At 27.8% G+C, this 144,179-nt stretch overlaps 5 protein-coding genes and 3 long non-coding RNA genes across 12 annotated transcripts in view; 5 read left to right on the forward strand and 3 right to left on the reverse strand.

Moving 5' to 3' along the window:
* LOC136078999 (uncharacterized) overlaps positions 1-262 on the forward strand; it is a 748-nt gene extending 486 nt beyond the window's left edge. The window contains exon 2 of the long non-coding RNA XR_010637849.1: positions 1-262. This exon is cut by the window's left edge and continues 9 nt beyond it. This is a non-coding gene — a long non-coding RNA (uncharacterized LOC136078999).
* Positions 263-11,058: 10,796 nt separating this feature from the next.
* On the forward strand, positions 11,059-11,756 carry LOC100197935 (uncharacterized). The gene is made up of 2 exons (XR_010637848.1): positions 11,059-11,223; positions 11,485-11,756. It is a non-coding gene; the product is annotated as an uncharacterized LOC100197935 (long non-coding RNA).
* A 4,018-nt stretch (positions 11,757-15,774) lies between these two features.
* Positions 15,775-51,282, reverse strand: LOC100201503 (probable serine incorporator). Of its 3 annotated transcripts, none has more exons than XM_065795538.1 (11): positions 51,073-51,282; positions 42,081-42,184; positions 33,486-33,817; positions 30,551-30,630; positions 30,041-30,134; positions 29,887-29,930; positions 26,656-26,729; positions 19,519-19,720; positions 19,273-19,445; positions 16,269-16,399; positions 15,775-16,078 (listed from the first exon to the last, which is right to left on the reverse strand). In XM_065795538.1, the coding sequence occupies exons 2-11, from the start codon at positions 42,159-42,161 to the stop codon at positions 15,937-15,939; spliced, it is 1,353 nt and encodes a 450-aa protein (XP_065651610.1). In that variant the 5' UTR covers positions 42,162-42,184; positions 51,073-51,282; the 3' UTR covers positions 15,775-15,936. The 3 variants fall into 3 exon arrangements, with proteins under 3 accessions (XP_065651610.1, XP_065651612.1, XP_065651611.1); XM_065795540.1 differs by lacking the exon at positions 51,073-51,282 and adding an exon at positions 49,456-49,703; XM_065795539.1 differs by lacking the exon at positions 51,073-51,282 and adding an exon at positions 47,513-47,593.
* Positions 51,283-51,533: 251 nt separating this feature from the next.
* LOC100205111 (polyadenylate-binding protein 4-like) lies at positions 51,534-63,295 on the forward strand. Its single transcript, XM_065795537.1, has 7 exons — positions 51,534-51,999; positions 60,353-60,665; positions 60,765-60,996; positions 61,102-61,240; positions 61,375-61,685; positions 61,783-62,217; positions 62,350-63,295. The coding sequence occupies exons 1-7, from the start codon at positions 51,807-51,809 to the stop codon at positions 62,632-62,634; spliced, it is 1,908 nt and encodes a 635-aa protein (XP_065651609.1). The 5' UTR covers positions 51,534-51,806; the 3' UTR covers positions 62,635-63,295.
* Positions 63,296-103,150: 39,855 nt separating this feature from the next.
* Positions 103,151-104,406, reverse strand: LOC100199133 (uncharacterized). Its single transcript, XM_065795541.1, has one exon. The coding sequence runs from the start codon at positions 104,296-104,298 to the stop codon at positions 103,474-103,476; it is 825 nt and encodes a 274-aa protein (XP_065651613.1). The 5' UTR covers positions 104,299-104,406; the 3' UTR covers positions 103,151-103,473.
* Positions 104,407-107,835: 3,429 nt separating this feature from the next.
* On the forward strand, positions 107,836-116,660 carry LOC136079586 (uncharacterized). 2 transcript variants are annotated; one of them, XR_010638051.1, is made up of 5 exons: positions 107,851-107,971; positions 108,873-108,961; positions 111,324-111,366; positions 112,199-112,370; positions 116,228-116,645. It is a non-coding gene; the product is annotated as an uncharacterized LOC136079586 (long non-coding RNA). The 2 variants fall into 2 exon arrangements; XR_010638050.1 differs by having other exon boundaries at positions 107,836-108,961; positions 116,228-116,660.
* A 15,233-nt stretch (positions 116,661-131,893) lies between these two features.
* On the forward strand, positions 131,894-134,043 carry LOC100206366 (probable ATP-dependent RNA helicase DDX41). The gene has a single exon (XM_065795542.1). It carries the CDS (start codon positions 132,384-132,386, stop codon positions 133,944-133,946), a length of 1,563 nt encoding a protein of 520 aa, XP_065651614.1. The 5' UTR covers positions 131,894-132,383; the 3' UTR covers positions 133,947-134,043.
* Positions 134,044-139,769: 5,726 nt separating this feature from the next.
* Positions 139,770-141,961, reverse strand: LOC136079000 (uncharacterized). Of its 2 annotated transcripts, XM_065794772.1 has the most exons (3): positions 141,590-141,961; positions 141,254-141,445; positions 139,770-141,153 (listed from the first exon to the last, which is right to left on the reverse strand). In XM_065794772.1, the coding sequence occupies exons 2-3, from the start codon at positions 141,393-141,395 to the stop codon at positions 140,081-140,083; spliced, it is 1,215 nt and encodes a 404-aa protein (XP_065650844.1). In that variant the 5' UTR covers positions 141,396-141,445; positions 141,590-141,961; the 3' UTR covers positions 139,770-140,080. The 2 variants fall into 2 exon arrangements, with proteins under 2 accessions (XP_065650844.1, XP_065650845.1); XM_065794773.1 differs by having other exon boundaries at positions 141,254-141,961.
* Between the last annotated feature and the right edge of the window lie 2,218 nt (positions 141,962-144,179).

A 144,179-nucleotide genomic window follows, 5' to 3' on the forward strand; every position in this document is an offset into this window, starting at 1 on the left:
TTACTTGAGGTATTAGCGCATATTGACAGCAGAAATTATAGAAACAGAGAGTCTTACTACAAAATTGAAAACACCAGAGAGCTTTTAGATCAATGTTCGGTATTATGCGAACTCGCAAAAGATTATGAAATATGCGTTAAACAATGCAAGAAACAATTTGGTTTTTATCCATAAAATAAAGCAAGGATTATGTAATATATGTTTGAGTATCAAGGATTATGTAATATATGTTTGAGTATCAAATGTAAAACTGACATAGTAATTTTTGTAAATTGAATTTGTCAAAAATCCAAAAAGTTGACTTTAATTAAAAATTTGTTAACTATGTCAAAATTGATAAAAACCATAAAGTACAGTCTTAAATTTACTCAAGAGGGTTACTCAAAAACATACGAATGCATACAAGTAAAGAGGGTTTACAGAAAACGAATGTTTTTACTATCTCTCTCCTAAAACTTTCTTTCTTTTTTTTTAATCAACAATAGCAATGAATTTCGCGAGTTTAAAAAATCAATATTATGTTACGTAACAGAGTAATGTAGAATTAACTAAAAGTTTTTGCGTTGGGAAAGGAGGGGTTTGATTTTGTAACGAATAATGCGTACGCTGAAAGGAGGGGAGTCGTCGTAAGCATACAGATGCGAACAATACGAAAGAGGGTTTATAAATCAGTGGTTTTATTTCATATGTACTTTATGGATGCAGATTGTCAAGAGAAAACCGAAACTAATACCAGTCAGTTTCTAAGAACATGGCTCATCATTTATATTTTGCAAGTATATAACGTTTTCATAATACTAACATTTTACTTAAGTTTATAATAAATTTTTAAAAGAAAGTTTTCTTTATTCATTTAAATTTAACTGTAAATAAAAAAATGTAATGCTGCAATTTTAAAATTAATTACCCTTCCATTAAATTTATCTGATATTATATTATTTAAAAATTGACGGTTAATGCAAAGATTATTAGGTTTGAAACGAACTCTGGATATATATTCGCGTCACAGTAAGGAAGGAGGCGTGAACTTCCTAGTTAAATGCACTTCCGCGGTACTCTGTGACGAGACCTTTCGGTCTTCTTGGGGCACCTAAATAACAAAATAAAAAACAAATAGAAAGAAAAAAAATTCATCCCGGCGATTTGATGTGTATTAAAAATGGTACTTGATAAAAAAAAATTCATTCAACTTTGGTTATTGCTGTTACAACGAATACTTGCTAAACTTTGGTTATGAAGTTTAACAAATATTCGCTGCGCTTATGTGTGTATGCGTTTGTGCAGGCGCAAGTGTGTATGAGTAGTGAACGGAAATCTTTCGGCTTCGGCCGAAACCGAAACCGAAATTTCTGCTTCAACAATTTGTTTACTTTTCCTGTTTCGGCCGAAATTTCGGTTCAAACCGCAACCGAAATGAACCAAAACTTTTATAAGATTCTTTTAAAGTTTTTATATAGAGTGTGATCATGACGGTTTCCTAATTGTAATCGTTTGATAGTAAATCAATTTTTAATTATAACAATTGTAAAAATTTTAATTGAAATTACGTTACATAATAGTTTTAAGTTACTAATCTCAAATCATTCTTAAAACGAATTAACATTTAAGTAAAGCAACCCAAACCAATAGTTTCATCAAAAGTTTCTCAGTACTAAATTTTACAATGGAAAATAATCGATAAAAAACTGGTTTATGGAATCATTTTACCGTGACAGCTAGTGATTTCAAGTACGGAACTTGCAATATCTGCAATTTGAAAATATCTCGTGGATCGCACAATCCAAAACTTCAATCACTTAGCGGACTTTCATCACATTTAAGAAGTCATTTACTCTAAAAAATCTCCTAACTGAAAAAGCAATATATACAACTACCGGCAGTCCTGAAAATATACCAACCTCAGATCAAGTTGAGCCTATTACAATTAAAAAAAAGAACAATACCCTTGTTTGACACCAGAACAAAACAGCAGAGGGCTGAAATGTTGCAATTTACAATGCCTGGTTAGGTTGACAATATCTCAAAAATTGATTCAAACTCCAAAGAAGGTTTGAAGTTTCATAGATTTATATTAGAAAACAACATTAAAAGCAAAGTTTGTTTTGGCAAAAGTAGCATAGAGATTTCTTAGACATCCACCAACATCTACCGAAGTAAAAAGGTTGTTTTTAACTGCTGGAGGCATTTTTTCAAATTAAAGAAACAGACTTTTGCCAGAAAACATGAAAAATATTAGATATATATAAACAATTTTTTTAGCTTTAATTCAGTGATCATAAAAGGTTCAGGGATTTTAAGCATTTTTTTTCAAATTTCGGCCGAAATTTCGGTTTCGGTTTCGGCTACGGCTTAACTGAACCGAAATTTCGGTACTTTCGGTTTCGGCTCAAATTTCGGTTTCGGTCGATCACTATGTATGAGTGTTTGTGGAGGCGCGCGCGAGTATATGTGTGTCAAAAGAAGAGATTAATCAAATAAAACTTTTGTTTCATAAAAATAATAATAAGTTACAATTGAACTTGAAATGTTTAAATATTAGTTTGAGCCTGCAACATTTAACGTTCAAAACTTATGCCTTAAATCTTGCGTTTCAAAGTAAAAAAAACTTTATTCTTTGTGATAACGGTTCTTGATCCACTACTTTTTATCTTATTGACTAATGATTTGTCAGACACCATTGTACGTCATATAAAACTTAATGCCGATGATGGTAAAATTATCGGAGTCATCAAATCAAGGTCAACAAGACTGCAAGATATCACCCTTTTTCAAGCTGACATCAATAAAATAGTTGACTGGTTGCACAAGTGTCTAATGCCTTTTAACACCAATAAATGCACATTTATGCATGTTGGACGCATTAACGAGTCAACACACGCATACACAATGACGCAGTCAAATGGAACTCGTTGTACATTGAAAGAAACAATAGTTGAACGAGACTTTAGGATTATTGTTTCCAGTGACTTAAACGTCAAAACTCAAGTCGAAACAGCAGTCTCAATTGCAAGCCAAATGTTTTACCGTATCTAAAAAATTTTCTTAGCCACAGACTAGTTTTATAGAAAACACTGTACCTTGCATACATTTGTCCACATCTAGATTTAACAGTACAGGTTTGGTCTCCTCACCTAAAAAAGGATTTTGCAATGATAGAGAAAGTCCAAAGACGTGTAACGAAAACGATATCTGAGATAAAACATCTACCATATGAAAAAAGATCACAAAGGCTGAAACTAACATCACTTGAGGATCACAGGAAAAGATGTGACCTATTCAAACAGTTCAAATTTTCTTACCAGATTGATTAAGTCAACTTTCACTTCCCTCAAACTCTTCTAAATAAACAACAAATTACAATCTCAAATTACAATCACTAATTTTGAAATAAATAAAATAAAAAATAATCAAGCAAAAAAAAGTTTATGCTTTGTGATAATCAAGTAAATATTAATTAAAATGTTAAGCAAAGATTTTACTCTTCTGTATTTTTTATTCTACCAAACTTTAATAGTAGTTGTATTTTGTGTGAAAAAAATTTTGCGTTACACAAAGACCACCGTATTATATTGCCGTCAAGCAACACACGTTCAGAAAAACTACAATCATTTACGCAAAATTGAAGCTCTCGGCATACTTTCATGTCTATCAAATTTTTGAATATCTTTCTTTGTTCTCTAACACAAGAAATTTCAAACTCTAACACAAATTTTTGTGTTCTCTAACACAAAAAAGTTTAAACAAAAGTTCAAAAGCATTCAAATAACTGTCTTGTCTCCTACGTCATCGTTACAACGTTTTACTTTCATTTTTTTTCTTCTATTGTACACACTGAAAAAAAGTTTCTCAAGTTGGTTGCAAACCTTCATTACTTTAGTAATAAACTGGATTTTTTTAGTGTTTCCAGATATTTATGTTAGAGTTAGCGAAATATCGTATTGTTCGGTTTCCTGCTAAACAAATTTAATTTGTTTTTAATGAAATATTACACATGTCTTCAATCGTAAAAAAGAATGTAAATGTTTTTTATTTAGACATTTAAATATTCTAAAGAGGAATCTTCACACTGTGTCGATTTTATTATGGAATATACAAACCTATGTCGTCAAAATTAGTATAGCCAAATATTTGAACAAATGCAAAATGGTTTGTTATCGAAAAAACGAATTGTATAAGAACTTTAGAGATAAATTGAAATTAAACAATTTGAATGTTTATATTTTATATATGCTATGCATGATTATTTATGAATCCATATGAATCCAAAAGCATTTCAGTTTAATTTTGAGGTGATGAAAAGTACTGTTAATTTAAATTATGTTGATTGTTAATGACTTTGATCGATCGTAAGTTGGGTTTTTAATACTATTATGTATACTGTTGCGTATACTTTTACTGTTGTTCCGACTAGGCGATCTGAAACAATTTGGTTTCGCATACCTTTAGTGTAGATATTATGATAAAATTGGTCGTCTTTGCACGCCTTGAAACGCCTCGGAAATGAATTTAAAAACTTTATTCTCATTTTTCGAGTAATTTTGATATAAAAATGTAAACAAAATATTGTGCACACAATAATATAATATTAATGACAATAAAGAACAACATTTAAACAGCGCTTATAGTTGTAGATTTTTGGAACACCTATTTTATTATTTGTAAATAGTTTATGAAAACTTTTGACAGCTTATATTTTCATGTTTTCTTTGGATATTCAAAAAGCACTATGATAAAGCTTTCCCGGTGATAACAAAAATTAATAAAACTAAAACATTTATAAATCCCTGGATTACACCATGAATAATAAAATCATCAAGACAATCAAAACGTCTTTTGAACGTTCAGAAGACGTCTTTTTAGGACCAAATGTTGACTGGGGGTTGTATGAAGTATTTCTGAAAAAAAGAACTTATGAAAATGAATTAAGGTATAAAAAATATAAAGGTCACTTTGAATCAATTATAAAACTTTCAAAGAAGTTATACTAAGTTATACTTCAAAGGCGATACTCAAAAAACGTCATTAAGGAAGAAATTGAAAAAAAAAAATTTAAGCTAAATGGTCTTCTAAAAAAGCTAAATTACCATCATCAAAATATTACGAAAGAATCTAAAAAAATTTAACGAGAAACATTTAATAAAATATTACAAAACTATTAAAACATTTAACGAGGTGTTTGTCAACGTAGGTTTAAATTTAGCAAAATTAAAACGCAGTGAGTTTAACAATGAGAAAAGACTCCTACCAAATCAATAATGGAAAATGCTGAGTTAACTGAAAAAGAGTAACCAGATGCTGTGCGTTCATTAAAATTAAATAAAGCACAAGAATTTGATAATGTTAGCAGTTATGTTAAAATTAAATGTATTTTCTACATTAAAAAAATTCTTTTGCATATATATTTAATCTTTCTTTTAAACAAGGAATTTATCCGAAAAAAACTTAAAATTGCAAGGGTAATGCCAGTTTTTAAATCTGGAGATGGTACTAATATTTCTAACTATAGACCTATTTCCATTCTTCCTTGCTTCTCGAAAATACTAGAACGCATTATGTATAACAAATTATACTCATTTTTAGAAAACAAGAATATTCTCTAATGGCTTCAAAACAGGGCACTCTACTAATCATGCAATTCTTCACCTCACTCAGATTATTTTTCAAGGCTTTGACAAAACAAGTTCACTGTAGGTGCTTTCATAGATCTTAGTAATGCGTTCGACACTGTTGATCATAGTATTTTAATTAAAAAACTAGAAAACTGGGGAATCAAAAATATAAACAAAAGCTTGCTTTAAAAGCTACTTATTTAATAGAAAACATATTTATTATATATATTTATATAAACAATATATTTCATTCGACTATCAATATGACAATTACTTGCGACGTTCCTCAAGGATCTATATTAGGACCACTTTTATTTTTAACTTATGTTAATGATTTAAGCAAAGCCTCTAATATTCTGATCTTATTTGCTGATGGCACAAATTTATTTAATTCTCACAGTGATATAACAACATTACTAAAAACTGTTAACATTGAACTTTTAATGCTAACCGAATGGTTAAATATAAATAAACTTTCAATTTAAACTATTTTTCATTGCCTCCATAAAAAAGATAAAATCTCTCTTGCACTTCCAAAACTTATTATTGGAGAATACATCGTAAAAAGAGAATGTTTAATGAAATTTTTAGGTGTAATTTTAGACGAAAACATAAATTGAAAAGACCACATTAACAAAATTGAAAATAAAAATTCTAAAAATATCGGACTTTATAAAGCAAAACTATACTTAGATCAATCATGTTTGAAATACATATATTTCTTATTTATTCATTCCTATCTAAATTATGCAAACATTGATGGTGCAGCACCAATAAAACAAAGACAAAAAAGCTATTTAGCAATTAAAAACATGCCATTAGAATATAATCAAATGCACGCCATCTCTAACATTCAAGACTATTGTTTAACAATCTAGAAATATTTAATTTGTATCAAATAAATGTATATCATCTTCTAATTTTCATGTATAAAACTAATGATAATACAATACGAAATATCTTCAAACCATTATTTAATAAAATTCAACTCAAACACGTGACTAAATATTCAAGAAAAAACTTTGTTCAACCCAAAACTATATATGAGTCCACCAAGTTCTCAATAACTATTAGAGAACCTAATGTATGGAATAAGATAATTAGTAATGATATTAAAACACTTTCAACTCTTGAACAGTTTAAACAAAAACTAAAACTATTACTTTTAAATAATGAACAAATAGAGAATAATTTTTAAAACTTTAATTTGAATTTTTAGTATTTTTAATATTAATTCTCTTACATTTCTTTTCGTTGAATAAATATTTTTGGTAATGAAATTACCAAAAAACAAGGGACTTGGTGATAAGACAAATCTGTCTTAACATCAACCAGTCTTCTCGTCCTTGCCATCTTTATATGTATTATAAAACACGGAACTTGTAAATATTTGCACGACTAAATAAATGAATTTAAAAAAAATGTTAACAAGCTTAATATTGTAAGTATAAAATGTAAAACAAGTTGTGAATATAGGTAACATAGGTAGCTATCAAGAACCCTCCCCGAATTTAGAGAAGAATCATTATGGTTTTGAAACCATGTTTTTAGCAGAAATTTACCTCGTGTTAAAATATAAGTAAAATTAATAGTGGAAACATCAAGAAGTTTTGATTATTTATTTTTTACTTTACCAATGTCACTTCATAAATTTTCATTTTCAGTAATATGACTCATAAATACACACCAAGTAGAAAAATAAATTTAATCGTTTAAAATATAAAAACAAAAGAAAAAAAAGTCGAAGCAAATGGGTACATCATTTAAAAAACTTTTAATTTTAATCAAAAAAATCTAACATTAATTGTTTCAATATTTTTAAAACATAACAGTTACAGAAAAATGAAATAATCAAATAAACAGATGTTTAGTTTTAGCTGGTTGTATAAAAAGTATTTTGATAATACTGTGATAAGGAAACGTTTTATATTTATTAATTAGTTTCAAGGAATAAATTTGTCAACCTTACAACCAAAACGCCTTGTTAAATAATATATTATTGAGTATATAAAACGGCTCAAAAGACTTTTTTTTTTATGATAAGGTTGGCATAAATAAAATATATAAATAATATACATAAGAAAACAGTTATGTTTATTTAAACACAAAACAAAATATGATGTGTTACAATTTAGGTTTTGACGTCTTTTCATAGAATTTCACTAGGGGCAATAAATAAGTGAGATTTGTACAGTTAGCTTTGGATCATTGCCCCCATGAAAATTTCAAAATCACGGCTGAATAATCTTCTGCCATGTGTTATTGTTGTTTAGTTAACAGGTTATTTTCTAACTTATCTTTTTAATTTTTTAAATTAAGACATCTATTGTATACATTTCCGTCTACTAAGATTCCATCAAAAAGCCTCGTTTTATGAGAAGAATCTCCAGAAATTAAGTAAACCCCGGCACGTTTTATCAACCTATTGGTAATTTGGGGTCATATTTTTTACCCACGGGGCAGCATACAAACATTTTTTATCTGGACTCATCTTTTTTACATTTGTTTACCATCATCAAATTTCAGTTCAATTTTAGTTCAGGATATATGAGAGCAAATAAAATCTTATCTCTGTTTATTTAGTTTACATTCTGATAATCTTTAATGTTGACCAGCTGCGGAAGCCATCTTTTTGCTATTTTGTTCAAAAATTTTACGGCAAATTTTAGTTAAGTTTGTTCCAGGGTTCGTTTTTGAGTAACAAATTCTTTTCCTATATATCACATGTGTTTTTTGTTCTTATTTTTGTTGGAGCATTACTAACCAAATTAAGAGATTAAAATTTTTGATCAATTTATCCAAAATCTAAAAAAGTTTTTAGGAGCTAAAGTTCTAGATTTATTGAGGAAATATTGACACACTAAAACAGAATAACCGTTCCACCTACAATTCCACCTACACCTACAACACCTACAAATCAAAATTATTAAAGATGTTGCTATGTTAAGATATTTTAAGAAGTAACATATTTTAGTGGAGTATTTAGTAACCTTACTCTAGTGAAGTTAACTTTTTACAAATATTTCTGGGACATTTGCTTTTAAATAAGCATAAAAAACTACTATCAATGTAGAACAAATTTTGCAGCGTAGAAAATGATTTTCCAAGGAAACGAAAAAGTATTTAAACTATTTTTATTACTTTATCCTAGTTTTTGGTATCCAGGAGCTCTAAAAATATAAATAAGTTTATGGACTACTAATAGGAAAAAAATTAAGACTTTTAGGTTAGAGGAACAATCAAAAAAGTAAGAACTTTGTTAAGCGGAGTGCAAAGTAACAGATAAGAAAAGTTCAAGTAAAACTGAAACTGAACTTTACTTGAAGTGAAAAAGAATATCAGATTTTTCAATCACATGACACAGGTAGTTAAATTATTCAATCACATGACACAGGTAGTTAAATTATTCAATCACATGACACAGGTAGTTAAATTATTCAATCACATGACACAGGTAGTTAAATTATTCAATCACATGACACAGGTAGTTAAATTATTCAATCACATGACACAGGTAGTTAAATTATTCAATCACATGACACAGGTAGTTAAATTATTCAATCACATGACACAGGTAGTTAAAATATGCCAACGTAGAATCGTTTCATTCAAATCCAAAAAGGTTTTTATTTTCTATTATGCCAAAGAAACATTAAAAAAAAAAAAAGTACAACCTTATTTTTTACAAATACCCCTGATTAAGAAACTGGTTTAAAATTAGCAAACAGCAAAGTTGTTATTAACGTTTATTTGAATTTTCGAAATTTGCGTTACTAATTAAAAAAAGTACATTTTGTGTTTACTTATTAAATAAATATTAATTAAAATTTAAAGCAGACATTTTCTACATTTCTTTTATCTATTCTTCTAAAAATTAAAAATTAACAGTGGTCGTTTTTGTGTGAAATACAAGGTTACACAAAGATCCAAAGAACCGCATTATAAGAATTGCAAGAATATTACAACAATTAAATAATGTTACAATATTATTACATATTATAATAATATTACTACAATTTTAATAAATATATATTTTTTTGTGTGTGTAAAAAATTTAGATTAAACGTGGTTATATTTACCATACGTGATCATATTTACAATAGAACGTGATTATATTTATCGTTAATGACGCACATAAATGACACTAATGAGAGGATCTTTCATTATCTTTAATAAAGGAAGGATTGTTTTAATCTTTCTTAAAAAAAGTCAATTTTTTTTTCACAAAATAAAACGTTTTTAGCAATATTTAAAATGCTCATTTTAAACCACAATGTTTATGTTTGCACAACCGTTTTGTAAAAATTCTCTAGAAATTACTGACTGATATTTTAATGATAAGCTAATTCTAATTATGTGCAGTATAAATCATTTGTCATTTTTTATTTTTCATTGTAGATTTTGCTAGCACAGAGAGTTGCTAAGGAGTATTCAACGGTGCAGTCAAATTTGTTTTTTTTTTTTGTTTTTTTTTTTTTGTTTTTTCAAGTTGCATATACTTTTTTGCAAACAAAGATTTTTTGGCCAGCAATTTTTTTTTGCTACAGCTCTGAGCACCTGGCTACATTAGAAAATACTGTTCGAAAGGAAACAATTTTTTTTTTAATTGAAGAAAGAGGCACCAGTGAAGTTTCAATCAAGAGTACAAACACAATGAGTCATACTAACCCAGCCGGCATTCTGTCCGAAAAAGCCGTCTTTTAAACGTTAAAATAACGTCTTTTCTAAACCAAATCCCGCTGGCTAGTTATAAAATTACATTTTTATTTAATAATTGTTTTTTATATAAGCAACTTTGCATTGCGCGTATTTCTAATTATTTATTGATGTCTACTTAACCAATATCATTTTTTTTTCTTTAGTAAAAAATATTATAAAAAAAAAAAAAATTCCTGAACCTTATAGCTAATACAAATATTTTTTCCAAAATCATAGAAATTTTTAATTTTAATCCACAAAAAAAAATCATACGAATGTATAAAATGGAAAATAAAGTTATCGAATAAATAAATGTTTTACTATAGCCGGTAATAGATAAAGCATACTTTGATAACACTAAAATAAAGAAACGTTTTATTTTCACCAATTAGTTAAACAAAAAAGAACTTAAGTGTCGACCTTAAAACAAACAAAAACGCATCGTTTAATGGTAAAGTATTAATTATAGAACGGCTGGTCAAAAGATTTTTTATTCAAAAGCCAGGTTAGCAAAAATACATGAATGTAAAAAAATAAATATGTCTATTCAAAAAATAAAGTAGCTTCATTAAGGCAGGTGAAATAGAGTAGTTTCATTAAAGCAGGTAAACTATAGTAACCTTGTATAGGCAGGTGAAATCAAAGTTTTATTTATTGCTAGAAATTCCAAAAGACCTTTTACATGTTGTATTTATTTAACTATTAGTTAAATACTCATATTTAATTGATCTATTTGATTTGAAAAAGTATAAAATCACAACTTACTGCTTAAACTACGTTTGTATAAAATAATACAACTCTTAAAATAAAAATGAACTTCATATTTCACGTTCTGTTTGCTTTTATCCTAATTTTGGTTCCAACTGTAGAGAGCTTTGCTGGAGGAAGAGGTGGTAAAAGAGACGAAGAAACTGAGGTATGGAAATTTAAAATTTTTGAAAACATTTTTCTTTTCTAGCTTCGTAGCCTTTAGACTACAAAGTTTTCAGTTTTAAATTTTTAAACATTTGTATGAAAAAAATATAAATATTATTGACATCATTTATTTTTTATATATTTTTGGTAAAATTTTTAATAACTTTTATGTAGTATATATATATATATATATATATATATATATATATATATATATATATATATATATATATATATATATATATATATAATTCTTTTTTAGACAGATAAACTACTTGAGGCAATTTCGTATATAGACTATGGCAATTATAGAAACCGAGACTCTGGCTACAAATTTCAAAACACTAGGCGATTTTTAGATCGATGCTCGGTATTTTGCGATTTCGCAAAAGATTATTATGAAGCATGCGTTAAACAATGCGAAAAGCAATATGGTCTTACACGATAAAATATAGCAAGGATGTTACAAAATGTTAAAGTATCAAATGTAAAACTGACGTTTATTTTATAAAGCATTAAACTTTTTAAAATTAATTTTATGAAAAATTCTTAAATGTTTTGGTTAAAGTAAAGTCTAAAATCTTCCTATCTTACTGATTGATGAATGAAATGAATACTTACAACTTTTTTATGACCAAATTGTAGAAAAAAAAATAAAAAGTCAAAATACTAAATCTCTTCAACAAACCGAACTAAAAAAAAATAACGATCATTTTAGAAAAATATAGACACCAATTTGTACTTTTCAAAAATTTTCCTCCATTACCATTTATCATATATATATATATATATATATATATATATATATATATATATATATATATATATATATATATATATATATATATATATATATATATATATATATATATATTTAATTTTTTTTTTTTTTTTGTATTACATAATCAAATCCTTTACAACATGTAAGATCCGTGAACTTTCATTGTCTAGATAAGAAAAAAATGAAAATACAAACAAAGGTATCTGATAGAAGATCCTAATAATCTTATCGCTAGAACCTTTTTTTCAAAAACAAAATGTATTTTAATACCAGAAAGAAATAATACTTATAATATAAAAATACACATTGTATCATAAAATGTCATTATATGTTGTATTTTTCTAATTACGGTCCGTATTTTTCTTGCATTTCCTAATGCTTTATTTGGCTATTAAAAATTATACACTTGTTAAAAAAATGATTTAAATTTATATTGTTTTGTCAAAGACTTTTAGCAGAATGTGTAACAATCATATGAGTCATCATAAAAATGCATGATTACAATACTTGATTTACATTTGCCATAAAACATAAATCTCAAATTAGCGAAAAGACTCCGTTTCTTCTCTCAATATTGTTATACACCTTCATAATGTTTTATTTCATTACAATTCCGTTTCATCACAATAAATAAGTTACAGAGAATAAGTTACAAAAAATAAGTCGTATAAAAATCTCGGCATATTCTTAGGCACTTAGAATACGCCGAGATTTTTTCCCGTTTAAGATATAATGTGTTCATTAGGTACGATTGAATAAGCGCGAATTTCATAAGTGCGAACTGTCATAAGTGCGAATGGTGTAAGCGCAAACTGACATAAGTGCGAACTGGCATAAGTGCAAACTAAATCATAAGTGCGAAGCAGTTGCAAAAACTGACTCATGTGCAAATTCGCATAAGTGCGAAGCAGTTAGAAAAACTGGCATTGGTGCAAACTAACATAAGTGCGAATTGGCATAAGTGCGCCTTAAAAATTTACAAACATTGGCATAAGTGCGAAATGCCAATTTCCACTTATGCTAATATTTGCAATTTTGTTCGGCGCACTTATGCCTGCTTAGCACTTATGCCGATTCGCACTTATGCCAGTTCGCACTTATGCCAGTTCACACTTATGAAATTCGCACTAATTCAGCCTTTCGGTTTATTATCATTACAAATAACAAATATCGAATAAATTTCCTAAATACAATTGTTACTTTTTCTTCTATTATTCAACAAGGAAAGCTTTTAATTGTTTTCACGGTTGTGTGATGAGGTTTTTTTTTGTAATATAAGTAGGGTCGGTTTTTTTTTCTACAGACAATTTGAGATTTCATGTTTCTTGTATGATATATCTGTTTGCGTTAATTAAAAATGCTGTCGTTAACTTATATTACCTTTTATGAATGGTTTTAAAAAATAGCAAATACCAATATATTGATGAAAAGACAATAAATTTTATATTTGTTATTTTATTTAATACCGTTATTTTTTAATAATTTGTTTCATTTTAAATATATATAACTTTAATAAACTTATGAATATGAATATATTATTGTATAGATTTATAAATAATAAGATATAATTTAAAATAATCACAGCAGCAAGCAGACTGTTTTAAATATTAAAAATCAAATATATAAAAAATTTATATATTTAATTTTTAATATTCCAAAATAGAAGAATTTTTTTGGCGTCAGTTTAGTCAAATAAATACAGCTTGACTGCTGCTTTAAAAGAATTTTGTGACTTCATGTTTTTTATTTCCTTTTTAATGATTAAATTCCATTGTTCCGGTCCTAGGGATTAGATAAAAAAGTCAGCTTTTTTAAGCGAAATCTTCGAAATTTATTATTGTAAAACGAGTACTTTGTTGGATATTTGTGATCAATGATGGAAAATTTCGAAGTATTTTGGTAGAAAGTATATTTTCTATTCAAACATAAATATTAAATTTTAAAAAAGGTTTAATTCATAAATATTACGAGATCTATTTTCCTTAAAGAAAGGTTTGATGTGAGCATATCTGCTAACATTGCATACTGTTTACCACGCTTGCTTTTTTTGCATGTATATTTTCTCTAGTGCTGTATAGCTTATGTTTGCCCAAGCAATATTGAAATAATTGATAATGACTGTGAATGATTGAAGAATATATTTATATAATATATAAATATAATCTTCGATCATTCACAGTCATTATCAACTATTTCAATATTGTTTGGCCAAATATTATTAAACATGATGCCGATTGATTCGGAGATTTTATGATTTTACCGATGATTAATAAAATTATTCTCACAATTTATTGATTTATTATTTATAGATTTATAATCCATAAATAATAAACCAAAGAGAGAATAGCCAACTTTAGCTTAAACTCAGCTCAAAAACAAATCGAATTCACTTTCTGGTGAAAAGTTTAAAAAATTTCAATTTTACAAGAGATTTCTTACTATTTAGTGGTGCTAAAAAAATTGCCATCGATAGCCGTGATTATTTTTTTCATTAAAAAACAAACTTGAACACCAATAAAACTTAAAAATAATTAACGTATTTATCATAACCTTATAATTCTAAAACTTAAATGTTTAAAACTTAAATTCTTAAAAAAAAATTTAGTTCTTATTCTTAAAAAAAATTCTAAAAAAAAAACACTCAAATTCTTAAAAAAAAAATCTTAAATTCTAAACTTATTATAGGTAGTTAAATTCTAAACTTATTATAGGTAGACACACCCTAAGTATTACATACTATGTCTCGATTGTTACAAATGCGCATACCCTTAATATTACCTAAATATCTACTAAAAAAGGATACACTCCTCCTAAGCAATAAGTAACAACCACTTAAAGTTATTATTAAACTAAAAAATATTTTCAATACTAATTTTAAACTTAAGTTCTTTTTTGTCGGACTACTTTGTTTTGCCACTGCTATACTATCCTTGAAGTTTGGGTCATAATAGCGCATGAATACATAACCTATTAAATCTGGCAACGTTACTCTACAGTGAACAGAAAAGGGATCTTATATGGGTTATATGACTAAAACACGCTGTATCTCAAAACAACTTTTCCCATTTTAAGCCCCTTCTTCCAGATTAGGTCACATATACTTTTTTAGACGCACCACGCTAGCTTTACAAGCTGAAACGTTTGAGAAAATACTTTTTTTAATTGTAAATGATCTCATCAATAAATAACAATAAATATTGTTTATTTATAATAGTTTTGTTATTGAATTGAAGAATGCATCAGTATATTTGAGTATTATGCAATATTCTTATCGTAATAATTATAATGGTATCGAGATAATTATATTACTTATCGTTATGATTATAATAGTATCGAGATAATTATATTAATTATTGTATAATTATAATAGTATTGAATATAATTGAGAAATTATTTTGAAAATTAAATAATATTGATAACTTTAAACATTTAGTCGCACTTTTCTTTAAATTAGAAAGCCGTTAAAGTTTACTATTTTAGAGTTCAAACATTTTAGACGCCTGAATCTCGTTGTCGCGACCTACATCTATCAAGTGACATCAAACGTCTGAGAGTTCTATCAGTCTGAAAAGCGTCTCGAATTACATCGACGCAATTTACAGCTAGCTGAGACATTTTACAAGCGCTTTTGCGCTTTCTCATTTATTATTTAAATATATAAATAATAGGTTCAAATTTAAAGATAAACAAGTTATTATATAAGTCATGTAAAGTGAAATCACAAACCTAGAAATATAACTGTTATATTTATAATAATAAAAAACTAAACGATACGAGAAGTATTGCAATTATATATAATATAACTTTATTAACAAGGTGTTTATCAGTTTAACAATGTTAAAAAAATTATAAGTATTCAGAACTTTACAAATTATAATATAAATAAGAAAAAAATTTACATAAATACAAAACAAGTAACACAAAAATTCTTGTTTATTCAAATATTCTATCAGGCCATAAAACTGGTGCTAAAAGCGTCCACATAAAAATAGCAAAACATGCCCAGCAAGATACAACTTTAATCCAAACAGTAGACCAGCTGCTGATTAACGTTTTGGAATCAGAATTTTCAGGGCTATAGAAAAAATAATTTAAATAAATGAAATGCAGAGAAGAGCATTAAAAAATAATAATAAAAAAAAAAAAAAATAATACAAATTTGCAAGAAAAGAAGATACGAACATGAAAAATGGAAGTAAAAACATATAAAAAAGTAGACAAAAATGATAAAACGAAACTGATAAAGGAAAGTGTTAAAGGCATACCTATACCAGTTTGTAAGCATCATCATAATATATAAAGATGCGAGCATAAACGTAAAATGAAAATACGAATAATTGTAGGCTACATGAAGTTTTTCATTGTCATAAACTTTCTGACCTATCTTTTCGCTCTCCTAAAAAAAAAACATAAAAAAGAACTTTAGACTTTTTTATTCTAAGGAGAATAAAAATGGTCTAAGAAATTTTATCGATGATTAAATTTAGCCTATCCCATGTAAGTGTTAATAAATGTAGGGTATAACATTTTAAAATTCTCCCAACCCCTACTTTATTATTTAGTTATTTTAAACAGCAACATTTAAAATGTTTTTAAATTTCATTATAAACAATCAATGAACAATTAATTATTAGAAGTATCATCATTCAACAATGTTTTTCATTGCGGACAGTGTACAACAGTTAAAGATTTAAAAAAATAAAAGAACCGAGCTTAAGAGTCTAAAGCTAAGCTTTAGCTCATACCAACAATAAGACTTTTACAAAGAAAATCTGGTTTTAACATAGAAAATCAGGTTTCAACAATTGATGCACAACAACAATACTAAGTCAAAAATGCCACAAACAGTGTAATTTTTGACTTAGTATTTTTGTTTACTTTATTAACATATTACTGTTTACTTTTTTAATTCATAAAAGCATTTATTATTATTATTATTTTTTTTTTGTAGCAATTTAGCAAAAAAAGAAATGAATTTTTTTTAAATCATATACATTGGTAATATAAATATATTGGAAAGATATATGTTAGAAGTATATATCAGTGGCATCTTAGAACAGAGTGTGGGATACACTGCCCATAAACCCTCTAGAACAGTAAAGTAGCACCCCTCTAAAACTTTAATGTCTGGTTTGATCAGTAAAGGGCGTTGCTAAGCAGAAAAAAAAAAAGGTTAAAAAAACAAAAATAGATATTGCCATTATACCCTAATACTAACCTAACACCTAGTCTTCAAATGCTTGAAAACAAAGATTTCAGTAAATGATTTTATCAAGTAAAATAGTAAACCCAAGGTTTGACATGCGTGTTCAGAATTTTTATATGTAAACGTAAAATAGTAAACCCAGGGTTTGACATGCGTGTTCAGAATTTTTATATGTAAACGTAAAATAGTAAACCCAGGGTTTGACATGCGTGTTCAGAATTTTTATATGTAAACGTAAAATAGTAAACCCAGGGTTTGACATGTGTGTTTAGAATTTTTATATGAAAACGTAAAATAGTAAACCCAGGGTTTGACATGTGTGTTTAGAATTTTTATATGTAAACGTAAAATAATAAACCCAGGGTTTGACATGTGTGTTCAGAATTTTTATATGTAAACGTAAAATAGTAAACCCAGGGTTTGACATGTGTGTTCAGAATTTTTATATGTAAACGTAAAATAGTAAACCCAGGGTTTGACATGTGTGTTCAGAATTTTTATATGTAAACGTAAAATAGTAAACCCAGGGTTTGACATGTGTGTTCAGAATTTTTATATGTAAACGTAAAATAGTAAACCCAGGGTTTGACATGTGTGTTCAGAATTTTTATATGTAAACGTAAAATAGTAAACCCAGGGTTTGACATGTGTGTTCAGAATTTTTATATGTAAACGTAAAAACGTAAAAATTTTCAGTAATAAAAACCAGAGGCATTTTTTTTTACCATCTGATGAAACAAAACCATCAACAATGTTGGATGTTTTGTTTTAAACTTAAACCTTGGCAAGAATGGTGTTTCCTGGGCAAGACACCATTCACATACAGCTTGATTATTGAGTAGTTTTGGCCTGACTAAATTAACATTTTAGTTAATTCTAAATGTAGCGCCGCATATTGTAGATATTGTAAAGCAGTACACACTTTATAGTTGCAATTGAACAAGATTTAAAATTGACAAAGCAAATAACTAAAAGAAAAGGTACTAGGTGTCAATTGTTGTTATTAAATGAAAATAATAACTACTAACAAATAATAAATTGCCTTAATTCATATGCTTACTTAAAGGCTTACTTAATGGGCACAAAACGTGTTTTAGATGCTTAAAAAACATAGTAATAACTATTTGAGTGCTGACTATTGGTTAGAGTAGTGAGTTTTTTTATAGGTTTAAAAAAATACTAAATTTTACCTTAATTAAATCTTTTTTGATTGAAAAGAAAAAGAACATTTGTCTTCTATTTTTATTGTTGTGTTGGAACAATACCTCAATCAAATAAAAACTAATTTCGATTAATTGATTATTTTTAATCCTTTTAATTCAGAAGATGATTATTTCTAATCCTTTCAATTCAGTATGATAATCAGACAAATTATTACTACAATAACTTGCCAAAAAACATATTTCTATATAAAATCTACAAACTATTTCTGGTCTTAAAAATATTGAAAAAATTGTTCACATCATATTTACATGTGATATGATTTCCCAAAACCTGAAAAAAAGTCAACTGATTTAAGTTTAAAAGATATGCTACTAAGTTAAAATTGTTAAATATATTTTTGTTACAATAAAAAAATTGTTAAATAGACTTTTATTTTTTTTTCAATTTCAAAATGCTAGTTAAGTGTTTTCTTTTTCAATATTAAAACATTAGCTACAAGTCTTCTTTTTCAATATCAAATTAACTAAATCAATATCAAAGCAAGTTATAAAATTTGTCTACTAGTCAAAGTTAAAATTGCGTTTAAAACAAAAAAATTTTTTATTACATTATGCATCTATACATAAGTTTCTATGCATTAATATTTCGTATAATTGTATTTATACATAAATATAATAAATTTATACATGCATATAAATGCATATGCAAGTTGCAATGCATAAATGTATAAGTTAAATAACTTATACATTTATAGATTAGTTAGAAAAATATAGTGCAGACATTCAAAAAATAAAGCAACTCTAACAAGAAAGTATTGATATACAGTAGTAACATTAAGACATTTTAATTCAGATTCATCTATAATTAAAATAAATAACAAATTTTAAACACTATTGAACCTCATTTTCATCACCACTTGCAATTAAAATATCACCCATAGCATCATCAGATTTAGCAGATAAGTTATTTCCATTGCTTGTACGCAAACATGAGTAAACCACAGTGCAAAACAACACAACTGCTGCAAATGCGGTTTGACCACCAAAATTTTGAACAAAGTTTATAGAACTACCTACAAAGACCACAAAAACTATTAAACAAAATAGATTATAATTACATATGCATATTATTAACAAATTTCAAACCTGGGTTGCAAATTGCATCAGGCTCATTAGACAAACCAGACCAAGTTAGATATGCAGTGTATGCACTTATGCATGCTGCTTGCAATAATCCAGAAGTTGATTGAGCCTCTTGAATGGTTGGATGAACTGACATGAATGAAACAATAACTGACAAAAACAAAGTCAAGCTGATAAAGAACTTATTCAATGAACAACCAGAGTGCTAAATAACAAAAAAAAAAAGTTTAAACCATATTCAATTAAATAGTTAGACATGGTCTTTGTTTACATTAAGATTATCAATTCTAGTTTAAAAGTGAACTTAAACAAAATAAAAATGCCATTTATACAAATTAATTTATTTTAGTACTTTTTTGTTTTGTTATAAGGCATTAAAGAATCCTTTAATACTGTAAAAGTATTTTTACAACAAGCTGCATAGATATTTTTACATATTGTATAAAACAACTATTTTAATTTTCTTTTAATTTATGCTTTTTTTTATTTACATCTAGTGTTAAGTACCTTTCCGTACTATGAAAAATGTAAAATGACAAGTTCTACTTGTTCAGAGACAAAATGAAAAATACTTGCTTAGAGCATAACTTATTTCAAACCATCATAAAACATTTTACATTCATACAAAATTAGATAATATAATAAAAGTTGAAAACCACAATTTACTAATAAGTTTGTCAAATAAATTTGGTGCAGCGGATGCCAAGCAATAAAAATTGTATCTCCTTTATTGTCTTTATAATGCAGAGAGAATCTATTGACTATGCAATTATCAACTGTAATACAGCATAAAAAAAGAAATACAAAAGAGTATTTAAAAAAAAAAAGAAGATAAAATTGAATCCTAATATCTTCAATGCAACATACACAAATGGCAAAACAGACATTAAAGACATTGGTATAATATTCAAGTTTCAATTATTGTTTAATGAGATTCATTTTATATTTAGAGTATATGTTGAAAAAAAGAATACCTAATTTAAATATCATACCAGCTACCAGAGTTTGATATATCAAAAGCAATAGGACTTACCTCAATGCATATATCTAACACATATATTAACAAACCAAAAGTGCTAAACTAAACCTCATTTTTCTACTTGCTGGAAAATCATTGTACACTGGTCTTCCTGGTAACCTTACCTCTACAGTAGCTCAATTCTTTGGTGATATGCCTATATACTTTAGTCTTAGCTAAAAAGTTATCACTTTTTGATCTCTCTTCTGTGACAACTTGGGGTTAGCAGTAGCTAGCAAAATTTAACCCTAAAAATCTCATTGCTAATACTAATGTAATATTGATGTTATTCTATATTATTTTCTCTCAAAAAATCTTCTTCTACTCTCTACTTTTTTTCAGTAAATATCGTTATTAATTATGTTGTTTGCTTTTTTTCAGTAAACATTGCTACTTATTATGCTATTTGCTTTTTTTCAGTAAACATTTCTATTTATTATGCTATTTGCTGTATAGAGCAAATGTACTAGAAGTAGTTGCAAGCTAAATCTTTCTGAATTAACCTTGAAGGAAACAGAAAAAATTCTGTTAAAAAAATATATTTAGAAATATATTTTTCTCAAAATGCTATAAAATAATTGGTCCTGATATTTGTCACAATATCATAAAAATGTCAATTTAAAAGTGGCAGAAACATTTTCAAAAAATATATTGTTTATTGCACTGACCGATCTATGCTAGTAACTGAAGTGTGTAGCTTCAGAAAATTGGATCTTTTGAATTCTATTGTATGTGTTAATATTGATAGCGGATATGAATCTTTAAAGATTGACAAAGCTTGCTTGAAACATCAGCATTAAAATTTTAAAGAACCAAACTCATCAAGTGATCCCGAATTGCAATATCCAGAAATATTTCTGGTCATTAAATTCTCAGTTTATTAAAAACACTGTTTTAATGAAACGGTCAATTTATCATATTTCAAATATTAATGAAAAAACAAAACAACAAATTTCCTACTGCAAAAATAATTTACAGTCAAATAAACAGTCAAAACTTACATATTTCTAATTATTGTTTTTTTAAACACCAGTTAATTTAAACATAGTTAATTTAAACACCAGTTAATTTAAACACCAGTTAATTTAAACACCAATTAATTAAACATAGTTAATTTAAACACCAGTTAATTTAAACACTAGTTAATTTAAACACCAGTTAATTTAAGCACCAATTATTTAAAACATAGTTAATTTAAACACCAGTTAATTTAAACACCAATTAATTTAAACACCAGTTAATTTAAACACTAGTTAATTTAAGCACCAATTATTTAAAACATAGTTAATTTAAACACCAGTTAATTTAAACACCAGTTAATTTAAACACCAGTTAATTTAAACACCAGTTAATTTAAACATAGCTAATTTAAACACCAGTTAATTTAAACACCAGTTAATTTAAACACCAGTTAATTTAAACACCAATTAATTAAAACATAGTTAATTTAAACACCAGTTAATTTAAACACTAGTTAATTTAAACACCAGTTAATTTAAACACCAGTTAATTTAAACACCAGTTAATTTAAACACCAGTTAATTTAAGGATTGTAAATAAGTAAAAAAAGTAAAAAGAAAAAAATTATTACTAAAGGTCCAAAAAATTTGCGCTGTGATTTAAAAATCCACCAGTTAAAAATTATGCTAAAGCTATTTGCGCATCGTATGAAGCATTGATATCAATTTTTGTTTATGGGGAAAGTTTAAGGAATTATTTATTTAAAAATTTAAATGTTTTAAATTGAAATTAACTGATAATAAAATTAATAATAAAAAAGATATATATTAAAATAAGTCATTAGAGTTTCTTGTTTTGTTTTAAAATAAATATAAAAGGTTTAAATTAGTTTTTATATATTTTTAAACTTCTCTGTCTTTAATTTTATATACATATCTGCAAAAGAGTTACGAGCATTTAATTTAGAAGAAAACATTGATTTAAATAAGGTACAAAAGTATTTTGTATCTTATTTCACAATATTTTTTATTTAAAATATTTGATCAGCGCTAAATTTCGAACTGTTTTCGAACTTTTTTATTTTTAACTGTTGTGATTAGCAGTTATTTTTTAAGAATTATATCATACTTTATCGTGCTTTATTTTTCTAGTTTTAACTGATAATTTATAAAATGAACTAAAACATTAAAGTTTAAATCATAACATTTAATAATAATAAAAAATAATAGTAATAATATGTTTTTACAATAAGATTTTATATCTTAACTTAAGATCAAATAGATAAAATACTTTTTATTGAATAACAGCTATTGAGTTTTGTGATTAAAACAGAGTTTATGGTCTTTAAAAAGCTAAAAAATTAGACTGGAAGCATTTTTAGATATTGCAATTCACTATCACTTAAATCGAGCTCTTATATCCTTAGATTATATACCTAATTATAACCAAATAAGTACCTTTTAGTTGTTTTTTGTATGTATTTTAAACTCTCTCTCTCTCTCTCTCTCTCTCTCTCTCTCTCTCTATCTATCTATCTATATATATATATATATATATATATATATATATATATATATATATATATATATATATATATATATAAGATTTCACTTAGATGCATGTTTCCCATGATCAGATTCTATTTCAAAAAGTATCTTGATAAGCAAAAGATCCCTCTCGGTATTATTTATTCAGAGAAAACATTGGAAGCAGTACATAAATACTTAAACAAGACATTGGAGAGGTTTGTAGTGGTTGAGAAAAATGTTTGCTAAGATATTAGGAGGTATTGTTGTTGAATACAATTTAAAATTGTAAAAAGATTTTTAAGGATATATTTATATTGAAAAAATTATTTTATTTAAAAAACAAAAAAGGTATCAAATGTAAAAAAAAAGATATTGAATAGAGTAAACTGGGGTAAGAGTAAACGAAAAAAAAAAGTGAACGGTTTAGCAATTTTGTTTCTTTTGCATTTATTGAAAGCTAAAACAAAGAATCTTTAAAAGTGCGAGGCACCATATTGTAGAGAATTTTGTGCTGTAAGGTGTAAAAATCGTTTTAAAAAATTAATTTTTGCCTTAACAAACTTTAAAATTCTCACCCTAGTAAAAAAAGTATTTTTTCAAAAAAGTTATTTTCAAAACTGACAAAACTAAAACTAAATTTTATTAAACTACAAAGTTTTGTAGAAATTTTTATGACAATCAAGAATCTCTTTTCAAAATTAAATTTGCTAGTTCCGGTTATGAGCAAAAAACCAATATAAATGTTTTTCCGTAAACATGCTAACTGCTCACACTTTTGCATTAAGAAGTGGCTAAACTAATTAATAGTTATTAACTATTTAAAATGTAAATAAAAATGGCAGCCTTTGCCATTTATCTGAAAATTTTCAAAACAAAATGACTTGTATTTACATTTGTAAAATGCAAACAACTTACAGTGAAAAGCAATTGCAACTTGCAGTAGAACAAAACAAAAAAAAGGGAAATATCACTCAGTAAATTTTCAGAGGCATACAACATACCAAAGGTAATACTACCATACTAGGTACAGCATTTGAATTAGTTCTTGTTTCAGTACTTATCAGTTTAGCTGATTGGGGTTTCGGCAGAACGTTCGCAGATGTCATTGCAATAGTTGGGGGATATTTAGTATCTACAAATCAAAGTTATCTGTTTCCTCCAAGTGGAATACAAGGACGAGAATAGTATCATAAATTAGGCGCTAGAGTAGCAGGCAATGTTTTGTCTCTCAGAGCTTCCTCTTGTACCAAAGACAAAATAACAAGTTATTTCAATACACTTCAAAAACAATTTCTTGAAGCAAATACCAACAATAATACTGCATGCAATTTGTAGAATTTTGACAAAATTGGATTTTCAGTTGATCAAGGTAAACAGCATTAATCTGCAGGCTTGGTGCTAAATGCCCTTTAAAATTGGTAGGTAACAGCAAAAAAATTAATTACACAGTCAGTAATTGTCTCAATGCTATTGGTACCATTCTGCCGTTATTTGTAGTTTACAAATCAATATCATGTCTGTACAAAGACTGGTGTGTAGGAGGACCACCAAACGCCGTATTTACAACATCCAAGTTGGGTTGGATGGAAGAGAAAGAATTTATTCAATGGCTCACCAAAGCACTCATACTAGCAATCAAATTAATTGCAAGTAATTAGTTTGGTCTACTTAAATTGAGTAGTTTAATCAATTAATCAACTAATCAAATACTTTTTAATTGCAGGTATTCACATTTTAGTCTTGGACAAACAAGTCACACATGTTACTTACGATGTTGCACGTATTTGCATTGACAACAACATCAGGCTGATATGTTTACTGGTTCATTCGCCCCCATACTACAACCATTAGACGTAGGTGTGCATTGTCACGTTAAACCAGTTTGGCACAAATTACTTACAGAATTTTATGCAGCTAAAAATTTTAACAACCTAACAAAAGAAAATTTCATTCAACTACAAGCAAAACTTTTTAGCTCAGGTGACACATTTACGTGAACACAAATTATTGTTGGATTTCAAAACACTGGTTTGTTCCTACTTGATATTAGCAAACTTGATCAATCAAAACTACAAACTGCTCAAACATTTCAAGTACCATCTCAGACTGCTTCAAAAAAATCTTCAGTTTTTAATTTGCTTTCAATAGTTTCTGGATCTGATGATTTCATTGAACATATAAATACATCTAAGAAATTGTCTTCCTTTGAAGCCTTGCGAGTATGATGTAACCAATATCTTATAGTGATTTTGTTGCAAATTTTTTGTGCTTTTTTACCCAAGGCTCTTACAGGAACAGGAGATTTGAAGTAACTTATCCTCTATGTGCTAATATATAATGGGCTATTGCTTGAATTTTAAACATGGGTCACATCATGTCAAACCAGAAGATAAATTAAAAATTGCCCCCCCCATGTTTTAGATTTTGCTCATTTTTATAAACATTATAGGGTTTATGAAAACTAGGAAATTCTAAATGTTGAAACCCCCAACTCTTTACAGATCTTGAGATATACAGGTTTTAATTTTCTTATTTATGCTGACTCTTTGTCAGCAATATTTGATGAACAGAATGAGGTATTGAACTGAAATTTAGCACATAGACTATCTTTCAGTATAACAAGACATTTTCGAATTTGCTTAATTTTATTTAGAGAAGCTCAAGGCAGGCAATATTTTTTGCAGTTAATAAAGAATGTATTGAACTGGAACTTTTTGCAAAATGGAGATGTTTTGAATTTTTTTTTTTCCAGCTCAAAAATTTTCTTGTTAATGTTTTTGAAACAAAAATTTTAAATTATAAATTTGATTTTGATAGTAGATTAATGATTTTTCATAAAATTTTTAGATTACAAAAGTCTTGTATTCACCAAAACAGTATCTTGGTTTACTATACTAATGTTATAAGTTGAATTAGCAGTTATTGCATGAAACAATTTCAATTTGCAATATCTATCTTTAGATTTTACATAAAAATGCCAATTACAAAAAAGTGTTTATGCAGGACACATAGAACACATTAAAGTTTAATTACGCAATTTTTTTGTAGTTACACAAACTTCATCGTAATTATACTGTTAAACTATAATTAAAATTATACTGTAAAGTTTGTAGTATATTTTATTTGCTAATATCCAATGAAAAATTTCCAACTGAGTGATATCAAAACATTGATTTCAAATATAGGAATTGATGAGAATGACAAATCATTTAATTTACACTAAATTCATTGTAATGATACTGTCAAACTATAATTAAAATTATACTGTAAAGTTTGCAGTAACATAAAAGTTTTATAGAATAAGATCAAGATCCAAAAACACAATTTAAATGTAATTGGCTCAAGCCATGATGAACGAGTTTCAGAGCTCTTTCTTCATGCTCCAAAACCTTTTGAAAAAAATTCATCTAGTTTTTTTTTCCTCAAACATCATTGTTTTAGAATTTTCTTCTGCCTTACTTATATTTTTTAACTTATACTATTTGCAACTTTTAAGTCTTCTGTCAACTATTTTCAACTCTCTTCTTTATGATCTAATAACTTCCGACTTAAATAATTTTGTTTGCAGCCATGTTGAAAATTATTAAAAAAAATAACAATAATTAATAAAAAAATAAAAATTTCAAAACTTACAGCATAAGATATATAACAGTAAATAATAATTGCGATCGCAATGATGTATAAAATACCAGTGCTCAGAGCAAGACCTTTAAAAAAATAACAATACATTAACAATCAAGATTATAAAAAATTAGTACTCTCTGTTAAACAAACCAAAATAAATAATGGCTTAGCTTTATTTCAGATTTAAATGAAATAGTGTGAACAGTAATATTTGTGTAATAATGACAGCAATATTTGCATAATGATTTGTGCGATGTGTACACCACAATGAGTTGTGGTATGCATTGTATTATTTGTTCAATAGTGATTTGAATGTAACAGTTTAAAAAGTGTATTTGTTCATTCTAAAAGTGTATAAGTAATTTTTTATTTCGTTTTATAGCTTCCTTTTATCTTGTAACTCATTTTCTTTCTGAAATTCTTTGAAAACTTGTTAAGTAGCAAAGACTCAGAATTGATTTGAATATTAATGTCATTAAATTAAACAAAAATTTGTCAAATGACTTTGTAGGGTAAATAACTAACATTTGAATATAGTATATTTAACTGTTATATTTTATTCTTTAACTTAACTTCACCACTTTAGTATGAGCTCAATTCATCAATCCACATTCCTTTGTTGTATGAGCTACTATTGCTTGTTATTCATTTTTTTCTTTAACACCAACACACATATCTCTACATATGCCACATAGGTTTTGTATATATATAGAAAGATAATCAGAGCAAATATTGGTGCTGCAACATCTAATTAAGTAGTAGACTGCAGGTGAAACTATATCCTCAGAGTCACAATACATTAGTGATATTTCAGAGAGCCTAATAAAAAGATAATTGCATCACTTGTCAGAGTGGCAAGTGATGATAAAAATAACAGAGAAATGCTAAAGGTACCTTTGCTAAAGGCACCTTTACTATTGCCTCTTTACATAATTAGTTTGTTTGCATATCATTGTTACATGTATAGTACAACTAGTTTGAGTGACAAGCTGGTTATCTCTGCTTCAACTCAGGCCTTCGCACAAGAGGTGTGCGGTCGCACGTCTTATACGATCACGCATATAATACTTTATTTTGACAACTTGGCCACGACTCTTTGTAAGCTTTGACAATTAGCACTTTTAAAAAAAGCGCCAAAAAAAAACAAAGCAAATGTAAATGCAATTTTTAATTTAATTGATTCCATAATTACAATTAAACTGCTACAAAATTTCCTGAGTACTTTATTGCAACGTAATAAAAGACAATAACTGAAAAAATATTCAGATAAGAGTTTAAGGCAAATTGAGTACAGAAGCTATCAAAAAATAATTTCAAACTGTTTTATCAAGGAAATATAATTTCTAATAAAAAATTATTTATCAAAAAAAATGCATTACAATAATCTTGAAACAACCGCATCTGCCAACTATTTTTTAACAACTATTTTATTCCAGTTCGCGACATCATTTAAAAAAAAAAAAAAAAAATGAACATTGATTTGCATCAATCAATGTTCATTTATTTTTTGTCAATGATCTTTTATTTATTGACGAACGTCAATAAATAAATTTAAGAGATTTATGTCAAATAAGTGAGTTTAATTTTCAAATAATTTTAGTTCTAGTTAATAAGTTATTAAATACATCGAAGATGCTTGGTAAATTTATTCAATTTTTGTTTTTCAAAAATTTTTTTTTTACACATATACAAAATTATTGATAAATGCACAAAAAAAAAAAAAAGTTTTTAAAAGTATTTTTAATATGCAAACAAACATTACTTCACTTTAAGGAAAATAAAAAAATTAAAAAAAAAGCAAGCAAAACTTTATTTATAATGAATTCATTTGCTTTAAACTTTTAATGTAATTGCTAATTACATAAAAGAAACCATGCTTAAACATTGTGATCGTTTTCTTCAATAAAAGAAAGCAATCGAAATGTTTAAGCACGGTTTCTTTTGAAGTTTTTGCAAAAGCATTTATTTTAAGTAAAATTTTGGATGCTATTGTGAGCACATGCAAAAACCATGCTAAAACATAATTAGTTATTTTACGTAAAAGTAAAGCTTTTGAAAAAAGTAATTTTATTTTGAATTTTTTTTTTATAAGTCTCTGAAATTAATTGTTTTTTTATTTTAAATATTTTTTATAATAAATAAAAAACTATCAGTCTCAAAATTATTTTGAAAAGAAATTGCTGAAGTAATGCGTTCGTTTTAAAAAATCTCAATCAAATGCCAACGTTTGCATAAGCAAAAATTAAGAAACGTGTTTTTTGTTTTTCTGTCTGTCTTTTAACAAATACGCGCACATTTGTCGATTTGTTGCACCCTGTATCATTTTAACTTTTTAATAAAGTTTAAAATTTGCACCACAAAATTTTATTAAAATTCATAACATTTTTAAACAGCCTAAGTTACTAACGTTTTAAACATCGATTTCTAAAAAAATAAATAATCTGAGGGGGGAGGGGCAGACTCATGACCCTTTCTCTCACTATGGATCCGCCTTTGTATTAGCCAATTTATTCATGGGAGGGAATGATAAAGATTGATAGAGCTGTAATAGGTTTTTTTAACTTTTTAAATTTTATTGTCTTGTATTATTTTATCATTATAATTTTATTTTAATGCCATGTATATTTCATATTGCACTATACATTATTTATAGTATTATATATATTTCAATTTGAATTTATCAAAAAGTTTAATTTAAATTTATAGTTTAATCAAAATTTTTTTAAATAAATTAAGTTAAATGTATAATAGTTTTTAAAATTAAATTTATTATTACTTAATATTAGTATTAATTATAAAAAAAAAGAGAAAGAACAACAGTAAAAAAATAAAAATAGTACGTCAAAATATATTTGTTTTACAATTGTCCCATTCGCAAAACATGACTATCTAATTTTTTATATAAAAAGTATGTAAAATAATTTTCATAAATATATCTTTTATAAATATTTAAGTTTAAAAAACTTAATTCTACCCAAATATCTAATAATCCTCAACTCATTTATAAGTTTAGGCCTGAGTCTTGAACAAAGTTCAAGTAAACAGGTTTTGTTAATAACCAAAGTTGAAAGTTTAAAAATAAATAATAATGGTTCGAAAAAAATAAAGAAAGTTAAGGCTAGTTTGAAGTGTTAAAACAGTTACTTTTACGTTTACAGTTACAGTTACAGTTACGTGATACATAACAAAATCTAAAAAGCATTAAAATAATCAATTAAGCAATGACTTGAAATCATTTACCAATGAACCAAAATTTGTTTTCACTTTCCTCATAATTTGTTATCCTAATAAAACAAAACAACAAAATATCAACTTAAAAAACAAAATAATAACTTAAAACACAAAAGATACATAAATCAAACTATATTATAAGAAAAAAAAAAATATTTTTTACCACTTTTCAGACCACCTGTGGGCAAAATCAATCAAAAGAACAAGTTGTATCAGTATAAATAATATACCACCAACCAGTCCAAAATACATCCATACTAAAAAGAAAATTACCTAATTAGTGTAACCATAATCAAAAAAAAAAAAAAGATTGCTTATTAACAAGAATAATTAAACCAATAAGATTCAAATAATACTGCTCAGAATTTTAAATCAAATTTATATCAAGAATTAAATAACTTCGAATATTATATCTTTTTATCTCCTATTAATCTTTTTATCTCCTAGCCCTTATAGCCTTTCTAATTTAATCTATAAGTTTAATGCAATTTAATCAAGAAATGTGACTTACAGCATAAAGAATGTTTATTTAATGATAAATATGATTAATATATCTTCATGTTTTTATCTTTGTTATTAAAAAATAAGAGAAAGATTGAGATAAGTAGCCGTAAAAATTTCATTATATACCACAAAAAAGTTCGTAAAAAAATGTTTTACTATATATTATTACCTTTTGAAAAATTTCCCTTGGGAATATAAAAGGCACCAACAAGCAAACCAATAAAAACAATGAATTTAATTGCCCAAAATCTAAAAAAAAAAAAAGAAGATGTTTAGTAGATAATAAAATGACAAAAAATATCCTGGCTCTCAAAAATATTTGAAAAAGAAAAAAAAAATTATAAACAATAAGTTTAATTTCAAAATTTGTTTGATTGTATTTAATGTATAAAATTATTTTTTGATGATAAAAATGATAAAAAAAATTTAAAGAAATGGTAGCAAAAAAATGACAGTAAAAAAATGGTGGTAAAAAAAGAGTGGTTTGTAAGTAACAAACTTTCTTTGAATGTGAATAAAACAAAATTTATATTTTTCTTTAAATTAAATAGAACTGATAGCATTTCATTGAAAATACAAAACCTTATTATAAACAAAACTAGTATTAATAGGGAATTATATATGTTAGGGAATTATATATGTTCCAAAAAATTTTCCAAATTGTTGAGCCTTCAAAAAATTTTCATTATGAGTAAGTTTAAAACATAAGCGTATTTAATTTAATTTTATGGGCAAAAAAGAGTTCTGTAGGCTTTGACATTCATGTCTAAGAATATATTGTATTGTATTCCATCATTTTTTCATCTAATATTATTGGCCTTTAAAACTTGCAATAAATATTCTTTGACACCACTTTGCATTGCATACAGCAATTTAAAAGAAGTTTTAAACACTTTTGTAAAATTTTAATGTTTCAGTATTATTTCAGTTTCATCTGAATTTTACTCATTTCAGCCTGAAATTTACTCAGAAAAATTAATTCAAATTGATAACATATTATGTTTTTCAAGTAGCACTTATTAACTTTTAACACTTTTTGTTTTTATGAATTATTTATGCAACAACTCACCAAGTAATTTGCACTATGTACATTCATAGTGTTCTACATTGTAAACCACAATTTATTTTGAAGCTCAAATACAGAAACCTTTAAAAGAAAATTTTATTATAAAACTTACAGTACTTTACTTATAAACATCATATGCTTGAGGTACTCCTGTCTGATGTATTTGCATTCTGCTTTCGGCTATTATTAGGCCCAGAAATTCTAACATTCAAAAAATTTAGAAAAAATAGGATCAAACTAAACCACCATAAGCCAAACCTTCAAAAAATTTCATTAGTAATAGCACCTAATAAAATGGAGTCATTTATCCACATTTACTTAAATAAAACATTTATCCACATTTACTTAAATAAAACAGATAAATCTGAGAACTAAAAGTCCTCAACAACAGCAATTAAAAAAGCTGGTCAAAAGATGACAATAGGACATTCATGGTACTTTAGTCCTGAACTTGCTATTGTTTTCAACACAGGTAACAAACAATGACAAAATCCAACTGGTAAAAAATATTACTCTGTGGTAACATTTACATTTAATAAAACGAGCTACCAATAAAAACTTTAGATTATCAAGCATTCTTTAAAGACAATTGAATAGAAGATGGCTTTAAACAGAACCAACTGGTTGGTTAGCCAGTAATAAGCAACCAGGTTTAATATTTGACCGGGGCCGGGTTTGATAAAATAAACATTTATATATCTTGAAGCATATTTTTTAATTCAAGTTTCATGTTATATTTTGTATATACATATACAAACATCATTATGACCAACGTGATCATAATTACCATAATCATCATCATCATCATCATCATCATCATCATCATCATCATCATCATCATCATCATCATCATCATCATCATCATCATCATCATCATCATCATCATCATCATCATCATCATCATCATCATCATCATCATCATCATTATCATCATCATCATCATCATCATTAGGGTTTAGCATTCCTCCTTTATGCTGTTTTTCTATTCATGGTCAATGCATATTACATAATAGCATGGTCAATGATATTACAATAAACCAAAACTTATTCTTGCTTTGCTTTTTTTTCAACAAGTTCATCCTTTCATCCAAAGATACAGATCTGTCCCTTCATGGTATAAAAACTTTTATTAATCCAGCTTTTTTCTTTTCACATCAAAAAAACCTCATAACTCTTACCCATCTCTATGTTTTCCTTTTTTATACAACCTACAACTTTTAAGTCTTCAGTCAGCCATTTCCTAGCTTTTTAACCTATCCTCTATTTTAAAGTAACTCATAACTTAATAATGGTTGCTTGCAACCTTCTTGGAAGTAAATAAGAGTTTAAAAAATATAAAATTATATGGCAGTTTTTAATAAATAGTTACTGTAAGTATAACATTCTAATATATAAAGTATTATAAATTTTTCTCTAGCCCCAGCTATCAACCCCTGCTAAATCTTATTATTTTGCCGGGGCCGGATTTGCAAAAAGTCTCATTTTTAGCCGGAACCCTGATCCCTTCCTCTTAGCCAGCACCATCATTTATTGATGATATGACCATAGTCAACAAGTTATTTTATTTGAAAAATTGTTGCTAACCATGACATGAAACTTTAATTAAACTACTCTTAACAATTACAAGACTTCAATTTAACTACAGAAATTGATGATGACTATTGATGAGACACAGAAGCAGTATCTTGTACAAGTTGTGGAGGATTACCGCAAAACTTTCAAAAATAACTATTTAAAGAAAGTTAACAATATGAAGTTTTGCTGATTGTTAAATTTAGAAAGTTTTATGGTATGTCCTAGTTTTCAGTTTTTTTAATTTGGAATTAAGTTTGAACTTAATATCACTAAAATATTATACAAACAATGCTAAAACATTTACTGCAAAGTTACAAGCATATGTTTATAACTTACTTTAAGATAATTTTTTGGATACAAGACACAACAACTTTGAAAAAAAAAAAGTATATATATGCAAATATATATATATATATATACATATCCAAATATATATACATATTGTATAAGTACCAATGTATACCCATTTTGTATGCTTCCTCTAGGGTCTCTGCTACTTCGTACTTTGAACATTATAATGGACATTATAAAAAAAAATGCGGTCATTGCAAAACACACTCTGTAAACAGCCATATAACCAACCAATTTATCACAACTTTCCTCTCCAATCTGAGAACATAAATGTGGAACCTTATTCAATTTTTGACGAATTCCTGGTGATAGCATAACACATGACATAACAAACCCAATAAGAAGCATAAAGACATAACCGATTCTTGATGCAGTTGAGTTTTTACAAGATGGACATGCTTTGCAGCATAAACTGCACGCTGCTGAACCACAACAGCAAGCAAGCTAAAATAAAAACTAAATTTTGTTTAAAATAGTTTATATAAGAATATATACATATATATATATATATATATATATATATATATATATATATATATATATATATATATATATATATATATATGTATATATATATATATATATATATACATATATATATACATATATATATATATATATATATATATATATATATATATATATATATATATATATATATATATATATATATATATATACATATATATATATACAACCCTCGGAATTAAGGTCGGCATTCGGCAATGCCGACGTGAAAGTGTTTGAAGTCGGCAAAAAATTGCCGACCTCCTTTTTCCTATTTCCGAGGGTTGTATATATATATATATATATATATATATATATATATATATATATATATATATATATATATATATATATATATAAATGCATACATATATATATATATATATATATATATATATATATATATATATATATATATATATATATATATATATATACAACCCTCGGAATTAGGAGAAATAAGGTCGGCATAATTATTTAATACAAAGGTGTGACCATAAAACATAGAAAGGAGGTCGGCAATTTTTTGCCGTATATATATACACACATATATATAGCCTTCGCATTAGGAAAAATGAATTTTTTTTTTCCTGCTTAAGTAATCTAACTGCTTTGCACCGCATAAAACATCAAGAACATTTTTACTAGTTGCTTGTAGCAATTATTTGTCTGCATTTTTTTTACTTTATGTTAAGTATTTATTGAAAATTAGGTAATACTTGAGATAATGGTAGACTCAAGAAATAACTGAAAGCAAAAAGATCACTTAAATTAAGTATTATCTTTATAGAAAATGCAGAGCAGGGATGTGGAGTCCCAAAAAGGACTCCAGATTTAGAAGTCACAAAAAGATTACTTAATCCTAGTTTTTGGTATCCAGGAGCTCTAAAAATATAAATAAGTTTATGGACTACTATTAGGAAAAAAGTAAGACTTTTAGGTTAGAGGAACAATCATTTTTTGAGCCCAGAGTCCTTAGGTATAATGGCGGCAAGGACTCCGGGACTCCAGGACTCCGGGCTTAAAAACAATAAGTTTCAAGTCATTAAATCTCGTGAATTTTTTTATTATAGCAGATAATAAGTCAATAAACATGTTTAGAGCTTCTGGACACTACAGACTTGGAAAAGATAGAGATATAAAGCCGGAGTCCTTTTGGGACTCCGCATCCCTGATGTATGAGTATTACATTCTTGTATGAGTATCCCTGATGTATGAGTATTACATTCTTCCTCCGCATCCTTGATGTATGAGTATTACATTCTTCGACAAAAAAAAAATTAAAATAGTATTTTAAATAATTCTTTTATTGAAAATTCGATAAAAAATGACCTGTACAGTTAATTTATATATAAATTTAATAAAAAAATTTGCAGAAGTAAGTCTTTTTAAGTTTCATTTATTACCTTTTTCTAAATAAAAATATTTATTTTTCAAATTAAGCTGCAAAAACTTTTTGAGAACAACTGAGAACTTACAACTATATAGTTTTACCAGGCGTTACTTCAGTTCCAATACCTTCATACCTGTTTGCATAAAGTTCCCATACCTGAACAAAATCTAATATACTAAACTAAGTTTAAATAAGCATTCAGAAGGATAAATAACTTCTTTTTATTTTTATTTTTATAGATTTATTTACACTATGTTTAACAACACTGTATAACAACCAACAAAATTTCTTTTGTTGCTGAATACTTTAATTTTAAAGGTTGTAAGGATAAAATTGATTTCATTTTATTTGCAATTCAATTTATTTGTTTCTGATTTCATTCTATTTGTAACTGATGACCATACTATATGTAACTGTCATTCAAACCTTTTTAACAATAATTTGCAGTTTTTATAACGTTAGTTACTTGCTTTATCTTATTGCTTAGCTTAACATCTTTGGACTTAATGCGGTAGTGGTGTAGTGGTAAAGCGCTTGCTTCATAAGCGAGAGGTTCCGAGTTTGATCCCCACCACGTCCCTGGTAGTACCGCGCTCAACTTGTTTCTCCGCGCAGCGGCCTTGTTTGTCAAGGTTCGTGTTTTTAGAGTTATAGAGTTGAGAGAGGGTTATAACCACTATTAAGTAGCCTCCTCATCTGTAGTGGCCTTCTTGGCCTTGGGGAGGTGAATAACAAAAAAACAAAAAAACTTATTTAAATATTGTTAAACAAAAACACTTTAAGTGAAATGTAAATATTACAGCCCTATGCAAAATAACAAATTGCCTGTGTAAAATGCGTAATTTGTAACATTTTATTACAAAGCCTGCAACAGATTGTATACGCAGTTTCCATGAGAGATCTGTAGAGAAGGATAATCTGCAAAGACATAAAGTAGAGGTCTAAGTAGGAATATAGTCACTCAAACAAAACTCAGTTTTGTTTGGGTTTAAACTCACTAACCTTTGTATAAGTTCTTTAACAAACTAAAAAAATGAATAAAGTACCAAAAACTATAAAACACATAAAACCATCATCATCACCAAGTTCTCAAAACCAATCATTCACTAATATTCATGGTCTTCGAAGTAACTTTTCTTCTGCTGAGTCTTATCTTTTGCAAAGTTCACCAGACCTACTTGCTCTTTGTGAGACTAATTTGAGTTCAGCTGTCTCATCTTGCGATCTTAGCGTTGATGGTTATCTTCCTTTAATTCTTAAAGACTCGAACAGTTACATGCTTGGTCTGGGCATTTACATTCGTAGCAATTCACCCATTTGTCGGGAAACTAGGTTTGAATCCACAGATTATTCTTTTATGTGCTTTTGTTTAGCACCACTTCACTCTATCGCCTTTCTCTTTGTTCTATATCGCTCTCCTTCATCTTAAGACTGCACTCTTTTTGATGTTATTTCTGATCATATTGATCAAGCCCTCTCTTTTTATCCATCAGCTAATATTGTTGTTGTAGGTGATTTAAATTCTCACCACACTGAATGGCTTGGCTCTAGTGTCAGTGACTCTGCAGGCATTAAAGCCCACAACTTCTGCCTTTCTCAATCCCTAACTCAGGTAGTCAACTTTCCAACTTGCTTTCCAGACAACCCGAATCATCTACCTTCTCTACTCAACTTGTTTCTGATCCTAGTCAGTGCTCAGTTTCTCCGCATGCATCCTTAGGTGCTTCTGATCACAGTTTGATCTCTCTAAAACTATTATCTCATTCTTCTTTATCATCTGAATCCCCCTATTATCGTACCTCTTACAACTACCTTAAAGGTGACTGAGACTCTTTCCGTGATTTTCTTTGTGATGGCCCTTGGGTAGAAATCTTTCGTTTTCCTGTTGACAAAAGTGCTTCTAACATAACTTTGTGGATTCAGGCTGGAATCTTTTATTGGAATCTTTTATTCCCTCTCGACAATTCCAGGTCAAGCCTCACTCTTCTCCATGGTTTTCCTCACATTATGCTGCTGCAATTGCCAATCAAAACCATTACTTCCAAATCTATCAGCAAAACAATTCTCCAGAAAACAGATGTCTGTTTATTACTGCTAAAAACCATTGTAAAAAGGTTTTGTCTAACGCCAAAGCCCGCTATTCTCAGGTCATGAAATCTTGTACTTCATAACAAAAATTAGGCTCTCATGACTTTTGGAGAATCTTTAATAGTATCAATAATAAGGGCAAATCTGTAATTCCACCTCTCCTGTATGGTTCAGACTTTCTAAAAATACTATAATAAACACTGCTCTAAAGAGCTAGTGTCTCTTGTGCCATCTACTAAAATTGATTCTCGCGTAACTCGTCATTCAATTAATTCTCATCCGTTTTTTGTGACTGTTTTTAAGTGCTCCAAAAACTCTTATTTGTCTAGTTTTTTCCACGATCATCAGTTCTTTGGAATTTGCTTCCTTCACAAAAAAAAAAAAAAAAACTGAAGCTGTAACAGAGAGGAAATTGTATTCAAGATTGACAGCCGTGTAATATTTTTAAGCAATAAAAATGTTATGAAGACTGAAGAATATGTCATCGGAAACCTGGCTTTAGATAATGTAAAATTATCATGAAGATCATTAATATAGATAAAAACAACACAGGACAATTGATGAAACTTTGTGGTACCCTGTAAATTACTGAGAATGAAGGAGAGAGTTATCTATCAAAGACTTTAATACTATGATTTGAAAAAAATGATTTAATAAATTTAAAAACTTTCTTAAGTACACCATATGAAGCAAGCTTATAGAATACTAACATCCCAGACTTTATTGAAAACCTTTGATATGATAAAAATAATAGCTCTTGCCTCACCGCTTCCCTCTAATGCAGGATAGAACCTCTAATGCAGGATAAAACCTTTCTGCTGTAAAGCAAGTCAGCAGTAGAACAAGAGAATCAAAACCTTGTTGATTGTCAGAGAGTAAGTTGTTAGACTTAAGATGATATGCATGATATTAAAAGTTTGTTAATAAATGCGGTAGTGGTGTAGTGGTAGAGCACTTGCCTCATAAGCAAGAAGTTCCCAGTACCACACTCAACTTGTTTCTCCACGCAGCAGCCTTGTTTGTCAAGGTTCGTGTTCGTGGTTTATACTATAATGGTGCTGCTTTAAAGAGCTAGTGTCTCTTGTGCCATCTACTAAAATTCATTCTTGTGTTACTCGCCATTCAATCAAGTCTCATCCTTTTACTATGAATGTTCCTAAGCTTTCCAAAAATTCTTATACATCTAGTTTTTATACTCGAACATCAGCTCTTTGGAATTTACTTTCTACATCTTGTTTCCTGATTCATACAATTTGCACCCTTTTAAATTGCGTGTTAATAGTTGTTGCTTTATCTTTTCTTTTCTAGTTCAACTTCATCTTTTCTCATCCAGTAAATTCCAACTCTAATAGTCATTAGCATTAAGCAATATCTTATTACTTTAATATTTTGAAATTGTTTAAAAAGGCATTTGCTGTTAAGATAGTTGCTCAAAAAGTTAAAAAATAAGTACAATTAGAAATAAATGCTATACAAGAAGAAGTAAACCATATAAGTCATTAGTTTGTCAAGAAATAGAAAGTTTGATACATTTTTATGTCTAAGATTAGGTTTTAAACAGTTTTCATATTTTCATTATAAATTAATATACTAATTAATATAATATTTATTGTTTATGTTAATATAATAAAATATTTATTGTTTATGTTAATATAATTTAATATTTATGTTAATGTTTATGTTAATATAATATTTATGTTTATGTTAATATAATATTAATGTTTATGTTAATATAATATTAATGTTTATGTTAATATAATATTTATGTTAATGTTTATGTTAATATAATATTTATTTAATGTTTAATTAATATAATTCTTATTTAATGTTTTTATTATAAATTAAAACATAATTAATATAATATTTAAGTAAGAATTGATACTTTAAGAATTTTCACTTGAATTTCATTGATAGATTTAAAAATACTCTTAACAACGTAGTCTATTTTTAGTGTAATTAAAATGGTGCTTATATTGGCTTATGTAAAGTTCTTATCTGAACTTAAAACAAACTCCTAAACTTCACATAAAGCAATATAAATAACGATGTTGTAATAATAAAGTGAAAACAAATGGTATGAAGAAGAATCATTTAGTTATGATAAAAAGATAAAGCATTATATTTAATCACATTTGATGGAGTTTTATGTTCATGTTTTTATATTTCTTTAAAAAAAAAAATTTTTTATTCATTTATAAAGTTTTTATTTTTTTTATACTTATTTAAAGATACTGTTAATCAAGAGCAAACTTTGTAAACCAACTTTTAAAACTAAATACAAGAAGACTGTGAACAGCTAACACCAACAAAAAAGCTTAGTCTGACTCAATGTCTAATTTTTTGTAATTTAATGCTTAAAAATTTGTAAGTGTTTGGAAAATCAGACCTTGTGATAAATAAAAATGCTTAACACATAAGCCTAATGGAACTTTGACATCATAAAACTCTTTTTATTTGCTTTCATATTTATCAATAAAAAATTTTTTGAACTACCACAATTTATTAAATTACCGCAAAACTAGTTTAAATGAATATTTAACTCAAAACAGAAATATTATTATGTAATAATCTAATCATGTTTATTTTGTTTCCAGTTTTTTAAAATATGAAATAATTTGGTAATTTGTGCAACAAATTTGACACAACCATGTTATATCTATAACCAAATGAATAAAAATATGATAGTATTTTATTTTACTTTTTAAAGAAATCCTAGAGTGCCAAAACAAGTTGTGTTCATATCTTAAATAATCCTCACAAAAAAATTTTCTAGTTAATTAAACTTTCTGGAACAAATTTTATATCAAAATATTACCAAAAAACTTCATAACTTTTAACACCATTTATTTTTCTCTTGAAGGTAAGTTCTCTTTGATTTTTTTTTTAAATACTGGTCTAATTAATGCGCTTTTTAGTTATTAAATGACATCAATACAAAACGTTCTTTTAAACAAATCAAAATCTAGTAATAAGCGCTGTTATATTTAAGTTTTCCTTTTTGCAATTATTATTAACATCCCAACTGAAAGTATAATAACAAATTTTTTTGTGAATATCTTTTGTTAATATCTTTTGTTCATATCTTGTTAATATAATATTTAAATTGTTTTAATAAGTTTAAAAAACTCAAAATTTATTTTTTAATGCTTATTTAAAAAATAAATAACATGTCTTGTCACTTGAAAATCCCTTTAAATAAGCATTTACAGTTTTACAAATAAAAACTTGTTTATTATTAAAATGTCAGCAAGTAATATACTAAAAACTTAAAATTTTGAAAGAATAAAAATCCTGCAATAGTTAACTAGGAACTTCATCTCTAGTAAAATAAAAGAAAAAAGTGGAATAAAAGCCTTATAGGTTTAAATAAGAGATATTTGTGGTGAAAAAATTTAAACTTGCTTACTAAACAATGTATAGTAATAGTTGCGCAAAAATTTGAAGATTTTAACAAGATAAGTTATAAAGATAAATTCGAAAATTTTTTTTATATATCATAAAAACAATGGCTCCACTTTACACTTTAAACCAAGAGTGTCAATTATTTTATTTTTGGTTGAATTCTATCTTGTGTTTCAGGCCTTGTTTTAAAGTGTAAACTTGCCATTTACATATGCACTAAACCTTTTACATATGCATGCACTAAACCATTTACAAACGCACGCACTAAACCATTTACAAATGCCATTTACATATGCACTAAATAACCCATTTAATGTAAGCGGTAAGCCATTCCACGTAAGCCATTTTTTATCATTTTTTTTTCATACTTAAACAAGTCTAATTTTTTATAAATGTAATAAGTTAAAAAAAAAAAAAAAAATTTTACTTTTATTATATTAACTTTTCCATCAAATATGTTCAGCAAAAAAAAAAAAAAAGATTTTATTCAACACTTAAAAAAAGAAACCATAAAAGAAACATATTCAAAAAATTTTTGTCATCTTTTATCTATTTATGAACTTTTATCATCTTGCAATAGCAAGAACATTTATTGAGAAAATATATAGTTATTTTTAACAAACAATAACTAAAAAAATTACCGAATTTTTTTAGTTATTAAAATTAAAAAAACAAAAAATTATTAGCTAAAAAATAGTTCACGATAAATTTTATTTTATGTTGCACTTTTAATATTTTAATTTTTTGTTTGTTTTGACATTATGATTGATTTTATCAAAAAAATGAAAAAATATTATTACAAACTTTAAACGACATCTTTTAAAGAGTTTTTTTTGTATAAAGAGGTTGTTTTTTGTATAAAGAGGTTGTTTTTTGTATAAAGAGGCTTTTTTTTTGTATAAAGAGGTTTTTTTTTTGTATAAAGAGGTTTTTTTTTGTATAAAGAGGCTTTTTTTTTTGTATAAAGAGGTTTTTTTTTGTATAAAGAGGTTTTTTTTTGTATAAAGAGGGTTTTTTTTGTATAAAGAGGTTTTTTTTTGTATAAAGAGGCTTTTTTTTTTGTATAAAGAGGTTTTTTTTTGTATAAAGAGGTTTTTTTTTGTATAAAGAGGCTTTCTTTTATTTTTATAACTCAATTTACATTTAAACAGTCAAAATAAAACAAACAGACCAAAAAAAATATCAAAATCAAAACAAAACAAAAAGTGCATCCACCTATACTGTAGCCATGCTCCATCAACCTTGGAACGGTAACTATATATTTAAAAAATTAAGAATAATAATCAGTAAAATAAAACAATCTTAGAAAAAAGTTACCTGAGTTGCTACACAACCTCCAATAGAAGGTAAACAACTAGTTAATGAGGTACATCCTAATAAGCCTAAAACACCACCCATTGATCATTTAGTGTTAATCACGTCTAAATATAAAATTTAATAAAAAATAAAAAAAGGAAAAAAACCTTTTTAAGCAAAATGACGAGCTTCATCATTTAATTTGAACTTTACTTTATAAATATCTATAAATATCTACCAGTTTAATAATTAGTACTTAAATAGTAATAATTAGATAAATTTTTTAATGCAAATATAAAACTAAAAAAGAAAAAGAAAAAAAAAATTACAACTTTAATATAAATTTGGATTTAGCAGACATTGCTAATAAATAAATTTCTATTAAACTTAAGTAAATTAGTAAACATTTCCTTAAAATTCCTTTAAAATTCTCTTTAATATTTTTTTAAATTTACGTAAAATTCCTTAATAAAAATAAAGAAAAATACGAATTTAAAAAAGTAATGCGTCATTTCATGTGAAATCAGAGGATTTCATATGAAACGAACATGACTATGTCACCCTTATGTATGAGAACAGTTCATTTTTACTTTATATGCAGTTTAAAATAAATAAATGATAATGGAAAAAAAATAACTGAAATTCCATCAGTGCTTTAGATATGGTTATTTGAATTAATGCTGATTCAACTTTTTAATAATAATTTGATTAGACAACAAAGCAACTTCACATATGTGTACTTTTCGTTAAATTTTCTTCATTATCCTTTATTTATTGTGGAATACATATCAAGTAAAAATGAACCATTTCTGAAACAAAGGGCAAGAAAAAAAATTATTTTGGATGATTTTATATGGAATGACCCTGGCTTATAATTGTAAATCATAATTATTATTGATTATTTATAATTAAATATTAGGAATATATTAATAGCAAATCTAGAAAACATTATCAGAGAAAAATATAGCATTTGATATAAAAAAACTTATAAATTGTGTACCTGTACAACTATTTAGATTTATCTTACATAATTATTACACTTTTATTATAGATATGCAATAATTATCTTACATAATGATTATATATTTGCATAATTATTTAGACTTACCTGCATAATTACTTAGACTTATGTGAACCCTCACATCTAGATCCTCTGTGTAATATTTTTTTAATAGGATTTTAAAAAAACGTCACAATATAATAATATTAGCACAAAGACAAAATTTATTACCAACAAGGCTGCACGCAACCACTATTTAAGTCTAAAGTTACCAGAAAACAAAGGTTGTTGTTAAGGAGCAAGAAAGCAGACGACAGAAGACTTTAAATTGGTGAATGGTATAAGTTGGAAATAAAGAACTCCAATGCTTTGAATGAGAACTCCAATGCATTGGAATTGCATTGAAGTGAGATGAAAAAAACTAGATAAATAAAAGATTTTAGAGCATAAAGAGACAAATACATTATAAGAATGTGACTTAACTTTGAATGACAAGTCATGCAAGAGTGATTTTTTGTTGATAGATAATCAAATGCTGCTCTGGTATTGACCATTTTTTTAATATGTCTGAGCCAGCAGTGCATGTCTGGACACTGACTGAATGTCATTGGCTATAGCCAATATTGTTGAATATGGTAATTTTATTTGTTTTATGTAGTTATTTGATGAAGGTTTTATTTTTTTTATGTGCCATTAGGTCTATTTCGAGGGTTACAGATAAGGTTGGTAATGGGTCAGGGTTATTTACAGAAAACTTATTTTATCCCATGTTCAGGTGGTAAGATTTGATCTTTTAGTCATATTTGGTCAGTAGTTACTGATGATATGAATGAAATATCTTTTGGGTCATCTTCTTTTATGCAGGATGTCTTGGTGCTTTCGTATACATAATGAAAGTGGTTTTCTTTACCGTTATTTTTACATTCTTGTCGCATCCTCTGCAATTTAATTTGTTTGGATATGGTTTTGGAATCAAATGATTTTGGTGTGATGTGTTTTGATAGTTTGATTTTAGCTGGGCTACCCTGCTGTTTGTATTATCGCTTGTGTGTTGTAAATAAAGGGGCGCCTTCTCAGCGAACTCCATTAATGGACGTTCGGTCAGCTTTTTTAATATTGTTAATGAACTGATTTCCGTTAGAATTCCGTTTTGGTGTTTGGCGTTGTTGATTCCTGCTATTAATTGTGATTTGATCACATCCTTCAAATAATTGAATGTACATTTATAGGTTCAACAATCACATTTTCTAATAAAATCACAGAGCATTGCTTGTGATTTTATTCTTGCGATAAAATTTGTATTTGTTTTTCCATCAGACTGTTTCATTGAGAAGAATTGTTCTCTGTATACTTTAGGATGGATTGATTTAACGGAAACTGAAATTTTCTGGACCAAAAAAATTGAAAAGCATCTTGTTAACTGTTGCGCTGCAAGTCAGTTTTAGTTTGTTATACATATCTCTTGACTCAGTTAATTTTTAATTTCTTTATACCTCATCTATGAGTCAAGGAAAATTATCAATTTATTGTCTGAAATATCAGATTCTATGGATGGTCCATTGATTTCCAGTGGCGGTGTATTAAGACTGTTTGTTGAAGTTAATAATGAGATATTATTTTGATTTTGTGATGACATTATCATTTTTATCATTTCGGTCATTTGATTCTGCATATGCATATGTTGTTGTTGCATGTCTAACATCATTTGTAGAGCTTTTTTGCGGAAGTTTTTTAATTCAAATGTTGTTTCTGATTTAGGAGTTGCCATATTAATAAATAATTAAATCTCTTAATTTTTAAGTATTGCTTATTATAATTTAACTTTTAAATTTTTGTTTCGACTAAATCCTACTCATAGCCCCATGTATAATAACATATTTTTTAACATACACAATTGTTCTCTTCTCTAAAACTAGTTACATAAAATTGTAAACACAATAATTGTGTTTACAATTTTATGTAATTAAAATGAATGTCATACTGGATAATATGTAAACAATGTTAACTACATGTATGATGTATTATACATAAAACATAGAAGATGTGATGGAAGATATAATAGCTTGCTTGAGCATTGACTATGATAGCAGCAAAAAGAAGAGAACATACATTTTGACAATAGGCTAGAGGCTTAAGCTTGGCAGCAAAAGCAACTTAGAAACAACGACAAACAAAAAAGCATTCAATTTCTTCAGAAAATTAAAAAAATCAGATTCTAGCTAAACAGATCAACCAACTTAAAAAAAAGGTTTTCTGTGATAGCCACCAGAAGTTGATGCTTTACTCCTGAGTTCTTGAAGAGAGGTTTCTTAGTCAGAGGAGAAGCATTTAGTTTTCAATCAAGAACCCCTGTAGGCACTTTCAAGAACCTCCCTCCTCCATCAATTCCCACCTTGATAAATTCATTTGACTGAGGACCTCTGATCTAAACTAAGGTGTTTCTTAGAGCTTCAACATCTTAGAGCTTTAACATCTTTGTCAATGTGTCAGAAATTTCTGAGGTGACAAACAAATCAAAAAAATGCTTTCCAAGAGACTCAAATTTTTCTGTGAAGTTTTTTTTAACTATTTGCTAGAGAGCTACTTTGTTAAGTGTTGAAGCAAGCTTGTTCATCCCTCTGTTTAAAAGCGCAGTCTGGTTTTAAACATGTAAAAGTTGTTGAGCATTTTAGGTGAATGTAGCTGCTAGATAAAAGTTTTCTTTGTCTTGATGGCTCTGGAAAAAAAGGACTACATCAACAGTTTCTCATATTATAAAGTTTTCTTGTTGTAATAAAAGTGTCACTTAAACAAAAGCATATTAAGTATATGACAAAAAGAAAGTACTTTCACCTGGAGTAACTGGAAGATGCCTTCCTATTACTTGACTAAGACGCACAGTGCCATGGGGTGAAGAAACCTTGTTAGCTATTACAGAAGCAGCTACTCTTTCTGGTGCTTTTGTGTTTTGCAGAAACTTCAAGCAAGTCCTGTTGAAGCATTCCTTTTGTACAATTATGTGGAATCCCTCTTTCAATCAGTGAAAAGTCAAAGATCTACTCGACAGTTTTGCAGATACCAATTGAGACTCCTTGATCTTCAAAGTTGCTAGCTTAACAAAAAACTTCTTGACAGTGTTTAATCATAAATTCAGTCAGTTGCCTGTTACTTTTTTCAAACAGAGAAAACAGACAGTTTTTCTCTTGTAATCATGAGTTTTTGCTTGATTTGGCATTTTAAATAATTTTGCACTTGTATTTTGCTCAAAGGACACAACGAAACTGTTTGCAGGTCTTTCCTGGAACTTTAAAATTAATAAAAGGCCTTGGAACTCTTATTTAAACAAGTTGCTTATCTTTATTAGTAACTTATGACAAAAATATACAATTTATATGTAAAAAATGTTTTATTTCATTTGATTAATAATCTTGTCAATAGGCCAAAAAAATTTCAAATCAATTTATCCTTCACGGACAATGATGAAAGATTTCAAAACCAATTCTAATGTACTCCTACATACTTGTACAATCATACCCTTTAAGGTTTTTCTTGGGAAAAGAGGTTCGAAGTAAAAGTCATTTTGTAACACAATGTGTCAACAATTATTAATATAGGAATCTTAACTAGACTACAATAACTATTAACAGTAAACAACTCAATATTGTTTGGATTAAAACTCAACAACCATTTCAGCTGTCGCATAAAAGAGAACGCACTCAAGACCAGCTGTTTTAAGTGATCAAAAGGTGACAACTTTTTGTCAAGTCTGGAATATATAGTTATTTTGTCAGCAAATAGAGTCACCTTGTAAGATTTTCAGAAACAACATTAATATAGATGAAAAACAATACAAAGCCAAGGATAGAACCATTTGTATCCCACAAGTTACTGGAAATGAAAAAGAGTGTGGAGGACTTCAATACTGCAGCTAGAATAGAAAAACTCAATGATTTTAAAAACTTTCCAAGATGCATCATATGAAGCAAGTTTATGGAGTAGTCCAAAATGTTAGACTAAAACCTTTGATTTGTCAAGAGCAGTAGCCCTTGCTACAAATATAACAAAAAGTTATAATCATTGATGTTGAGTAATTGATCATTTAAATACATGTTCTAACTCAAAGCTAAAAACTAACATAAAAAAATGTAGACATGACAGAGAAAAATAAATCCCAAATTCATAATTAGTTAAAATTGCCTTTTATGAGCTAAAAAATAGTTTTCATGAGCTAAAAAATTTTTTTTGAAATGCAGCATACTTGCCATTTTTAAAAAGTTTTTATTCTAATTCTTATTATTTATAACTATAAGTAATCATTTAAAATATATATTTTTTAAATACATAGCCCAGTTTTTATTGCTATCAATATTAAAGTTTACTTACAGTTTTGAATTTAATTGAACAATTTTATTTTTAACATTATAAAAAAAAAAAAAAAAAAAAATTTAAAATTTTGCTATTTAAATGTACTTACATTAACTGAGACACAAGAAGTTATGTAATTAAATGTACATTTGTGATTCATTTATACATTGATTAAAACATATAAATAGCTGTGAGTATATAGAAAGAGGGTTAAGATTTGGATTAAGGTCAGATATCAATCAGAAACTATGGGCTTTATCAACTAAAAACCCATAAGTGCATTATGGGTTTTGGCATGGTTAAGGTTTAAAATGACTTTAATTTTTATTGGCAATAAAAACTAGTCTGTTTATATTGGCAATAAAAACTAGTCTGTTTTATTGGCAATAAAATTAGTCTGTTTATATTGGCAATAAAAACTAGTCTGTTTTATTGGCAATAAAAACTAGTCTGTTTTATTGGCAATAAAAACTAGTCTAATATAGAAATAATATAGAAAAGAGAATAGCTAACTATAAACATACATATAAAAGTCGTAACTTCATGTCAAAACAACTAATTTTTTTTAATGCAACACTATGTTCTTGGATTTTTTTTTATATTTTAACCATAGTACTTTATAAAAGATTATAACTCCTGAAATTTCAAGATCTAAATCTAAGTAAATCCTGAGTTGTGATTGTTTCAATTTTGACTAATATTATTGTTTCAGTCAATTTCTCTTATTTTAAAATTTATATTTTTAATTATAAAATCAAATCTTGAAAAAGGAAAAAGCTAAATATAGGTAACTTAGTTAACCTTCATGTGAAAAATTCATATACTCAACTTAAAAGCTCATATTTTAATTTTAAATATCCTTAAAATTAAAAATAACATCTCTTCCCCAGCAAAAAGTCAGGATGTGCAGTAAATTTTTTGAACTGTAAAATTTAAATTAGATCATTATATGATTGGTGTAAAGAATGACAAAATAATGCATTCTGCAAAACACATGGTTTTAAAGATAAATGAAAATTTGTATAACAAAATTAAATATACTATATTTAATTTTGTTTTAAATGTAATTTTATTTTTTTGCTATAATATACTTGGTTTTTTAAATGATTTGAATTATGGGTGTAAAATTCATACATTGTTATAACTATTGGATTTTCCTTTAAGCATTGCAAACTTTTACTGCTTTTGTTTGTTTTATTGCACCACCTTTTTTTTTTTAAACATCTTCACTTCCAATAAGGCAGCAAGCAAACACTACTAGAGTTGGAAGTAACTGGAAGAGAATAGATGAAGTTTATAGAGCAAGATAACGATTGACAAATCAGGATAACAAGATGAGGGAAGTGAATTCCAAAGAACTGATGTTCGACACAACTAACAATGCGATTAGATATATGGTTTCTAAGAAAGATTGGAAGAGTTGACCCTACAAGATGAAGAACAGATGACTTATTGAGTACATCATTATTCATAAATATAGGAAGATCTAGATTATTAGTTAACAAGATTTGCCACAACTGATTGCAATAAAAAAAATATCTATTTTCAGCATCTAATGAAAAATCTTTTAACTGATGGCATAGATTCAGAAAGTTTTTATAATGTTTATAATGCCCTCCACAATCATCAGAAAAGTAATACAATTTTAAAATTAAAGGTAGGGTTTCTTTAATATAGTTATATAAAATGGTTTGAATTTGATAAACAAAACAAGTGTCATAATTCATATCATCAGACATAAAACAAAATTACTTATGTAAAATAATGCCATTTACTTTATAGTATAAGACAACTGGGTTTACATCCAGTTCTCTTATACTATAAAGGTTTACAGAAATAATAACTTTAAATCTCATATTGAGCAACAAATTCATAACTGTCTGAAAAGTCACTAACTACAACACACTCTTTTTTTATGTAGGTTAACTTTTAAAATTCAAATATACTTTGTTAGAAATACACGAATGAGCAGTTTTTCAATACACTTCATCATAAACTCAACATAAAAAAGTTTTAACAGTTTTAATTTGTCCAATGAGGTCCTATCAGTACCTTGCCACTGGTTAAAACCTAATGCATCATCAAAATCAAGTTCTTTATAGTCTTTTACAAGAAATAAACATAGTTGATGTGCTTTTTGAATAGCATTTACACTAAAATCTTTTTTATAATCTTTTCTTTCTCTTGATATGACTCTTTCTTTAACTTTTTTGAGCAAATGTTTTTGCTATTTTTTTTTTTATTATTAATAGTGTCAATGGGAATGAAAGTATACCACATAAGGATCTAAAAACAGATCTAGTAAAAAAAGTGCTCAACTATATATTTTGCAGAAATAATTATTTCATGTTCAAAAATATACTAATATAATTTAAAATTTTTAGTTTAAAAAATATACTGCACAACTCAAGTTTTTACTGAGGCAAATACCCATTATTTAAATATTCAAAGTTAATTTTAGAGTACTTTATTATTAAACTATGAGCTTTAAACTGGTGTATTTAAATTTCTCACCTGAACATTAACTCTATAATTTATTTTTACCTTTCTTTTTTTTTTTTTTATAGATTTGAGTTTATAAGAAAAATGTTAATTTCATGAAAAATTTCAAGAAAAATGTTAATTGCAGAAATTGACCAACACTAATAGTAGCCATAGTTGAAACAATCACAACTTAGGAAATGCATAGATTTAAATCTTGAAATTTAGGGAAATATCATCTCTTGTAAAGTACTAAATTGAAAATATAAAGAGCAATCAAAATGACCTGGTTGTTTTAATATGAAATTACTCTTGACATTGAAATAAAAGAGTAAGAATAAAAAGATTAAAATCAAAAGAAAAACGTAACAGCATTAAAGCCTTAAAACTAGATTTTATGACTAAAAAAAAATGTAAAACTAAAATATATAAAAATGATAATTAAATGCTAGATGAAAAATTTTTTTTTTAAATAGACAGAAATAAGGGTATTTTTTATGGTAAAGCTACAGTTAAGAGGTCTAAAATAACTTTATTTTTTTGCTTGTTACGCTCTTGTCAGTGGAGACTTTTTAACCATAAGGAATATTTATTGGCTTCACTACATTCATAGACTATTTTACAGCTTGTTGCTACAAGAGAATGTGCTACTAAATCAACTAAGGGTTTAGCATTAAGCAGCTATCTTTATTATTATTATTATTATTCCAACAAATATTGCTTATGTTAAAAAAGTCTCCACTGACAAGAGTACAACAAGTGAAAAAATAAAAAATTTATAGCCAAGTATGCCACATATGTATTATAGCCAAGTATGTATTATAGCAAAAAAAATATAATTACATTAAAATTTATATAAATGAAAAAATAAACATTTTAGGCCACTTAACTGTAGTATTATATTTTCCATAAGTGAGTTATGGAAAATAAGATAGGAGAATAAAAATCATGCAAAACAAAAATAACTCAAAAAAATAACAAGCTAACAATAATGCTAACGGTACGTTACGTTATACATATAGTATATCGTAACGAAACGTTTATATATTTCTATTTGACCAACACTAATAGTAGTATGATTATCATACTACTATTAGTGTTGGTCAAATAGATTCTTATCATAATGATAAGAATAATTAAATTCTTATCATAATTATAAGAATTAATATATAATAATAATTAATTTACCATATGTTGAAGATACTATATTGAGGTAAAAAAAATTATTCCATTTTTAATTTAATAAAAAGGCATCTAATTAAACTAAAACCAAATAATTTTATAAATAATTTTGAGAAAAACTGTTTGAAATTAACTGATTAAATTTCTGTTTTGTTAAATACATCAACATTGTTTTGCTATTATAAGTTATACTTTACAAGTTACACTTGAGTCGTTAATTTAACATATTGCAGAACGTTGTCAAACGGCCAGGAACTCGTACTCTCCTCCTTGAGAAACATATAATTTTTTTTTTTTTTTAAAGTTTTAACGTGAAATATATATCTTAAAAATTATTTATCTTTTTAATGAAAATTTCATTTTTTGAATAAAATTTCTTTCTTCAGTAATTCTAGTTAGAACAAAAATAAAATGTTTATAATTTATTTATTTTCATTCATAATAATGATGGAAAATCATTACCAGTCCCCCATAAAACACCATGTGTGGAATCAGCATTATCATGCGTTCTTTTCCTAGCAGTTGCTGTTACGCTAACCTTGTGTTAACTTGTAGGCTTGGGGTTTGTCGTCGCAACGACTCCTAAACTACATTTAAATGTTATAAAAAATATTAAAAAAAAAAACTAAAAAACTATTATTAAAAATACAAAAAAAGAACGCATTAACTCATTAGATTGCTTGTTATTATATATTATTGTTTTGACAAAACGAAGTACTGAGCTACGTTTTTAAAACAAAATGCAGTCAACAACGCAGAATTACCCGATTGCTTCTTTATATGTTGGTGACTTAAACCCTGATGTCACAGAAGCAATGTTATTTGAAAAGTTTAGTCAAACTGGTCCTGTGCTTTCAATTCGTGTTTGTCGGGACTTGGTTACAAGGCGTTCCTTGGGTTATGCATATGTTAACTTTCAACAACCAGCAGATGGTAAGACAGTATTTATAAACAGTTTTTTCTGATTCTATATTTTAAAAGTTTACCTTTATACTATTGCACATTTTATTTTTAAATGTTTCATATGCAGACAATAAATTACAGGTTAATGCTCTTTTCTTAAAGTCATTGTTATTGAAAATCATACTCTTATCACTACCTATAATAATATAATTACCATTGAGTCAGAGAATGATTTTAGTAAATATTCAATATTTATTAATTAGTTTCAGGCTCTAAACGTGTTTTTCAGAGTCAGAAATACAGGTTTGTTTAATCATATACATACACAGTATATATACGTGAGTAATAATTTCAAGTTGTTTGAATATTATACTGTTATAAATCTGTGGAAAGAAGATCAATACAGTATTTTAAAGGTGAATAAATGGAACATTTCTGTCAAAAGTAATGACAGTTACCTATTTTTTAATATAAATTGGTGGATGAAACTAATCAAAATCAAACTTTTCTCAAATAAAATGGTCATCACCTTGTCAATTCTTATCGAAATACGAACAACTTGGTTTCTATAAATTGTGAGAAGAGGGCTACCAAAACACCAGATCCGTGTGAAACTAGACATTTTTTTTCATAAAAAGTGTTGTTTTTGAGTATAAATTTTAAAATACAATTAGTGATTATAATTTTATACTAATAACCTATATGAAAGGTGTGTGTTAAAGCTGAAGATAAATATGGTAGTGATAGCCTAACACACCATATTAAAAAATATTTGTTTTTATTAGAGATGTTCAGTAACCAGTTTATGCATAGTCTCTGGTTCCATGTACTCAAAAAAAAAATACAGGATACCAGGCACCAGGTCCATTTTAAAATTAGAGTAAAAGCTTAGGAAGTTTCTATCGCTGAATTGTTTTTTCAAAATAATACTGATCAATTTGCACTAATTAGGGTTGTCTGAATATATCAAGTTTCATATTAATAAACAACTATGTTTACACTCAAGGTCACAAAAAAAATCCAATCTAGCAGTTAGAGTTTAGGTTCAGAACCCAGAGGTCCAAGGTTTGATGCCAGCTCTAGCCCAATAAGCAACATTGACAAAGAAGGAAGTGTGAACTTCCTAGTTAAATGCTCATCCTCAGCGCTTTGTGATAAGACTGTAAGGACTTCTGGGATTACCTTAAAATCTACACACAAAAAATTTACATTATACAAACTATTTAATAACTTGTTGTCCATAAATATTCTCTCTCCCTCAGGTGTGTAAATATTTGTAATTACATTTAACACTATCAAATTAAAAAATATTGTCTGTGTAACTAATTTTTATTTTATAATTGGTATTATATATAATATATCACTAATATGCGCTGAATTATCAAAAGTTGTGAAAATTAGAAGATCAAGTGATATATCTATATCAGGGTGTCTGCCAAAATCAGGTTAAATTTTGGAAAAATCAGGGGAAATGGCTCTTAATCAAACTTACAAAACTACAGTAAGTCTGAAACTTTCATACCTTACATGTTTATTGTAAACAGTTGTTTACTTAAAACTATTGTAAATGAAAACTGTATTTAAAAATGAATTATGTAACTATTAGATCTAAGTATTTCATTTAAAGCTTTGTTAAAAACTCTCGTAAAAAAATTATCTCACACAAATAAGTTAATCAAATACTTTCTTTTTATTCCTATTCTCTAATTATTTATCTAATTTCCATAAAGATCCATTAAACCAGTTTCCTTTTTGCAACATATTCTGATCATTTTGCAAAAAAATATTTTAAACAGTATTTTAAGTGAGTTGCATCTATAATGAGTAAATAGGACTTGGTGGTTATCGACTCCATAACAATCTTAAATTTATATCAAGAAAATTATTTTGGTTGAAGTTTAAACTTTAAAGCAATCCTGTTTATAATAGTTCATAATTTAAGTTAGTATCAAAACAAATAGTTACAGCACTTGAGGTTTATATTTATTAAAAATTTCTTTTAAGATATCTGGTGTAACAAAGTGGCTGATTCTGGGTACCCAGTAAAACAGCCAAGTTACTGAGTGTCGAGGTCTAAACTATGGCACATCACTAGTTTTAATGCATATTTTTATCCTTATTAACATAAGGAAAATTAGTATACAATATAAAAGTTATTCTGCCCAAGTCTTTAAATTAAAACATTTATTTTGATTTATAGGAAATTAAAAATATTTTGAAATAATTGAGTAGAGATGTGTAACTAAAATATTCTACAGCTACTACAGTAAAAATAAATTAACAGTAGTTGTGTTAATGTGCTACATTAATTGACCATTTAACTACTTTCTTTTTCTATAAATTTTTTTGTAATTGTGGATAAAAAAATATTTGTTATTATATCTATTTGAATTATTTTCCACCTTAGTAAGACAAGTAAAAGTCATTTTAAAAAGCTCTCCATCAATGAAGCATAAACTTTTTCTAAACAGTTTAATTATAAATGTTTGGTTCAAAGTCTGTCTGAAAAACACCATATAATAAAAAGCTTCATGCTCTGTCAATATAAAGTATTTTTACCCATAGTCCAGTGAGAAGTTTTCCAAATACTGCAAACCTGTTAGTTTGATTGTGGTTGTAATAGAAAATGCTGCTCGAAGAGTTGCTTTCAAAATTTAACACTTAACTGCTCCATTCAAAAAAAATTATTTAAAATCAGTGTGTGCCAAAAGAATGTGAAGGTTATTTTTTACGATACCTCCAAATTATACTTAGTTGCTAATTTGTTGTTTAAAAAAATTTTTGCTGATCACTTTTAATATCTTAATTCTCATTTTGTTTATAATGAAAATAACCAAGGTTAACCAATAAACCAAATTAAAACCAAGTTAAAATAACCAAGGTTCAGCCATTTCTGAACAATTTGCGACTCATTCTCTAGAGACCTCATTGCTAAACAGATACTATTTATTACTATTTTTACACTTTTCCATTGGTTATAATGGTTAAAAATGACTGTTAATCTTATTAGTTCTAAAAAGATCTGTTATTAACATCTTAAAAACAATTTAACACAAAAAAATTATTGGTAGGAAATTATCTAATTGATTTTATTATCTATTTAAAATTGTCTACAATTTTTATTTGTATTAAGATGGTAAAAATGATAGTTTTTATCATTAGTTATTTCTCCAGGTGCTACGTACTTTGTTTATAATAAGATTGTTAACAGCGGCTCTGTCTGACAGAGCCACTGTTACCAATCTTATTTAAATTTTTAATTTTCAAATTAATTCAGTTTAAATTTTTTTTTTTCAAATTAATTCAGTTGCAAGGTTTGTTAAGCTGCACGTATTTTTTTAATGGTTTTCAGAATCAGCTGTTTTACAAGGTAGTTGGTGTATTGCATTTGCTGAGCATTTATGAATGCCAAATAAATTTTTTTCGTTAAGAGCGCTTTGTTTTATAGCATCAAACCCAAGAGTAAATTGCTAAGTTGATAAGCTGCTAAAATAGTTTTAAAATGTTTTTCATTATTTAAAGTATATGTTGTCATTGTCTTGTTTTCATTTGTTGCATCTTGTAATGTAATTGCATGTAATTAAACACAAGATAAGTAATATATGTAAAATGATTTGTTAAGATTATCTTAACATTTACTAGTTGTCGCATCTTGGAAAGACTCTTTGTTATTTATATTATTAAAGAGTCTTTTTATTCTCTGAAAAAACTGTTAATCTTGTTAGTACTAAGAGTCTTTTTTTAAAAAAAAATGGTTAAACTTCAAAAAGCAATTTAATGAACAACAAACAATAAGATAAATTAAAAAATAAGATGTTCTTGGACTTTAACATTTTTTAAATACAAGTAAGGATCTTTTAAGATAATTTATGTAAATTTAGAATTAGTAAATTTAAAAGAAAGAAGAATTTTTAGTAATCTTAATACCCAAGTATACTAGATATTTTGGCGTTCTATTTAAATTTATTTGCTGCCCTTGTGCAGTGACCCAATCTCACTCTGCCCCTTAAACGTCTTTGTTGCCTATTTAAAATAATTCTAAAATAGCATAATGCAATTAAAAATCAAACTATCATTCAATTCAACTGAAATTGGCGAGTCGAGCTGTTGGGCTTTTAAAAACTTTCTCATTTAAAAGCTATTGATTTAAAATTTTTGATGTTGTTGTTTTTGTTTTTTTGAATTCATTATAGAATTTAAATACTTGAATTTAACATTCAAAAACTATCTGTGCAACAGTCAAAAGTTATGTTTAAAATGTAATATATTTAAAGTTTTTTTTTCGCATAGTATAAACTAAAATAAATATAAAAGAAGAAAGCGTGCGTAAGTAATTGTTTAAACTTTTAAAAACTGCATTTAAACACAATGTATGCAATTAAAATAGATCAAATTTATTCAAATTTTAATTGCAAACAATTGACTTAAATTCTTGTTTTTTCTTAACTGTATCGCCCAAAGAAAAAAAGTTATCTAAATATGTAAATAGAAAACTTAGTATTGCTTAATATATATAACAAGTTAAATAATTTTGGTTTAATGTTAATGAAATATAAAAATATTTATGTTATTAATATAAAAGTAAAAATTGTTTCAGAGATACTTATGTGTCTAAAAAATGTTGAATTTTTCTACTGTTTGAACCTTATTTTGCTTTAACTTTCTTTTTATTTTATTTTTTATAATGCAGTGACTTTATTTTATATTCGCCACACCTAAATTCTCAATATTGCTGCATAAAAATTTTTTCTTCGCTAATACCCTTACAACTGTCTCCCAAAATGACATCAAGTAAAATAAAAATCAGGTACCAACAGTTTAACAGTAATTTCATCCTAGAAATACTAAGTTTTTAACAGCTACAAGGCCTATAAATGTATTCATAAACCATTCAGAAATAAAGTTAAACTCTCCTAGTTTCTAAAATAATCTGTTCATAATATAGTTTAATATGTGCATTTGACCGCAAGCCACACATTTTATTAGATTTAATCTAAAACTCCCCCACTCTTATCTTCACTTCACCCCTCCTCCTTGTATTGAGCACCCTAGAGTACTATTAAACAATTGTTAAGGCTCTAAATGCGTATCTACTCCCCCTGCCCCCTTTTTTTTTATCTATCATGATGAAGAAAATTTTATCTTGCTTTAGATTGAAAAGGTTTTTTTTTGTTTGTTTGTTTTTTTTTAGACAAAAAGTTTTAATTCAATGTTAAAGTTGAAAAAATACACCAAAAACGCCAATATTTATCATCTTTATTTGAAACATAATAATAATTATTAAAAATTATTAATAATTAAAGCATAACATTAATACTTGATAATTATGTGCAAATAATGAAAATTTTAAAAAATTTGTACTTTATTTTAATTAAATGCCACTTTTTATACAGTAGTTAAGCGATATAAATTAGTGTCAAAAATTGATTTTGAAGGATTACATCAAATAAATTTACTCGATCATTAAATGTCATTTAAAATCTTAAAATTATCAAGTTTAAAATAGATCATAATTTTATTGACTCGTCATAATTTCCTTTTTCAAAAGTAGTACTATCTTAAAACTGCAGTTTATCATTTAGATTATGCTCAAGTTTGTATCAATGGTATAATTTTACTCTTAATTTTTTTATTATTAATATTAATATATAATAGCGCTATATTCAAACACTATTTTATAATCTTTTATTTCACTTAACCATTACTTTTCATCAAGACTTCTCCACAAATTTGATTTTTATTTATTATGTCATCAATATATTCACTTAGTGCTGTTTATTTAATAATGCTCTTTTGGGACACTGGTGATAGTATTCAGGGTGAGCCGCTGGTGATAGTATTCAGGGTTCAAGTGCTTCTCAGAGAGATTTGTTTTTAAGTTTTAATATTACTTTTCTGGATAGTCATTACATTGTTGCTCACATTATTTGTATGCTTTTACAAATGTTTATTTAATTAAACCTTTTTGTATGCAATTATTTGTAACAAGGTTGCGAGTTCAATATCTACTCAGGTTGCTTTTTTTTTATTTATGTATTTGCATTGTTTATGATGTTTATGCCAATATTGTAAATTAATATTTGTTATATATAATTTATATATATACCGGAGCTATTCTAGGAAAAAAATTTGAGCAGCAGTACCCGTCCAAAAATTTTTTGAGGAAAGTATTTAACCAACATTGCTTGCTACCTAGAAACTTAATCACAAATCTTCCTCTTGTTTCTTGTGGCCTAAACGCTGTTTAATAATACTATTGCAACATAATAACAATGCTGCATAATAATTATTTGCATTGTTAAATACCATTTCTCATTATTTAGACTAAAAAGTGGAAAATTAAAAATTTGCTACAAAGTATATTTTTTTATTTTTTAGGTGCTATAAAGTAAAAAATATGCTTTTATAAAAAAATAAAATTTAATCCATTAAATTTAAGTTTGACAGGCATGCACAAGATTTATTTTGAAACAGACCTATCAAGCTTTGGTTTACTGAACTATTTAAATCAAAAAGTTAATTTTCCAATTTTTAGTACAACAGATTATTATTTAATAAATGTTCTTGCTAAACCTTATTGCATACAAATAAGTTTAATCTTTAATTTCAAAAGAAACTTTACATGGAACTATTTAATTTTTGTAAATTATCTATTTTAATTTTATTTCTGTTAATTTATGATTGAGTAATAAGTTTGATTAAACTTTAATTGCTGTTAATTAGAGCCAATGAAAAAATGCTCTTTATAAGAATGTCTTTGTAAAATAAAATTTATTATATTTAATATTTTTAATCTAATTTCTACTTGTAAAATTAGACTCAATATATTAAATAATTATCTTTACTTAATGTAGAGGCCCAGCAGTTTAGTCGAGGTTCATGTTTCAGGCTTAAAAAGTTAAGAGATAATTGTAACCACAAAGAGTACCCTCCATGGCTGTATAGGCCCTCAGGGAAGGTGAAAAACTATATATAATCTTTAAGAGTTATTTCTTGTTATATGATATGTTTATAAATATAAATTGATTTCGATAAAAAAGGCAGCAAATAGCTATTTTTAAAATATATTTTGACATAATAATATATTATTATATTAAAATATATTTTAAACATATACACTGCCTCTTTTTTATTATTGAATACAATTTTTATGTGTGTTTATATATATGAAATCAAAGGCATATTAAAAATAGCAAAGATCAATCATCAGTTATAAATGATAAAAGCAAAGTAATGTGCTAAATCTACATCTGGTGGAAGTAAGAGACTGTCTCAAATGTCTTTATATATTATGAAAGTAATATGATATAAAAAAATATATCATGTATTAAATATGTTAACTATTTTTTTTTTCAGAAATATTCTATTTACTTAACAACCCTTAGGTAACTCCTGTATGGCAAAAAATTATAATCCAGAACACTATTTGTAAAAGAAAAAAATTCAGTTCCCTAGGTATATAAAAACAAAAACAGTATTAATTTTTATCAAAAATAAATATCTTCTGAAGGCCTTAAGATGCTAGTAAAGTCTTATTGTATAGTGTAGTTATTGCAAACTATCTTTAATTTGATCTGCAAATGATCTATGATATGACCTACACATAAAAATTCTTATTTTACAATATTTATTTTCATTTATCATTTGTTTACAAATATTTATTTACAAGTATTTCTTTTTTTCTTTTTTTTTTTTTTTCAAAGTATTATTACATTACTATAATTCAAAGCTTACATATCAATAAAAAATATTTTTAGACTCTTGAGATTCTTAATTACATAAAGTGCATTTATATTTCCCAAAAGTTAATTTTTCACTGGTTATAAAATGTTTTCTAAATGGTGTAAGCAAAGCAAAATATTAAATAGATGATTGTTTGTTTTATAAACTTATTTCAAAAAAATGTTAAAAATTATATCTTGGATAGAATGCAACTGTTAGTGCATGAAACCTAAGTAAACGATTAAAAACAATAAATTTGAATAAAAATTAAAAAGAAAGCTTTTGATTAGCAGAGAGCAAGCCAAGAATACGGTGAGAAGAGTCTCTTGCCACTTTCACCTAATTAGTAATAGAACCTTTTAGTTATAACAGTTAAAAAGTCAGTCTGTTGATAAGATCCTCTTGGTCTACTGCAGATTTTATAGCTACAGTAACAAAAGAGTTTTAAAAAAACTTTGAACATATATAAATGTATTTTAAAATGTTTTATGTCTTTAATACAGTTTAGTAAATTTTATCTAATAACTGGTTTTAAAAATATGCCTTAATCTTAGAACAATGTTTTCAAATTCAGTAAATTGTTTAAATAAAACTTGTATTGTAATAAAAGTGTATTTTATTTAGCTTCTGTTTTAATAGAATTGCTTTAACTTTTTTTTAGCTGAACGAGCAATTGACACAATGAACTATGATCCTATCAAAGGACGTCCTTGTCGTATCATGTGGTCACAGCGCGATCCAACTCTACGACGCTCTGGTGTTGGAAATATTTTCATTAAAAACCTAGATAAAAACATTGATAACAAAGGCCTTTATGATGCTTTTAGCGCTTTTGGTAATATTCTGTCTTGTAAAATAGCTGTTGACGCAAAAAATGTTTCTAGGGGTTATGGGTTTGTTCATTATGAAACAAAAGAAGCTGCTCATGAAGCTATTGCTAAAGTCAATGGAATGATGTTAAATGACAAGAAAGTGTATGTTTTTAAAATATATTTTAAACAAACAAACAAAAAATCAATGTGATTGTCTGTATATAGTTTTGGTTGTTATACCTTTTTGTTTTTGTATTTTAGCTTTGTTGGGGAGTTCATGTCAAAGCGCGAACGTCTTGAAAAACTTGGTGATCAGGCCAAAAAGTTTAAAAATGTGTTTGTCAAAAATTTTGGCGATTCATTAGATGAAGAAAAACTAAAAGAAATGTTTGGCAAGCATGGAGAAATAACAAGTTGTGTTGTCATGGCTGAGTCTGGCAAGAGTAAAGGTTTTGGTTTTGTTGCATTTGAAGTGCCTGAAGCTGCTGAAGCAGTTAGTTTTTTTTTGTTTGAATATATATAATATTTAAAGCAATAATAATAGAGATAAGTTTTAATTGATGTTTTTCCAAAATCTTTAACTTTTAAAACATAATAGGCTGTAAATGAACTTAATGGTCTTGAGATAGATGGGAGAAAGCTTGTGGTTTGCAGAGCTCAAAAAAAAGCTGAACGAACAATGGAATTAAAAAGCAGGTTTGAAGCACAGAAAATGGAAAGAATCAATCGATATCAAGGTTAGACTAACAATAAAGTCTTATAATATTATTTACTATATTTATGCAATATTAGAATGTGATAAAATCATAAAATAACATAAAGTCCTGTAGGATGAATTGAACTGTTCAAATGTTGACTTTTATATGTATAGGTGTTAATTTGTACATTAAAAATCTTGAAGATGGTTTAGATGATGAGCGATTACGATCAGAATTTTCTACTTATGGCACTATAACAAGTGCCAAGGTTATGAAAGATGAAAAAGGTATTTCAAAAGGATTTGGATTTGTTTGTTTCTCTTCTCCTGATGAAGCAACTAAAGCTGTTACTGAAATGAATGGTAGAATTTTGGTTACAAAACCATTATATGTTGCACTAGCTCAACGCAAAGAAGAAAGACGTGCGCAACTCTCTACTCAGTTTTTACAGCGTGTTAATCCGCTTAGATATAATGCTTCTGGAGTAGGCTTCTAAAACTTTTTCATTAAATAATTTCTTTTTTTTTATAAGTATGATTTTTATAAGTCTTGTAATATTTCTTTTTTCTTTGCATTTTAAGACAATGCCTCAAGCTGGTTATTCATTTCAAGCTGGTCAACCCGGTTTTTACATTCCAACTGTGCCAACAAATCAGCGTCCATTCATTACACAATCTGTTAATCAAATCACTCGTCCGCGTTGGCAAAACCAGGCACCGGTGCAACAAATTCCAGCTAATACTCAATATGCCTCTCATGTTACTCAGCTTAGAGCTGGTGCTGCTCCACCAAGACCAAGGCATCAAGGTACTTCTAATGTTGCTCGTCGTGAGCCTGCTCCATATCAACCTGGTATGGGAGCTCGAACAATGCCAAGTCAACAGGTTCCACTTCGACCTAATGTTCCAGCAGTCTCGCAACAGCGTACGACATATAAATATAATGCTAACACGCGAAACCAGTATCCTGCCGGTCAAATGATAGGACAGCCTGATCAAGCTGCTGCTATAATTCAAGTAAAAATATTTTTAGTAATTCGAGTACTCGTACTTTATTAGTTAATGATTATCGAGTATAAAAATCCAGTTTTTCTTAATATTTTGTTTGTAAGTAAAATTAGTTTGTTGATATTAAATTGTGACATTTAGGGTCCAGATCAGCTAACTTCGACTATTCTTGCAACTGCTACACCTACAGAGCAAAAGCAGATGATTGGTGAACGTCTTTTTCCCTTAGTGCAAGAATTTCAACCTCATTTAGCTGGTAAAATTACAGGTATGTTATTAGAGATTGATAACAGTGAATTGCTTCATATGTTAGAGTCACGTGATTTACTTCGTGCTAAAGTGGAAGAAGCCGTACAAGTTTTGCAAGCACATCAAGCTAAAGAGGCTGCTGCTGCAGCAGCTGGTACAGCTGTTGATAAAATATAGATTATTTTATGAACAAAAGTATGCAACCATATAATAGAATAGTCACTTTTGCAAACAAGTTTCTTTTCAACAAACTTACTGTCTTGGGATCTTTATCTAAACTAAAAGCGTTTTGGGGTTCAAATCATTTTTAGTTTGTGTAAGAATTTTTAAAGGTATATAAGTTTTTTAAGCTATAAATGTTTTGAGTTTCAAAACATTTTACGACATGCCAATTTGTAAGCAATAGTGACAATTTTTTAATAACATTTTTTAAGACAAAGTACTAATAAAAATCTATCGATTAATGTTATGTTTAATACTAACAACTCAAAATCGTTTGCGAAAAAAAATCCTAATCTTTTAATAGTAAACTTAATTTTAAATAACTAGTAGATAGTTATGTTAATAAATCTTGCCCTTTTTATAGTGTACTTTTGTGTAATCTTGCTTTTTCTAGTCTTAGAGGATTTTATTTTTTACGCGAATATTGGTCGTGAAAAGTGTGCGTCCGGATATCTATTCCCTTGATAAGTACGTTGTTTCTCTAATATTTTCAGAGAAGAATGTTTGAATTTATAGAATTAAGACCAATTTACACTCGGAAATGTCGAATCTATTAGTAAATGTTTATGTGAAAGCATACTCGTGTTTCATAATATGAAAAATATTAATATCTAAATGTCAGTTGTTTTTTAGTTACTTTTTTTTTTTACCCTAATTTGTCTGAGAAATAGATTTTTATTAATCTTGTTAAAGTTAATTTACCTCTATTAATATTGAGTTTATCAGTAGTGCCCGTTTCTGCGTGTTGGGCATTCATGGCAGCCCAACACGCAGAAGTAATGGTGAATCTTAACACTTTATATTGTTAAAATACAATGCAATATTTCGCTTATGCGACTTCATTTCTCTATCGTTTTTATTTTGCCCTTCGTTAAATATTACAAAAAACAACAATATTAGAAATTCCCGGCGGGAGCAAGAAGACTTATCACCGAGCCCACTCAAATCTTGTTTTTCAATGTATTACATAAAAAATGATAAACCTACAAAACTTCAGCTGTAAAATAAACTTATGCCATCGATCTTCCAGCGGACAACTTCTAAGCTCATAGGATTTTTAGAGTATTATTGGAATGGATATAATTGTATTTAAAAAAAATGTTTTCACTCTTAAAAAATGTCAGCTGTTGCCTTAGTTACAAAATCTTAATGGCGAAAGTCAAATTCTTGAAATTTGGAAAGCTAATTCCCTTGCGTTGGTACACTATTTTTCAATGAAACTTTCTTACATCAAATGCGTGCTATAAACCAAAAAAATTGAAATATTATTTCGGGAAGAATGACTTTTTGAGTTCTTAAAAAATTAACAATATTTTTCTATATTTTCAGCATAAAATTGAACTTTAGGCAAGTTAATCACAGACAATGTAAAGTGTTTAAATCAAACTTTTGGTTTATTGCATGAAACAATCTATTACGTGTGTTGTGTGAAAATATCACCTCAAAAGCTATAATAGAACCAAAGTTACCACATTTCTAAATTCTATTAAATTCGGAAAAAATGCAATATGAGAAAATCAGCAAAACGTAAAATATTTTGTAAATAGAATTATAGTAAGATTACTTTTTAAAGTTTTTTAATTCTAAGCATAATAAAATCAATTGAGAAGGTGTTTTGATAATGGAGGTTTATACAACATCTACATTATCTATAATTTTATATAAAAAGACCATCACATGAAAAACTTTTTTTATCAAATTAACGATATATAACTAAAAATAAGAAAACAGCATATCCAGAATAAAAAAACTAAATAAAATAAAAAACAACATCTTTAAAATTAACTTAAAAATAATCCTGCTGTATAGGTTTTCGTTTTGCTTTTTTTTTATCAACTTTTTGTTTGTTTTTTTGTCCTCTAATTTGACGACGACGGAGAATATTTTTAACTTCATTATGTTTTATAGAATATTTAATCCTTTTGGTATTGATTTTATCACACCCAAGATTGGTGTAAAATCCTGGAACCATATTTAGTCTTTCATACAAATTAATAACAGCTTTAGCTCCAATGTTAAAATTAAAATGAAAACAGTAAGTTGAAATGCAACTTACTGTTCCATTTAACGATGAAAATCCTCGTCTTTTCCAGGTGCCATCATATGACACAGGTACATCAAAAAAATTATTCTGTGATTGATTTTTGGATAACTCTTTTAGTTCTTGAGCTGCATCATCCATAGTTTGAGTGGCAATAAACTTAACACTTTTTTTTAACTTAAAAACAATCTTGTTATGGTTATTTGATGTAAATCGTGGTGGAAAATTCATAAGTGCATTAAAGCGATTAATACCAGCAAAGCCTTGACCACTTCTACGCATTGAGTATACTATTCTGTAGTTTATATCAATCCCGCGTGACATAAATGGCAGTTTTTTTGATGTCCAAAATGAATGCTCCCATTGGCAAAAACATTTTACAGTCATTTTACTTGCTAATCTATGTTTTAAACTTTCACTTAGCTTTAAACATAAACTTTGTTTACATTGAGGACAACCAAGAACTGAAATTAAGTTTGATAAATTAAACATATCCAAAATTCTATTTCCAGTAATACCATCATTCAAAGGCTGAGAAATAGCATGGCTTGACAGCTTAATAAACGATCTTGTCTTTGGTAATGATGCTGAAGTACTTGGAATAAGATTTAATAGTTCAGATTGCATGGAAACGAATTGTATTTTGCTTGTGTATTAATTTCCTTTAAATTTTCTTTTTTTTTAAACTTGCAAACTTTACTCTTTTAATTTTATCATTTGTTATTGTTTTTTTATTTGCCACATAATTTTTTTCCATTATCAACTTGATAATCAAGCTCTTTTTTTAAACTAATAATTATTTTAATACTTATCCACAACTAAAAATGCCAAGAAGTTATTTAAAAATAAACAAAATAATCACTAAATAATCTACAGAACAAAATTTAATTTATAATAAAAAGTTAGACACGCAATGTGTAGTGTATCTATGTGATTGTTTTACAGTGTGGTTAGCATGCTTACAAAGTTCATTTTGTAGGCTTTTCCAGACCTACATGGAAGCAGTTTGAAAAATTAATTCTTTACAGACTTAAATTAATCATATAAGATTAACTTTTAAGAAAAAGATGTTGTAGATAAGTGGAAAAGAGAAAATGAAATTGTTGCTATGGACGTTGCTAAGAAGGTTATTTTTGACTATGATCAAATAATCAAGAAATAGACATACCTATGTGTATTTTTTTTAAAAATATTAATTCAGAATCAGATTCCTCGTTAATTTTTACACTTACACTTTACATACTACGCTATTTTGACAGGGGTGAGCCCCCTTAATGACGATCAAATAAACCATACTTAAGGCGGACGGAACTTTTTAGAAACCCCTCTATAGTGAGTCCGTAAAAGACGTCTTACGCGAGATCAGTAATATTTGAAGCAAACCCAAAAATCCAGTGCCGCGGGTAGGCTACCCTTACCCCTTGTTGTGCCCTTTTGCTAATTTAAGGAACTCTTTATTTTAGCAAAACCTCGTGGTAATATTTGGAAGATTTTGAGACCCTGATGACATGTTTTCTTTTTGGGCTTGGACTCATTAGCCACGGCACTGCTAAAACCTGTTTTTTGTCGACTCAAATAGTTTGCCTAAAATACGCCTTACTCCAGTATATAAGGGGTGTGCATGGGCGACCGCAGGATTTTTTGATGTGCCGTATAGGACACTTTCACACCTTGTGCAAACTCCAAACTTAAGTATGTTTATACCCATGTCAAATGAGGAATTTACACTCCCCTCATTTTAGGAGGTCGGAAAATTTGCATGGTCATAACTTTTGTTAATTACAATATTTTTCTACGAAATTTAAAATCTGTTCATAAATTTAGTTTTAGATAGTAAAGTAAATTTTACTACATTACTGCCCTCACTTTTAGGCTTGGCGCGGGGGGTGGGGGGGTGGGGGGGGGAATAGAAAGCGATTTAGGGCTTTTTTTGTTTCCAGGCTTCCGTTATCCCAATTTTTTGCAAGGCTCATTTGGCATAGGTATCAACATACTTAAGTTTGGAATTTGCACAATGTGTGAAAGTGTCTTATCTGGAACAACAAAAAATCCTGCTGGCGCCCATGTATGTGTGTGCATAGAGAAAAACTATACCCTCTACTCCCTAGACCATACATATTTTTATGTTGGCAAGCTAGAATCTTTAGTCAGGATTTTAATTTCTATTATTGTTATTAGCTGTTTAGTTGTGATAAATTAGAAAATCGGTGTATGTACTTTTAAATTAAACCCTCTTCCGACTCCCCCTATACACTTTTTGAAAGCCTCCTCCCTCTCCCTATTAGCGAATGTACTTTATGGACGACCCCATAAATAGGTAATTAGGGCTGTTTGGTGTTAAGGTTTTTTCATCAAGTATCTTCTTTTTTTTTTTTTTTTAAAAAAGTTTTTGCCGCGAACGCGCGTGTTTTTGACTGCTCTTTAAGAATATTAATTAAAAAATGGAAATAACGATCAAAAATATTTAAAAAATTATTACAAACAAGTTTGAATAACAAAAAAAAACTTTGCTTAAAGAAACAGAAAAGTTATTAAAAAACCAAGAAAAGAACTTCACACAAATAGTAAGTGGAAATATAAAAATGATTACTGATAGACTCGACAAAATAGAAAATGAGTTAAATGTAAACGATGTGAAAAAAAAGTCTCAACTTTCAAGAAGAAAAATTAAAGGAAGAATTAACACAAATATGGAAAAAATTTGATCTTGAAATTAAAAATATAAATAAAAAAAAATACTAAAAACCGCTCTCTACGCAACAACATTGGTCTGAAAGATTCACCCGGAGAAAGTTGGAGAGTTGATTGTGAGAAATCTTTGAAAAAAATATTTACAAACAACCTTAAAATTTCAACTGAAATTATTGTGGAACGAGCGTATCGAGTTGGGTCGTATAAAGATGAGAAAACACCAAAGACGGTCGTAGTGAAACTTTTAAACTACCAAGGTAAATACGCAACACTTAAATTTAATAAAGTTTATTTTCACGAATTTAGATAAAGAAAATTTTTGCGTATAATAAAAAAAAAAATTTACGTAAGTTTGAGCAATCGAAGCAAAGTTTTTCAAAGTTCGCTTAACTATAGGCTAAACAAACAATAGATTACGAAACGCATCACTTCAATGTTTTCAAATTGGCCAATAACTTTTTACCCTTATAACATTTTAAAGTTACGTTACGTTATTTTTATTATAAATCAATCTTGATGCGTGTTTTTGGTGTGTATATAGAAAACTTAATTTAGATTTATTTGTACTTCCCCAGGCAATATTAGCATATTTTAGGTAACTTTGAGAAATAGAGAATTTTCAGATTCTCCTGGGAAAGTATAGTTTTGACTTTGTAAAGTATGCCGATACTTTTTGAAGTTTTTGTATTCAATGTTTTTATATGGGCTTTCCAAGAAATCGTTTCGTCAATAATTATCCCAAGAAATTTAATAGTTTCAGTTCTTTCGATGTTTATGTTATCAGTTTTTAGTAATGGTAGCATGCTTGGTATTTTGTTTTTGTGCTGGTTGGAATGAAACAAGATGTCTTTTGTTTTTTCTTGATTTAAAGATAATTTATTTACTTTAAACCAAATGTTTAAACTCTCAAGGTCATCATTTGCAGATTCAAAGAGATTTTCAATTGATGCTGATGAATAAAATAAATTTGTGTCATCAGCAAACATTATTGCATCGAGTTTTTTTAGTGATTGTGGAAGATCATTAATATAAATTAAAAATAAAAGAGGACCAAGAATGGAACCTTGGGGAACTCCGCATTTTATTTTTAGTAAATTAGAATATTTATTATCGTTCGAAATAACATATTGTTTTCTGTTGCACAGATAACTTTTAAACCAATCTAGGCTAGTATTTTTTATTCCGTACTTTTCCATTTTTTTCAGTAAGAAATCATGATTAATTGTGTCAAATATCTAACTATAAAGACATAATATGACTTATTATTGTAGTGAAGTTTTTTTCATGATCTTTGAGTAATCTCTCCGTTTCTGCGAGTATACTTTTTTTTTGTTCTTCTAGTTTGATTGTGATAATTTTTTCTATATTTTTAATATTTATTTCCATTTTTATTGTAAATAAAGTTATTCTCAATAAAAGAACACGTCTTACTCGTCTTGTGCCGCAAACGTAAATTTCTTCATACTGTAAATTTTCTTGATACGTAAATTTCTTGATACTGCTACTGAAAATGCAATACAAATTGAAGGAGCAAATAAAGAAACAGCAGTAGAAACTAATATGCACCCTATGGCACTAACTAATGATTTGGGTAAATATTTAAATCAAATTATATCTGATGACGAAAAACGTTTATTAGTACGTAATCCACCGCATCGGCGTTTTTATTCGTACAACGCTTATGCTCGCCAAAAATTCTTTAGCCTTTCGCGGCCATCGAGAAGGATTTATAGGAGATTATAACGGAAATTTTTTGTCGCAAGTAGAACTACTTGCTCATTATGATGATGTGATGAAACAAATTATTTCAATGCCTTCCGGATCCATTACGTATCTTAGTCCAGATATACAAAATGAATTAATAATAATTTTGGGAGTAAGATTATTGGAAGAACTAACTACGAAAATCAATACATCGCCATTTTATTCTTTATTGTTAGATACGACACAAGATATCACTAAGAAAGATCAATTGAGCATTGTTATAAGACATGTACACATAGATTGTAGTGAAAACGAAAAAGAGACACATCTTAATATTATTGAAACCTTCTTAGGATTTTTTGAATTAACGGATCATTCAGCCAAAGGAATTACTGATGAGGTTCTGCGTATACTTAGTGAATTAAACATTCCAATTGAAAAGTGCTATGGTCAAGGTTATGATGGCGCCAGTGTTATGAGTGAAATTTACAATGGACTACAGTCTAAAATTAAACAAATGCAACCAAATGATGAATATGTCCACTGTAACAGTCACAACTTGAATTTAGTTGTTAATGATAGCGTATCTGGCTGCCATGATGTAATTTCATTTTATACCACACTTCAAAATATATTCTTTCTTTGGAAACGGTATCAATCGGTGGGATCTGCTATCACAGTTTTCTGGGGAATCTGAAAAAACTTTCTACGCGTTGGTCAGGGAGAATACAATCTATAGCAGCTAATAAAGTTCGTTTCGTTGAAATTTTAAAAGCAGTTACAAAAATAATACTGCAATCAAATAAGTTGGATGAAAGAAATGATGCTGCCAATATTAAAAAACAAATCGAAAATTTTGAGTTTGTATTTATTACTGTATTTTTTTTCAAAATTATGACTGAAATCAATTATGTATCTAAAATTTTACAAAAAAAAGATGTGGGTTTAAGTACGACAGTTTCTGCATTTTTTTTTTAAATACTAAACTAAAAATATTTCGAAACTCATATGAAGAATTTAAAATGGAAGCTAAAGAGCAAACTTGTGGAAAGTTGATCCTCGTTTTACGTGTAAACGACGAAGATTTGTTAAACGTCATTTTGAGGAATTATCATCTTATTATCGTTTTAGTAATAGTGAAGAAATATTCAAGGTAAATGTTTTTTGTTATACACTTGACAAAATAATTGTCCAAATCGATAAACGTTTCACCGGATCGAGAACTTTCAACCATTATTTTGCATTTTTTGAACCTAAGAATATATTAACTATGCCGCAACAAAATATGGTAAAAGCTTGTGATACACTTTGCAGCAAATATCCAGAAGTATTTACATCTAACCTAGCTAATCAATTTGTCCAACTTACCACATTATTAAAATTAGATTTAAACCACACAATGACAATTAAACAGCTTGCTGAAATAATGACAACCAAATATAGTGTATTGGAAAGTGATTTTTCCAAAGTTTACATGACAGTTCTTTTATTTTTCACATTACCCGTAACGTTTGCAAGTGTGGAGAAAAGTTTTAATAAATTAAAAATAATTAAAGATTACAAAAGAAATGCAACCACTCAAAGCAGACTACATCATCTTGCATTACTAGCCATAGAGCATAAAACAGCAATGGATGTTAAAGAAGTTGTGAATATCTTTGCAAATGCAAAAGCTAGAAAAAAAGTTTTTTTAATATTATGTACTTTGTAAGTGCTTTTCATACTCTGTTCTTTTCTGTAATATTAATAAACTACTGAATTTATAATATATTTACTGAATTTACTTTTTTTCTAAAATAAATTTACCTTAAGAGGGCCCTCAGGGGATCTTGCCTATGAGCCCGAAACTTTTAGCTACGCTGCTGGATCTGACTACTAAAATTAGAGACGATCTTTTGGTTTCTAATGCCAGTGATGAGGTCTTTACAATTGAAATAATAAACAAAAAATTAAAGAATATACTGGTGTTAAAAAATTAAAAAATATACCACCAGTATATTTTTTAATTTTGGAAAAGTTTTTTATGTCACCTTCAGGTGGTCTGTTACAGACAAAAAACTTTTCAAATCACCTAAAACAAATATTTCTAAAAAATATCAAAGTGCGCATAATATTATTCTGTATTAGAGACATAAATATAAACTGTCTACAGTACAATGAAGATGCTGTTGCCAAAACTTTTAGACGATATGTTTCAACGCTACATTTTTCCTATAATAAACAAACCAACCCGGGTAACATTTAATTCAATCACTTCAATAGACAATATACTGACTGATTCATTTTATGATTCATCATTAAGAACAGGTGTAATCAAAACGGATATATCCGATCACTTTCCTATATACTTTTCCTTTTTTTAAGATACAAAAAATAATAACTCTAAAATCAAAGTCTTTAAACGAAAAATTAATAATTTTACTATTCAACAGTTTAAAGACTCACTATCGGCAGTAAGGTGGGATAGGATTTACCAAGAATGCAACCTTGGACATACCAACTCCGCTTATAATGAATTTATAGAAATATTCTTAAAGCTATGATAATCACTTCCCAATTATAGAACAAGAATTAAAAGTAAAATACTTACAATGTCTATAGATTACCAGAGGTATAAAAAAATCTTCAAAAAAAAACAAAAACTTTACATCAAGTATTTAAAAAATAGAAATGAAAAAAATCTAAATACTTACAAACAATACAAAAATTTATTTGAAAAAATAAAAAAAGTTCGAAGAAAAACTACTACTGGAACCAAATATCTGGTGACATTAAAAAAAAACATGGAATACTATAAAATAAATAATTGGAAACAAAAAAGTTAAAACAAATAGTTTACCTGCTCAAATAATCATAGATAATATAGAGTACAGTGACAAAAATACCATTGCTGAAAAATTCAACGAATTTTTTGTTGACATTGGCCCTAATCTTGCCTCAAAAATTGAGTCTTCTAACACCTCATTCAAATCATGCCTAAGTGAACTAAATTCAAATTCAAATCTAAAATCTCATTTAAATCATACCCAGATCGAACAAAAATACGAAGAACTAAACTACCAAAAACTTAATGTTGCTCTAAATTCCTTAAAATTAAATAAAACTCCAGGTATTGATGATATCTGTAGTAGGGTAGTGGCCAATGTCTTTACAACGATAAATAAACCTATATTTGAAATTTTTAAGTCTTCGATTAAAACAGCTTAAAGTAGCTAAATTAGTACCATTATTTAAAATAGGTGAAGCATACTTAGTTAATAAATATAGACCTATCTTGGTACTCTCTACCTTTTATAAGCTTCTCGAAAGAGTAATCTATAACAGATTGTATGAGTATTTAATCCAAAATAAAATTCTAAGTAAAAAGCAATTTAGTTTCCAAATAACAATATTCAACTGAACACGCAATCCTAGATCTAGTTAACAATATATGTGATTCTTTTGATAAAGAACAGTTTGTTCAAGGCATCTTTATAGACCTGTCAAAAGCGTTTGATACTGTAAATCATAATATCTTACTTAAAAAAATGGAAAGCTATGGGATAAAAAACATAACCCTTAACTGGTTTAAAAACTATCTTAGCAACAGACAACAATGTGTTTTTTCAGATAATTGTGCGGGCGTGGCGCAGTGGATAGAGCGCTTGCTTTATAATCAAGAGATCCAAGTTCGAAACGAGCTCTGGACAAATTTTCGCGTCACGGTAAGGAAGGAGGTGTGAACTTCCTGGTTAAATGCACTTCCGCGGTGCTCTGTGACAAGACCGTTATGACTTCTTTTAGGGCACCTAAAAAACAAACTTAAAAAAATAATAATAATAAAAAAGATAATTGTAAACACTCAAAACTACTAAGAGTTGAGTGCGGTTCCATTCTTGGACCTCTTCTGTTCCTTCTATATATTAACAACCTCAGAAAAGCCTGGGATAAACTTAATGTAACTATGTTTGCCGATGACACAAACTTATTTTATTCCTCGAACTCAATCAAAGATCTTTTTGAATGTATGAACAGAGAGCTTAAAAGATTAAATATATGGTTGAAACTAAATAAGTTATCACTAAATACAGAAAAAAAAAAAAAATACTGTTTCATTCCAAAAAACAAAAAAATAATATACCAACTATCCTTCCCTCACTAAAAATAGAAGGTAAACATTGAAAGAACAGAAACAACTAGATTTCTTGGGATCCTTATTGACGAAAATTTATCTTGGAAAGCCCATATAAGTATAATAAACACCAAAATTTCAAAAAATTGGGATACTCTGCAAAGTTAGACCTATGTTGTACCAACATAATCTTAAATTGCTTTACTTTTCTTACATCCAAAGTTATTTTACGTGCACTAATATTACATGGGCAAGTGCACACAAATCCGATTTGAGTACTATTTATATAAGTCAAAAACATGCATCAAGATTAGTTTATAATAAAGATAAACTCAACCATGCTGAACCCTTACTAAAAACATTGAATGTACTAAATGTTTACCAAATGAACATCTACCAAAATGTACTATTCATGCTTAAATACAAACTTGGACTAGTCCCATCGCATTTTTTAGATAACTTCTTTCAAGTTAACTCTAATAGATATATACCAATAGCAACAGGCAACTTTACACTGCCTAAAAGAACAACAAAGTTCTCACGGTTTTCTATTTCCTACCAGGGTCCGTACCTATATAACCAAATAATATCAAAAAATATAGAACTTAAAGTATTAAATAATCCTGCCAACTTGAAAAATAAATTAAAACACCTCATACTTAATATCAACAATTATATTGACATGTATTATACTTAACAACAAAGTTTATACTAAAATATTTATGTGTATCACTGACTGTATACTGTTTAACTACTTTTGACTATATATAAATATGAAATAGACTTTATTTAACCATTTAAAGAGGTACTCGATGATAAGTCTTCGTAGATTTCTACGAGTTTTTCTTTACAACAACATGTATATATATGAAGTAACAAAATAATTTCTTGTCTTTTCTTTTTTTTTTTCATATTTTTATTCTTTTATTTTAAAAAAATACTGATAGCTTTTATGATAAGAAACACTATTAGTTTACGTTTACTTAGTTAGACTTGTTAAACCACTTTTTATTATGATATGCTATACGTGGTAATATTATGTTATATCTTAATTTTTTTATTTTTAACGTTGCATTATTTTGTCATGTAGTTGTAACGTAACGATGTGTAATTTTTTTGAAGATGTAAAAAAAAAAAAAAATCAAGTACGCACGCAGGTTTGGAGAGCCAGTTACACACAAATGTACAATGGAAGGAGGGGAAATGTTAAAGCAGCGTCAAGCACTTGTTTGTTTTATCATCTTTCGCCCTAAAAATTTTTTATAAAAGTTGCTTTTGTTTTTAATGTGTTGAAGAAAAGAGGGTAACTTAATTTTTTTGTACGTGCGTAGAGGGAGGGGTCGTTATTTGCGTACAAATAGAAGGGTCGTAAATCAATGGTTTTACTGCGTACATATTTTATAGATGGCGCTTTAAGAACAAACTTCTGTAAATAAAAACGTTTTTTTAGCATTAGTTGAGTTTGTTGGTGGTATATGACTTTGCGTAGTATAAGACAACTTAAATATTTCAGCAACTGTTATTCTTTTGTTATACATTCCAAGATATGCTAAACATTACTTTATAATTCCAAGGGGTAGATTTAAACCCATGTATATGTATATGTATGAAGAAAGCGTACTTGACCACTGAGTAATCGAAGATATATATTAAAGCGAAAAACACTTTTTTTTACTCTTTAATACCTACTGCAATTATCAATATCAACACTGTTCATGTGGGTTACTCTTAATGAGCGCATTATATTACTATCGAGTCCTTAATAAAAGGGGGGACATTTATTCATTTTTGAAAATGTTCCCACCCAACCCAAGCTTATTAAGGCCCCTAACACCCCCCAACAAAAAACATTAGTGAAAATCGGCCTTAAAAATTAGAAAACAATTATTCCAGTCTCTACCACTACATCACTACCGTAAATGAAGGTTATGTAAGAAGCACATTTGTCATCAGGAAGACAAAAGATTTCTAACCAAAGGTCATTACTAAGAAAATCATGGAAAGAGTCCCAGTCAACCATAAAGTTTAAGTTGAAAGAAGTACAATGATAGGTGGTTTCTGATGATGAAAAAGAATGAGATAATAGTTTTAGAGAGATCAAACCGTGATCAGAAGCCCCTAAGGGTGAATGTGGAGAAACTGAGCACTGACTAGGATTCGAAACAAGATATAAGTCGAGTAGAGAAGGTAAATGATTCAGATTGTTTGGAAAGCGAGTTGGAAAGTTGACTATTTGTGTTAAAGATTGAGAAAAACAAAAATTGTTGGCCTCAACTGCAGAGTCACTGACACTAGAGCCAAGCCATTCAGTGTGATGAGTATTAAAGTTAACAACAACAATGTTAGCTAAAGGATAAAGAGAGAGGTCTTGGTCAATTTGAATAGAAATAACATCGAAAAGAGTGCAGACTTGAGGTGAAGGAGAGCAATATAGAACAAAGAAAACGGCAATAGAGTGAAGTGGTGCTAAACGAATAAACGTAAAAGATTAGCTTGTGGATTCAAGCCTAGTTTGCCGATAAATGGGTGAATTCTTACGAATGTAAATGCCCAGGACAAGCATGTGACTATTAGAGTCTTTACGAATTACTGGAAGATAAACAACAACACTAAGATCACAAAATGAGACAGCCGAACTCAAATTAGTTCCACAAAGAGCAAGTACGTCTAGTGAACTTTGCAATAACAAATTAACATTTACTTTTTCTTATTTCAGCTAAGCACTTAATCCTTAACTTTGGTTAGGCTTTTTTGGGATAATTTTTCTGCTTTTTTATCAACTCAGTTAACCAAAATCATTCAAACCATCCTTAACTATTTCTGGGATAGCAGTATTGCCTATATTCAGCTAATTTAGATTAGGATTTGCGCGCTAAGCATTATTTTAGTTTTCTGCATCAAATCAGCCATATGTTTACTTTACTTAATATATAAATAATGTAACAATAATAGGCAAAAATGTCATATGCAAATGTTATAAATCCACCTATATAATGTTATGTATTAAAGTCAGTAAGTATAAACACCAGTAGATAAGTTGATTTTGCGGGTCTTACATGGAACGGTTGTGTATTAGGGTGTTTCATATTTTTGAAATTGAATTTGCACCTTGATTTATAAATTGATCATTATTATATAAATATGGTTAAGCATAAAAAAATTGATAATTTTAGTGTCCCCACTGGTCCAATTTTTTTGTCTATTCTGTCATTTTTTCTCGTAAATTATATATATATATATATACATATATATATATATATATATATATATATATATATATATATATATATATATATATATATATATATATATATATATATATATATATATATATATATATATATATATATATATATATATATATATATATATATATATATATATATATATATATATATATATATATATATATATATATTATATATATATATATATATTATATATATATATATAATATTACTTTTGGCGGGCAGTGTATATATATGTTAGAGAGGGTCAAACGCCTCTTATTTTTGAAATTCAAAAAGCACTATTTTCCATGTGCTGTGGGCGTACTCTAGGATCAATAAAAAAAAATTTAACTTATTTGCTCGAATTTTAAACCCCACTCAACGGGCTCGAAAGTTAAATTTTTGCCCCAAAAAGTCATATTATGACTAGTTAAACCCCCTTAACTAATTTGTTTTTTTGTTTTGTTTAAGGGACTACGGACATTTGTGAGATCAATTAAAACAATAATTCAGAAAAATAGAGACTTAGAATAGCTTTAGGTGTTGTTTTGTAAGTTTTTTATGTGACCTGGTTTCTCAAAAAAAACCCGGTTTCTACGTAATATTACACTTAATAATTAGCTATCGATAGCAGAAGAAATATACAACTAAGGATAGTTATCTTATTGTGTTATGCATAGTTATGCACAATGTGGGTTTAGAAAGCTTTTTTTTGGCATATTTATAAATAAAAATTACAATTTTTTTAAATTTTTATTTAAAATCATGTTTTAAAAATAATTTATTTTATCAATTAACTTGACATAAATTTATGACTTGACATAAATTTATGAAACTAGATAACTTTTTACAATTTAACAATCATGCAAACTATGTAATAACTACATAACACATATTAAATAATTTTTGACAACTTGTCTTTAGTATTGACTTAAAATTTTTGTCTGTGACTTGAAATTGAAAGCATCAAACATTGGTTTAATTCCTTATCCTGGCACATGAGTGTAAAGTCTTGGATAAGCTTTACTCCTCCCCCAGCACAATCATTTACTACAGTTAACTTTTCTATAAATTTTTTTAAAACTCGATATCCTGAAAAATTATTCCTCTAAAATAAAATATATACAGGCATTTTTAAATATTGTAAATGCTAAAAAATTTAATAAAATTAAATTAATTAAGAAAAAAACTTACTTTGAGTTAACTTGCATCCATTCTGTTTCTATTGCAGATAGATTTAGCTGTTGAATTAGAATCCAACTTTGAGGTCCAACCAGTTCCCATAACTTTGGAATTTTTGTTATGTTAATGTTTGGAAAAGGTGGTTTTCCCAATGTTAATCTTGAAGGTTTAGGGTATAAAAATAATTTTTTGGCAATTTTTTCTCTTGTGTTATTGCCATGCGTTTCATCGCATATAGCAAGTACAACATTTCGTTCCGTAAGAAACCATAAATGATTTTTTAAACTTTTAATTGCCTCAATTGAAATTGTTTTAATAAAGGATCCATACTTGATCATGTCCCTGATTGCACATAAACTAAGCAAGGAGAAGAGGCTGTCAATGGTTGCTATTTCTTCTGCACTAATTATATCAAATTGTTGCAAATTAAATGTAAGCAGTTCTATTGTCATGTAGTAGATAGCTTTTAATAAAAATCTTGCATGTTGAAAAGCTATAGGTTTACGAAACTTAAAATTTGCTAGTTTATCACTGCCTAGCCAAACTAGAACAAGCTATGCCAAATGCTTGTAGTCACCAAATAGAAAATTGTCTGTGAACAAGGAAAATTCAAGATAAATTTTGGTTTCAAAAGCCTTCGAAAAAATGTAATTCAAATTTGTCAATATGATTTTTTTTTTAATTTAGAAAAAAAAAATATACAAATCTCTACCTTTTCTTCTAAAAATGTTCCTTTTTGCTTGCTCGATTCAAACCTGTTAAGGTTGTTCAAACTTATGTGCAGCTTTATGATAATAAAAAAGCCATTTGAACAGAACTAGAACAAAAGTATTTTATAAATAAACAATAATTAGTATGGTTCTTACCTTAATATGGAGCTCATATATGTGATGTCTGCAAGCAAACCATATCAACGGTCTGTACTCCATTTTTCTAGCAATACACATGCACCCTGCATCCGGTCTTAATTTGATTCATTTATTTGAAGAGAAAAAAATTAAAAAGTATAATGAAAATTATAAAAATAACAAATTACAAATCATCTATTATACTATTAGGTGCACACATTTATCTTACCTGTATTTGAAGATGTAGTGTCAAAACATACACTATGTATTAAATCCCAGAGATTCCAAGATTCCATATTTCCTTAATAGCTTTGGCTTGTGTTATTCCATGACTATCTGTTATAGAAAGAACCCTAATAAGTTGTTCTTTATCAATGCTAGGACTTGAAATCACTAGCGCTAAGCGCTCAACATTTCTATTTTCACCATAAAAATACTCTTTTACCAATTTTGTATCAAAATGAACACAAAGTAGTTTACCCTGAGCTATTTTAATGAAATCTTCCTTTATTTTTAAACCATTATCACTAATTGCATCATTTGAATGGACCTTTGCTGACATAAGAGAAATATCAAAGTTTTTTAGGTTTCCACCAGCTGAGTTAATGACATTAGCCAAAGAAGCTGTATGTGCTGAACTCTGAATACCATACCTCTTTGCTGTAAAAGCAGTCCCCTTTAAGATTTTCCTAAGTAGCATAACTTCAACAAAATCTGGTTTTCTTTTATGAGATCTTGGTTTTCTTTTCTTTTGATATTCAAAGTTTTGGTTATCCTCTTCGTATTATGATTCTTCACTGCTAACCTGATTTACAGCTAAATCGCTTATATATTCAGACACTAATAATTTACTTTTTGAAGTAGTCACCCTCTTTTTGATTCAATCTCCCTTTGCTTTCTACAAGCAGTAAATAAGTACTTTTTGTCTATTCCATCCATCACAGCTTTACGTTCTCCTCGTTGATCATTCAAAAAATTTATATCGACATTGCTTGCCTCTTTAGTGATTTGTTTGCTTGATAAAACTTTTTGCTGCACATCTTTCACACTTGTATCAAATAAGCATTTTATTTCACGTTTGTAGTTATCCATAGTACTTAAACTTTGTGGTGTTTTATGTGATCTGTTTTTTGATAGCTTCTTTCAACGATTTTCCAAGCACAAAAAAAACAATGTTGTAGTGTTATGGTAAGATTCTTAAAATAATGTGAAAGATTCTTACATATATATATATATATATATATATATATATATATATATATATATATATATATATATATATATATATATATATATATATATATATATATATATATATATATATATATATATATATATATATATATATATATATATATATATAATACTCCAATACCATCGGAAAAAACCTATAAATTAAAGTTATTAGAAAAAACGGAAGAGCTTATAAAAAGGATGAGATGGAAGGCGATTTTCTTCAACAATAGAAATCTGCAGAGCAATAACAATGGTTTTATTTCTTCAAACTACGGCATCAATACAGATAAATTTCCTTAACAAGTTAAAGATTTGATTGCTTTTAAAAATGATTTACTAAATCTTATTATCAGGGCCGTACCGAGCCAATTTTGCGCTTCGGGCAAGAAAAGAAAATTGCGCCCCCTCTTCCCCTCCCATCCCCCTCCCCCTCCTTAAAAAAAAAAAAGAAGAAAATTAAACGAAAAAAATGATTTATTGATCACAAAATTTATCACATCAAGTTATAAGAAAAATTTGTCATTAAGGTTGCACAAACTAAAGTTGAATGCCACTTTTCTGGCTTTTCTTTTGGCAAATTCTTTAATGACATCATCAAAATCAATGTTGTTTGCCACTTCATTTTCAATTGAAATTATAGTCAAACTAGACAAACGTTCTTGGCCAATTGTTGACCTCATATAGTGTTTTATGAGCTTAAGTTTACTGAAACTTCTCTCACACGTAGCAACTGTGACTGGTATGGTGAGGAAGATGCGAATAGCAATTGTTGTGTTGGGATAAGCATCGGTCAAAGAATATTTATGAATGAGCTGCAAAATGTCGATCGGGCTAGATTTTTCAAAGTTGTCCATCATTGCGGCAGCTTGATTGATTAAAGCTTGCCATTTCTGACTGGAAATCGGAAGAATCTAAATCTGCCTTGTCAATTTGAGATAAATTTGCAGCTTTTTTCTTGAGTTCATCCACTGAACTTTTAGAGAGTGAATGCCTACTGAGGGAGCCAAAATCAGAGGAAACAGCAGACATCAGCCTCAAACCGCCACTCTATTTGTGTAATAATGCTGTCAAACACAAGGTTGCACTGAGATCCGAATTCTGTTTCTGCTGTGAGAAGGTGAGAGTCATCTTCAGCCTCATAAAGTGCTATTTGCTTCACTTTGCGCTTCCTCTTAATTGGAAAGCCACCATCAATTCCGCTCTGGTTAGCTTTTTCTGTGGCATCTTTGATAATATTGTCCACCCCAACATCTCAAAAATTCTGAATGAAAGCCTTCAACCATTTCATTTCTTTACGGCAATGTCAATTGAAATGGCTTTTGACTGAAGCTGTTTGTTTTCCCGGTCAATTAGAGAAAGAATTTGACACCAGAAATCCAACAAACACAAAAAACTAAAATCAATATGAATGAGAAGTTCTTTTGCACTGCTAACTGTGACAGCATTTGTCATGGGATTGTGGATAATGGATTCCAAAACTTGAAGAACATCTTTGATTTGTCTGTGCAATGGTGTAATTGCTTCTTTTTTGGTAGACCATCTTGTGTCACTATTTCCCTTTAATGAGATGGTCAACGTTTTCATCAGTTTTTCCCATCTTGACGTGAAGCTTGAAAAAAAGTTAAAGATGGCTTGAACCTTTCCAAAAAACGTAATCATGAGTGGGGAAACCTCAGCAGCATGAACACCAACAAGATTTAAAGTGTGAGCTGCGCATGGAACAAATCTTGCTGACTCATTAAGAGAATGGATGTGAGCTTTGACGCCATTGTATTTTCCAGACATACTGGCTCCATTGTCATAGCCTTGGCCCTGGCAATCGGAAATGCTTAGACCATCCTTCTCCAATTTTTCACTTATCTCTGTTGCAAGACCTTTTCCGGTTTTTTGGTAAGATTCAATGAAGTCCACAAAGCTTTCCTTAATTGTGCAGGTTTCATCACTGATGCGGACATACCTGATGATCTGAGTCATCTGCTCTTTGTGGGAGGTATCTGGAGTGCAGTCAAACAGAACAGAGTAGTATTTAGCTTCTTTGATGTTTGACAAAATTTCTTTCCTGACTTTCTGCCCAAGTAACTCAATCAGCTCATTTTGAATTCAAGGAGAAAAGTAGGATGTTGTGGTTTATTTTGCTTTAACGGACGCAATGTGTTCAGCCACTAAAGGATAATAATGGCTAATCAACTCAATTAAGCTCAGAAAAATGCCACTGTTTTGTTGACCGATGTCTTCTGTTGTTCCTCGAAGGGCAAGATTGTTCTTGGCACAGAACAAAATTGCATCAACAATCACTTTTTTAAGATATCTCTCCGCTTTTTCATCTCTCCACTAATAACTCTCTACAGATCAGAATTCAGGGTCTTTCCTTCCTTGAGGTAATTTTTTAAGATTTTCCGATCAGAATAGCATCTTTGGTGTTTATTGTTGTTTTCATGCTCAGGAATTCTTGGGTTTAGTTTTTTCCAGTCACAAAACCCTTTAGAAATTTCTGAGAAATTGTTGGTTTTTGTTGTTAAAAATAACAAACAGCAAAAACAAAATAAAGAATCTTTTTTATTGCTGTACTGCAGCCAAGTGCGAACAAATTTTTTACCATTGGGATGAATTTTTACATACCATTTTGAGCTGAAGTGTCGCATTCTGTTGTCAAAATCACACAGCGTGTTTGGGAAAAATTCTCTTCTGTCTTGCTCTGGCCTATGCTCAATCAAAAAGCATCTTGTTTTGTCCGTTATTTTAGGCCATGTTACTGGATCCCTATGTTGAAAATTTTCTTCCGAGGCCACTGGAATTTCTGAGATTTCTGAATGAAGTTCATCCTCGTCCATTTCAGCTGGGCCTGAAAGCTAGGCATTTTCATCTTCCCTGGTTGGTTCTGAATCAGTTGTGCAAAATTCTTCTTGACTTTGGCTGATGAAAATCTCCTCTTCAATTAATTCCAAATGATGATCTGAACTCAATTAAAGTCAATTATAGGATCTGTTGAATTGTCATTAATTTCAATACAAATATCCTCTGAAATAATTTGTTTCTCCACTGAGTTTGTTACCAACCACTTTTTGAAACAGTTTTGTAGTTTCTCGTCACTTTCTTTGCACTCTTTTCTTTTCTTCTTAAATTCAGCACCAGATAACTTTTGGGTTCGACTCATAATAGAATTATAATGCTCAAAAGTTATCAAAGGTATATTAGTGTTATAGGGCGCTTTTTTATTCAGTATATGAGCTTTAATATTTAAGAGTTTGTGTCAAGAAGCGGAATTTTAATTTTCTTATCAACAGCAGCGACGCCGTAAAAATTCGTTTCATAAACTGATTAATATTTTTTTAATTTATTAAAGTTTGCGCCCTCCCAATTTTGGCGCCTCAGGCCGCGGCCCGGCCGGCCCCGCCCTTGGTACGGCTCTGCTTATTATATCTTTAAATTTTTTTCCTTGGATGAAAACTTAGACCCCGACAGTAATTTTTATTCTGAGAATTTTTCAGATTGTTCGTATCTTTTTCCAAGCGAATTAGAAGGGTTTCTTTTTAAGAATGTTATTGACAAAAATTCTAATCAAATTAGAATTCTCTACCTAAATATAAGAAGTTTAAATCGTAACTTTGAAAAACTTTTAAATCTATTAGAAGAAACAAAAAATCTTTTTAATATAATATGCGTAACAGAAACTTGGATAACTTTAAAAGATCTAAATAGCGCTTTTCAAATCCCGCACTTTAACATAATTTCATTAGAGAGACAAACAAACAAACGAGGTGGTGGAATTTTAATTTACGCACATGAAACACTAAGGCTTATACTTAGGAGCGAGTTGAGCGTTTCTGACTGCGATAAAGAAGTTTTAACAATTGAAATTGAAAACAAAAAACAAAAAACCTATTGATTAGCTGTTGTTACCTGGTGGCGTGAGCGAAAACCTAAGCATGTTTTTACAACATATTATTAAAAAAGGCGACGAGGAAAAGAAAAAAAATATTTTACTTGGGGACTTTAATATAAATTGTTTTCTTTATAAGAATGACTACAAAGTAAAATGTTTTTATGACGCAATTTTTGAAACAGGATTAATCCCACTCATCAATCGACCTACTACAAAAAACTCAGCGACTCTAATTGATAACATTATTTCAACAGATATTTTTAATAATGATTTGCAAAAAGGTATTTAAAAAACTGATATAACAGACCATTTCCCCATTTTCGTTACAATTAACACCTATACAGAAAAAAAATTGACAAAAAAAAAGTAATAAAGAAACGAATTTTTAATCAGAATAACTTTAACTCATTCAAAGAACAGCTATCTTTACTAAATTGGAGTAATATAAACATTAATGATAATGCAAATGACATATATGAAACTTTTTTCAAAACTTTTTATTCGGTATATGACGCTAACTTTCTCTTTGTCGAAATAATTGCAAAACCTAAGAGTTTGAACTCTCCTTGGATTACCAAGGGATTAAAAAAATCATCGAAAATCAAACAAAAGTGGTATATAACTTTTCTTAAAACAAAAACAACTGCAAATTCGTAAAAACTTAAAAAAAAATTATTATTCAGAATTAATTAACAAATTTAAAAATAACACAAAGCGCATTTGGGAAATAATAAAGCATATTACTGGAAAATTGGTTTTCTACCACAAATTATTAAAATTGATAACACTGTTATATTTGAACCAAATGCAATATCACATGAATTTAATAAATTTTTTACTGAAATAGGTCCTAAACTATCAATTAAGATCCCTAATACCAAAGCCTTATTTAGTGACTTCTTATTACCATTGGATAAGTGCGTATGCTCTGATGAGTTGTCCTCTGATTTATCAACTAAAGAACTTGAAAGGGCATTCAAATCTATTAAAAAGAATAAATCATGTGGATCAGATGAAATAAACGGAAACGTGATTATAGATTGTTTCGAGCAATTAAAAGATGTTCTCGTCAAAGTTTTTAGCGCATCAATTAAACAAGGAATTTTTCCAGAGCAATTAAAAATTGCTAAAGTGACTCCTATTTATAAAGAGGGCGATCAATCTAAAATAACAAACTATCGCCCCATCTCTGTGCTTTCTATATTTTCGAAAGTTTTAGAAAGAATTATGTATAACAGAGTATACAAACATCTTGACAAAAATAACTTACTATACGCTAATAAGTTTGGTTTTAAAAAGGATAACTCAACGGAGCATGCCATCATCCAATTTGTAAATGAAATCTCAAAATCTTTTGAACAATCAAAATATACTTTAGGTATTTTTATTGACTTATATAAAGTCTTCGATACGGTCAACTATCACATTTTACTTAAAAAGCTGAAATACTATGGAATAAATAAACAAGTGTTAAGGTGGTTAAAAAAGTTACTTATCGAATAGAAAACAATTTGTTATTGGTAATGACAGCTATCAAAACAATTGTCCAAATATAACATGCGGGGTTCCACAAGGTTCAATCCTTGGACCACTCCTTTTTTTAATCTATATAAACAATCTAAATAAAGCAACTAATCTGATGAGCATCATGTTCGCAGATGATACTAATTTATTTGTCTCTAAGAGTGATATTAACGCATTTTTTGTTACTGCAAATAAAGAACTTGAAAATTTATCCCACTGGTTCAAATCTAATAAACTAACACTAAACACCGAAAAAACTAAATGGACACTTTTTTTTTTTTTTTTTTTTTTTTTTTTTTTTAAGTTTTTGTTTACATTTGACGTAATATATATAAATTACATATTTTTTTCAAATACAAACAAGGCTTCTAAAAGAAGATCAAATGATCTTATCGTCAGAAGCCTTTTACAAAACAGAGTACATAAAGTATTATAAAAACGCCTTTTTACAATAAGAGAACGTAAAAAATTAATATAAAAATATTAAAATAGTACTTAGATTAATAGAAACAAATTGTCAACAAGTATAAAACAAAGATTGAACATACATTTCAAAATTATTATATATCATAAGACAAATTAAAAATATTCTAAGATATTTTCAATAGAGAGAATGAGATCTTTTAATTTAATTTTAAAAACAGAATAAGTTAGGGGTAAGCCGAAGTTAGGCAAAATAATTTTGTTCCAGAGATGAGCTGCACGATAAGTGATACAGAATTGATTGAACTTTGTTCGACAGAGTGGTTTATTTAAATAGTTATGATTCCTCATGTTAAACTTGCTTAAAGGTTTCAAAATAAAAAGGTCTTTAAAAATTAAAGGAGATAAATCATACTTCCACATATAAACAAAAGATAAATTTTTATATACGTTTAGTTTATAAACATTGAGGATTTTCATTTGATTGAAAAATATTGAGGAATTTGAGAACCGATCCGCAAAATTAATTACACGGATCGCATGTTTCTGACGGCGATGGAGACGTTGTAACTTGCTTTGATCAGTACTACCCCAGGCAATAATTCCATAACTTATATAACTATGAATAAAAGAATAATAAAGTTTAGTTAAATTATTTTTATCTAAATGAGTACGCGCCTTATATAGAATTCCAATACTTTTTGAAACTTTCGAGCAGACATAGTTAATATGATGTTTCCATGTGATGTTCTCGTCAATGAAAACCCCCAGGTATTTAGTTACAGAATCTCTTTTTATTTCATTATGGTCAATAAAAATTTTTGGTAAATTTTGGGGTAGAGAACGTTTTTTGGAGAGCGGGTGGAAAAAAATCCATTTTCATTCGCTTAAGAAAAAAAATTCCTTACCCTCAAACTTGCCTCAAATCTTTATTGACAATATTGAAATTAAAAGAGATCCCGTCACCAAATTTCTAGGTGTTTATCTCAATGAGAACATTACTTGGAATCAACACATTAATTATATATGCTCTAAAGTCTCTAAAAACATTGGAGTTTTATACAAAGCTCAAAATTATCTCAATAAGATAAATTTAAGACAACTCTATTTCTCATTTATTCATTGTTACTTAAACTATGCAAATATTGCCTGGGGAAGTACTGAAAAAAGTAAACTACAACGTCTTTATCGCTGTCAGAAACGGGCAATTCGCATAATTAACTTTGCTGATCGATTTTCTCATTGTAAACCTTACTTTATTGAAATGAGAATTTTAAATATATATGAACTCAACGTCTTGAAAATTTTATGTTTTGTTTATATGTGGAAAAACAATCTATCTCCTCCAGTCTTTAAAGATCTCTTCAATTTAAAACCAACCAACAAATACGAACTTAGAAACATAAATTTTTTAGAAAAACCTTTTTGTCACACAAATTTTAATTTGTGTGACAAACCTGTGAAATAAACTTGTTTTGCCAAATTTTGATTTTGATCTAACTAATTCTCTTCATCTTTTTAAAAACAAAGCAAAAAATTTTATTCTTTCTCAAGATAACATTTTACAATATTACTAATTTTTATTGAAATATCTTTAAATAAGAATGAAGTTCTCAAAATAAGAATGAAGTTCTCAAAATAAGAATGAAGTTCTCAAAATAAGAATGAAGTTCTCAAAATAAGAATCAAGTTTTAAAATAAGAATTAAGTTCTTAAAATAAAAATCAGGTTATTAAAAGAAGAATTAAGTTCTTAAAATAAGAATCAAGTTCTTAAAACAAGAATCAGGTTCTTAAAACAAGAATTAGGTTCTTAAAAGAAGAATCAAGTTCTTAAAATAAGAACAAAAATTCTTAACCTAGAATCTTGGATTTTGCTGTGCACTAGCCACTGTCACAGTTATTGCCATCAATAGAAATATTACTGTTGTGCAAATAATTTTATAAGCAGTATGTTGGCTTTATCTTTTTATTTAGTTGTTTCTGTGATATCATTTTTAATAAAAGTGATTTTCACTTAACTCATAAAAAATGTCTTTTATATAAAACTTAAAATCTAAACTTAAAATTTGATTTTATTTGCCACTTAGTGCAAATAGAAATAGCCTTTAATTTAAATAAGTTGTAATTTCACCAATGCATACGGAACATGCTCTTGGAAATATGGAAAACCTTGCAAAACATTCTCAGAAATTTTTTTAATTTATCATCAGAAGAATCTTCCTTATTTAAAAAAATGTAAAAAATAACTTTTTTTCACCGGGGGACCGGGGAGAAATCACACATTTTAGGCGAATGCCAAGTAATTCTTTTCTTTAAGATAGATAAGGGACATGTGGTTTAGTCAAATTTCTAGAACGTTCATATGGTATCAAATGAGGATGACTTGTAAAAAGTTTAGGTGATTGGAGCTAACCCAACTCCATCCCGACCCCTAACTTCCCTCTTCCTAGAACTAAGTTTTCTAAGAATAAAAAAGTATTTAGGTTCTATCATAAATTTAATAAAAGTTTATCGACAGATTTCAAATTTCATTAAAAAATCTCCTTTCGTTTAAGGTTTATAAGAAATTTAAAGTTCCTCTCATTTACCCTCTGAAATAACTTTGAATTGACGTAACTTTCAAATGAGAATTTTTTTTTATGAAACTTGACATCTGTCGATGAATTTCGATTAGTTTAATATAACACAAAAAAAATTGTAAATTTCCTTTTATATTTTGCACGTCATATATCATTATATCATTTATCAAAAAATGTTAAAAATTGTTCATTGAGGTTAATATTGTACTTTTTACAAGCTACCTGCAAGTTGAAAGCTAATTTAAAAGTGATTGCAGTTTTAAGCAACAACTGCGTTTTTTTGCGCTTCAATAAAGTTTGGACGGTGCTCGTCAAATTTTCTCATTAGCCAAAACTGATTGAAGTCCTGGTTTGAAATCCATGGATTCAAGAGCTTGTTTAGTCAAGTAACCTAATCCTACAAAATACAAAATGCACATAACAAATTCTAGTCTATTTAATAGATAATCGTCGTAGCTTATGAAAGTTTTAACTTGCATAATTTGTTGTAATATTGTAATAATAAGTATTTAGTTACTATTGTATTTACTATTATATTTAGTTACTATTATTATAATTAATGAATATAATTATAATTTTTTATTTAACTAAAAAAATTATTGTACCGAAGACTCCACCTTTTATGTCGATGAATTTGATAAAATGTTGCTTAATTATGTGTACCTTCAGAGAAATTATAGCACCAGGATTTCTATAGCTTGTAGAGAACTGCTCAATATCTTTGACATAAGTAGAGTTTAATTATTTTCCAAGACAGCCATAGAATATTTTTTAAAAACTCTAAGTAATTAATGTATTTGGCAACGGGATCTCCAAGACAGGACCCCTAAAAAAACAGCTCAATGTTGTAAATGTTTTTAAGCGATGCTGCCCTTGGTAGGATACTCTGCAGATATTTATCGTAGACCGATATCGGTTGACAATTTATAATCCACACTCACTTTTAAGATTTTGTCTTTAACACTTAACAATACTGTTAGGTGTAGACTGGGAACATTTACAAGCTCTATTTTTTTCAAGTTAATAAAGGCGGTTGAACAGCATTTGTGAACATTTTTGCATTTTTTAATTTTGCACCATCAGATATCCATTGGTCGTATAATCTGCACAAATGTTCTAAAGAATAATTATAAGCATTTTGAAAGGAGATAAGGTCATGCAAAACGAACAAAGGTTCTTTGTTGTTGCAGTTTGTTTTCCAACCATTTGAAGCAAACCCTTTAGATCTTCAGATACTGTGTAACCTAAAGAAGAAATGTTAAATTTATCCAAAATTATCTGCAGAACAAGGTATTTTATGTATTATGGTCTTTTTTAGTATAATAGTTTTGTGTACGCTTGTATCTTTGAAATCGTTGAACGCATATCCGTCACACTTTCTCAATTTATTTGGGATTTTATTATTTTCTAACTCCGGTGTTAGGGTGATTGATAGAGTAACTTTAAGGAACCCCTGCTCTCCACCTACACCTAAATTGATTTCAACATTATCTGTTTCTTGATATCTAAGATGAAGCACCATTGCTACAAGCTCTTCAATGTCATTGAATTACATTATTGGAGTACCTTACTTTACCAACCATACATGCAAAAAAAAGCCAAATAAATGACACAGATTGCATTCTAGTTATCTAAAGAAATTGTAGATAATAGATTACTTACCTCTTTGTTTTCATTTATTTCTAAGAACAATGGAGTTTATCACCATTGAATAATTTTCCAATCATGGTGTCATTCTCAGTCAGTTTAATATAGAAACCAGATTCACACTTTTCCGTCCGCCTTCACTCTTCAAAAAGTGTGCAACTTCAATCATATTGCGATTTCTTATTAGTCATAACAAAATTATTTGAAAAATTGGCTTTAAACTCATAAGTAAACTATTAAAAAAAATTTAACCATCAAAACCTTACCTGGTATGTAGTTTTAGTTGAAGTTTGTTCAATTTATCCGAAGAAAATAAAGGTTTCTTAACCTCAATCTTTCCAACAGAGACAACAAGTTGCTTTGAACAAAAGATTTTTAAAACTAAAGTGTTCTTTGATTCATTTGTGCTCAAACCTTTGATAAAACAGGACCGAACTTTTCCTTGCGTTGAAGAGGATGTTAATCTTACAGTGGCCGTCGAATTCACCGTGTGAATTTGACGGCCACTGTAAGATCAACTTCCTCTTCAACGCAAGTGACCGTCAACTGTGCACCGTGATTAAATCTAACGTGAATTTCTGATTATCTAAAAACGTGTCCGCTTCGTTTGAATTTAAGAAGGTTTTTGAAGCATAATTTGTTACTATGTGATACAATATTACGCAAATAAATAAAAAAAAATTTTCTTTCTTTTTTCAAAATTTAAAGAAATTTCAGTTAAAGTTTTAACTATATCTAAAAATCGTATCTTTATAGCCAAAAGAAAAATTAATTCCTTAGGTTCATCTTAAGATTTTCTAAAGAAGTAATTCTTTCTACTGTAACACCCAACAATTGTTGGGTTTTACTAATATTAAAATATTGAGAAATGTGAATAATATGAGTAACATTTGTAAATTTTCACTTAGCTCCCTAAACTCCTCGCCCTGCCGTGCGGGGTTGTACTCCCTCTAGTTACGCCAATGCCGTCAAATATTCAATCTTGAAAACTTTTTTAAAAATATATTTAAAAAAAATTTATTTAAAAACATAATTTGAAAATATATTAAACCAACTTTTAAATGACATTTTCTTCTTATAGAACGTGTTGTATATTCATATTTCAATTTATCACCTCACTAAAATTTTGGTCATAACCTAACTGTTTTATATATATGTGCGCATTTAAGTGGCTTGACTAAATATCTTCAATAAATTAAATACAAGCTAATTTAGATGAGGCTAATTTAGATGAGCATTTCGAAGAGAAGTTACATATTTGAGGTGCAAGGTTTAATTTTTTTCACCACTTTTTATCTCTATTGATGAATGCATTTTTAATCAAAAATGCCTATTTAATTAACTTTGAATCAAAAAAGGATTGAGTTTGTAATACATTATATATGCTAGTGATGTAAATTTTCGGGAAAATTTTGATTTAAAATTTACCGGTAAATTTACAAACATATTTTAAATAGCAATGGGTAAACTTTCCGTAAAAAAAATTTTTGAATGATAAAAAAACAAAAAAAAATTGTTTAAAAAGAAAACTAATATCTAAGAAATAATTATGTCTTATTAAAGAATACATCCCATAGAAATATGTATTTTTTGAGTTGGTTCCCCGTTTCCAACCTAACCAATAAAGCTTACAAGCTTCAAGCACATAAAGGTTTTCTAAATAATTTCGAGGGGTCGGAAACAACGTATACAGCCTGTGTTTTTGTTGTTTATATAATCACCTTTCTAAAGCTGAGGGTGCTAACACATTCAAACAAGCTACTTATTTTTCTTTATTAGTTTTTAATTTAGTTTTTATACAACCCCCTTTCAACTCTTAAAGTCTAAACACAAGCCCAATAAAGCAGTAGCGGACATGGTGGTCATTGTACTCAGAACTAATTGCTGATGATGCGAACGTTCTACAACTCCACCACTTGCACATTTAATCAACCAGCCATTTTTTATCGCACTTTCACATCAATTCATACACTGAAAAATTCTTTATCATTTTTTTAAATAAGTAGTTCCTTATAAAAAAATATGCAGGTGAAATAGAAAGTATGTATATTACGGTGTGGTCATCCAAGTTCTCTTATATTTTCCTCATCATAAAACAATAAATAAATAAAATTATATGCTTTGATGCAAAATAAGCAAATGAGGCCCTATGTGACAGGATTTCATAAAAATCATGAAAGCCCTGCTTTGTTAAAACATGATTTTTAATAAACTCTTTACCAAATGCCTTTATTTTAGTTTTCTGGTTTTAAAAAGGTTTTAATTGTAAATGTTTATTTTGCCGGTTATACACTCTAATCTGGAGTCATTAACTTTTTTTTGAATACATTTGCATAAAAAAAGAATTGAAAAAAGAATAGGCAGTAGATTAAACAAATATACATTTCACGAAATATATATGTTTAAAGCCATTTTACTCGAAGGTGCATAGTGCCCGAATAAGGACGGTTATAAATTTTAGGAAATTCTTCCCACATTCTGCCCCAGCTATCCATCACACACACACACACACACACACATATATATATATATATATATATATATATATATATATATATATATATATATATATATATATATATATATATATATATATATATATATATATATATGAAGATCACAGGGGAAAAAGAGCACATATCACATTTTCCAATTATTTGAGTTTTGTCCCAATACTCAAATAATTGGAAACTATATAAACATAGGCCTGAAGGTTAGCAAAATATTAAAATCTAACCCAAAAAAGGCCTATGAAATGCTACAGAAACGCCCAAAGAAAAGGCATACAGAGGAAACATAGCGACTTTCAAAGACAAAATTTCATTGTTAAAAATACATGTTTGACCGCAAGTCACATTAAAATTAAATTGCTTAATACGTGTTCTGTTAAAAATTCTCACCTACCCTTTTATTAAGACCTTCTCCCCTCTCTCTCTCCCCCTCCCCCAGTTTATTAATTTTCAACTAAAATTACCCCTCACCCCGCCCAACACCACCACTAGCACTCCGCTAGCCCTTGTATAGCCTACAAGAGTACATGAGATATAAACATTAATAAATTGTAGAAATTACACATTTCACTCAAAAATTAACTTCTTCTTGTTCAATATATTCTTTGTCACTATTGCTTCCTACGAAACCTTCTGTGACTAATTCATTATATGCATCTGATTCTGAATCAGAGCTATTCCAAGAAGATACCAATGATACTGGTTCAATTCGTTGGTTCTTATCAGCTGGTTGTGAATCTAAAGAAACTTGTGCTTGTGTAAAATTAAATTTTTATAATTTATAATATTTTCACAAAATATTCATTTTTCAAGGGTGAAAAATGAATATTTTGTATTGAAATGGCTAAATAATAAAATGGCTAAATAATGCTCTGTTACATCAGAACTAAAATTATATATAGAAAAACAATAACTCAAACAAAAATACTTTTTACATCTATAGTGATCAATTACTTTATGTTACTTTTTAATGATATAATGGAAAAAATGTTCATATCTATAAAGAACCATAGGAGAACTGGACCGCTGTATGAGCCTGCTTCTTTTTCTTTTTTAAACAGATTGTTGTACTTTAATATTATAAGCAACTTTTGTTACGGTTACGTTTAGAGCATTTGAAAGTCTGTTACGTTTCTTTGTTTTTTGCAGTGCATATTCTTTATTGTTGCGCTCAACTGCAGCTGATGAGGCAGGTAATGATAGCAACTTAAATGTAATATTCTGTAAAGGTTGTCTTTTACACAATGCAGACCACCAATGTAATGGGTCAATGGTAATGTCAACTGTTTCCCAAATCAATTTATTGCCGTAAACCTCTCCAGATTGGGATTTAAAAACCATAAAATCTTTCATAATCTCCCCACTTAATAACTGAAATTCTAGCACTACTTTGACGATTGTTGAAAGACCCTGTATTTTTCTGATTTTATCAAATCATTTCCCATGAATCTAGGATCCAAAAGATTTGCTGCTTTTTAAATATCACCCACACTGAATTTTCTATGCCTTTCAACAGCCTCAGTAATCAACTTTATTTCATCTTGAGGAATTTCACAGTCACTATTTAATAACACTTCTTTGAAGAAGTTGTCAACATAGTTCCATAAACAAGGCATTACAGACGCACGAATAAGATATTCTGCAGATTTAACTGCATTTTGAAGTGCTTTCAGTAGTTATTCACAAAACATATTTATCGACCAAAATGACATAGTGTCATGTAAAGTATTCTTCACAGAATTTAGTATTGCTTTATCATGTGCACTTTTAGCATAAACTAGAATAACTGGAATTGAAATACACAAAACATCTTGTAGATTATTCTTTCTTTTGATCATAGTAAAAGCAGTTGACCATCTTGTAGGCATACTTTGTAGGCAAACTAATTTAGGCTTGTTCAATGTCATTTGATGTTCCAACATCACATGCTTTAGAACTTGCTTTTTACTAAAGAAACCAGACACTTTCTTGTGTTGAAGGTAGTTAAACTGAACAGATAGAATCTTAAATATATCTGTAGCCAGGAACTCCAGTGCAAGGGGCCCACACCCATAACAAAAAATTTCTGCGTGTTCATGTTGTACCACCTTCCATGCCTTCGTCATATTTGATGCAAGGTCTGATATAAAGACAATCAATGGATCCATTCGGAACTCCGTCTCGTCGGATTTTTCTCGGTTTTTCGGAGTTTCGGAGTTCGAGAGAAATCGAGAAACTTCGACGGAACTTTGACGAGGTTTTTACCAATTTTTACTCGTAAGATAATTAAATTCTTATTTTAATTCTACGCTGCTTTTACAAAAGTTCTTGTTCAATATCAACACTAATTTACATCGCAAAGCAATTAGTAATGCACAGTGGGCCAGGTGGTGGTGGTGGAAAAAACCTCAAAAAAAAAAGCTTATTCTATTCAAAACCATATAATAAAACATACTCGTACTTTTCCATTGTACTATTTTAAAAACTCTTTTGAGTATCTTTTTAATAGTAGTATTTTTTAAATCCACAAAAATCAGTTGCGGTATAACAAAATGTAATGCTTAATAAAATATCTTTTTTTGTCAAAAAAGCAAGAATTTTTTAATTTTTAAGCAAAGATATTGTAAACAGTAACTTTTAGAATATTATGCGTGTGTGATATTAGTTAATATATTTTAACTATTTAATAGTTAAAATACATTAACTAATACCTTATAAAAAAAAAAACATTTAGTCAAGTTCATGATCATTATTTATAATATATACAAAAACTGGTCTTAAAATAACGAGGTAAGTTTTAAACATATAATACTTTTTTTTTTACAATAACGTCGTATTTCGTATGATCAAAATAATTTTGTCCACCATAAGTCTAATATTCGGCCCACTATGCATTGTTGCGAAATTGTGTAATAAAATGTTATCAATGATAACAAATAATAATAATTGATGTTTAATTATACTTACCTATTAGAATAGATAACTTAATTAATAACTTAAAATGTGATAACTTATCGCAATTAAAATAGAATTAAAAGCAAATATCTGTGTCACAGTCAAATTGATAATTTTTCTTTTATAGAAAAAAATGGTTTCGGAAGCGTGGAATTACTTTGATAAAGTTGTGGTAAATGATAAGAAATACGGAGATTGCAAAAAATGCCATAAAAGAATCGCTTGTCCAGGAAGCAGCACAAACGGCCTAATTGGTCACATCAAAAGTTGCGAGAAAATAGATTTAAAACCATCCAGTTCCAGACCAAAATTTTTGACTAAAATGTCGTTAAACTATCTTCTTGCCAAGTTGACAGCTTTTGATGGATATTCGATTAGGTCCATAACTCAATCTGAAACACTAAGAATGCTTTTTGAAAATTATGGGCATAGTTTTCCCAAGTCAAATTTCAGATAAAATTATGGGCATAGTTTGCCCAAGTCAAATTTCAGATAAAATTATGGGCATAGTTTGCCCAAGTCAAATTTCAGATAAAATTTCGTCCACAATTTTAGATAAAATTAAGATACTTTATCTGAAGCCAAATGTTAAATGATCGCTGAATTGGCTACATTGAAAGCAAAAGGAGAAAAATTTGGGCTAACAGATGACGAATGGTGTAGCAATAGAGGTAGAAAATACTACAATTGAAATGTTTATCACGACCGAACATATTGGTTAGGAATGGTGAGATTGCTATCTCTTAGTTCTGCCAAAACATTAAATATTTTGATAATGCAAAAATTAAAAGAATTCGGTATAGATGATGAAGATGTTGCAGGCAAAACTACGGATGGCTGTAAATGGATGGTGAAGTCGGGTACCATATTTAAGTTTCCACATCAAATCTGTCAGAATCATTCAATTCATTTGAGTGTTTGTGATTTGATATACGCTAAAAAAGATTGTCGCGAAATTGTGAACAAAGAAACTGAATCGGATCTTAAACGGAAACTGATGGATAGACTGAAGGAGAGTTTCTTATTGATTATTCGGAGAATGAGATTGAATATGAAGAAAATATCGAAGAAAGTCTGCAGAATCTTCGAATACTAATTAAGTTTTTGAAATATTCATTGTTTCGATATGAAGTTCTTAAAAGAATAATACACAAAATTTACGGATCTTCGCATGACAAAGGACTGTTGTTCGACAACCGCACAACATGGAACAGTGTTTTTCAGATGATCAAAAAATTTTTGGATTGCTTAGAAGCTGTAAAAAAACATGTTTGATTAAATTGACTTGGATTTCTTAAAATCGTTGTCTGACTTATTGGAAGTCATTGCTGACGCTGCAGTTCGCTTGGAAAAACCAAATGCAACAATTTTGAAGTGTGACATCATTATGGAAAAGTTAATAAGGAAATTATAGGTTGTAGAAACTGACATCAATTTTAATTTTGCTAAGTTGTTAATCTCCAGATACGAAAATCGTATAAACATTATGTTGGTATCATTGAGTCGTTATTTGCACAATCCCGATTTTTTTAAAAATAAAAACCACATTTTTTTACGCTTCCAAAAAAGATTTTCAAGTTTATGCTGCATAATTATTTGATCAACTATTTACAACAAAAGAAAATAGTCTCCAACCAAAATCAGATAATCGTGCTAAAAGTAAACAAGAAGAACCATCACAGTCGACATCTTTTTTTGTCGAAATTTAAGAAGTTCTATATCAAAATCAATCAACAGCTAAAACGCCAAAAGAAGTCAAGACCTTTACCGATCAGTTAAAAGAATATGAAGTAAATAGTGTGAAATCAGAAGCAGTTTTGAAATTTGAACTAGACATCCACAGAATTCAAGCAACTTCTCCGGAAGCAGAAACAGTTTTCTCGTCTTCCAGATTTGTCACAAAGTTTCGTAGTTCACTTTCTGATGAAATGATAGGTGTTTTCATCTTTTTAAAATATTATTTTAAAAGATCTTCAGAATAAATACCTTTTTTTTAATTATTTTTTAGTTTTTACTACAGGTACCCCAAGAAGTATTTATAACAGAGTACCGCGGAAGGGCATTTAACTGAAAGTTCACGCCTTCTTCCTAACCGATGCCGGTTAGAAAGCCATATATTAGATAAAACTTGTTCGTTAAAAGATTGTGATAAAAATATATTTAAGTACAAAGAAATAAAAAAATATAAATTTTTTAAAAATTTGTTATGAATTATAAATTGAAATATATAAAATTAAAAAAAATAAATATAAGAACAATGTTTAATTATCAACTAGATTTAATTTTTTAATTTATAACAAAATATTATCGAAACTCCGATTTTTTCTCGACTACGACGGAGTATTTTCTCAATTTTTTCTCGACTTCGTTTTTTCTCTACTTTGGATCATTTGAAAACAATAGATTTAACATGAGATTCCTTAATTATAGAGTTGGTGATGTCAAAAATATACTCAGCTGTATGAGGGTTGCTTTTAGGATGAAATGACTTAAGAAATATAGGTTTTGGTGTTGAAAGAAGAAACTGTATGTGATTATCATTGCAAACATCTGACCATCCATCAGACACCTAAACACACCCTAAAGATTTTTTTATTAGGATTGAATTTTCAATTTCAATCCGTGAATGCCACAGTTTTAACAAAGGTCCTGCAAGTTTATACCGAGATGGTGGATTCCAAGTAGGTCTTAGTTGTCTAAAAAACTCCCTCCATAATCCTCCATAATCTCTCCATGGATTATCAACCATTGAAAATGCAGTTGCAGTTATGACTTTTTAAAAAGTCATTTCTAAATCCTCATGGCTTTTCTGGTTACAAGTATCTATCCATCGTTTTATACCATGGAAATTGCGGACTGATGATAAAGAAGAACTTTGGGGAGGTTTTGTAGCAGTTGCATTAACTGATAAAGAACTCTGAACAGATTGCTTACTTTCAGAAGGTATTACAACAGAAAAATCAACTAGATCACAGAAAACTGGAGAACTGTTATTGCTTACTATACTTTTATTCCCACTGTCAAGATCTTCATCATCTTTATTCTCAGATGAACTAACAGCAATTCCTGTAACCGGTTCAGTTGTAAATGAACTTCCTTTTATATTAAATTTTTGTTTTACATTTTTGATACATTTCTACAGTTTTTAATTAAGTGCCGTTTCATACAAGTTGCATTACAAACTGCTTCCCACAGAAGATACACTCACCCAGCATTCCTTTACCTATCATTATGTATTTGAAATAGTTCTACACAAATGTTTTTTCATTATTCACCATTTTTTGTATCTCAAGTACAATAAATATATAAAATATATATCTTCTTATACTAAACTTTTATATATATATATATATATATATATATATATATATATATATATATATATATATATATAAAATATATATTATATATATATACAATATATATAATTATATATACATATATATATATATATATTTATATATATATATAAATTATATATTTTATATATATATAATTATATATACATATATATATATATATATATATATATATATATATATATATATATATATATATATATATATATATATATATATATATATATAATATATATACTATATATATATAATATATACTATATATATTTATAAATATATATATTATATATATACATACATATATATATACATAAAAAGAGTATCAAATGTTTTTTTTATTGTATATACTTATACAATAAAAGTAATATTTTTCATATTAATTCTATAACTTTCTATTATATGTAAATTTTATAACAAAGAAGAAAAAGAAAAGACAAACTATTATGCGCAGATTTTAGAAGAAAATTTTAAAAATGAGCAGGCGGTAAATTTTCCGGTAAATTTTACTTTATTAACACTAGTATTGGGCTGTTCATTAATTACGTCAATAATATTTTGACGATTTTTGCCTCCCCCTTCCCCCTAGTCAACAACTTGTCAAACTTTCAGAGACCCTCCTATAAAATTACGTTATTAACTAATTTACCCCATTTCCTTCCTTAAGAAAAAGAAAAAAAAAAAGAAAAAAAAAACATTTTTAAATAGTAGTAATAGTTGTAGTTTACAACTTTAAGAAATAGTGTTTAAAAGTAAAATGTTTAGAAAAAAAAATCTAATTCAACTTATGAACATTTTTTAAATATATATAACCATTTATAATTAAAAGCGTAAGCATTTGGGTTATTTGGGATAACGTTAGTAGGCAACGTAACCATCAACAGACCTAGTCCTAGATAATGTTAAATATTTATCATAATATTTTTATCATAATTTATGTACAGTGCAGAGTCACAAAACGTGAATGTGCCAATCCACCTTACTTTAACTTTAGACCTAATCCAATTTCACATTAAAAGCAAACTAATTCCAATAGAGTCTAGTGTAACAAAATAATGCATTTGATAATTTGTATACATTTGTATACAGGTAAACATCATGCGTGTGCTAATTTAGCTCTGTATGTGTCAGAGCTAAAGTTAACACAAGACTTCAAACGCTGTCTAATTTTCCTTTTTTAAGTTTAGTTTAGGGGTTGTCCATAAAGTATGTACGCTTTTTTTTCGTCAACCTCCCCCTCCACCCACCGCATTTTACAATACGCTTTTTTGAATACCCTCCACCTCCCTAAAAGTACCTACGCTTTTAACCTATTTATCTAACATTTTATGATATTTTTTTAAATTTAGAGTCTCCTTTATATATAATCAACCCACTGCCCTCTCAACTCATATACGCCATCTGCAGACCCCCTCTTCCCCTCCAAGCGTATTTACTTTATGGACAATCCCTTAGTAATTTTAGTCGTCAATAATTTAAAATGTTTACAAAATTCTTAATAAATTCATAGACTTTTGAAAAATCATAAATGTTTGCTATTTTTAAATTGCCAACGAAGATATGCTGCATCAGGCATCTCTATACTAACAGTCTTAAGATACTCGTGCATATCTGCGACACAAGTACCATACTTTAAGAACGTAATATAATACTGGATAAGTGCCTTAACTTACTATAAATCCTAGTTCTACTTAGTTCTGACGTATATTAACTATATATAGTTGTCAAAATATAATATTTCTATCAATTTTTACAAAAAATACTAGAATTCCGACCAAGAAAGAGCTTATAATTAAGAAAAATTGCCATTAAACGATCAGAACAGATCTCATCGCACCCGTTATAGAAAAGGGACGTACGTACATTTTTGCCAAAAATGAGAAATTTCGACAGTAAGAACTATGGAATATCGTCCATGTTATCTTAAAGTGATATGCTTCGATTATAGGTGTATATGCCATCGTGTTGAAAACCATTATAGAAAAGGGACATATTGGACAATACGAATTTTTTTTTTTGCATTTTGGAGATACAACCCTTTTTTTAAATGGGTGCGATATTATTAAACTATGATGTTCATTTTACCTAAACAACGTATTTATTTAAAATCTTATTTAAATTTAGACAAGGATTGTGATTTTAAAAAGATTTTTTTTTTTAAAAAAAAAAAAAAAGAATCTTGTCTGGGTTTTTAAGCTACAAACATTTATATTTTATGATACCGCAAATTTTATAACTTTAATTTTTTTCATCTTTTGATAATTCACAGACCTGATCATTTAACGGAAATATGTCGTATGTCGTATTATAAAAACGCTATATTTTAAAATTGCCTTACACCGAGACTACACCGAGTAAGTATGCATGATTAGTAACGAAGTATTTAAATTTATTTAAAAAAGTTGTTGACGTTGTTGACGTCTATTTTTCTTGACCTCCCCCTTCTCAAAAGTTGTGAAAAATTTCCAGACCCTTTATCCCCCCTATTTTGTTGACGTTATTAATGGATAGCCCCTATATGCAATAGTTTTTAAAGGATTATTTTTGCTTATATGCATTACCATCTTAATGTAATTGAAGTTCATGGTATATTATATACTCAGAACATTTTAACAATTGAGTTCATGTCTGACAGTAGTCTATCTATTGTCGAATCGTTTTAAGTTTGGTCTATGATTAGTGGTCGCCCACAACTTACAAAGTAAAAGATTAATAAAAGCAAACTGTTTACGTACATAATAAACAAGACAGTCACTAAGACGTTAGTAAGCAGTATTTAGACAGAACTAAATATTAAAACGTAACTGTAGTTTAACCTATGGCGAGTCCGAGAGACTCTAGACTCAAGCATAAAAAAAACTTCTTTTAACATAATGTTTTTTATTTTTAAAACAAAAAAATTACTTTCAAAATAACAACAACAAATTTTAAACTTCCACGAGTGAAAAAAAGTGAAAGCAAAGAAAAATTGTTTGGTTTATTTTATTTGTTATAAAGTATCACTAAAATTTACTATAAATAATTTGCTATAGATGAACTAAAGTTATATATTGAAGATTGATTACAATAACTGTCTTAGTGTAATTTTGGCTAAAATGAGTCATATGAATTCATTACATCCTGCAGTGATTTAGAAACGCTTGAAACTTGGCCAAAATATGGTTTTTTGAGTAGCGAAATTTAAACTATGTTATTAGCTAACTATTTTCTACAGTTTCTTATATTTCTAACGATATAAAAAATAAGTACTGAAATAATAGATTGTTAATTTTTGTTTGAAAATGACCGAAAACAGCTCTTTTTCATCGTTAAAATTTTATCATTATTAAAACTTAATTTTCTCCCTAAATACAAAACCTTTTATTTTAATTTTCATTGCAATTTTTGTTTGCAATCTTTATTTGCAAAAACATTTTAATTATTACCATTAATGATATTAGTTATTATAGACGTCACTTGACAGTTGTAGCAGATAAAGATAACGTCGCTGTGATGTATGTGCATGAATCATTTTAGCCAAAAATACTCTTGGACAGTTGTTGCAGTCAAGAAGTCTAGGTACTAGTAATTAGTATAATAAAAATGTTAAAGTAAAAAATAAAAATTTATAAAATTCAATATTTTTAAAACAGTTGTTTTTTTTTTATATGTGAGCATAACAAAGCTGATTAAAAAGTTTAACACAATCTATCATATATGAGACTATGGTTGTTTTTTTTGCACGTGAGCCTAACAAAGCTAATTTATGGCAATCTAGGTAACTTACAGAAATATGAAAATTTTTTAGGTTCATATTAATATTAAATAAAAAATATTTCTCAAAATCAGGATGATTGAAGGCTGGAAACAAAGAAAACTATGAAGTCTCAACCATAAAACTCTTCTTTTACCTAGTTCTGAGGAAAAAGAAATTTAAAATAAAAAAAGACTCCAAACCTTTCTTCACTAATCACTTTTATCAACAAATTTAAAATTTCGCTTAAAAATTTTTAGGCGTTTAAAAGTTATAGCTCCACTATGTACAATCAAATATTTTTCCTATAGAATTTCAACTCTTTCAACCTGATGAGGCTTTAACAATGATGATGAGGCTATAAAACTAAAATATAAAAATTACAATTTCTCAAAATCAACTAGTTATTAAATGAAATTTAAATAAATAAATGTAAATTTAGTCTATGATTAAAAAAATATTATTCAAAAAGTATTATTAATAAAAAATTTTCTACACAATATGTTAACATTATAAGATTTTTAAGACATAACACACTGCTATATAATTTATTTTAAAACTGAAGTTTCAAAGAACCTTTTTTTGTTTGTTTTATCAACCTGAAAGTTAGAGTTCATTTGTTACTTTTAATACACTGCTAGATGGATATTAGGAATATAAAATGTATGAACAAGTTATTGTTTGAATATGTTTGATACTTCTACTAAAAGTATGGTGTGATTATTTTTTATTTTTTTAATTAACAACAGTTGGATATAAATCTATATTTTTTATTGAAGAGCTTGACATTTTGTATGTAATTTTAACTTAGGGAAATATATCAAATATACCAACATATTTATAATTTACTCAGGTGTATGTACAAATAATAAAATTTAGTACAATTGTATATAAACCTTCAAAAGGTAATTATATATTAGCTATTATACACTCTGTAGAATATTTACAAATGATGCACTTACAATTTATAATAAAAGATGATTTGTACATAAGCTTTACGTGAAACTTTTCTTTAGATAAAAATCAAGCAAAATATTCATTTTATTATGTGACATGTTTAGTAGAAATTAGTTGCTACATATTCTTTTAAATCTAGAGAAAAAAATGTAGTTGTTCTGGTAAAGCACAACTACATTAAAACACAAGGTAAACTAAAACTTTCAAATATGGTCCACAGCTTTATTTTCATTTTTTAAATCACCAATACTTAGTGTTAACTGAGTCAAAGTTTCCTCATTTGTTGTTAAAATGATGCCATTCAACTCTGAAAATCTTTTTAAAGCTTCTAGTTTATGCAAAGCATCGTCTCTTTCTTTTTTGAGAAGTTCATTTTCTCGTGCATAGTGTTCAAGCTGCTCTTCTAAAGTCATTTTTTCATTTTCTAGCATACTTTTTTGTGTTGTTCTTTTCATTCTACTTGTTTGTGCATAGCCTCTATTTTTTATAGTTCTTCTTTTTTGTTTTAGTTTTAAAACCTCATTATCAGGAAGGCCTCTTAGTAAAGAATTTAAGTCTTTAACTGGTATTTCTGCAAGTTGTTCTTCAGTCAAAACAATTTGCTGATTTAACGGTTCCTTTAATTCAGTAATAACAAAGTTTGCAGTCTGGTTATTAGAAAAGGAAGAGTTTTCATTTATAGCTGAGTAATCTCTTTCTAAATCTTCAGCAGGAGAGTATGCTTTAGGGCTATCTAACTTTTCCTCGTCCTCAATTGTTTGAATAAGTTCTCTATCAGACACATTATCAAGTTTAGAAATATAATCAATAGATTTTACTTGTTTCGAAAGAGGTGAGAATGCTTCTGAGTGCAGTATATCTTGATTTGCTGTTTCGAAAGGCCTTTTTGCTATTTTTTTAAAATTAGTTTTTGATCTATCAAAACAATCGTTCAATTCTGCTTGAAAACTGGCAGCGATAATAATTTCATTAATGAGCGTTTGCGCTTTCGATACTTTTCCTTGTTTATCGTTCTTATTTGAACTCATTGATAGACGTTGTGAAATAAATAAAAACAAGCATGGGTTTGTTTACCAAATATATCCTGACTCAGCTTCCTTGTGCCAACTCAGCATTCAGATAAAGCATTATTATTAATTTCGAGATCGCCAAATAGAGGTAAAAAAGTATTCTGGGTGGAGAGTTGCGCTTTAATTCACCGAATAGAGAGCGAATAAACCGATGTCACCGAAACATAAATAAATGAATAAATATATAAAAACAACATTTTTGATAAGGACTAAAAAAATACAAAATTAAACTATTTTTCGAGACCCATGTGTACTTACAAATATAAGATGCGCAATTAAAATGTGCAATAGATTGCTAGAAATATAGTTTATCGTAAATAAAAGTAATAAAGTAATGGAGCTATAATAGTTTAGCTAGAAAATTTTCAGTCATTGGCTTTAATAAATATTCCAAATTGTATACATATAAAATATCCACGGATACCATGAAAAATTATGCTTATTTTTTACTTTTTAGTTTATTTCAGAAATTTTTTTTTTTTTTTTAAATTATATCGTAAAATCGCCTAATATAAGTTCCGGTCACTTAAGCTATGAACATTAATTCATCACGCATAAATAAAAAAACTTTCAATTTTTTTTCCTGAAACATACAGGAAATTATATTGATAATTAATATACGTCACAAAAAATGAAAACTAATTGATACGTCACAAAAAATGAAAACTAATTTTCAAATGTTGTTTTATTGTAAAATTATGATATGAATTCAGGTAATACCAGTAACTAAGTAGGGCGTCACCCCGGGCTCAATAAAAAAAGTATTTTTGGGCACTAATGAAAACAAGAAGGAGCACATAAAAAAAAGTAGTATTTTTAATTTTTATTGCACTTTTTACAGATTCTATCAGTTAGGCTAGACTGAATTGATGGACATAACGCATCATACGGCAAAATTGGAAATCCTTTGGTAGTACAAGGAAGAATACTTTCAATGTAAGATGCGATGAGCATAAAGACGGATGATGGAAACAATTATTTTGCTCCTTCTGAGACATCTACTGCTTTGAGCTCGTCTCTCGTTTGGTTGACAGGGACACGTGGCGGAAGAAATCTTGCTCTAATTAGAGTAAAGTAAGAGCTTCAAATAGTCCGACAACAAGAACGATTTTCACATTTCACAATTTGAGTAAAATATTGACTTGTACAAGGATGATCGACAATCCAACGTTAATCTTGTAATAAAAGGCTCCTTGACTCTAGCTCTGATTTGTCTGGATCAATATACTTTGATAACCGTCAGTTTGTAGATCAGACCAAATATCAGCCAAAGCCTGTCCAACAAAACCAAAGTTCTGTTTTTCTAAATTTTCATCTATTGACCTGCCTTATTTAAAAAGATATGTTGATTATTATCGGTTGAAAAATTATATTAATATTTTTACAAATTAATTTTTGTCAATGTAATTACCTTGAGAATCAAGATGAGTTCCATAATGTTCGTGCGGAAGAATCACCCCAGATAATTCTCTACTTAGAGGTGCCATTCGTTGCTCAGCTCTGTTGAATGCACTGCGGCCTGGAGCTTTCGTCATGATGAAAAGAGCGTCAAAGTTGTTCTTCAAGAAATGGTGAATCCCTATTTCAATTACTTTCTGGTATCTGGGTTTTTCGTCGAGTCCTCCATCGACACTAAACACAACGATAGGCTTAACCATATTAGTTTGAGGATCTCTGGTAATAGAGTCGAATTCTTTGAAATCCAAGAGCCGCTGAAAGTCTAATCCATGAGCGAAAGCGGTCGAGGATGCGTGTTTTCATGATCGAACAGCAATGTAGGTAGGTCCGGAATAAGTAACCGCATCTGTTTTTCTAAGACCATCTTTTTTGATCATAATCATGATACATCCAGCGTATACAGATGGTATATGCTTGTGTTTAGTAACCACGAACCAGTCGTGGTCCAGGAGAGTTACCCGGTACTCCAAATGTATCAATAAAGGCGCCTGTTTCTTGGCTGCTGTGATTCTAATTGGCACTCTAGCCTTGTTGTCTTGGCTAATGAAACACACTTCATCTGGCCCTAAAATAGAACAAACTTCTTCCACATATTTTATAGTTGAACTGCAAGAGCCCGTTAACATGTTTTAAATGAGATTCATTCTGAGGACTGATCAATCTAACAGGGACTGTTTTGACGTGCCTTTAGCCTTGCCGTAACTTCTCGGAAGTAGACGAATATAGAGGGCGCACTTGCTGATTACAAATCCAATTTTGTTAATCTTGAATGTCAATTCGTCGAAAGTTTTAATGCTCTAAATAATAAAGAAATATATTTGGATATAGTTAACTTTTTTACCGAAAACGGGATTTATTTCGTAATCTACATTCAAATCATATCTTGAAATTAGTCGTTAACATTTCAAGGTTATTTACAATAGTGCAAGTACTAATTAAGAGTAAAATTCTAACAAATACAATATTATCAAACATAGCTCAGCTATCATTACCCGAAGAACCACTGACCGACGTCTTTCATCAGCGAACGAATCATGGAAAGCAATATCCATAATCGTCTTCAAAAGAAGAGGTTGATCTACTTCTAATGATAGTCAACCAGGTTTCTTTCTGATTTTTAGTTTTTCTTTGACTTCTGGATGTTCCATGCAGATTTCCTCCATTCTACAGAGCAAAATCCAAGTTTCTAGGTTAAGAATTTTTGTTTTTATTTTAAGAATTGATTCTTCTTTTAAGAACCTGATTCTTGTTTTAAAAACCCAATTCTTGTTTGAAGAACTTGATTGTTCTTTTAAAAACTTGATTCTTCTTTTAAGAACTTGATTCTTTTTTTAAAAACTTGATTGTTCATTTAAGAACCTGATTCTTGTTTTAAGAACTTGATTCTTATTTTAAGAACCAGATTCTTATTTTAAGAACTTGATTCTTATTTTAAACCATGATTCTTATTTTGAGAACTTCATTCTTATTTTGAGAATTTCATTCATATTTTAGGATATTTCAATAAAAAACATACCATAATAATATTATAAAATTAGGAATAATAATTATAAGCCGGCGCGATAATCGAACAGGAGAAAGGGGGAGGGGGGGGGGGAAAGATTTGTAGCAAACTAAAAAACGAGGACCTTATTTATTTATTTTTCAGTCGGCAAGTGGTGTTATCGCACCCACCCCCCCTTCCCCTGACACATAATTGCGCGAGATATATATATATATATATATATATATATATATATATATATATATATATTATTTTATTTAATTCCTAATTTTATTCCTAATATTCCATATTCTATATGTATATATATATATATATATATATATATATATATATATATATATATATATATATATATATATATATATATTTATATATATATATATATATATATATATATATATATATATATATATATATATATATATATATATATATATATATATATATATATATATATATATATATATATATATTCACATATATTAGGTACGCGGAATCGCGATTTACGGAACCGATTTTTATGCTAAAATTTTGGTTCTCATTTTTTTAACACTTTTTAGGCAGCGTGGGACAGACGTGTTTTTGTAGAATTTTTTTTTAGAAACATATATACACATAGATACTTTTTTGAAAGAAGAAGAGCTAATCTTGATTTTTCAATACTTTTATGTATGGTTACTGAACTTTTTTATTGATTATTTTGTTCCTGAATATTTGGTTGATGTTCACACATGAAATTGCAGTCGAAGAAATGTCAATCCCCTTTTTTTATTATTAAAATAGTTTTCTACATGCATTTTTTATTCACTTGCCAAATTTCAACGAAAAAAAAATACCAGCAAATAGTTTAATTTGTGTTAGATTAAGTTTACCACTTTTTTTAGGTAGTTCTAGGCAAACGTTATTTTGTGGTGATTCTTATTAGAAACATATATGAACCTAGTTTTCTTATGTTACATATAAAAAGAATGTTTCAGATAAAGACTCTTGCTTTTGAATGGATTGTTAAGTGATAGTTGACAATTTTATTAACATGCCAATTTATAAATAAGTATACAAATCAGATTCTTCATTGGTTTATTCCTAACAAAAAATTTGTTAATGTTTTTCAACTATAGTAAAAGATATTATTGTTATTATCTTTTTTTACTTTGATTGTATACTTCTATAACTGGACTATTATTTAAATCATTATACTAGCTTGCCTTATGTTTACTTATTGTTTAGACTCTACTAAATATTATGCTTATTTTTAAGATTTCATAAATGTAAATAACATCGTTTATATATAACTACAACCAAATTAACATAATTTATATATAAACAAAGTATGCATAATAAATACCATTATACAATTATAAACCAAAGTATATACATTCCTAATGTTAGCGTATTGTTTAATAAATATATATTTTTATATTTTTACTGTTATATTTTGATTGTTTATTTTCATTTTGTTAATAAAGTTGTATCTTACACAGAACTGATTTGATGATTGTTACTTTTGTAACTTACTTTTGACAATTACATAGTGTTTTGTGTAATTTTACAATTTTTTTGTTATCTTTAGTCCAATCTACACAGTCTACCACTGGTAAATTTGTATAGGATAACATTTAGTATTGATTATAAAATTACAAATACAATCAGCAACGAGTGGTAAGTTTAACAATTGTTACTTTTTAATATGTATGCATTTCTCGACATTTTCAAATTTGTTTTTTATTACAACTTTGTTAACCTTGAGATACATCTTCAGCTGCTACAATTGATAAGTTTAAAAAAGCTATTATTTTCTAATCTGTTTATGCATGGTGTATGCATAAAACAATTATTTCTAATATGTGTATGCCTTTGTTATCAATAGCAAATAAAATTTTATTTTATTACAACTTATTTTTTCATTTAGTTTCACAACCTTCTCTATAATCAGCACAACCTTCTGCTAGTAAAATTATGATTTAATTATTTTTCTGAATGATATTGAATTCATAATATTTCTATTTACATACACTATTTAATACATTTTTATTATGTTATCCATCAAAGTGCAGTAGAAGTAAAATTAAGAGTAGTATTTAAATTTTTACTTTGATTAACATTTTTATAGTTGATTTATTAGTCTTTCATTTTATTTGTTCAGCCAATGACTTTAACAAATAGTTGGTTTATATTAAATGTTACATAATACCATTCAATACTAATCTATTTACAATTCAATGTCATTAGATCTTACATATGGTGTCTATCAGAGATGTGTATCAGCACCCTGGACCGACACCATATGTAAGATCTAAAGAAAATTCAATGTCATTAGATCTTACATATGGTGTCTATCAGAGACATGTATCAGCACCCTGGACCGACTAGCAGTCGCTCATTTTTGTGATGGGTCCAGTTAGAAGGGAATGACGGGGAATCATTTAGCTGGACCTATCATCCCCTAACAGGGGTGCTAGGAGCTACAGCAGAAGAAAACTGTTGTGGAGAAGTTTGCAGGCGAAGACAGCATGGTAGCAGCTTTGTGGTTAATGGTGGCATACACAATCATTAGGCACCACCATTCTTGTTTTTTTATTAAAAATTTATATGTAATATCATCAAGTTTGTTTTCCATTTTGTCTCAGTTTTTTTCAAACATTTGAATTATTTATTTAAAATTTTTTTACCCAAAATAATTTAAAAATGAAGCATTGACAAGTGTAATAGTTTTAATGAAATATTTTGTATGTTTTCAATGTGATTAAAAGTTGTAGTATAAAAAGTAGTCAAGTTGTACCTATAAATAGTTATAAACTTTTAGATACGATCAGGACTTTTTGAGGATTTCATAGCCCATATTAAATACAGTGTTAAATTTATGTGTAATATTTTATTGAGTTGATAAATATGAAAAGTCTTTTTTTTAGGGTGGATACTCCAACCTGCATTTTGCAATGTGATAAGATTTGTAAAGTTATGTCTCTATTTTATATAAAAGCAATTTAAAAACGTTTTTAAATTTCTGTTGACATTTTTTTCAAGTTTGAATATGAAAGGAAGGGGGGGCGTTAGTTGTGGCACACGCCTCTTTCCTAGCTAATGTAGTAAAATAAATTTGTATACTAATTTCTTATTTTCAATAAACTCAATTTAAAATCAGATGAAAACTTGTATTTTTTAAGGCTCACCATAGTGTGTTGTACCCCCTCTGGCCCTCTAGACACCCCCTATATCTATAGACTAATATAAACTTGTAGCCTACTCTTACATCTATCTTTTGATACCAAGTTATAGGCATTTGGATAAGATTTGACAAAGTTATTACAGTTTCAGTGAAAAAAATAATAATTTTGGAATAAGTTTATTCAATAAATCCATATATCTAAAATTTGTTCGTTTTTGATAATTTTTTCATCTTTAAAATACTGTATTGAAGGGCTTTCTAATGATATATAACATTCTAGTATATGCTTAATTTAAAAATTTCAGTCCACGTACCTACATATATATATATATATATATATATATATATATATATATATATATATATATATATATAATATATATATATACATATATATATATATATATATATATATATATATATATATATATATATATATATATATATATCGAAGGCCCTACCTTTTAACAGGTATTCCTAAAAAAATCATTAAATTTTGAATGGGATCCCTTTGAATGATACAAGATGTTTTACAAAGCCTTGTTACATGCTTATGTAAAACATCTATATTTCTGGTAAATATATTGCTTTTGGATGTTGTTGTTGTTGTAATATTAAGTGATTTTTTTATTTTTTTGAAATAAACTTTGAGAATTTCTAACTGCACAAATTAAAAGTTTTTTTTCCATTATTATTATTTTCTTTATACTTAACTATTTTTTGGTTGTTGCTTAAATTTAATTTTGCTGTAAAAATCTATTTTAAAATTAGGGGTATAAAAATGAAATAAAAATCAAAAGAGCTTTCTGTTTATAGGGTTAGTTTTTGATGGCTATTGTTATTTTTTTGATTTAGGAATACTTCTTAAGCCTTTTTTTGGAGAAGGAATTGATATATGGTAAATAATTTATTAAATTCATTATGAATGAGTTCCTTGTTTGTAGTATGCCTTGTTCTTTGTACCTTGTTCTTTGTACCTTGTTTGTATTAAAATATATACTTATAATTTCAGTCGAATATCCTATAAACTACTTATCAACCAATAAATTTTTAAGAATATCTAATCTAAAAACAAAACATTGAAAATAATATACCTTCAAGAATATCGTTCTAATTCTAATATCCTTTACTTTCTATACAAAATTATCAAATTGTGTGCTCTTGTACATATTTTAAATTGTCTATTTGTCTGGAGTCATACGCAAGTTACCCTACCTCTCTCAATCTGTAATTTCTTTACTTCTATAAAAAGTTCTTGATATTATTTTCTATCTTTTAGTAACCTTAAATTATATATCTTCAATCATTGTTCAGTTAGTGCAGCCATAAATCACAAACCAATGCATAAAATCATGGAATAATTTACCATGTTTTATTCATGGAACATTTTTTTTTATATTCAATTTAAATCACTAAACTCTACTATTAAAATTTGTCTTTATGCCTTTTTTGGGGGAGACACTGTTTGTAAAATGTTGGGCTCATTGTGGGTTATTATTATTATTGCTTTTGTTATGATTATATGTAATATAAATATTATTATAGCATTATTTTACTATTATTTATATCATTATTACTTATTGTTATTGTTTATAATATTATTGCTATATTAATATTGTTATTGTTAATTTTTTTTTTGGTTAGTACTAGTACTATTTCTAAATATCCATGAAATGCATGTGTATGTTTTATACATGCACACACATGATATATGTGTGTTTTTTTTTTAGCGATCGCAAGTTTCCAAATATGATCAATTTAAATGGTCCAGAACAAAGTTATTAGAAATTGGATGCTAAATTTGCTCAAAAAAGGACCTGGGTAAATAAATGTCCAGTTGATAGAGTTTATAGATCTGCAACAGTTTTAGAAAAATATCCATGTTTCTCTACTTTGACTGTGGTAATATATTTTTTTTCATTGTTGATTTTATATTTTTATTGGAAAATATCTAACAGTGTTTCAAAATCACAAATCCTATTTAAAGTGAGTAGTTATTTTTTCAAAACTTCAATGTCCTAATGGGTTATACTATAATTATCCTCTGCTTTTTAAAATTGATTGTATGCTTTTTTTTTATTATTGTTTAATTCAGATTGTTGCTCACTGAGTCAATTGTGACAAAAGACTTTAATACATGCGAGATAACTCATGTATTAAAGTCTTTTGTCACAATTGACTCAGTGAGAGTAAGCTTGACTGAATAAATTGACACACTTTTACATTCTGGAATACTCAAGTTCGTAGTTAATTAAGAAATTAAAAAAGTTTTTAGAGTTAAGAAAACTAAAGTGGGCCATAAATTGCCGACCTTAAACAGTTGCAGGTCAACATCAGATTACAATTAGCAAACATAAAACCATTTTCACAAAGGTTACACCATAAAAGATGAAAACGAGGTTAGCAAAAATTGCTTTTTTGAAAAAATTGGTTTTAGCTTAATAATTAAATAAGGAATGTATTTTTAGATACTAAAGTTAAGCACTTAATGAAGTACTTGGTACAGTTATTCCCAAATGAAAATTCTAAGAAAAAAAGACTAAAACTGGACATATTTTTTAGAAAAAGCTGTAACTTTGTATGATCTTTTGAAAACACTTAAATATGTATACATATATATATATATATATATTTATTTATTTATATATATATATATATATATATATATATTTATATATATATATATATATATATATATATATATATATATATATATATATATATATATATATATATTGCAGTGGCGGATCCAGCATTTTTTAATCTTTGAGATAACTAACTTCCAGACATGGAGCTAACTACAAAAATTTATATGTTTATACTTATATCAAATAATGAGGGTTTGCAAAAAATTGCAATCATTGGAGGCTGGGAACAAAAAAGCCCCAAAATTTTTGTAACAACTGCCCCAAACGTGAGAGCAACAAGTTGATAAAATATTTTTTGTACTATTCTCAACTAGACTTATATTTATCGATAATTTTTCAGTTTCATAGTATTATCTCTAAGCATTCAAAAATTATGACCATATAAAATTTACAACCCCCTCAAATTGAGGGGGTTTAAACTTTATATGGTCATAACTTTTGAATGCTTAGAGATAATACTATGAAGCTTAAAAATTATCAATGAATATAAGTCTAGTTGTGAATAGTACAAAAAATATTTTATCAACTTGTAACAAGTAAAGCAAAGTAAAAATTTTTTCCTATGCCTACAAGTAGAAACCAATTCACTTTTTTTTTATTTGGCAGTAAACCACTATCAAAATTCATAATAAAATATTTTTCACTAATGCAAAGGTTACACTTTTTTGTAGATGGATTATAAGATTGGCATCTTTTAATTATGTTCCACTTAATTATAGGCATGTTACCTGCGTCTTTATGTTTCCAGATTTCCTTAGAAAGTTCTGTATCATTTCTATACCTGGTTGCATTAAATAATTTAAGGTGGTTTGCAAATCTGAGCTTGAATGCGTTTTCACTAATACCGATGCAAGATTTTTCCGTAAGACTGGGACTAGGTGATGCTAAAGTGGCTTTATATACAACGTTTTTTGATAGACATTCGTTATTTAAGGGGCATGCAGTTTTCTTAATGCAGTTGCAATTTATATCATTAGCGGTGAGTTTGTTGCGCAAAATTTGTTGGTTGTGTGAATTAATAATAGATCAAATATTTGGCATGCAGCTGTAACTTTGTGTTTAACTAACTTTTATTGTGTTTCTCTTGAAATTTTTGTGGAGGTTATGATGTAATGGAAAATGCAAGTCAGTTAAGTTTAAGAAAAGGTGTCCGATTTTTGTTACCACATTTTTACTAAAAGGAGGATTAAACCATATTATATTTCTTTTTTGTTTATTAGTTTTTGAAGGGTTTAGATTTCAATGACATTGGAGATTGGTGTGAAATCCAGACTTTTCTGATGTGTCTTTATAAATAGGAGCAGAATTTTGGAAAATTTTTTTGCTTGAAGAATTGGAAGATAATCTATGTTCAGTTGAGGTTGGTAATTGTTTTAAAATGCTTGGTGGATGGTTGGAACTAGCATGGATATAATTTAGCGTACTATCAGGTTTATGGTAAGGTCAAAAAGTGCAGTTATTAAGATCAAATGTAACATCAAGGTAGTTAACAACTTTCATATTAGATTGAATGGAAATACAGAGGTTGTATTGTTTAAATATTTGAGTAAAATGCTTCTTAATTTTTTCCATTTTTGGAAGGCTTGCGTTTTTAAACACAGCTAGGCCATCGTCTCTATATAATCCAAAATCAGATTTTTTACAAAATTGCGAAATCCGGAAGAGAAGAAAAATACCAACTAACTTGCACACTTCCGCTCCATTAAATGCACCCATGGTAACATCAAACAAACCACTCGATTTTTTAATCCAAACTTGATCATTGGTAAATAATAAAGACTTATGGGCGTGGAGAATTAAAGATTTATGATCAGCATCAATGGAAATGTATTGTTCTGCAAAGTTTATGGATTCGATAAGTAGCTTTTCATTAATAGAAGGGTAAAAGTGAACGATGTCGAAAATAAGGAATTTATAAAAATGTTTGTCATTGATGTTTTTGAACCAATTTATTACATTTTGTGTACTATTCCACTGGTTTAATTGCAAAATATTTCTGAGATTGGTGATAATATCTGATAAAATATGCTTACTTATTCTACCAACTTTATTCTAAGCTGGGTTAATTAGACGAACAGTAGGATTATTTAAAAAATTAGGTTTATGGTCTTCTAATGTAATGAAACAATTGGAAGAACTGTTTGTATTGACTTTTTTAAAAACGTCATGACGTATGTATGTATATAAAAAAATCAAACGTATGTATGTATATATGTATATATATATATATATATATATATATATATATATATATATATATATATATATATATATATATATATATATATATATATATATATATATATTTATATATTTATATATACACATACATACATACACATACATACATACATACATACATACATACATACATACATACATACATACATACATACATATATATATATATATACGCATATATATACACATATATATATTTATTTATTTTCATTTTTCCTAATTCCGAGGGTTGATATATCAACAATAGCATATTTATGTAAGCATTAAATTGATATGGTTTTTTTAGAAAAAACAAAGAATAATGAATGAAAAGATTACTGCCCTATGCCAAACCCTCAGTCGATGTAGCAGCACTCCTCTGCTAGTCAGGCTATTTGTCAGTCGATGTATGTCCTGAAGCCCCCAGCAGCAGGCTATTTTAATATGATGTTGCACTGCTCACCTAAATCAACATGTGTATATATATATATATATATATATATATATATATATATACATATATATATATATATATATATATATATATATATATATATATATATATAAATATATATATATATATAGATCTATAGTTTGTTGTCTTTGGGAAGAGCGGAAGGAGACTTTTTGTCAACAAAATATGGAAAAAACTTTCGGACAACATCTACGGGTTGTATATATATATATATATATATATATATATATATATATATATATATATATATATATATATATATATATATATATATATATATATATATATATATATATATATATATATATCATCAAAGTAAGAGTTTCTAATATTTTAAGATATGAAAAGATGTTAATGTTAAATTTTAGGAAGCCTTATATTGAACATAGATTTGAGTTTGTTAAATTTGTTTTCAGATAAAATAAATCCTTATGGTAGCAGACGATGGAGACGAGGCAATCGTTATGCTTGGAAAAAAGATTATTTTACGAAGTTTTTCATTTTCTGACGCCGTGATTGGACTTATTGGAATACACTATGTAATGGGCATGGATTATTATGCCCATTTTATGACGGCATAATCATTTTACATTATATTTTACACTTACATTATATTTTATTTAATGATAAAGGCTCAACAGAAACTTGTTTTAGTTAGATGTGTAGCCTATGAGAGAAGTATTGCCGCTGCAAGTATTAACAATAACTGGACATTCTAAAGAACAACAAGTTTTATTTCAACGATGAGAGTTGTTTAAATGTATAAATACTTTTTAAATATTCTTATTTTTATATCGAATTAATTTCAAACGGAAAATAATATTGAAACTAAAAAATAGAATCTTATTTTAAACAAAAATGTCCTTGATATAAGGAAAAAGTTCTAATTAATAAAAATAAATCTTAAAACAAGAAAAAAATTCTTATTTTATTTGAGCAAAAGTGTTCTTGAAACAAGTGTTCTAAGAATTACTACGTCTGAAGATAGTTTAGCTTTTATGAATTCAAAAGTTCTGTCATAGTCATAATTGAGGCAAAGTTTTTGATATTAAGTATGCTTCCCTCAAGCATAATTTCAAAGTTCGTGCATTTTTATAATTTTTTTGAGCAAAGATTCTTTTCAGTAGTTTTGTAAAATAAATATTACATACCTAATTGTGTTTTATTAACTTGATGTAAAAATCAAATATTGCATATTTTATTTTTATGAAAAGAAGTTTTAGTCGGTAGAGCCACTTTACTTTTTTGCGGAGGGAGGAGGAGGGGGAGGGCTTAAAGTTTTAGTTTCGTCTCTGTTTGACGGAGTTAAAATATTTGACAAAGTAAAACGCTAGATGCGATGTTGTCTTTAAAGTGTTTACTTCTTTAAATAGTTATAGCGCAATTTAAAATTTTAAAGTTTTTAATTTTATTTATTTTAGCTTCAACTTTGTATATTCTCTTTGTATATTAATTTCAGTGCACCTTATTTTTTGCGCAAGTTTTTCTGCAACCATCTGTTTTAATAAAAACGCTTGAATAGATTCATTTAATAACAAATATTTATGAGTTTTGAATAAATTTTGTCTTTGCGCGAAAATTAAATTAGAACAAGATATTTTCACCCAAGTTTTAATGAGCTATATTTTTTAGGTAATGCTTGAAAGTTGTCACAAACACTATGAAGATAAATTTATCTTCAAGGCAATTCCTTTTACTTGTTTTTAGACTTAAACGTATGTGTTGGAACTTTTTTTCAACAAACAGGCAAAATGTTAATACCATGGCAATAGAAAAGTTTAGCTTTTATAAGAATTATTAACTGTTGAAATCGCTGTTCAAACTTTTTTTTTAATTTTCTTTATATTAATAAACGCTTTGACTCTCGAAAACAAACAAAATAGGGTTTGGGCTCACGAAACAAACAAAATAGAAGCTTTGATAAAAAATACATCTTAAAGTCATTTTCTAAGTTGTTTAAACTCTATAAAAATTATATTTAAAGTGAGCAAAAAGCTGCCTTGTGCGCAATGAACGCGCATAAATCGAATCAATAAATAAGAAGCATGTTTTTATTTTATTTTAAGGAATAATTTCATTGTAAAAATGCATAATAACAGAATAAACAAAGCGTTGCTTAGGATAAAAATTGATACTGAATCATTTTAAACAATTACTATATATGGATGATACAAAAATGGGTAACTCTTTAGTTAAGCATCGTAAAATAATTTTTTTCTTATTTTGCGTTTGTCAAAAATAAGCTTTTAAAGTATGTATGTATTATATGACACACTCTACCACAGATAAAAAATGTTTATTTGAGCGTAAGAATCAGGTTATGGTTTAGAGTTAAAAATCAAGATAGAACAAACTGACCGTTGTCTTGAATCTATTCGGACTAGCCATAACTTAAGACCTGACCCTAACCATGACCTTCATTACTTAACTCGTGGAAGGGTATGTTGTTTCAGACGTAGTTGTGACTTAATTATTTTTTTAGTAATCCAAGAAAAAATTTATAATTTAATATAATTTTATTGACATAAAAATGAATTTAAAAAAAAAAAAGTTTTTTAATTTTAACAACTGTGCTACCACCTAAAATAACCGCATTGCCAATATAAAATATTCTACACAAGAATCAAATTTATGAAAACAGAGCTCTTTGTGTTTCCTCATATGAACAATTCATATTACAATAAAATGTTCCGTCAAACGTACAACCTTTATCAATAAAATATACATTTGTAAATTATAAAACATTTGGTTTATGTTGTACACTGTAAGAGACCAGAATTTTATCAATAAAGCATACGCAACTATTAATGTATACATAAGTTTTATATAAAAGCAACTAAAAGTTGTTTTTTTAAGCCCAAAAGAAGAACAAAAGAGATTCAAATCGCTTATAATTAATGATCAATTCAACGCTGCTGCCCTTACTCTTTCGTGTGTGTTTGAAACCGAGTTTTTTAAAGAATATTTAGCATGTTCGGCCTTATAATATTTCCCTTTATATTTTTAAATTAGTAAAGTTATTTTTATAAGTTTAAGTAAGCTTTTATAAGTTATAAGATTTAAAACTTTTATATTAGATAGATATTAAGAGATAATAATAAAAATTTAAGCATATCTTCTTTTGATCACGCGATAAGGTATGCTTAAATTTTTATTATTATCTCTTAATATCTATTTAATATAAAATTTTTAAATCTTATAACTTATAAAAGCTTACTTAAACTTATAAAAATAACTTTACTAAATTAAAAATATTATAAGGTTTATCTATAACAGAATTTTAATTCACCAAATTATTATCGATAATAATTTGGTAAATTAAAATTCTATTGTTATAGATATACTGTTATAGATTCTATTGTTATAGATTCTATTGTTATAGATTCTATTGTTATAGATTCCATTGTTATAGATTCTATTGTTATAGACCTTATGGATATTCTTAAATTGGTAAAGTAACTTTTTAAGTCAGGTTATTTATTTAATTCATTTTAATAATGACGCAATTCAAGCCCTTTGTCAATTGTATTTAAAGTTTATTTATTAGTGTTCTTTATTTTTAAGAACTCTAAAACAATTCTCTTTTCTAAGGTCAAGCTTTTGATAAACTTTTGAGCAAGGTAAAAAATTTGATAATGTTAGTATTTATCTCAAAAACCCGTTTAATAACTTTTTTTTTTAAATTGATGAACATTTATTTTAAAGTATGTCGTTTAACAAATGTTGTGTTTACAAATGTACTTATCTATAAACAACTATTGTGTCTTGTTCTTGCCCCTGCAATTTGTATTTACATTTTGTTTTATGGCTTGAATAAATTTATATAGCAAAAAAAAAAAACAACAGCAACTTGATATCAAAATATCAATCGCTAATAAAAATTACAGAAAATCTGTTCACTTTTATAATATAACAAACCAAGTCATTTGATAATTTTTTATTTATTTTGATAAACAAGCAATACAAGGCATGCCATTATACGAATATTACACAAATAATTTTGTATGAGTAAAATGTTTTTAGTTTATAGTTTTTGATAAGTATTTTTATGTGTCATATGATGTGGTAATGTATGTTTTTATTGTGCGTTAGTATGTGTTATATAAGGTTGTATGAGTTTATATTTTGTAAGTGTTTCTATGTGAGTACAGTTAGTAGTTAAGATATCTACAATAAACTCTGGATAACTCAATAACTTGAACTAATTTTAAAATTTTAGTTGTGTCTGTTTTTATAGATTATACTCCCAACTAATTCTAACATTCTCTAACAAGCTAATTTCTTGGTCCTTTGGAGGTTTGAGTCATTAAGAGTTTATTTAAATATTTATGCTATTTGTTAATTTTGAGGTGCCATTGTTATGTTGTTTTGTGTTGATAGAATACTCGGCTTACCTTCACGTTGGTGTCTATAATTAAAAATGATTATTGGGTAGTTTCATTACTGAAACTGACTACATTTAATCATTCACTAAAAGCCAAGGATTCAGTTTCTAAATAAAAACTTAAGGTTTATCTTATTATGATTAGTTTTATTCTTGCTTTTTAAAAAAGGTTTTATAATATAAACTCGCAACAATCAGCCCAGCAAACCATGACACTTGGGTACCGCGCCGTTTTTGTCTGGGCTAGTCTGGGTTACCCAGCCTGGGTTCAGCGAGGTTTTAGCGTCGGTTTTAGTATGGGTCCCGTGTAGATATCCCGAACCATGGTGAGCATGAATTCCAACGCTAACATATTTAATTTAATTTACTTATATTAGCGACTTAAACATTTTGGGGTTTTAATTTATAGATTTATCTATTTTATATACATAGTGTTTATTTATACATAGTATTTATTTATATGAAATGTTTACATAAACGTTTATATGTTATATATGAAATGTTTATACAATTTTAAAAACATTTAAATTTTATTTATGCTATTTCGTATAATGAAATATTTCATTATACAAAATAGTCTAAACTATTTTGTATAACCCATGTTCTTGCTATAATGATCATTGTATGTTAATTATATTATTTTATTTATTACGCAAAAATTCGTGTTTCATCAGGTAATCTGTTGATTGTTTCATTAGATATATCTGATGAATCATGCAACAGATTACTTGATGATAATTATGATGATGATGAAAATTATGGTCAGCTGAAACATTTATAACTCTTGCACGTCTTAGCTAACCATAATTTTTTATTTGTATTATCTTTACATATTTGTTATTTAAAAAATAGCTGTTATCAGAAAATATTAAATACAATTAAAAATTATAATGACGACATTTAACGTTAATTTCAAGACGTGTTCAGATAGAACAAAAAGAAGAAGAATTGATTCAAGAGTCTCAATTATACTGACAGAGTTATTTCAGAAAGATAAATATGAAAGTATTTCCATGCCAGACAATCCTGCTATTACTTCGAGGACTTTGGATGACATAAGCTTTAGTTATTTAAAAAAAGGTTTTGATCAAAATGTAAATGGGTACAAAAATCGAAATGAACATTTAACTACTTTTGATCACAAACCAAGTATTTTAGATCTCAAACCAAGTATTCAGAAATGCTCTCTGATAGTATTGAAAATAAATCAAGTGTTGATTTTGATTATAGTAGATGTGATTTGCAAGCTGATGAAGTTAACAGCACCTTAAGTGACAATATTGATGATAATAAAAATGATGACTGTACATAAGAAAATATGTTGCAGGATTGGGCAATAACCTATCGTGTATCTCATTCAGCTTTAGGAGGTTTTTATGTATATTGAGTCCATTACACTCTGACCTTCCTACTGATTCAAGAACTCTCTTAAATACTTGTCGGAATATTGATATCAAGCATGTTGCAGGTGGAGAAAATTATTTTTTTAGGGTGCAGTATTGGATACAAAATATTTTTAAATTCAATCTCCCTAATTCTCAAGTTGAACTTTTACATATTAATATTAACATTGATGGTATATCGCTTTTTAACAGCAATTTTATTTCTTTTTGGCCAATTCTTGGTTCACTGAAAAAGTGCCCATTAGGTGGAACTTTTCCTATTGCTATATATAGTAGTACAAAAAAACCTACTTCTCTTGATAAATATCTAAATAACTTTGTTTCAGAAATGAACAGCTTAAAGCAACATGGCTTTTTATTTAATAATAAAATTGATGCTATAATATGCTATAATAAGCTATCTCAGTTACAATTATCCATGATATCTGCCAACTTAGCTGCTATTTGTAAACTCATCCCTAGAGAGTTTTCATGAAAGCCACAATCTCTTTTAGAATATAAAAAATGGAAAGCGACTGAATTAAGACAATTTTTATTGTACACTGGGCCTGTTGTCTTAAAAATGTTCTAAAAGACACAGTTTATTAAAATTTCCTTGATTTGTCTGTCGCCATATGAATATTGCTCAGCCCAAATTTGTTGTCAATAAACTTTGACTATGCCAAACAAACATTAAAATACTTTGTGGTCACATTTTCAAAGTTATATGGTGAAAATCAACTTGTATATAATATTCATTCTTTAATACATTTACCAAGTGATGCTAAACCCTATGGTATTCTTGATAATGTGTCAGCGTTTAGATTTGAAAGTTACCTAGGAAGATTGAAAAAATTAGTTCGCAAGCCCCAAAATCGAACTGGTCAAGTGGTACGCCGAATTATTGAAGGGCACTGCAACATCAATCAAGACACTTCCAATAAAAAAGAACCAATCTTAAAGAAAATTCATTTAGATGATCCTATGCCTGTTGAATACCAAACTTATATCCAATTCAAACATTACCACGGACCTAATTATCTTGTTTCCACATCAATTGGAGATAATTGTTTTAAGGTTGAAAATAAGTTAGGAATTGTAAAAAATATTCTGCATAATTCCACCTTTGCTGAGCCTAATAAAGCTTTAGTTGTGTTTGAAGAGTTTGAAGGTATGAAACTATTTTTTTCAGATCCAGTTAGTTCCATTTGGCTTTCAATATACTTTGTTACCAAACTTACTGGCATAAGACGAACCTTTCCTATTGCTAGTTTCATGACCATGTATATTCTACTCCCTTTTAAACAAGGATTTGTTGCTTTACCTCAAATGCATTTTTCATAATTTTTAATAAAATTGTTTTCAAGTTTTTTTCATATTAATATAGTTTACAGTATGAATGTTTAATATACGATTTGTTATTCCATAAATATATAAATATACAAAAATTTCTATTTTGATAAAAATTATTTTAGATTATTTTCATTTGATTTTAAAAAATAAAGAAAGAGTAAGTTATAAGCTTTATGATTGTTTATTTAATTTCTGCAGTACTTTTTACAATAATAAATTTTCAAAAATGTATGCTGTTCGCGAATATATTGAGACTCAAGAGATTGATTTGCTGCCGATCAAGTGGATGGTTAATAGATTAAATTAATTCAAAAATAAAACTGTATTAAATTTTTACTATCCCCCAGTAAAATCAGCAAACAGGGTTGAATGGCAAAAAAATATGCAGCAATTCAGAAGAACACTGGCTTTTATACAAAGTACGAATTCTGGGAACTGCAAGTAAGTATTGTTAAATTTTTAGAGATTCTTAGTGTTTTTCTTTTAATAAGAAATTTAAAGGTCCTTCAGGGACTATCAATTAGTCATATACAAAATACTTTAATAATGGTAGAAATAAAATCTCTTCTTTCTCCTATTTCCAAAATATATTGCCTGTGCAAATTTTCAACAGCCAAAAATACACATAGACTTGCAAGAAGTTAAAACTAAAATTGTTTAGAGCATAATATTTAACAAATGTTGTTTATAATATTTTTCTGCATGTTCAAATCGATGACCACAAAATATAAGTAATTTTTCTAGACACTCAAAGTGCAAAAGTGCAAAAGAAAAAACAAAGCTGGCTGAAGAGATATCCAATGTTGATTATGGTATAGATGATTCTGGTGATTGTAGAGATTATTTTTTGTTTTTTGTTTTTTTGCTTATGAAGCGAGTGCTTTCCAACAACACCACTACCGTAGATATGGAAACACGGAAAATTAGGTTTGTGATTTCAAGCAAGATTTACTTTAGTTCAGACTTACAAAAAAAAATTTAGCATATACTTATTTCAAATTTATTTTTAACTTTTAGAAATATACTTGGTGGTTTTCAGATTTAGAGATTATTTCCAGACTTTTATTTTTTATTTTTGTATATTGGTTGTTTTAATAATGAAACCAATTAATTAATTAATTTATTTATTTTTATTTATTTTATAATTATAATTTAAAATAATTTTTTTTTTGTTATTCACCTTCTCAAGGCCAAGAAGGCCACTACAGATGAGGAGGCTACTTAATAGTGGTTATAACCCTCTCTCAACTCTATAACTCCGAAACAGGAACCTTGACAAACAAGGCCGCTGCACGGAGAAACAAGTTGAGCATGGTACTACCAGGGACGTGGTGGGGATCGATCTCGGAACCTCTTGCTTCTGAAGCGAGTGCTTTACCACTACACCACTACCGCATTGTTTTATAGAAAAAGAAAACATTCTTTCACCTATGAAAGTGAAGTGGATGATGATAAAGTTGAAGGCTTTTTTCAAGTCTAATAAAAGGGTAAGATAAAGTTCTATTTTCATAATGTATGTAATATTATGAAAAAATTATAAATAAAATAGTATTATGATTTTCTTATTCTTATTTATATTTTCAAATTTTTATAGAAGAGAGGTGTATTACAACCTGGTGTGTTGTCCAGTCAATCAAAAACTATTGTAGAAACACCAGCTCATGTATTAAGTTCAATCAACTCATGTAAGCTTGTTTTTAAAAGTTGCACATTTCTTTAATTAATAATTTTTTATAAGTTCATTAAAATTAGTTTATCGAACCTTTGACTGTATAATAATTTTTATTTAACATTTTATTTACATTTGACAATTAAAAAATATATATATGATTTAGCTGTTCTTTTAGAGAGGTTGATAACAACCCTTGAAAAGATAAAAGAAAATCAAGACTCATTCTGTAATGTTGCAATCCATTATGCGACAAATAAATACACGTCAGCTGAAAAAAGATAACGAATTGCCTATAGGCATTCACATTCCAATTTCCAGTATCAAAAATATGAGTGATTTGGAGGAGCAGCTAAAAGACCGATCAATCAAGAGAACATTGGTGACTAATAAAGATTTTTTTTTATGTATCTTAAAATAATATTTTTTTTAATTTATTGGTTTATTTTAATCTATGTATATATTTGCCCCCAATCCTTATGAGACCTGCCTTGCCTCTTTTTTTTAAACCTCTTGGAAATATTTGAAGTAGTCTGCGGTAAGTTTTGCTTTTCACATAATAAATCCTATATTATTTTAAATATATTTGAATCTATTTAAATTAATATGTAAGCATAAAAATAATATATTTGCTTATAATTAATGTTATGTGTGTATATGTATATATATATATATATATATATATATATATATATATATATATATATATATATATATATATATATATATATATATATATATATATATTCATTGACATGCTTAAATCTTGATATGTTGACATTACAATTACACGTTTATAATTAGACATTTGGTCAGGCTATTTAATATATAGCATTAATTACTGTTTTTTACTTTAAACCAATTGGTTTAAATGTTAGTAAATTTTTTAGTAAATTATTTTAAAAAGGATTTAAACCCTTTAAGTTTTATTTACTAACATTTTTTATTATTATTAAGAAATGCATTGACAGCTAATGCAACCCAAAAGGAGATAGAGGTCGAGATGCGCAAATGGTTTGCCAACGCCCGAGATCGACGATTATCAGAAATATAGTTAATCTTAAAAAATATTCGGCGATTAAATAAAATATATAAGACTTACTATCGTTCTAGGAGATTTGAGGATTGCTGTACGGTGATACTCGTTTGTGTGGTCAGGCAAGTCGTAATCTGATCAGTATAGACACGAATTAAGCTTAAAAACAGTTTTATTACCATAGACCGCGGTCAACCCTCCTAAAAACGTGCCTATGCGGTTCCCGTGCGGGACCCTTCCAAAAACGTTCCCGTGCGGGCCCCCTAGACAAAACTTTGTGGGTCCCAATTGGGTTTCTCGTACGGGTTCCATGCTTTAAACAACGCGGGGCCCGTGTAGGCCCCCGTTTTATAAAGCATTTTTGGCTGGCTGGAAGGGGTTGAAGGGGTTGGGTTGTAGGGGTGTTTAACTCCCTAAGAAATTATCAGTCGTCAAATTGGACACTGCAGTCAGCAAAATTGGATCTGTAGTTGACAGTCGGCAAATGTTAGCAAGCAAGGACCTTTTTTTTTTTTACAGATCTTAGTTGAAAGAAAAAAATTTTTAAGCCTTACTTGGCAAAAAACAGATACGTCACCTCCCCCTTCCTCCTTTTAGATCTCTTCTGGGGAACAATAAATTTTGAAACTTTCACAAAAGAAAAACAACCTCACAAAATAAATTTCTTATTTGTAATCTGTTTAGTCACATTTTTTGAGTTTTCAAATAAATAAATAGAGTACATAAAACATTAATGTGCAATTAATATATAATAAGTGTTTTCAATAATAACTTTATTCCATTTTTAGTTTGAACTCCTTCAATTATAACTGATTTTTGAAAGTTCTTAAATAGCAGAATTTAAGAAATGTTCTGAATGTTGATTGTTTTTTAAAAACCAAAATGAAGTTTCTATAATCTTTATACCTTTTACTAGGAGCAAAGTAATAATGAAATGATGTTATAATTCAAATTGCTTTTATAAGTATCAAATCAATAATAATAACAAAATAAAAATTTTATGTTTTAAAAATAATTTTTTAAATTATGAAATGGTCAAACCAGCGTGAAATTTCTATATTCAAAAGTTTTTCAGACATTCTTGAAAGTTTTTAAATACGGTAGCCACATGCCAGTGGTAAAATGCATGCATGTAAGCCAGTAGTTAAATGCATGCATACCAGTAGTAAAATATATGCCAGTAGTAAAATACATTTATGTATGCCAGTAGTAAAATGCATGCATACCAATAGTAAAATACACACCAGCAGTAAAAAGCATATATATTGAAATATGATAAACGTAATTCTCGGCACATTGTTGTCATAAACAACATTTTTTCTTGCAAAAGCTGTGAAATAATGGAATTAGTAATTTGATCTTTTGCCAGACTGAAATATTTTCATAATAAAAAGATTTTCTGAATCCTTTTCATTATGTCTTTAACTAGAAGAAAAAACAATATTAAAAATGTTATAGCTTGAATAGGGAACGACGTAATTAAATGTACATACATCCAACGTCAGATCTAGCAGTTTATTATCTTTAAGATAGCTAACTTCCAGCCAGGTGCGGATCATGCAGTTTTTGGTCTTTGAGTAGCTAACTTCCAGACATGGAGTAAACTCCAAATATTTTTATGTTTATACTTATGTCAAATAAGAATGATTTGCAAAAAATTACGATGATTTAAGTCTGGGAACAAAAAAACCCCAAATTTTCGCCCCACCTTCCCCAAACTGCAAAAAACAAAACCCTTATTAATAACATTTTCATCAACTCATTCCCATTTTAATTCTGACTGATGGCATAATTTCAATCACTGACCACATGGCATAATTTGTCTGTATTCCTAACAACCCACCCATTTACAAAAACAAAAATATTTAGAAGAAGCTTTAAGAAATTTGATTTCGATTCTTTTATCCAAGAAACTACTGATATTTACTGGAAACTTCACATAAAAGAAGTTGATAGCATAAATAAATCTATAAGTTTTTTCTTTGAAACATTTGGAAAAGTATTCGACCAATATGCTCCCGATAGGGAGCATATTGGTCTAATAGTTTTTCAAATGTTTGAAATACTTTGTATACAAAGAATCAACAAAAAACAAATCAATCTTCAATCTAAACCATGGGTAACTTTAGGTATTCTTAAATCTATTTCTACTAGATTACTAGATCATTTTTTGATCTAGTAGATCAAAAAGTGATATAGTAATCTAGTAGAAATACTAAAAATCTATTATTTACTAAACTTAAGTTATACAGAAATAAAATTAGCAATTTATAAAGATGTTCTAAAAATCCTTACTATACATTTATCAGAACATACCAGCGATGATAGATAACAGTGTTGTTAACATATTTAATAACTATTTTGCGACTATTTAACACAAACTACTTACAAAAATTGTTCCTTCTAAATGTGTTTTTAGCAACGTTCTTTAAATACCTTGTACTAATATTTTTTTCATTGATCCCGTTACTGAAAATAAGGCATCCATTCTTATAAAAGTTACTCTTAAAAATAATAAAGGCCTTGGGCCCCAATAGTCTACTATCGTTTCTTGTAAAGCTATCTTAAAGCTATCAATAGTCCACTATCGTTTTTTGTAAAGCTCTCACATAATCTCTAAACCTTTATGTACTAAGATGATTCTTTCAAAAATGGTATATTTTAGAAGCTTTAAAGGGCTAAAGTAATTACTATACACAAAATTAGTTCTCTTTTAGGCTACTCTAAAGACTTAACTGCATGATAATACCATTTATCTCCTTCCGTTTTGAAACTGGCTGTTCACAATAACTTTTTTTAACAGTTACTCAAATTCTTCATTAGTTTACCCAAGGACGTATTTATAGGTACTTGATTTAACATAGAGAAGTGAATATGCTTAATCTATTGTAAGTTACATAATTTATTTTCAGAATTTTTTTTTCCGTGAAGTTCAGGTCCGACGAGAAAACTTTGATCTTTTTGTTAAGGTTTTTTTAGGGTACAATAAATACTTTTTGACATTAATCAGAAAACAATAACTTCGATCATTATCATTAAAATGAGTTTCCGTCAGTTTTCTTTCGACACTAATCATTTTTTGAGCAGTTAATTTTCGATACTATTTTGCTTTTTCTGGTTTTTATTGTTTTCATTGTAAAGTTGGAATTAATTGTTTTCGATAATGATCTACATTTGTGATTTTTGAAATAAATATTTTTCGACATTAATTAGAAAATCATAATTTTAATCTTAATCATTAAAATGAATTTTTGTCAATATTTTCTCGACCCGATTCATTTTTTTGAAGTGTTAATTTTTGATACTGTTCTGCTTTCACCATTTTTCTATTCTTGTCTAAGTATGTTTCTGCGGCTTTACTCTGATGTTAAAAAAAAAAAAAGAATATTTTAGTTTTAGGGAGTTTTATTGTTTATTTTCCTTTTAAAAATATCTAAATTTAGTTCAAATTAAGTTTTTACATAAAATTACGTTATGTTTTAGACTAGAAAATAAACTAAATTTTGTATTATTAATGCATTTTTGTTTAACTTTTTACAAAATCAGTTTAGTACCTCTATCATTAAAAACGTCTAATTTTTATGCATGATTTTTGAACCGGTTTTCTCTAAATTTCGCATATCTTTAAAAAAAAAAAATTTTTTTAGCATGCGACAAAAAAATTTAGTATCCAATATTTCTAAGTGTTTACCAATGATATTGCTGCCATAAACTGTTAAAAATTTTAATTTTTTGTGCAATATTATTGATAGATAATTATTTTTGTTGCTGTAGTGCCACTGTCAATGTTTTAAGCAGGCATGGCGCAGTGGTTACGGAACCATTGTGGATGGTACGGAAGTAGGCGTGAACTTCTTGTTAAATGCTTTCCCGTGGTGCTCTGTGGTAAGACCGTAAGGACTTCTGGGAGCACCTAAAATAACTACAAAAAAAAAAAAGTTTCCCTCTATCGATAGAGGGTAACATTGACAGTGGCACTAAAGCAACAAAAATAATTATCTATCAATAATGTTACACAAAAAATTAAAATTTTTAACACTTATCCCAGATATCTGGGGTAACTTTGACAGTAGAATGTTTTATGCTTTAAATGTTAAAAATACCTTATAAGGGTAACATATTAATTGAAATTTTGACAAACAAAATAGAGAAAACATTTGAAATATATATTAGCATCTACCTACAGTTTCTTTTTAAAAATTGCCACTTTTAAAAAAATAGCGCTGAAAACATAACAAAAAATTGTTTTTTAAAAGATATCAAATAGATTCAGTTCTGATATTGTCTACTTGAATGTAAAAAAATGCAAGTTATTTTTTTTTTAGATTTGGTTTTTTTGGTTAATTCCATTTCATTTAATCTTGCACGAGATTCAGATGGCAAACAATGTTTTCTTAATTCTTTTTCTCTTTTCGTTGCTTAGCAAAGGTTGCGCGTGTCGAAGATGTTTCAAAAGTATCGCTTCTATTTGTTTTCTTGGAGTCAGAACTTCCTGTATTTCATCTGAGCTTGTGACTCACATTGGTACGGAGCATATGCTTTTCATGTTATTGATTGCCGGAGTAATCATAGTTTGATTTCCGTTATCACTTGCGCTAATAATTACACCCAATATCAGAGGCACTGTGGTTGACAATTTCTCACTGGTTATTCTACTTTGTTTTAGTGGAAAAATTCCAAAAGTTTTAAAATCTATTATAGCATTGCTTCGACTAAATGCCTCACTGTATGTAATCAATTTCAGCAATTGTGTTAAAGTTGCTTTACCTACATTTTTGTATCATGTTGTATCATAAAAAGTTTTCAAACAGTTCCTCCAAGATCCATTGACTGTCTTAAAAGCACCAACATCTAAAGGCTGTAAAATACTACTTGTATGGGGAGGTAAACAAAGTAGCTCAATGTTGTTTGCAATAGCTAAGTCTACAACAGTTTTTGATATGTGAGAGTTGTGTCCGTCAAATATTAGAAGCTTCAATCTTTCTAATTGGTTTTTTTGGCAATAAATATCTTTTTAAACCATTCAATGAATTGGGGGTTTCCATCCAACCTGACGGAGAACAGTTGTAACATGCATTGTCCGGACCACCATTGCAGCAGGTGCTGTAAAAGTGAAGAACTTTATAAACAATGTGTGGTGATAAAAATTGACTGGTTGCAGAACAGCATACCTGCGCTGTGAACATTGTTTTGGCTGCAGAACCGACCGTTTTGTGTGAATTCTTTAACCCACGTTTGCAGAGAATTTTCTGCTTGCTTATGTCGGTTTGAAATCCTGTTTCATCTATATTGAATATGTTTTGTGGCTTATTCTGTAAATGAATTTTCTCAATAATAACTGCTAGTTTTTCAAAAAAAGTCCTCAACTACGTTAACATTGCATGCATACGCATGGTTAGCAAAAAGAGATTGTCCAATCCGACGCGTAAGTTCGTTTTTTCATCTCTCCTCAAAACCATGCATCTAATTAGTTCCAGGCCTGCTATTATTAAAGGTGTTGGCTCTACCACTACTGTTTATGTAATCTTTCACATTACTTGCAACATTGCAACGATCTATTCCAAAGCCCCAGTCTCCAAGTTTCTGAATTGTATGAACAATCAACGATTCTTCTTTTCTTGTCAAATTTTTGGGCATTACTTGTTTACAACGCACTTTCATGAGATAATTAATGTTGTTCTATTGATATTGCACACAAATGCCAATTTACTTATGCTGACATTGTATTCACTCACATCTTTAATGGGTTTTTTCATGGCTTCCCGATCATACAATCCTTATGTTGAACTTGGTTTTTTTATGTAATCGCGAGGCATGATATCATGTGATCATAAACTCAAAAAAAATCAATCAATCATTTATTTATTTACACTTAAAGCGTAATGACAATAGTCACACATTATAAGTAAACTTTGATAGATCTATTGGGTAACTTTAGCAATCCAGTCAATGTTACCCCAAAACTGAAACGAGCTTTTTTAAACAAAAAATACTATAAAGTTGTTTTAAACGCTTAGCATTTAAAAATAACATCATAAAAATACATTTAAAATTATATTATAATATGGTTTAACTCACCTTTTAACTAAAGTTTTTTAACATTAAAAAATTAGGAATAAGTTTAATTTATGTTCGCCATATTATGTCGTTATTTATGTTTACAATTATGTGGATAAAAACAGCTATATTTGCTAATTCAACAAATTACTGTCGCATCGGATAAAATAATTAAAACCTTATTTTTGTGTAGTTGTTGTTTAGATTATGTATTCTATATCGATTGGAGTATAAACTACAAAATTTAAATCCACAACGGTGCGAGTCAGCTTTTTTTGAAGTAATACTTTGCGTAATGACAAAAATGTAAGCTCAATGGGTCTAGCAATTTGTAGGTGTGCAATTAAAGTTAAATTTAAAATTCAAAGTTAAATTTTTTTTTTTAATTATATAAATTTTTATTGTATTAATGTCACAAATATAACTTACGCATGTTTCACTCTACTAAATTAGTTTCTTAGACTCCGTTAAGGTCCGGTGTTGGTCCGGTGTGGTCCGGTGCAGTATTCGTATACACCGCTAAAACTTTAAACTTTTTTTTTTAGCGACTTTTTTTAGAATTTTGAAAATTTATTTTTGGAGTACAAATGAACCTATGATAATTATTATTAAAAGCTATTTTGATTATAGAAAAACTTTGAATATACTTTGGAAAGTATGTTTAGGGTATTATCTCTTATAACCAAAAGAGATGAAAGCATATAAGCCATTGCGTTGGCAACCTGATGTTTCTTCAGTTGGATCGAAAGAGCAGCTTCCATACAATAACGACGCAGAAAAACTACGTAATAAATATGGGATAGAAGTTGATGGAGAAAATGTTCCGGCTCCAATGCTGTCATTTGAAGAAATGGAACTTCCTTACTGGTGTATGAATTATCTTAGTGAAAAACTAAAAATTTACAAGCCTACTCCAATTCAGATGCAAGCTATATCATGCATGTTAAACAATCGTGATGTTATTGGTCTGAGTGCAACTGGATCTGGAAAAACATATGCTTACCTTTTACCAATTTGTGGTTTTTTAAATAAACAGAAATATAATATGCAATCAGAAATATCTCCTTTGTGTTTAATAGTTGTTCCCACACGTGAATTGATGAATCAAGTTAGAAATATTTTTATAGAAGTTCTTTCAAATATGCCTAATAATATTGCTAATTTATATTTCAAAGTGCCAAACCAAATTACACCAGAAACTGGATATCAATATCCTCAAACTAACATTTATATATCAAACATGTATCAGTTACCTTTACATGATATGCAGCATCAGACATTAAAAAACAGTATTGATAGTTTACAAATGCTTAATTCAAATATAAAAACAAATAACAATTTTAAATCTGACTGGGTAAGTAATATATGTGTTGCAGGCTTTTGTGGTGGCACATCTGTTAGTCATGATGTATCTCAATTGGGACCATATACTAAAGTTGTTGTCTCCACTCCAGGTAGGCTTATTGACCTTTGTGAGCGAAACCTTTTGTCTTTAGCTGGTATAAAATATCTAGTTATTGATGAATGTGATAGAATGCTTGATGAATTTGGGTTGGAAGAACAATTACGTAAGATTATTGCATTGGTAACTATAAACAAAAATGATATACGCACCTCCCTTTGGTCAGCTACATTACCTGCATCATTGGAACGTATTGCAAGATCTGCAACTATAAATCCTGTTTATATTTGTACTGGCATTGAAATGAGTGTTCCTCAAAATATTACACAAAATGTTATTTTTATGCATACTTACATGAAACATAAACACTTACTAGAAACTTTGCGTAGAACACCTTACCCTCCAGTTATCATTTTTACGAACTCAAAAGCTAAAGCAGACAGTTTAACTGAATATTTACTGGCTGAACAGTTTCATGTTGCTGCTATACATTCTGATAAAACACAATTAGAACGTAATGAAGTTCTGTCTGATTTTAGAGAGAACTTATTTGATGTACTTGTTGCAACTGATTTAATGAGTCGAGGACTTGACATAGTAACAGTAACACATGTTATAAATTTTGACACTCCTGATACTATAGAAGATTACATTCATAGATGTGGTCGTACTGGTCGTTTTGGACGGCCAGGCTTAGCGACTACTTTTTTAACTTTAGACTGTAAAATTAGTAAAGAACTGAAAGACCTACTGGAAGCCTCTAAAAGTGACATTCCTATAGAATTAAACGATTTAAAAATTTTTGGTAAAAAAATTTTAGTCACAGACATGGGTGATAAAGTTTGTGAATAGTTTTGAAAAAATTGATAATTATTGTTTTGTATAATTACAAGAATTAGAATCCAGCAGAAAATAAATTAAAATTTTTATGATTAGGCTTGAAAATAAATTTTTTTTTGTGTCCTAATTCCAAATCTGGGTAGCTCCATAAGTAATGGGTTTTTGGAGAGAAAATTGTATTTACGGAATAAGTTACCAAAACACAATAATTCAATAAGCTTGAATGAGTTTTATTGCTGAACATTCTGTTATTCAAAAATTTACTAAATATTCTGTTGAGATTTGTTTGACAAACTTGATAAAAAATGAATGCATTGCAAATTACTGCATAATACATAATTGTATATAAATATGTAAAATATAAAATATGTACATAAATATAAATATATACATAAATATAAATATATACATAAGTATAAATATATACATAAGTATAAATATATAAATAGAGGAGAGTGGTGTACCTCTGAGGTATTTTCAAACTTTTACAAATATTAAAAAAAATACTTACAATATGTTCTGTAATAATATTTTTTCATTAACTTTATAATATTAGTTACTCTAGGATTTTTTATTAAACATCCAGACATATTTTTTCATCTCTTTTTTTAAGTTTAAAAAACAGCTTTCATTACGTGTACCTTGGAGGTATGTATTTTGTACCTTGGAGGTATTATTGTTTTAACAGATTAAGTACTCAACATGGTATAAATTTGATATAATGTTTACTTATAGGATAATTGGACTTCACATCAGAGATAATATTAATCTATCTAGTTAGATTTATATAAACTATATTTTAATTGATACTTATGTTGAAATTATATATTATTATAAATTTAAACTAATTTATACTTAGAAGTATTAAAAACTTACAAAAGAACTGTTTATTAAGAAAAGAGTAATAACAAATACCTACATTAAAGTTTAGTAATAAGTATTTCACTTGGATTTAGCATTTGTCTACTTTACAATCAGGTTATCAAAGTTAATGCCAAATGAGTTTTTCTAACTGTCGTGCTGAACCTCCTGTAATAGAGGGATGTGGCAACTAAAAAACCATGTCTAATTTGTCCAACTCATAAACAGTTTTATAATCTCTTTGATAATTCGAGAAAATTATCAAAGAGAAATTAACAATTTGAAAAAAATAATTACAATTTAACAAAGAAATACACACATCATATTATACTAAAGAAATTCTTAATAAACAAAAAAAGTATCATAACAAACTATAACAAAATATTACATTAAAAAATACTTTCATAGTAAATATTAGTTATAATAGTATTTATAAAATCATGCAAGTTTGTACCTTGATGGTGCCACCGAGGTACACAACATTAGCTACCTCTAAGGTACACCGCTACCACAGTTTTTACAAAACCGCTACCATATGTTTATAGGTTAGGAGTTAAGCAGTTTCAAGCATGCATAAATGCAGCTGAAAACATGTTTTACAATTCTTGATAATCAGTTTTAAAACAAAGTTTATACCTACAGTTGTAGGTAAAAAAGTATGCGCTCTAAAAAAATTACTTTTTGGTACCGGAGACATACTTTTATTTTTATTGCAACAACAAATGTGTTAAGCAGTGGTAAAACAACTTATTATAAGCCTTAAGAGGCCAATACATGCAACTAAAATTTCAGTTTAAATTCATTACTCAAGATGGCAGCATAATTGACGTGCCTTCAAGGTACACTCACCTCCAAGGTACACCACTCTTCCCTACATACATAAATATATTAGGGTAAGTCAATTTTTCACTTTTTTTTTTTTAATCCGTAACGGTTAAGATACTGAAAGTTGTACTTACATATATAAAACAAAAAAATAAAGAGTTGAAGGTATTTAGTCAAACGGCGGCTTGCGGATTAGCAATCAAAATTTAAAAGTACCCTCATCAACATTTGGTATAAAAGTATTAATTTTTTACTTGTGGTTTCATACTTTTCAATACGTTCAGACAAAATTTCAATCAAAAAAGTTTGACACACCAAGTAATAACTCAAGTATTTGTATTTAAAATCATTTAAACGGTTTATCGTTTCGTTTTATTTAGCAAAAATGTTACAAGTTCAATTCAAATTTAAGTATAAATTTATTTACTTGTTGTATTACATCGATTAACTAATTAAACGCTCAATAAAATCCAATAAATAGTCATTATTAGTTTAATAAGTTATTTAAAAAGTAAAATTAAACTTAAAAAAATTTATTTCAAGAATGTAACAAGCAAGTTAAGCAAATAAATCATCGTACGACTGAGAATAATGTCCTTTTGACAAAAACCTTTGACGCATTTTTCTGCTAAGTAGTTTTGTTAGTATAGATTTATGCCTGGCTTCAAATCCATATACGATGTTAGAAGCTTCAGAAACTAATTTGACATATCTCTCAATGCTCTGGGAATGAGAGGGGAGGTCTTGAATGTTAGGCCTAATTTTATTTTTAATGAATGTGTAAATATCTTCATCAAAAAACTCTTTTGTAGTTGGTGGCTCCATTTCGATATAAGCAAGATCAGTAGTATTAATAAGAGATATCCAGCTCGTAGCATTCCAATTTAGTTGAGGGTTTTTCTTTTCTATTCCATAACTGCTTTTGTTTCTTAAAATAAAAACATCTTTATTTTTAAAAAACTTGCAAAAAACAAAAAATATTAATAACCTTAATAAAAACTTAATATTATAAAATACAGCACAATACATTTTTAAAAAAGCTTTGTATACAGATGCCTGATAAATTATAAATAGAAAAACTAATTTTAAAAAGTTGTTACTGTTTCCTGAGAGTGAGTATTGTCTCAAATCCAAGAATCCTGATCTATTCATTGTTATTTTTAACCATTGCGTAAAGAAAATTTGCAGGTATCAAACAGAAAGCATTACCTTGAATGTTCTTTTTTACAATTCTTTTTACATCATCAAACTTAATAAGATTCAATTGATTAATAGTGAAAAACAAAATCTGGGGAAATCTTGCAATTTGAAAGATTTCTTTATTTGAAACCACGATGGAACATAAAATTTAACAATATAATGGGTAAGCTTTTTTAGACTTGCGTTTGGAGAAATATCTCAAGTGTATAAACAAAGAATTCTTATAGAAAGGGTTAACCATCGAGCATGATTAATTGGACCTATTTTACAATTAGCCCATTTGTCGTCTACTTTATCTTATCAAATACCTTTACAATATTCGTAAAGAATCCTTTGATCTTGACTAATATCTTTTAATATCTCATGCGAAATATATCCTTCAGTGATAGAAGTTTGAATTGCTTCAAACTCTACCTGAGGTTGTCAATGAATGTCTTCAGAGGATCTTTTTACAATTAGTCCACTAAAATTTTGTGGACCGGTTGTTTTTCCATCTTACTTTTTAAAAAGGGCTTTTAGTGGGAGTTCATTCTAATGAAGACTACAACCTATTGTATGAAGTTTCCTTTCTATCAACTTTTCTAGATTATCCACCAAGCCACTCCTCCAACCTGTGTTTGATGCAGTATTGTCTTAAAGAATAGCACGGATGCTCTTCAGACTGTCATATTCTTTAAGTACACAAAATGTCTCAAGAGCAATCACATCCCCAGTAGCACCAACAACGGGTATTATTCTTTGTGTCAAGTAGATCCTGTGAAATTTGCCATCCTTATGTGTAAAAGTAAGGTGATGCTCTGCAGCAACATATTTTGTTATGAAATTTTTTCCTTCAGAACTATTTGCTTTTAAGTACATTTTTGTGTTCTTTTCTATCTTTCCATCAATGCAAAATAGTTGTGTCTTCTCTTCTGAATCTACTTTTTTTGAAATTATTTTTACTTTTGACTTGGCTCTATCTAATTTACACTTATCCATTTAAATATTATTGATGTCAACTTCCGATAGCAATAGATGCTTAATTTCATAGAGGAAGGCGTTTCCAAGAGCTGCTTCCAAGATTTGAAGAACATCCGCCTCTGACCAGCTCCATTGCATATCTTGGAAACTTTTGAATACTATAATCTGCCTGAGTTCTTTTACTAGTTTCCTTCATCCTGTCGCTAAAGTAAAAAATTTAAAATACTTATGATAAGTGATTTTATTATTAACAGGCGTTAAATACATACTAAACAAATTAAAATTTTAAGCCCACGCAAATAAAAATACCTGAGATGTTACTATTTCAGATATACATTCTGGGGAATCTGGTAATAAACTTGAAAGCTCATTATTAATATGTTTGTGATGTGATATATTTCCTTCCTTCTCTTTAATCCTGCTGTTTTGTTTTAAAGCAGATGTATCTACCGAAGACATCTGAAATAGTTCTTTTGGTCCTGTTTTTAAACTCTGGTTCCGTATATAAGCTCTTTCTTCTATTGAGACTTTTGCTTCTTTAGGGCATATGCAAATAATGTGTTCCATTTCGCATTTTTCTTTTTTGCACTTTACATAAACATTGTTACATGATACAATATTCAATGAACAGCAACAAAAAATACTTTGTTTATATTATTATTACGAGACACATAAATTATTTGCAATAAATTAATAACACTTTATTAAAGTACTAAACTATTTAAATTTTGCACAAAATAACTTGCTGGATAATAATATTTTTTTCAATTATTATACTAATTTACTAGTAAAATGTGCTTATTGTTCAGTTTAATCTATTTTAACTTTTTTAAATTTTCATTCTACAAATGTAACATTTATAAAATATAAACCAGTTAAGCATGTAAATCTAGTTGTATAGGCTCGGTCGAGAATTAAAAAGTATATTTTAAGAAATATTTATTAGCCGCTTATAAATTTGATTTTTTGGCGTTAAGTTAAAAGCAGTCAGAGACATTACTAAAGACTACGAATTTAAATATTGTTTACAAACAAAATGCAATACATGCGTGCTTATAATTTTTATAAAACAGCAAAAAGTAGTTCACGAAGTATGCAAATCTACTAACTCCATCGAAGTTCCGCAAAAAAATATTCAGTTAAAACACTTAAGTTTGCTATTTTTGCTTATATTGTTTAGCGGTACTTAAATACCAAAATCGACCTACCCTAATATATATATATATATATATATATATATATATATATATATATATATATATATATATATATATATAAATATATATATACATACATATATATATATATATATATATATATATATATATATATATATATATATATATATATATATATATAAATATGTATGTATATATATATATATATATATATATATATATATATATATATATATATATATATATATATATATATATATATATATGAAGAGCTCATTTTCAAAACGCTGTAAATCCATTTTTTGGGTTTTGAGTAAATCGAACTTTTCTCCTGCATAAAGAAATTAAGTATTTTGGAAAAAGTTATTATTGATTTAGTTAAACATGTACTTTGTTAATAAGACTACTGAAATAATGTCTACTGAAATCGAGCGGTATGAAATCGATGTATATTCTCAGTGGTTATTTTTGTTTTGTTTCAAAACGCTGTATATCCAAGTATTATTTATTAACAAAACGCTTTATATCCATTTCATTAATAAAATATATCTATTAATGAAACATAATATTATTTTATTATGCATTCTAAGATCTACCTTAAAATTTTGTTCTCCTTTAATATAAATCAGCAACTTTTTTTAAACAACTCACAAGTGCAACTATAAAAATATATAAGGTGTTAATGAGTATTTTATCTTGTATTCAATAACGTTAATAAAAAAAAAAAAATAATAAATCATGTTATGCGGGAAATTTTTTTAAATATTTTTTTTTATATCTTAAATTAAACATGTTTACAAAATTCACAGCTAAAAAACATGTAAATCAAATTATGAACTATCTTCTTCACTAAGGCTAGCATTATCTTCAGTGGCATTACAGAGTAGTGTTTTATACATACTAAGTATTCTGCCTTTTGCTCCTACAAGACCGAGAAGACGAAAAACATTGTCTTTCTTAGCAAGTTTAACACAGTTATTTAATTCCAAACGTTGCGTTCTAAATGTCTCCCATTTCTTCCGTTTTTTGAGGATACTGTGTGATTTTGGCTCAGAATGGTAACTAAATGCAACTACTTCGAGCTTGTCTGAATTTATAAAAAGTTTTTTTGCTTCACTGATTTTAAATGTTTTTTATGCTCATGACATACCTTTTGACTTCTGATTTGAAGTCATGTGCTGACCAATTCTGCCCGTAAACCATGACTTTTCCATGCCGGCTAAGTATGTTTATGTATTCATTAGGCTCAAAAATTTGGTCTCTTTTTTTAATATCTAGCTGAACTCGACCAAACACGCGATCAGCTGGCAGATATGAGTGACCACATTCTGGAAAAGTATGTGTAATCTGCAGTTTATTAAAATATTGTTTTCTTAGAGCTAGAAGCATACATGTCATATTTATGTTTTTGTTCTGGGCATAGCATGCATCAGAAAACAATCGAAGTGACGAGGCGTTGAAGCATTTATCTTTTAAAACATTTTTAAGTAGATGTTCTATAGCTGAACAGATCATATTCCAATCTTTCCTATTTTCACACTTGATCCAAGTAAAAAAATATATATCGTTAACAGACTGAGACTTATCACCTTTATGAATAACAACACCAAGGACATAAAAATAAAGCTGTCTAGAATAGTAGGCTTCTCCGATTGATAATTTTGGTAGTACAAGGTTCTCCATCATGTCAAAACAGATAGTGATCTCATTGGGATGAATATCATTGAGAAGACTATAAAATTTTCTGGCTTTCCTTCGATGAAGAATGAAAAGAGCAGTTTTTAATTTTTTTTGGTTATCAGTAATATTTTGGTTTTTCATAGCCAACTTATATGTTTGACATGTAGAGCATGCATCTGTTGCTGGGTATCCAAAAGCTAAATTGAAATGATTCATAAATACCCCATAATAATAATGGTAGCCTACAGTAGCTACAGTATAAGCATTGTTTTTAACCAAAAAAAGTTCGTACATCCGCTTTACATTTAAATCAGAGGGCAAATATTTACGTCCTGGAGCACCTTTTCTTCCATAATGACTTGCTCTGCAATTAAAAGACTGAGTATGGTTTTTAATAACTTCTTTCTTTTCAGAAAAAGCTATTTTCTTCCTGTCTCCTCCTCTATTTTCAGGTCTGGTTGTTCCATGTTCATACCAGTGTCTTGCAATTCTTAAAACTCTATCAGGTTTTATGGCTGGAATAAATTAATAAAATATTAACTTTTACTCATTAATTTTTTTTAACAAAATATACATTCTGTTTCTGAATTAAAAGTAAAGTAATTTTATACTTACACAATACTGAACAAAATGAAGCTTGGCAAACTCGTACTTTAATTCCCTCGCAGCATAAAAAGTACTCAATACTCATATTTCTTAACTTTATTCGATTATTATATTTTACTCTGACTCTTTTAACACTGATTATATTAAGCATTGACAGTATAGTAGCATCAGTATAGTAGCATCCTTTGTTATATCTCGAGCCTGAAATAAGTCAATCAATAAATAATTATTTTGCCATAAACACAAATTATACCAAGTAATCTTACATTGTGTATAATAAAACTTTAAACTCATAACTAAATTATAATTTCAACATACGAAGATCATTAAATTAAAAAAACTCACTTTGCAGTAACCTGAAACATGATTACATGATATAGTAGGAATTTTTCCTCCGCTTGAATGTCTAAATAACTTATTTTTCTCTCTTGCAGAGCATTGTTTGTTTTTTTTCGTGATTTTAACGTTGACACGACACTTTCATCTAAACCATCCAAATCAGCCATCTTTATTATTATTATTTAAATATGACTATTGCGCTTGCGTGGAGTTAACTTTATATAAGCACGGATTGGTCAAAAAAATATACAGCACATTGAAAATAAACTAAAAAAATTATACAGCGTTTTGAAAATAAATAATTTTTAGAGCCTAAATTTAAAAAAAAAATTAAACCTAATTAATTAGTTACAAACATGACTTAAAAGTATCTAACTTTCTCTTCAAAATTATCCACTTAACGCAGTTTTTTCGAAATTGGCGCTTACCGCGTTTTGAAAATAAGCTCTTCATATATATATATATATATATATATATATATATATATATATATATATATATATATATATATATATATATATATATATATATATATATATATATATATATATATATATATATATATATATATATATATATATATATATATATATATATATATATATATATATATATATATGTATATATATATATCTATATATATATATATATATACATATATATATATATATATATATATATATACATATATATATATATATATATATATATATATATATATATATATATATATATATATATATATATATATATATATATATATATACATATATATATATATATATATATGTATATATATATATATGTATATATATATATATATATCTATATGTATATATATATATATGTATATATATATATATATATATATATATATATATATATATATATATATATATATATATATATATATATAGCTCACCTAATGTATGGAAGTTATCTTAAAAACTATTTAAAGTAATGTATGGAAGTTATCTTAAAAACTATTTAAAGTAATGTATGGAAGTTATCTTAAAAACTATTTAAAGTAATGTATGGAAGTTATCTTAAAAACTATTTAAAGTAATGTATGGAAGTTATCTTAAAAACTATTTAAAGTAATGTATGGAAGTTATCTTAAAAACTATTTAAAGTAATGTATGGAAGTTATCTTAAAAACTATTTAAAGTAATGTATGGAAGTTATCTTAAAAACTATTTAATGAGTTTTAACTTTTGTGTGTTTTTATTCTTCCTAGTTTTAAATATTTTTATTTCACCTTGTTAAAACTCTGAAAAATAAAGGATTAAATTCAAATTAAAAAGGTTATCAATAAATTATTTTTGTTCTTTTTTATTTTTTTTCAATTCTCAAAACTTTTAATTTTTTTTTTTTAAATAAGTTATGTAAAAATGTTATAGCTTGATCATAAAAATGCATTTACGTTAATAAACTCTTTTTTTTATTTGTTGATGTAAGGAAACTTACTCACATCATTTTACTTGTTTGTAATTTATTCAGCCAGGGTTTAATAAAGTAAAGAAAACTTTATATATCAGTCTGGCAATCCCCCTCAAGACTAAAGTTGTCTTCAAATTGAAATGAAAATTTTTTTCCAACTTTTTTAAATTTGTTATCTGTATTTTTATTTTTAAAGGGTGTTCATCATGTTGTTTTTCAATATTATGGTTTAAAACAATACTAACGAAAGGAAAAAAATGCAAAATTTATGTTAAAAGAATAGGCTAATTATATAAATTCATACCTAAAATAATTTCATATAGACAACTGAATAAATTTTGAACCTGTTTCAAAAACTTTTTTGAAATATTAGGTTTTTGTATAATTTAACCAGTAACGGAGATGGAGGTGGATGAGGAGCCTTGTGGCCAGTACAACTTTTTTTTTCTATTCTATTTTCTGCATAAATCACAAACAAATCAACACTAATATTTGAACTAAATAATAAACTTAACGTTCAAAAGTCTTTACATATACTTTCAAAAAAATTTCCATTTTTTTTAGTTTAGAGAGTTACGTCAGGCTTTCCGAGTTTTTTTTGTAATGTGTACATATAATACAAAAAAAAAAAATTCGACAATCTTTTAACGACACTTAAAAGAATAGCAATAAAATCTTAAAAAAAAGATTTTTTTAAAAATGACAATTATTTTTGATACTTTTATCTAATTTCTTTTATTTGAGACCCAGCAAGACATACTTTAAAAAACTATTTTTATATTACAGTTGGTTGCCATACTATTAGACTTAGTGAAAAAAAACAGGCAAAACACCATTACAAACCTTTTCTCCTCACATAATCTTTTTCTCTTTTATTATTTTTTACTTTAGCAACGTTCCAAAAGATGTTATTTCATAAATGGCAACATTGTTCATATCTTTTATTGTCATTCTTATCAGTTGTCAGTTTGAACAAAACGTTGCATAGAACCGTAGTGTGAGGTGTTTTTATTCTACAAACAAAATTATTAGAATACCTCGTTGCGAAGATTATTTTGTGACTAGTATCGTATATTTTATTAATCACAAAGGTGTGTATATCTTAATACTCACATTTTTTAAACAAAAATGTATAAAATTATTTTTTTATGGATAA

This window comes from Hydra vulgaris, chromosome 04 (genome assembly GCF_038396675.1).
Source record: "Hydra vulgaris chromosome 04, alternate assembly HydraT2T_AEP".
In the NCBI taxonomy this organism is placed as follows: Eukaryota; Metazoa; Cnidaria; class Hydrozoa; order Anthoathecata; family Hydridae; genus Hydra; species Hydra vulgaris.

What these genes read in the sequence shown, in the direction of transcription:
- LOC100201503 (XM_065795538.1), bottom strand. Translation starts at nt 42,161, where the DNA reads ATGGGTGGTGTTTTAGGCTTATTAGGATGTACCTCATTAACTAGTTGT. An exon ending in AAACAAATTTTGGTTCATTG is followed by an intron (nt 26,730 to 29,886) that starts GTAAATGATTTC and finishes ATTTTTTTAAAG; the next exon opens with GTCTTGCTCTGAGCACTGGT. An exon ending in ATGCTTACAAACTGGTATAG is followed by an intron (nt 16,079 to 16,268) that starts GTATGCCTTTAA and finishes TTTTTTCTATAG; the next exon opens with CCCTGAAAATTCTGATTCCA.
- LOC100205111 (XM_065795537.1), top strand. Translation starts at nt 51,807, where the DNA reads ATGCAGTCAACAACGCAGAATTACCCGATTGCTTCTTTATATGTTGGT. An exon ending in CTTTCAACAACCAGCAGATG is followed by an intron (nt 52,000 to 60,352) that starts GTAAGACAGTAT and finishes ACTTTTTTTTAG; the next exon opens with CTGAACGAGCAATTGACACA. An exon ending in TGCCTGAAGCTGCTGAAGCA is followed by an intron (nt 60,997 to 61,101) that starts GTTAGTTTTTTT and finishes AAAACATAATAG; the next exon opens with GCTGTAAATGAACTTAATGG.
- LOC100199133 (XM_065795541.1), bottom strand. Translation starts at nt 104,298, where the DNA reads ATGAGTTCAAATAAGAACGATAAACAAGGAAAAGTATCGAAAGCGCAA.
- LOC100206366 (XM_065795542.1), top strand. Translation starts at nt 132,384, where the DNA reads ATGAAAGCATATAAGCCATTGCGTTGGCAACCTGATGTTTCTTCAGTT.
- LOC136079000 (XM_065794772.1), bottom strand. Translation starts at nt 141,395, where the DNA reads ATGCTTAATATAATCAGTGTTAAAAGAGTCAGAGTAAAATATAATAAT. An exon ending in TTCATTTTGTTCAGTATTGT is followed by an intron (nt 141,154 to 141,253) that starts GTAAGTATAAAA and finishes AATTTATTCCAG; the next exon opens with CCATAAAACCTGATAGAGTT.